This window comes from Leucoraja erinacea, chromosome 13, assembly GCF_028641065.1.
Source record: "Leucoraja erinacea ecotype New England chromosome 13, Leri_hhj_1, whole genome shotgun sequence".
Lineage (NCBI taxonomy): Eukaryota > Metazoa > Chordata > Chondrichthyes > Rajiformes > Rajidae > Leucoraja > Leucoraja erinaceus.
Window position 1 is genome coordinate 53866969 of NC_073389.1, and position 125000 is coordinate 53991968.

Sequence of the window (125000 nt, forward strand, 5' to 3'; positions counted from 1 at the left end):
TTATATTATCCCGGGAATTTAGAAGGATGAGAGGGATGTTATAAAAATCATAGAAATTTATACATTTTTAAGGGATTGGACAGGCTACTTGCAGGAAAATTGTTCCCCATGTTGGTGGAGTCCAGACCAGGGGTCACAGTTTAAAAATAAAGGGTCTGCCATTTAAGACTGAGATGAGGAAAATGTATTTTCAGCCAGAGAGTTGTGAATCTGTGGAATTCTCTGCCACAGAAGGCAGTGGAGGCCAATTCACTGGATGTATTCAAGAGAGAGTTCGATATAGCTCTTCGGGCTAATTGAATCAAGGGGTATGGTTATAAAGCAGGAACAGGGTACTGATTTTGGATGATCAGCCATGATTCATCTTGAATGGCGATGCTGGCGTGAAGGGCCGAATGGCCTAATCCTGCACCCATTTTCTATGTTTCTAATTCTCAATGTTGGGCATCGCTGAAATACGTGAAATACGAAATAGGGTTAGGAGGGAGAGATAGATCAGCCATGGTTGAATGGTGGAGTAGACTTGATGGGCCGAATGGCCTAATTCTGCTCCTATCACTTATGACCTTATGTAGCAGGAACGGAACAAGTATAATCTTAGTCACAGCAGATTTGGAGTGTAGACTTTAGAGATACAGCATGGAAACAGGCCCTTCGGCCCACCAGGTCCATGCCAACCAGCGATCTCCCCATACACTAACACTATCCTATACACTAGGGACGATCTTACAATTTTACTGTAACCAATTAACCTACACACTTGCACGTCTTTGGAGTGCGGGAGGAAACTGGAGCATTCGGAGCCAACCCACGCGGTCACGGGGAGAACGTGCAAACTCCGTACAGGCAGCACCCGTAGTCAGGATTGAACCCGGGTCTCTGGCGCTGTGAGGCAGCAACTCTACCGCTGCGCCACCGAGCCGCACAACCTGTGGAGGCAAATGGTCAGATCGGATTTCGGAGTTAGGCACAAAATGCTTGGGGTAACTCAGCGAGTCGGGCAGCATCTCTGGAGAAAATGGATGGGTGACGTGTCGGGTCGGAAGGCCGAAGAAGGGCTCCGACCCAAAACATCACCCATCATTTTTCTCCAGAGATGCTGCCCGACCCACTGAGTTACTCCAGCACTTTGTGCTTCTCTCTTTAGTATAAACCAGCATCTGCAGTTCCTTTTTATTACATTTTGGTTCGGGTCCTTTCTTCAGAATGAATGTTAAATCTTGGATTTTGGTTTGGTTTAAGGTTGGGCTCATGCCCAAGGCAGAATGAAGAGTCGCTTACCCAACTGCAAACTCATTAGGTCAATAGGCTCTACTCCGCCATTCAATCAAGGCCGATCTATCTCTCCCTCCTAACCCCATTCTCCTGCCTTCTCCCCACAACCTCTGATACCTGTACTAATCGAGAATCTATCTATTTCTGCTTTAAAAATATCCACTGACTTGGCCTCCACAGCCTTCTGCGGCAATGAATTCCACAGATTCACCACCCTCTGACCGAAGAAATTCTTCCTCGTCTCCTTCCTAAAGGAACATCCTTTAATTCTGAGGCTATGACCTCTGATCCTAGACAATAGACAATAGGTGCGGGAGTAGGCCATTCAGCCCTTCGAGCCAGCACCGCCATTCAATGTGATCATGGCTGATCATCCCCAATCAGTACACTGTTCCACCCTACCCATATCCCCCTGACTCCGCTATCTTTAAGAGCCCTATCTAGCTCTCTCTTGAAAGTATCGAGAGAACCAGCCTCCACCGCCCTCTGAGGCAGAGAATTCCACAGACTCACCGCTCTCTGAGAAAAAGTGTTTCCTCATCTCCGTTCTAAATGGGTTCTGTGACCCCCCTTCTTCTTAAGGGGTTGGACAGGCTAGATGCAGGAAGATTGTTGCCGATGTTGGGGAAGTCCAGAACAAGGGGTCACAGTTTTAGGATAAAGGGGAAGTCTTTTAGGACCAAGATGAGAAAAAAAAAATTCACACAGAGAGTGGTGAATCTGTGGAACTCTCTGCCACAGAAGGTAGTTGAGGCCACAGTTCATTGGCTATATTTAAGAGGCAGTTAGATGTGGCCCTTGTGGCTAAGGTGATCAGGGGGTATGGAGAGAAGGCAGGTACGGGATACTGAGTTGGATGATCAGCCATGATCATATTGCATGGCGGTGCAGGCTCGAAGGACCGAATGGTCTAATCCTGCACCTATTTACTATGTTTCTAAAAGGCTTACCCTTTATTCTTAATCCTTACTATCCCACTAGTGGAAACATCCTCTCCACATCCACTCTATCCAGGCCTTTCACTATTCGGTAAGTTTCAATGAGATGCCCGCTCATCCTTCTAAACTCCAGCGATTACAGGCCCAGTGCTGTCCAGCCCACAATGCACCACAGTGACAGTATCCCGGGCAGGCCAATACATTCAGGGCTACGATGGGGTGAGTGATTTTGGAATTTGACGAGTTTTGATCAGAAAAGATATAAACTGATGAGGTTCATCTGCATCCGTGTCTCGAGTGTAAACACATTTTATAATGTTAACATAAATAGAGTCAAATGAAGGGGAAATACATGTTTGTTTTGGTTTAATACCTCTGTATGTGTCGTATAATAATAGCCTACTGTTCTATATAAAAGATAACACCTTTAACAATCTCGCTGAGAGGTTTGTGTCATAGAATGATACAGCGTGGAAACAGGCCCTTCAGTCCAACATGTCCGCTCCGACCACTGTGGTGCTGGGACCCCAGTTGTTTACAATATATATTGACGATTTAGACGAGGGAATTAAATGCGACATCTCCAAGTTTGCGGATGACACAAAGCTCTGTGGCAGTGTGAGCTGCGAGGAGGATGCTATGGGGATGCAGGGTGACTTGGACAGGTTGGGTGAGTGGGCGGATGCATGGCAGATGCAGTATAATGTGGATAAATGTGAGGTTATCCACTTTGGTGCAAAGAACAGGAAGGCAGATTATTTACTGAATGGTAGATTTTCAGATTAGGGAAAGGGGAGGTGCAACGAGATCTGGGTGTGCTTATACATCAGTCACTGAAAGTAAGCATGCAGGTACAGCAGGCAGTGAAAAAAAACTAATGGTAGTTAGCCTTCATTGCGAGAGGATTTGAGTTTCGGAGCAAGGAGGTCCTACTGCAGTTGTACAGGGCCCTGGTGAGACCACACCTGGAGTATTGTGTGCATATTTGGTCTCCTAATTTGAGGAAGGACATTTTTGTTATTGAGGGAATGCAGCATAGGTTCACCAGGTTAATTCCCAGGATGGCAGGACTGACCTATGATGAAAAAATGCGAGGTTTGAACAGCGAGGAGGATGCTATGAGTCTGCAGGGTGACTTGGATAGGTTTGGTGAGCGAGGGGGGTGGGTTAGAGTTTGAAGGCCATTGAGCTGAGTTTCCAGGAATCAGAGCTGAGAGAACAGAGAGAGGGGCTGTGGTGTCAGATCTGAACTCACTCTTGCTGTCAAAATCCCTTTTCACAGTAATCACATTTTCAAAAGCCTTTAGTGGCTAAAAATAGTGTCGCAGACCTCGAGATAGAAAACAGGCTCCCATTTAAAAGGGAAGCAAACAGCTTTGATTCTACAACAGTCCGCCTATACAAATGGACTCTGGGCGTTTTGGGTTTGGTTCGAGATTCAGGCTTTGCAATTGTGAAGATGTTGCCGGCCCCACATGCCAAGAAACATGTTGCAGCCAAATGATCTGTGAATCCTGGGTAGACAAAAAATGCTGGAGGAACTCAGCGGGTGAGGCAGCATCTATGGAGCGAAGGAATAGGTGATGTTTCGGGTCGAGACCCTTCTTCAGACTGATGTTGGGGGGGGGGTGGGGAAGAAGAAAGGGAGAGGCGGAGAAAGTGGGCTGTGGGAGAGCTGGGAAGGGGAGGGGAAGGATTTAGAAGGCAGGGACTACCTGAGATTGGAGAAGTCAATGTTCATACCGCTGGGGTGTAAACTGCCCAAGCGAAATATGAGGTGCTGCTCCTACAATTTGCGGTGGGACTCACTCTGGCCGTGGAGGAGGCCCAGGACAGAAAGGTCGGATTTGGAATGGGAGGGGGAGTTGACGTTCTGAGCCATCGGGAGATCAGGTTGGTTATTGTGAACCGAGCGGAGGTGTTGGGCGAAGTGATCGCCAAGCCTGCGCTTGGTCTCACCGAATCATCTGGAATTTTTTGAGGATGTAACAAGTAGAATGGATAAGGGAGAGCCAGTGGATGTGGTGAATCCTGGGGATATTTGTGGACTTTAAAAGTCACAAACGCTAGAATCTATCTTAGCCCCTTCTGGACCACGTACAAATACTGCCTTCAAAGGCGTGTACGCGTATAGAAGATGGACACAAAACCACAGGAGTAACTCAGCGGGACAGGCAGCATTTCTGGAGAGAAGGAATGGGCGAAGTTTCAGTTCGAGACCCTTCTTCAGAGAAGAGGGAGATACATAGATAAGGACGTGTAAGGTGTGAAAATGGGATAAAAGGGGATGGAGATCAAGGCAAATGTAGAACAGATCATTGTTAGTGTGAAGAAGGTAACAACAAAGCAAACAGAGATAAAATCTGAAGAAGAGTTTCGGCCCGAAACGTTGCCTATTTCCTTCGCTCCATAGATGCTGCTGCACCCGCTGAGTTTCTCCAGCACTTTTGTCTACCTTAGAGATAAAATGTAGTTGGAGACAGCAAGACTGGTCGGAGAACTGGGAAGGGGGATGGGATGGAGAGAGAGGGAAAGCAAGGGTTACTTGAAGTTAGGGATGTTCATACCGCTGGGGTGTATTAGACAGGATATGGTGTTAGGGAAACTGTTGGGATTGAAGGCAGATATATCCCCAGAGTTTGATGGTCTTCCCATTGTATTCGAGGAGGTGGCCCTAGAAATCGTGGATGCATTGGTGATCATTTTCCAGTTCTCTTGAATCTGGATCAGTTCCTGTGGACTGCAGGACAGCCAATGTAACTCCACTTTTTAAGAGAAGGAGGTAGAGAGAAAACGGGGAATTATAGACCAGTTAGTCTTCAAGGGGAATATGCTTGAATGGATTATAGAGGGAGTACAGAGAAGGTTCACCAGACTGATTCCTGGGATGTCAGGACTTTCATATGAAGAAAGACTGGATAGACTCGGCTTGTACTCGCTAGAATTTAGGAGATTGAGGGGGGATCTTATAGAAACTTACAAAATTCTTAAGAGGTTGGACAGGCTAGATGCAGGAAGATTGTTCCCGATGTTGGGGAAGTCCAGTACAAGGGGTCACAGCTTAAGGATAAGGGGGAAATCGTTTAAGACCGAGATGAGAAAAACATTTTTCACACAGAGAGTGGTGAATCTCTGGAACTCTCTGCCGCAGAGGATAGTTGAGGCCAGTTCATTGGCTATATTTAAGAGGGAGTTAGATGTGGCCCTTGTGGCTAAAGGAATCAGAGGGTATGGAGAGAAGGCAGGTACGGGATACTGAGTTGGATGATCAGCCATGATCATATTGAATGGCGGTGCAGGCTCGAGGGGCCGAATGGCCTACTCCTGCACCTATTTTTTATGTTCTATGTATCTATGTCATAGCAGTGCATTTGGAAAGCAGTGACCGGATCGGTCAAAGCAAGCATGGATTTATGAAGGTGAAATCGTGCTTGACTAATCTTCTGGAATGTTTTGAGGATATAACAAGTAGAATGGATAAGGGAGAGCCAGTGGATGTGGTGTATCTGGACTTTCAAAAGGCCTTTGACAGGGTCCCACACAAGAGATTAGTGTGCAAAGCTAGAGCACATGGTATTGGGGGTAGGGTATTGACATGGATAGAGAACTGGTTGGCAGACAGGAAGCAAAGAGTAGGAATTAACGGGTCCTTTTCAGAATGGCAGGCAGTGACTAGTGGGGTGCCGCAAGGCTCGGTGCTGAGACCCCAGTTGTTTACAATATATATTAACGATTTAGACGAGGGAATTAAATGTGGCATCTCAAGTTTGCGGATGACACAAAGCTGGGCGGCAGTGTGAGCTGCGAGGAGGATGCTAGGAGGCTGCAGGGTGACTTGGATCGGTTGGGTGAGTGGGCGGATGCATGGCAGATGCAGTATAATGTGGATAAATGTGATGTAATCCACTGGTGGCAAGAACAGGAAGGCAGATTATTATCTGAATGGTGTCAGATTGGGAGAAGGGGAGGTGCAACGAGACCTGGGTGTGCTTGTACATCAGTCACTGAAAGTAAGCATGCAGGTACAGCAGGCAGTGAGGAAAGCTAATGGCATGTTGGCCTTCATTGCGAGAGGATTTGAGTTTAGGAGCAAGGAGGTCCTACTGCACCTGGGTATTTATTGTGTTCCATTTTGGTCTCCTAATTTGAGGAAGGACTATTGCTGTTCATGCAGTGCAGCGTAGGTTCACCAGGTTAATTCCCGGAATGGTGGGACTGACATATGATGAAAGAATGGGGCGACTGGGCTTGAATTCACTGGAATTTACAAGGATGTTCCCGATGTTGGGGGAGTCCAGAACCAGGGGTCACAGTTTAAGAATAAGGGGTAGACCATTAGGGACCGAGATGAGGAAAAACTTTTTCACACAGAAGGCAGTGGAGGCCAATTACTGGATGTTTTCAAGAGAGAGTTAGATATAGCTTTTAGGACTAACGGAATCAGGGATATGGGGAGAAGGCAGGAACGGGGTACTGGTTTTAAATGATCAGCCATGATAATATTGAATGGTAGTGCTGGCTACTCCGGCACTTATTTTCGATGTTTCTATGTAAGCTGCCCAAGCAAAATATGAGGTTCTGTTCCTCCAATTTGCACTGGGCTTCACTCTGAGTTGGCCTTATTATTATCTAAGATCTGTTGTAAACCAACCAGTTTCTTCATTCTCCCTGTGACCGCGTGGGTTTTCTCCGGGTGCTCCGGTTTCCTCCCACACTCCAAAGACGTGCAGGTTTGAAGGTTAATTGGCTTCAGTAAAAACTATAAATTGTCACTAGTTTGAGTTCGGGTTAGGTTATTCTCACGTGTACCGAGCGAGGTACAGTGAAAAGCTTTTGTTGCCCGCTATCCAGTCCGCGGAAATACGATACACGGCGGAAAAAGGCCCTTCGGACCGCAGCGCCCACGCCAACCAGCGATCCCGCTACACACCAGCCCTCTCCTACACACTAGGATCCATTTTGCAATCTTTAAGGGCCTGTCCCACAAGCATGCGACTCCATGCGGCAAGCGCTACCTAACATGGTCGCTTGAGCCGTACGGCCTCGCGGGGCCGGTCCCACTTTGATCGCCGGAGCCGTATGGAGTTGTGTGCGAGGCTGGTCACAACATCTCGCGGGGCTCCGAAAAACGTGTTAAAAAATTCCTCGCGGCAATGGCCCGCAGCCGCCTCGACGCCGTACGTCACGCGCGAACTTCCCGCGGACTTCATATCACTCGCTCGACCTCCGCGCGGCCCCCCGCTTCTGTTTAGGTCGCGCTTGCCGCATGGAGTCGCGCTTGCCGCAAGGAGTCGCATGCTCGTGGGACCGGCCCTTTATCCAATCATCCTGCCAACCTGCACGTCTTTGGAGTGTGGGTGGGGGGGGGGGTAAACCGGAGCACCCGGAGGAAACCCACACAAGGGGAAAAACGTGCTGACTCCGTACAGACAGTAGTCGGAATCGAACATGTGGTTGTGAGGCAGCGACTCTACCGCTGCGTCACCGTGCTTCCCCAGAGCTGAGATTCGAATACCATTCTCCTTGCGTGGGTGTTGAACAGAGGAGAACTGAATTATTTTGGTTTTGCCTTGACTTTTTCAGTCATAATTCTCAGGGCAACTTTTCTCAGCGACCAGGCCTTCATTCCACCCCTCTCTCTCTCTCTCTCTCTCTGTCTCTGTCTCTGCAGGATTGTGTGATTAAGTGCCAACCTCCTGCTTGGCAGTGCCTCTGCTTAACATCACTCAAGACGACAGACCGACTGACGGTGAGTGCTTTTGATGCAGCCTCGCTGCAGATTAATTAGTTGCCGTCTCCCACCCTGCAACAGGCCGTGCCTGTCCCCTTGCCTTTGAGATAGCGGAGTCAGGGGATATCGGGAACAGGCAGGAACGGGGTACTGATTGTGGAGGATCAGCCATGATCACAGTGAATGGCGGTGCTGGCTCGAAGGCCCGTATGGCCTCACCCTGCGCCTATTGTCTATTGTCTTAGCTAGAACATACGATACGATAGAAATTTATTTATCCCAGGAGGGAAAGTGATCTGCCAACAGTCATAAAAACACAACGAGATACATGAAACATGAAACATAGAGGCAGGAAACATGTTCCCGATGTTGGGGGAGTCCACAACCTGGGGCCACACGCACAGTTTAAGAATAAGGGGTAAGCCATTTAGAACGGAGATGAGGAAACACTTTTTCTCACAGAGAGGGGTGAGTCTGTGGAATTCTCTGCCTCAGAGGGCGGTGGAGGCCGGTTCTCTGGATCCTTTCAAGAGAGAAGATAGTGAGAGAGAGTCAGGGGATATGGGGAGAAGGCAGGGAACGGGGGGTACTGATTGGGGATGATCAGCCATGATCACATTGAAATGGCGGTGCTGGCTCGAAGGGCCGAATGGCCTGCTCCTGCACCTATTGTCTATTGTTTCTCTATAGGATTAACACAAGGGGGGGGGGGGGGGGGGGGGGTCAAGGAAAGATCGTTCATGTCGCGGCCCTGCCTCCACCAATCTATCCACCACCACCCACAAGAAGCGACAAGGCAGACACCATCGTACGCAGATGCCGAGGAGTGCGTTCAGCTCTGGCTGAACAACTTGTGATCTTGTGTGTGGACTCGATAAGAAGAAGAGTGTAAACGGGTGCTTGATGGTCAGAAGCAGGGTTCCGAACTGAAACGTCACCTATCCTTTTCCTCCAGAGATGCTGCCTGACCCACTGAGTTACTCCAGCACTCTGTGAAACGTCACCTATCCATGTTTCTCCACAGATGCTGCCTGACCCGCTGAGTTACTCCAGCACTCTGTGAAACGTCACCTATCCATGTTCTCCACAGATGCTGCCTGACCCGCTGAGTTCCTCCAGCGCTCTGTGAAACGTCACCTATCCATGTTCTCCACAGATGCTGCCTGACCCGTTGAGTTACTCCAGCACTCTGTGTCGAAACATAGAAACATAGACAATAGGTGCAGGAGTAGAGGCCATTAGGTCCTTCGAGCCTGCACTACAATTCAATACGATCATGGCTGATCATCCAACTCAGTATCCTGTACCTGCCTTCTTTCCATACCCCCTGATCCCTTTAGCCACAAGGGCCACATCTAACTCCCTCTTAAATATAGCCAATGAACTGGCCTCAACTAACTTCTGTGGCAGGGAATTCCACAGATTCACCACTCTCTGTGTGAAAAATGTTTTTCTCATCTCAGTTTTAAAGGATTTCCCCTTATCCTTAAGCTGTGACCCCTTGTCCTGGACTTCCCCAACATCGGGAACAATCTTCCTGCATCTAGCCTGTCCAACCCCTTAAGAATTTTGTAAGTTTCTATAAGATCCCCTCTCAATCTCCTAAATTCTAGAGAGTATAAACCAAGTCTGTCTAGTCTTTCTTCATAAGACAGTCCTGACATCCCAGGAATCAGTCTGGTGAACCTTCTCTGCACTCCCTCTATGGCAATAATGTCCTTCCTCAGATTTGGAGACCAAAACTGTACGCAATACTCCAGGTGTGGTCTCACCAAGACCCTGTACAACTGCAGTAGAACCTCCTAAAAGACTTCCCTCTTATCCTTAAGCTGTGACCCCCTTGTTCTGGACTTCCCCAACATCGAGAACAATCTTCCTGCATCTAGCCTGTCCAACTCCTTAAGAATTTTGTACGTTTCTATATCCCCCCTCAATGTCTCTGCTTGATGGCCAGGACAGGACTTGGTGGGCCGAAGGGCCTGTTTCCGCGCTGCAGGACTCTATAACATGGCCACTCACCCCCAACATCGGGGACCTGGTCTGGGTCCTGTGCGTACAAGGGAGACAATGGTCCTTTCTGTTGGTGTCGGGTTGGAGAGACAACAGCACTCGAGTGTGGATTGGTGGCGGGATGGCAGAGCACTCAGACCACCGATACAATGGGACAATTCATCACGGGCACTGATGGGCTGACCTGCTGATTACGCTTTGTCCGACTTTCTGTCAGGCTAAGGGGGCTGCCGATCGAAATATGCACAAAAAGCAGGAGTCACTCAGCGGGCCAGGCAGCATCTCTGGAGAGAAGGAATGGGTGACATTTTTGGGTCGAGATCCTTCTTCAGATGCTGTCTGAACTGCTAAGTTAATCCAGCTTTTTGTGTCTATCTTGGGTTTAAACCAGCATCTGCAGTTCACTTGCCAAACTAAATAGTTTAGTTTATTGTCACGTGTACCGAGGTACAGTGAAAAGCTTTTGTTGCGTGCTAACCAGTCAGCGGGAAGCCTGTGCATGGTGTCTATCCAGCCATTCACAGTGTATAGGTACATGATAAAGGAATAGCTTGTCAGAGTCAGAGGTTATGGGGAGAAGGCAGGAGAATGGGGTTAGGAGGGAGAGATAGATCAGCCATGATTGAATGGCGGAGTAGACTTGATGGGCCGAATGGCCTAATTCTGCTCCTATCACTTACGATCTTATGACCTTTCAGTAAAAGTTAAAGCCAGTAAAGTCTGATCAAAGATAGTACGAGGGTCCCCAATGAGGTAGATAGTAGTTCAGCTCTGCTCTCTGGTTGTGGTGGGATGGTTCAGTTGCCTGAACAGCTGGGAAGAAACTGTCCCTGAATCTGCGTTTTCACACTTCCGCTCTGCCTGTGAAGGGGTTGAGCAGCTGATGGTCTGAGGTGAAGTACAACAGGGGCGGCACGGTGGCGCAGCAGTAGAGTTGCTGCCTCACAGCACCACATACCCGGGGGCACGGTAGAGGCTTTGCAGGTTCACTCAGATCCACCCCCCCCCTCTTGTCCCATTGTTCATAAGATCATAAGTTGACAGGACCAGCATCAGGCCATTCGGCCCATCAAGTCTACCCCGCCATTCAATCATGGCTGATCTATCTCTCCCTCCTAACCCCATTCTCCTGCCTTCTCCACAGATGCTGCCTGACCCGCTGAGACCCGTACTAATAACCCCTGACACCCGTACTAATCAAGAATCTATCTCCCTACGCCTTAAAAATATCCATTTTACATTGTCTGAAATTGAGATATTTACGTAACAGATTTTTAGGTGGCTCAGCGGTAGAGTTGCTGCCTCACAGCGCCAGAGACCCGGGTTCGATCCTGACAGCGGCTGCTCTCTGTACAGAGTTTATACATTCTCCCCATGACTTGCGTGGGTTTTCTCCGGGTGCTCCGGTTTCCTCCCACACGCTGGTCGGCGAGTTGTCTTCAGTAAGAATTGTAAATTGTCCCTAGTGTGTGTAGGATAGTGTTAGTGTGTGGAATGGGAAATGAGAGCTATAAACAGCCACGGAGACAGAGAGAAAGATAGAACAAATGAAGGGAAGATTGGCACGGAGGTAAGGATGATGGTAAGGAAGTAAGGCCGTGGTTCGCTGTGGGTTAGTTAGGTGGACACGAGTAACAGGCAACAATAATATACCAGGACAACTGTGGAACTGGTACAAGAGGGAGAGGTATGGAGAGAGAGAGAGGGGGTGCAAGGGTTACTTAAAGTTAGATAAATCAATATTCATACCGCTGGGTTGTAAGCTGCCCAAGCGAAATATGAGATCTCATTGAAACATATAACATATGGGATCTCATTGAGACATATAAGATTGTTAAGGGCTTGGACACGCTAGAGGCAGGAAACATGTTCCCGATGTTGCGGGAGTCCAGAACCAGGGGCCACACAGTTTAAGAATAAGGAGTAAGCCATTTAGAACGGAGACGAAGAAACACTTTTTCTCACAGAGAGTGGTGAGTCTGTGGAATTCTCTGGAGGCAGGTTCTCTGGATGCTTTTAAGAGAGAGCTAGATAGGGCTCTTAAAAATAGCAGAGTCAGGGAGGCAGGAACGGGGTACTGATTGGGGATGATCACATTGAATGGCGGTGCTGGCTCGAAGGGCCGAATGGCCTACTCCTGCACCTATTGTCTGTTGTCTGTTGTCTATTGAGAGACTCTTCCTCCAATTTTCATTTGGCCTCACTCTGACAGTGGAGGAGGACCAGCTCAGTGTGGGAATGGGAGGGGGAGTTTGCCAGCCGGGAGATGGCGTTGGACAAGGCGGGTTCCTCAGGTCTACCTGCGACACCACTCTCCACATTGCAGAATTGTTGGACTGAGCTCGCCACAAGGGACAACACCGCTACCTGTTGGCCAAGCCTTAGTACTGCACGACTGAGATTCTGCAGCGACTTCCAGTCAAGGCTATGGCATGGAGAAGCCAGGAGCTGCTGGGAAGGGGCCAGGCATTCTAACTCCCCTTCCCATTCCCACACCGACCTGCGCAGGAAGGAACTGCAGATGCTGGTTTACATCGAAGATAGAAACATAGAAATTAGGTGCAGGAGTAGAGGCCATTCGGCCCTTCATATATAACATATAACAATTACAGCACGGAAACAGGCCATCTCGGCCCTACAAGTCCATGCCGAACACATTTTTTTCCCTTAGTCCCACCTGCCTGCACTCGTACCATAACCCTCCATTCCCTTCTCATCCATATGCCTATCCAATTTATTTTTAAATGATACCAATGAACCTGCCTCCACCACTTCCACTGGGAGCTCATTCCACACAGCTACCACTCTCTGAGTAAAGAAGTTCCCCCTCATATTACCCCTAAACTTCTGTCCCTTCGAGCCTGCACCGCCATTCAATATGATCATGGCTGATCATCCAACTCAGTATCCTGTACTGCCTTCTCTCCATACCCCCTGATCCCTTAGCCACAAGGGCCACATCTAACTCCCTCTTAAATATAGCCAATGAACTGGCCTCAACTACCCTCTGTGGCAGAGAGTTCCAGAGATTCACCACTCTCTGTGTGAAAAAAGTTCTTCTCATCTCGGTTTTAAAGGATTTCCCCCTTATCCTTAAGCTGTGACCCCTTGTCCTGGACTTCCCCAACATCGGAACAATCTTCCTGCATCTAGCCTGTCCAACCCCTTAAGAATTTTGTAAGTTTCTATAAGATCCCCTCTCAATCTCCTAATTTCTAGCGAGTATAAACCAAGTCTATCCAGTCTTTCTTCATAAGACAGTCCTGACATCCCAGGAATCAGTCTGGTGAACCTTCTCTGCACTCCCTCTATGGCAATAATGTCCTTCCTCAGATTTGGAGACCAAAACTGTACGCAATACTCCAGGTGTGGTCTCACCAAGACCCTGTACAACTGCAGTAGAACCTCCCTACTCCTATACTCAAATCCTTTTGCAATGAAAGCTAACATACCATTCGCTTTCTTTACTGCCTGCTGCACCTGCATGCCTACCTTCAATGACTGGTGTACCATGACACCCAGGTCTCGCTGCATCTCTCCCTTTCCCAATCGGCCACCATTTAGATAATAATCTGCTTTCCTGTTTTTGCCACCAAAATGGATAACCTCACATTTATCCACATTATACTGCAGATAGACACAAAGTATGGGGAGAAGGCAAGAACGGGGATGATCAGCCATGATCAGATGGAATGGCGGTGCTGGCACGAAGGGCCGAATGGCCTATTCCTGCACCTATTGTCTATTGTCTATTGTTTATAAAGTGCTGGAGTAACTCAGCGTGTCAGACAGTATCTCTGGATCGAAGGAGTCGGTGACGTTTTGGGTCCAGACCTGAAGACTCGAAACATCTCCCATTTCTTCTCTCCAGAGATGCTGCCTGTCCCGCTGAGTTACTCCAGCATTTTGTGTCTCCCCACACCAAACCTTATATCCTCCACTGCCAGAGTAAGGCCACACGCTAACTGGCAGCATTTATCCCAAGAAGGCTTGTGTACAAAAACAGGGATGTAATGCTGAGGCTCTACAAGGCGCTGGTCAGGCCACACTTGGAATATTGGGAGCAATTTTGGGCCCCATATCTGAGGAAGGATGTGCTGGCTCTGGAGAGGGTCCAGAGGAGGTTTACAGGAATGAGTGGGTTAGCACATGATGAGCGTTTGTCGGCACTGGGCCTGGGCTCGCTGGAGTTTAGAAGAATGAGGGGGGGGGGACCTCATTGAAACGTACAGGCTAATGAAATGCTTGGGTAGAGTGGATGTGGAGAGGATGTTTCCACTGGTGGGAGAGTCTAGGACCAGAGGTCGTAGCCTCAGAATTGAAGGATGTTCTTTCAGGAAGGAGATGAGGAGGAATTTCTTTAGTCAGAGGGTGGTGAATCTGTGGAATTCTTTGCCACAGACGGCTGTGGAGGCCACAAGTCAGTGGATATATTGAAGGCAGAGATAGATAGATTCTAGATTAGTGCGGGTGTCAGAGGTTATGGGGAGAAGGCAGGAGAATGGGGTTAGGAGGGAGAGATAGATCAGCCATGATTGATTGGCACAGTAGACTTGAAGGGCCGAACGGCCTACTTCTACTATCACATGGGCGTATGAGGAATTGGAGGTGGAGTTGCTGCCTTACAGCACCAGAGACCCGGGTTCGATCCTGACTATGGTGCTGTTTGGACCAGGTTTGTACGTTCTCCCCGTGACATAGATATATAGATAGATAGACAATAGGTGCAGGAGTCGGCCATTCAGCCCTTCGAGCCAGCACCGCCATTCAATGTGATCATGGCTGATCATGACCGAGTGGGTTTTCTCCGGGTGCTCCGGTTTCCTCCCGCAGTCGAAGGACGTGCGCGTTTGTAGGTTAATTGGCTTCGGTAAAATTGTAGATTGTCCCTATTGTGTAGGATAGTCTTGGTGTACGGGGTGATCGCGGGTCGGCACAGACATGGTGGGCCGAAGGGCCTGTTTCCACAATGTATCTTTAAAGTGTAAATACTACAGCACTTCACATTCCGCTTGGGGAGCTTGCACCCCCTTTCTTTCCTCCCCCTCCCCCCTGTGCCCCACCTGGACTAGATCATTACTTCTCCCCCCCCCCCCCCCCCCACCTCCGCCTTCACCTTCATTCCTTCTTCCAGCTTCACAAAACGCAATACTTCAATCCTTTTGTCTTTTCTTCACTGGCCTTTATCCAACAATTTTGCCTATTAACCTGCCCCCCCTTCCCCTGCCCCCCCCTCACCCCGCCCCACCCCTCACCTGTATCAAACTATTACCTGTCTTTTACCTGCCCCTCCTCTCTTCCAGCTTTCTTCTCCCCCCCCCACCCCTCCTTCTCCCCCCTCCCTGACTTCACCACGATCAGTCTGGGGAAGGGTCGCCAGTCCATGTCCTCCAGCGATGTAGAAACGAGGAACTGCAGGCGCTGGTTCACAGTTTTAGGAAAAAGTCCAAAGTGCTGGAGTAACTCAGCGGGTCAGGCAGCATCTGTGGAGAACGTGGATAGGTGACGTTTCACAGAGTGCTGGAGTAACTCAGCGGGTCAGGCAGCATCTGTGGAGAACATGGATAGGTGACGTTTCACAGAGTGCTGGAGGAACTCAGCGGGTCAGGCAGCATCTGTGGAGAACATGGATAGACCGTCGCGGAGCTGGCCGAGTCCGGAGCGGGTGGAGCGGTGGAGGAGCACTGCTGCTGCTGCTGCTGCGGCCCGACCGGAGAGTCGGAGGCTTCAACTGCAGGTCTGCGGACGGCGGCACCAGGAGCCCGCGGGTCCCTGGAGGGAGACCGTTTTTCAGGGCTCTCGCAACGGCGACTTCTCCCGCCCGAGTTGCGGGGTCGAAGAGCTCCTGGAGCGGGGCCTACATCACCGCCCCACGCGGCTTGGAATGGCCGCGGGACTCTGCGAGCGCACGCCGGGGGCTCTAACACCAAGACCCGGTGTGCGACCTCGCACCACCCAGCGTGGCTTTAATGGCCGCGGGACAATCGCCATCGCCAGCCGGGGGCTTTGACTTTGACTCTGACGTCGGGGGGGGGGGGAGAGTGCAGTGGAGAGAAGTTTATTTGGCCTTCCATCACAGCAATGTGATGGATGTTTGTGTAAATTATGTTGTGTCTTGGGTCTATTTGTTTGTAATGTATGGCTGCAGAAACGGCATTTCGTTTGGACCTCAAGGGGTCCAAATGACAATTAAATGTATCATGTATCTTGATAGGTGACGTTTCACAGAGTGCTGGAGGAACTCAGCGGGTCAGGCAGCATCTGTGGAGAAAAAGAATGGGTGATGTCTCCCATCCCGAAACGTCGCATCTCCGTGTTCTCCAACGTCTCCTGACCCCGTCGACTTACTCCAGCACTTTGTTTTTTGTAAACCAGCATCTGCAGTTCCTCATTTCCATAAGGCTGGGTTGATTGACCGAGTTGGATTTGGGGAGGGGGGGGACTGAGGAGGGTGGTAGGGGGTCAGAGGGTGGATGTTCCTGGTGGGCACTTCACAGGCTGGGGGGGGGGGGGGGGGGGGTAACGACAAACCAACCTCTATTTTTACCCGAGTCCTAGGTTGGCAGCTCAGCTGGGAGAGAGTCATTGCTTTTGGCTCCCGTCCCAGGGACTGCGAGTATTTAGGTGGTAATGTAGCCGAGGCTAAAACTCCCTCCCCCCCCCCCCCCCCCCCTCGATATTATTAGTGCGGGAGGGAGGGAGGGAGAGGAAGGGAAGGAGGAGGAGAGAGAAACAAGCTAGACGACAGCCAAAGTCTGACCGCACCCTTCTCTCTCTCCGTCTCCCTCTCTCTCACTCTCTTTCTCTCTCTCCCACACAAGTTGTACAGAGAGGTAACTGCAGGCCGTTGGTCGTTCCGTGGTGGATAGCTTCAGGATTATTTTTGGCCGGCGTATCTGACTTTGTCTTTGATTCCCCGGTTGGCTGGGCGGCCCGTTGGCTCGGCTCGGCTCGGCTCGGCTCGGCTCGGCACAGCACGGCTCAGCTCGGCTCGGCACGGCACGGCTCGGCTCGAGGGGATCGTTCGGTGGTCCCGGAGCCTTCGAGGAGCTGGCGGGGGAGATGTGTGTTTTGGTGACGGTTTTCCTGACGAGTCGGAGGGGCACGGGCGGAGTCTCGGGGTGCTGCCCCCCACCCCCACCCCCCGTCACATGTCTTCAGGCAGGGTAAGCTCACGGATGTTGTTGGTGGTGGCCGTGCTGAAAGCCCCCCCCCCTTCTCTCTCGTATCCCTGATTTGGCGGGCTTTGGCCCAAAGCGGAGAGGGGGCTTTTCCTCGAGGTAGGGGCAGGGAGGTGGGCTGGGGGGAGTGGGGGGGCAGTGGGGAGGGGGAGGGGGAGGGGGTGAGAAGAGAACGGGTGCACACACACCACTGACACAGCTGTACACACGCACACACACGCAAGCACATGTACACATGCACACAAGTGCGCATACACACACTGACACGTGTATACACCCACACGTACACATATTGACACACGTATGTACACACACACACACACATACGTATATATGCACGCACACACATACTCACGCACACATATGTATTCACACTTGTACTCGCGCAGACACACACATACATAGACACACATGGACACACACATGTGCACACACACACTCACTCACCACACTTACGTAGACACACACACATGTATACACAACACTCACATACATACACACTCACACGGACCTACAGTGCACAGTCACGTGCGCACACACTCGCACACGCTCTCACTCATATACACACACACACACTCATATGCACACACACACTCACTCATACACACACACATACACACACACACACGCACACACACACACACACTCACCACACACACACACACACACACACACACACACATACACACCCACACACATACACACACCCACACATACACACACACACACACACATACACACGCCCACACACACACACACACTCCAATCCCAACAGCCTGCCCACCATTGCCAGTGTTGGTTGCTAGCTGAGCTTGGGTCTTCTGGCTTGAGGGAGGGGGGTGGGGGGGGGGGGGGGGGAGTTGTGCGGGTGGATCTGTTGCGTTCCCCTTGCATCCCGCGCTGTGCAAGGTCACATTTACAGTCGGCCCCTGGGGATACAGAGAGGCTGCAGTGAGGCCCCAGCAACCCGCCCGTGCTGGCACGTGTCCAAAGTCAACACACAGAGCAGTGATGCACTCTAAACCCATGAAGCCTCCGCTTGTGTTGTGCTCCATACTATTCACTAACAGCATGCCCTTGTGCTGGGAGCAAGACTTCACCGGACAGACCTTTCAATGCCGAGAATCGGAAACCTTTCCCTTTTTAAAAGATGGACATTTTGCGTGGCGATCCTATTCCGCAATCCTGTCCCACGTGGTCTGCAGTGTGGCACAGCGGTAGAGTCGCTGCCTCACAGCGCCGGAGGCCCACGGTTCGATCCCGGCCACGGGTGCTGTCTGTACGAACTTTATACGTTCTCCCCGTGACCCACGTGGGTTTTCACCGAGATCTTTAGTTTCCCCCCACACTCTAAAGACGTACAGGTTTGTAGGTGGATTGGCTTGGTGTGAATGTAAAAAAAAAAAATTGTCCCTAGTGTGTGTGTGTGTAGGGTAGTGTTGATGTGCGGGGATCGCTGGCCAGTGCGGAGTCGGTGGGCCGAAGGGCCTGTTTCTGCGCTGTATCTCTAAACTAAACTAAACTAATGGCAGAAAGAGTGGTGAAGATGGCATTTGGTACATGATCCAGTTTGAAGCAGGTTCCCGACCTGAAACGTCACCTATCCATGTTCTCCTCAGATGCTGCCTGACCCGCTGAGTTACTCCAGCACTCTGTGAAACGCCACCTATCCATGTTCTCCACAGATGCTGCCTAACCCCTGAGTTACTCCAGCACTCTGTGAAACGTCACCTATCCATGTTCTCCACAGATGCTGCCTGACCCACTGAGTTATGGTGCAGCAGCATCTATGGAGCTAAGGGAATAGGCAATGTTTCGGGCCAAAACCCTTCTGGAAATAGGCAACGTTTCGGGCCAAAACCCTTCCGGGTTTTGGCCCGAAACGTTGCCTATTTCCTTAGCTCCATAGATGCTGCTGCACCCGCTGAGTTACTCCAGCACTCTGTGAAACGTCACCTATCCATGTTCTCCATAGATGCTGCTGCACCCGCTGAGTTACTCCAGCACTCTGTGAAACGTCACCTATCCATGTTCTCCACAGATGCTGCCTGATCCCTGAGTTACTCCAGCACTCTGTGTCTTTTCTTGGCACACCAGCACATGCAGTTAAAATATAGAAACAAAGAACTGCAGATGCAGTTTTTTTCAATGGATTGCAGTTGAGACTTTAGAGGCATCTTTTGAATATTTTGTACAGTTCTGGTTGCCTCAGTATATAAAGGTTGTGGGGTTGTTTAAGAAGGAACTGCAGATGCTGGAAAAATCGAAGGTGGACAAAAATGCTGGAGAAACTCAGCGGGTGAGGCAGCATCTACGGAGCGAAGGAATAGGCGACGTTTTGGGTCGAGACTCTTCTTCAGGCTGATGTCGGGGGAGGGGGGGCGGGAAGAAGAAAGGAAGAGGCGGAGACAGTGGGCTGTGGGAGAGCTGGGAAGGGGAGGGGAAGGAGGGAGACAGCAGGGACTACCTGAAATTGGAGAAGTCAATGTTCATACAGCTGGGGTGTAAACTAAAGGCTTTGGAGAAGGTGCAGGAGAGGTTTGGATTAGAGGTCTGGATTAGAGGATCTTGGTTGGTCAAGTGTGGAGAAACAAGGAACTGCAGATGCTGGAGTACACAAAAAGACACAAAGTGCTGGAGTAACTCAGCGGGTCAGGCAGCATCTGCGGAGAACATGGATAGGTGACGTTTTAGGTCGGGACCCTTCTTCAGAATCAGCTTGACTCTGAGTTACTCCAGCACTTTGTGTTCAGACTTGGAATGTTTTCTCTGGAATGATGGAGGCTGTGGAGTGACCCAAGAGAAGTATGTAAAGTTTAGTTTAGTTTAGAGATACAGCGCGGAAACAGGCCCTTCGGCCCACCGTGTCCGCGCCGACCAGCGATCCCCGCGCACTAACACTATCCAACACACACTAGGGACAATTTTTGCATTTACCAAGCCAATTAACCTACAAACCTGCACGTCTTTGGAGTGTGGGAGGAAACCGGAGCACCCGGAGAGAACCCACGCGGGTCACGGGGAGAACGTGCAAACTCCGTACAGACAGCACCCGTAGTCGGGATCGAACCCGTGTCTCCGGCGCTGCATTCACTGTAAGACAGCGACTCTACCGCTGCGCCACCGTGACCACCCAAAATATGAGAGGAAAAGATAGAGTGGACTGTCAGAAATATCGAGGTGGAATTGCTAAATGCTTAAAGGTGAAAGGAGGGAGTTTAAAGGAGAATTAGTTCAGTTTAGTTTATTGTCACGTGTACCGAGGTACAGTGAAAAGCTTTTTGTTGCGTGCTAACCAGTCAGCGGAAAGACTGGATATGATTACAATCGAGCCTCCCACAGTGTACAAGCTTACCCCTTATTCTTAACTGTGTGGCCCCTGGTTCTGGACTCCCCCCCAACATCGGGAACATGTTTCCTGCCTCTGGCGTGTCCAAGCCCTTAATAATCTTATATGTTTTAATGAGATATCCTCTCATCCTTCTAAACTCCAGAGTGTACAAGCCCATGATGTGGACAAGCTTTTCCCTTTGAGAGTAGGGAAGATTCAAACAAGAGGACATGACTTCAGAATTAAGGGACAGAAGTTTAGGGGTAACATGAGGGGGAACTTCTTTACTCAGAGAGTGGTAGCGGTGTGGAATGAGCTTCCAGTGGAAGTGGTGGAGGCAGGTTCGTTGGTATAATTTAAAAATAAATTGGATAGGCATATGGATGAGAAGGGAATGGAGGGTTATGGTATGAGTGCAGGCAGGTGGGACTAAGGGAGAAAAGTTGATCGGCACGGACTTGTAGGGCCGAGATGGCCTGTTTCCGTGCTGTAATTGGTATATGGTTAGTGTACATGTACAAGATAAAAGGAATAACGTTTAGTGCAAGATAATGTCCGATTATTGATAGTCCGAGGGTCTCCAGTGAGGTTGATAGTAGACAGACACAAAAAGCTGGAGTAACTCAGCGGGTCAGACAGCAACTCTGGAGAAATGGAATAGGTGACGTTTCGGGTCGAGACCCTTCTTCAGACTCCTTCAGATAGTAATACAGGACCTCTCTCTGGTTGGTGAGAGGACGGTTCAGTTGCCTGATAACGTAAGTTTACAAGGTTAATTCCCGGGATGGCGGGACTGTCATATGCTGAGAGAATGGAGCAGCTGGGCTTGTACACTCTGGAGTTTAGAAGGATGAGAGGGTATCTCATTAAAACATATAAGATTATTAAGGGCTTGGGCACACCAGAGGCAGGAAACATGTTCCCGATGTTGGGGGAGTCCAGAACCAGGGGCCACACAGTTTAAGAATAAGGGGCAAGCCATTTAGAACGGAGACGAGGAAACACTTTTTCTCTCAGAGAGTGGTTAGTCTGTGGAATTCTCTGCCTCAGAGGGCGGTGGAGGCAGGTTCTCTGGATGCTTTCAAGAGAGAGCTAGATAGGGCTCTTAAAAATAGCGGACTCGGGGGATATGCGGAGAAGGCAGGAACGGGGTACTGATTGGGGATGATCAGCCATGATCACATTGAATGGCGGTGCTGGCTCAAAGGGCCAAATGGCCTACTCCTGCACCTATTGTCTATTGTCTATAACAGCTAGCAAGAAACTGTCCCTGAATCTGGAGGTGTGCGTTTGTTTTCACGCTTCTGTGCCTTTTGCCCGATGGGAGAGGGGAGAAGAGGGAGTGGCCGGGGTGGGACTGGTCCTTGATGATGCTGCTGGCCTTGCCAAGGCAGCGTGAGGTGTAGATGGGGTCAATGGAAGGGAGGTTGGTCTGTGTGATGGTCTGGGCTGCGTCCACAATTCTCTGCAATTTACTGCGGGCCTTGGATGGAGCTGTTCCCAAACCAAGCCGGGATGCCTCCCGGTAAAATGCTTTCCACGGCTCATCTGTAGAAGTTGGTGAGAGTTGTCGGGGACATGCCGAACTTTCACAATTCTCTGAAATTTCTCACGGTCTAGGATGGTGGGGGGGGGGGGGGGGGTACGTGCCCAGAATGCGCTGCCATGGAAGGTTCTGGAAGCAGATGTCGTAGCAACGTTTAGTTTAGTCTATTGTCGCTTGTACGAAGGTTTATAGAGTCATAGAATGATACAGCGTGGAAACAGGCCCTTCGGCCCAACTTGCTCACACTGGCCAACATGTCCCATCTACACTAGTCCCACCTTGGTCCATATCCCTCCAAACCTGTTCTATCCATGTACCTGTCCAACTGTTTCTTAAAAGTTGGGGTAGTCCCAGCCTCAACTACCTCCTCTGGCAGCTTGTTCCATAAACCCACCACCCCTTTGTGTGGAAAAGTTACCCTTCAGATTCCTATGAAATCTTTCTCCCTTCACCTTGAACCTCTGGTCCTCTGATTCCCTTAAGGGCTTGTTCCACTTGGCGATATTTTGGGCGACTGCCAGCATCATTGACCGGCATATGGTCACCGTAAAATTCATGGCGTGGCGCTGCGTGATGACGTATTGGCGCGCGGTGTTTTTTCAAGTGTCGAAACTTATTTTTGTCACCCCCGGATTTTGAAATGTCCAAAACATTTTGGCGACACTGATATCGGTTAGTGGGACAGGCTGGGCAAGAGACTCTGTGCATCTGCCCGATCTGTTGCTCTCGTAGGAATAGTGCAAGGTAAGGCCAGTAAGGATCGAGCAAGGATAGCCTGGGGGTCGCTAATGAGGCGCGCTGGGTCTCGCCATGACAGGATTCGACGTGGCTGGTCTTCAGGTGGCGGATAGTCAAAGTAAGGACAGAGTCTGAGAGGAGTTGAAGAAGATCATAGTTAGTAAGAAATATTTTGGCTGCAGGAATACAGCACGGTGGCGCAGCGGTAGAGTTTGCAGCACTGGAGACACGGGTTCGATCCCGACTACAGCTGCTGTCTATATGGAGTTTGCACGTTCTCCCCGTGACCCGCGTGGGTTTCCTCCGTGATCTTCGGTTTCCTCCCACAGTCCAAAGACGTACAGGTTTGTAGGTTAATTCATTGGCTTCGGTATATGTGTGTTAAAATAGTTCTGTGTGTGTGTCTGTATATGTGTGTGTGTGTGTGTGTGTGTCTCTCTGTGTATCTGTGTGTGTGTGTGTGTGTCTCTGTGTATCTGTGTGTGTATATGTCTATGTATGTGCGTGTGTGTGTATGTGCGTGTGTGTGTATGTGCGTGTGTGTATATGTGCGTGTGTGTGTATATGTGCGCGTGTGTGTATATGTGCGTGTGTGTGTGTGTGTGCGTGTGTATGTGTGTGTCAGTGTTAATGTGCGAGGATCGCGGGTCGGTGCGGACTCGGCGGGCGGAAGGGCCTGTTTCCGTGCTATGCCTCTAAACTAAGATGTAAGAGTGTGGAGCGATTGTAATATGTATTTGAAGTTCTGCTTCTGCGACTCGCACACAAATAGTCGCCTGGGTTGGGCACCATCTTGCCGACTTCTAAGAGATGTTTAGGCAGACATTTTAACAGGCAGAGAACGGAGAATATGTACAATGTGCAGCAAATTGTCAGCATGGTCAGTACAGACATTGTGGGCTGAATGGCCTGTGCCCGTGCTGTAATCTTCTATGCCAAATGCATCTTGATAAATGTTGTGCACCTGTGTTAATGTCTTGTCAAATGGCACGGTGGCGCAGCGGTAGAGTCGCTGCCTCACAGCGCCGGAGACCCGGGTTCGATCCCGACCACGGGCGCTGTCTGTACGGAGTTTGTACGTTCTCCCCGTGACCCGCGTGGGTTTTTCTCCGGGTGCTCCGGTTTCCTCCCACAAGCCAAAGACGTTCGGGGTTTGCAGGTGAATTGAGTTCTGTAAATTGGCACCTGCGTGTGTGTAGGAGATCGCTGGTTGGCACGGACTCAGTGGGCCGAAGGGCCTGTTTCCCCGCGTTACGTATCTCTGTGTAAGCAGCACCCGCGATATGGCTGCGTTGACCACAGTATTGGGCAGAGGTGCAGCCGGCAATACTTGAGCCCAGATCCCTTGAACGTTGGATCATTCCCCCCCCCCTCGCTACACCAGGGAGTTAGAACAAATTATTTCCCCTTGTTCACTACAGCGAGACTCAGTGCTAGAGCAGGGTTTTTTTTCCGAAGTGCATCTGATTTGCCAATGGTAAATTCCAGGTAATAATCTGTAGATTAGGGAGGGCGGGATTGTTAACAGCACGCTGGTTGGAAAAGCTTCCATCAAGATGTTATTCTGCTTTTTTGGCCCGTGAGCCGGATTCTTGACAAGAGGCCCTTGTGATTCCAGGAGCTCGGCCAAGAACCGTATCCTTAAATGACCCGCGGCTGCGAGGTGAGGCTTAGAGTGTCTTTAGAAACAGGATTCTGTGGCAAGCAGCCTTTCCTGTCAGGATAGCGTTGATTTTAACTCTGCCTTCCCCTCCCGCCAGCTACTCCAGTTTAGTTTAGTTCAGAGACACAGGGCGGAAACAGGCCCTTCGGCCCCGCGAGTCTGTGCCGACCTGTGATCCACGCGCGCGTACACGCGCACACACAGACACACACAGACACACAGACACACACACACACAGACAGACACACACACACACACACACACACACAGACACACACACACAGACACACACACACAGACACACACACACACACAGACACACACACAGACACACACACACACACACACACACACAGACAGACACACACACACACAGACGCACACACACACAGATACACACACACACACACACACAGACACACACACACACACACACACACACACACACACACACACAGACACACACACACACACACACACACACACACACACACACACACACACACACACACACACACACACACACACACACACAGACACACACACACATACACACACACACACACACACACATAGAGACACACACACACACACAGACACAGACACACACACACACACACACACACACACACACACACACACTAAATTTGGGCGGAAACCAAACCCAGGCAGATTCACGGGGAGAACGTGCAAACTCCATACAGACAGCACCCATAGTCGGGATCGAACCCGGGTCTCTGACGCTGTGAGGGGGCAACTGTACCGCTGCGCCACTGAGTCCAATCGGCCCATCATAGCTGTTCTATGTCTCCATATCATCGCTGTAAAAGCTTCCAGAAGACTGCGTCATTGGGTATTTTTGGGTGAAATTGGTAGATTCTTTCAAGAGAGCGCTAGATAGGGCTCTTAAAGATAGCGGAGTCAGGGGATATGGGGAGAAGGCAGGAACGGGGTACTGATTGGGGATGATCAGCCATGATCACATTGAATGGCGGTGCTGGCTCGAAGGGCTGAATGGCCTCTACTCCTGCACCTATTGTCTATTGTCATATCTTGGAGAAAACCCAGGAAGGATCACGGCGAGAATGTACAAACTCGGTACAGACGGGATCGAACCCGGGTCTGTGCAAGTGCTGTCAGGCTGCAACTCTACCGCTGTGCCACCGTGACTGCTGGCTCGAAGGGCCAAATGGCCTACTCCTGCACCTATTGTCTATTGTCTAAAATACTCAATGACGTGGCCTTCGCTGATGAGTTCCACTGATTCACCACCCCCACCCCAGCTCAAGAAATGTCTCCTCACCCCCCACTCTCCTTCTCAACCACTAGGATGAAACCCTTCTCTTCCCCTCAATCTTTTTATTACTCGTCCAGTTCTCTTCTCGGAGAGTTCCTCCTGAATCTGTTTCTGCCAACTCCACAAAGAAAGCATTTCCAGGCCACAACTTTTACATACAAAAAAGTTCACTTTGTCTGGCTTTGAATCCCTCTGCCAAATATCGGAAAGCCGCGTTCTCTGATTACGGACTGGGCTGCCAGTGGAAACACTTTCCTCGACAAAAACCCTCACGAATCTTTACAAAGTGCAGGCGGCTGGCTGGCTGACCCGGAGTAGAGGGATATAACTCGGCAATGAAGGCTTGCGGTATCGATGGAATAGTTTTGGTCCCCTAATTTGAGGAAGGGACATTCTCGCTATTGAGGGTGTGCAGCGTAGGTTCACAGGGTTAATTCCCGGGATGGCGGGACTGTCGCATGCTGAGAGAATGGAGCGGCTGTGGGCTTGTACACTCTGGAGTTTAGAAGGATGAGAGGGCATCTCATTGAAACATATAAGATTGTTAAGGGTTTGGACACGCTAGAGGCAGGAAACATGTTCCCGATGTTGGGGGGAGTCCAGAACCAGGGGCCACACACAGTTTAAGAATAAGGAGTAAGCCATTTAGAACGGGGATGAGGAAACACTTTTTCTCACAGAGAGTGGTGAGTCTGTGGAATTCTCTGCCTCAGAGGGCGGTGGAGGCCGGCTCGTTTTGTACACCTGCTGTCCTTTGTGTGAACAAAGTTGCCCCACTGGTTCCTATTAAATCTCATCAAAAGGCCTATTTCCTTCGCTCCATAGATGCTGCTGCACCCGCTGAGGTTCTCCAGCATTTTTGTCTACCTTGCATTTATTGATGTATTTCTGAATGACAAACGATGGCCTCACAAGGGGACAAGGGGCACGGACTCGAAGGGCCGAGATGGCCTGTTTTCCGTGCTGTAATTGTTATATGGTTATATGACAATAAGGTTTTGATTGGTTGATTGATGAATCCAGATATGCTGCCCGACCCGCTGAATTACTCCAGCTTTTTGTGCCTATCCAAAGTTTTTAAAGCAATTGATTTTCTTGCAGGAAATGAATGTCTTTCTGGGTGAAGGAAAGGAACAAGATTTATCTACTGACTGCCCTTGGCTTCCAGACAGAAGGTACATTTTCCACAGTTTATTGCCAACTTATCATTGACCCAAATGTCTGGAGTAACTCAGCGGGACAAGCAGCATCTCTGGAGAGAGGGAATGGGTGACGTTTCGGGTCGAGAGACCCTTCTTCAGACTGGTTTGGTGATAAGGGAAACAAGAGATATCGACGGTGATGTAGAGAGATTTAAGTACAAAGAAAATGAAAGATATGCAAAAATGTAATGACCATAAAGGAAACGGGGTAGTGTTACACCCCAACGGTATGAGCATTGACCTCCAATTTCAGGTAGTCCCTGCTTTCTCCCTCCTTCCCCTTCCCAGCTCTCCCACAGCCCACTGTCTCTGCCTCTTCCTTTCTTCTTCCCCTCCCCACATCAGTCTGAAGAAGGGTCTCGACCCGAACCTTCGCTGCATAGATGCTGCCGCACTCGCTGAGTTCCTCCAGCATTTTTGTCTACCTTCGATTTTTCCAGCATCTGCAGTTCTTTCTTAAACATTGTTAGGTGTTTGTTGGGTGAAAACTACTTGGGTGGGGGGAGGGATAGAGAGAGGGAGGGAGAATGCCGGGGCTACCTGAAGTTGGAGAAATCAATATTCATACCACTGGGCTGTAAGCTGCCCAAGCGAAATATGAGATGCTGTTCCTCCAATGTGCGTTTAGCCTCACTCCGACAATGGAGGAGACAGAGGACAGAAGATCTGTGCAGGAATGGGAAGAAGAATTAAAATGTTTAGCAACCGGACAACTTATGCCCGTTTGCAAGGAATAATTCATGAAACAAAATACAGTGCTGATTTGAAAACCTTTTTCTGGGCTCAAGCAATCTGTCATAAGACTTGCGGTGGTGAATCTGTGGAATTCATTGCCACAGACGGCTGTGGAGGCCAAGTCCGTGGATATTCTTAACGTAGAGATGGATAGATTCTTGATCGGTACGGGTGTCGGGGTTACGGGGAGAAGGCAGGAGAATGGGGTTAGGAGGGAGAGATTGATCAGCATATGATTGAATGGCGGAGTAGACTTTTTTTTAAAATATTTTAATTTATTAGAAGTAAGTACAGTCATATGGCACCAAAGTGCCTAATATATATTTTCATAATACATTTTATGTACAATTTTTTTTTTTTTGTTACATTGAAAAAAGATTAGAATAAGAAAATGAAGTTGGCGGAGTAGACTTGATGGGCCGAATGGCCTAACTCTGCACCTATCACGTGATCACACCTTCCTACCAGATTGTGTGTGTAATTGTCGAATTGTCTTAATCGACCCTTTGAAAGGAGAGGCACGGTGGCGCAGCGGTAGAGTTGCTGCCTTACAGCACCAGAGAACCGGGTTTGATCCTGACCATGGGTGCTGTCTGTACGGTGTTTGTCCAGTCCGAAGAAGGGGCTCGACCCGAAACGTCCCCCATTCCTTCTCCTCGGAGATGCTGCATCTCCTGCGGAGTTACTCCAGATTTTTGTGTCTATCTTCGGAGATTGGATATTCTCCCTGTGACCACGTGGGTTTTCACTGGGTGCTCTGGTTTCCTCCCACATTCCAAAGACGTACAGGTTTTTAAATAAATAGTTTTCACAAATTGTACCTAAGGTATAGGATGCGAAACTGAGATAACATAGAACTAGTTTAAGAAGGGTCTCAACCCGAAACATCACCTATTCCTTCGCTCCATAGATGCTGCCTCACCCGCTGAGTTTCTCCAGCATTTTTGTCTACCTTCGATTTTCCAGCATCTGCAGTTCCTTCTTAAGTAGGCCATTCGACCCTTCGAGCCAGCACCGCCATTCAATGTGATCATGGCTGATCATCCCCAATCAGTATCCCGTTCCTGCCTCCTCCCCATATCCCCTGATTCCGCTATTTTTAAGAGCCCTATCTAGCTCTCTCTTGAAAGCATCCAGAGAACCTGCCTCCACCGCCCTCTGAGGCAGAGAATTCCACAGACTCACAACTCTCTGTGTGAAAAAGTGTTTCCTCATCTCCGTTCTAAATGGCTTGCCCCTTATTCTTAAACTGTGGCCCCTGGTTCTGGACTCCCCTAACATCGGGAACATGTTTCCTGCCCCTAGGGTGTCCAAACCCTTAATAATCTTATATGTTTCAATGAGATGCCCTGTCATCCTTCTAAACTCCAGAGTGTACAAGCCCAGCCGCTCCATTCTCTCAGCATATGACAGTCCCGCTATCCTGGGAATTAACCTACGCTGCACTCCCTCAATAGCAAGAATGTCCTTCCTCAAATTAGGGGACCAAAACTGCACACAATACTCCAGGTGTGGTCTCACTAGGGCTCTGTACAACTGCAGAAGGACCTCTTTGCTCCTTTATTCAACTCCTCTTGTTATAAAGGCCAACATGCCATTCGCTTTCTTCACTGCCTGCTGTACCTGCATGCTTACTTTCATAGACTGATGTACAAGGACCCCCAGATCCCGTTGTACTTCCCCTTTTCCCAACTTGACGCCATTTAGATAGTAATCTGCCTTCCTGTTTTTGCTACCAAAGTGGATAACCTCACATTTATCCGCATTAAACATCATCTGCCACGCATCTGCCCACTCCCCCAACCTGTCCAAGTCACCCTGCATTCTCATAGCATCCGCCTCACAGTTCACACTGCCAGCCAGCTTTGTGTCATCCGCAAATTTGCCAATGTTACTTTGAATCCCTTCATCCAAATCATTGATGTACGAAACGTTTAACACAGGGGGAAGCAATGAATGGTGAGTCAGAGGGCGCTGTGGGAGAGAGGATGAGGCAAGGGAGGAAGTTGCGGTGGGCTGATGTCAGGCTTGGCTGCCGTTCACTGTCTGGATGCAAGGAGAGGCTGCGCGGTGGGGGTGGGGAAGGAACCTCGTGCTGTCCTGCCCGGAATGACTCAGTGGGAACGAGTCTGGGGTTGTAAGCGCAGTGGAGTGTGAGCGAGGGAGATGCATCTTTACCTGGGGTGTACCTGTGCCTACCTGGATCAGGTAAGTCCAGGTAACCTGGACTTTGGACTCTCTCTTTTCTTGCTCCCAGCTTGGTTTAGTTTGGAGATACAGCATGGAAACGGGCCCTTCGGCCCACCGAGCCCGTGCCGACCAGCGATCCCCGCACATTACCACTGCCCTACACAATTTATTTCTAGGGTTACACAAAAAAGCTGGAGAAACTCAGCGGGTGCAGCAGCATCTATGGAGCGAAGGAAATAGGCAACGTTTCGGGCCGGCCCGAAACGTTGCCTATTTCCTTCGCTCCATAGATGCTGCTGCACCCGCTGAGTTTCTCCAGCTTTTTTGTGTAACCTTCGATTCACCAGCATCTGCAGTTCCCTCTTAAACACAATTTATTTCTACATTGATGCCAAGCCAATTAACCTGCAAGCTTGTGTAAGAACGAACTGCAGATGTTGGGTTAAAATCAAAGGTAGACACAAAATGCTGGAGTAACTCAGCGGGACAGGCAGCATCTCTGGAGAGAAGGAACGGGTTGGTTGAGAACGTACAAACTCCGTACAGACAAGCACCCCGTAATCAGGATCGAACCCAGCTCTCTGGCGCTGTAGGGCAGTAGCTCTACTACTGCGCCACCGAGCCGACCCACAGTTCTGAAGGTCCAGTTTAGGGATACAGTGTAAAAACAGGCACCTCATCTCACCGAGTCTACACTAAAGGGCCTGTCCCACGGTGTGAGTTCATTCCAAGAGCTCTCCCGAGTTTAAAAAAAAATTTAAAAAAATCTCCGTGGTAAGCACGGAGAATGTCCGTAGCGGGTACGTCGGAGCTCGGGACGTCTCTCTTAGCGGCTCGTAACGCTAACGGCAGGTACTCGGGAAACGCGGTAAGCTCGGGAAGACTTTCCAACAGGTTGAAAAATGTCCACGAGAGCCCCGAGTACCCACGAGCGGCCATTACCGTAATTCCCCGAGTTCGAATCGGGGGAAACTCGGGAGAACTCTTGAATTAGCTCGTACAGTGGGACAGCCCCCTTAACACAAACGGTACAAAAGTGTGAAAACGCACACCTCCAGATTCTGGGACAGTTTCTTCCCAGCTGTTATCAGGCAATTGGAATCATGACAGATGCAAGATCCAGGACAAGGGGTCACAGCTTAAGGATAAGGGGGAAATCCTTTAAAACCGAGATGAGAAGAACTTTTTTCACACAGAGAGTGGTGAATCTCTGGAACTCTCTGCCACAGAGGGTAGTTGAGGCCAGTTCATTGGCTATATTTAAGAGGGAGTTAGATGTGGCCCTTGTGGCTAAGGGGATCAGGGGGTATGGAGAGAAGGCAGGTACGGGATACTGAGTTGGATGATCAGCCATGATCATATTGAATGGCGGTGCAGGCTCGAAGGGCCGAATGGCCTCCTCCTGCACCTAATTTCTATGTTTCTATGTTTCTAACTGAACCATCCCACCACAACCAGAGAACAGCCCTCATTAGAGACCCTCGGACTATCATTTGATCCGGACTTTACTGGACTTTATCTTGCACGAAACGTTATTCACATTATCCCTTTATCATGTATCTGTACACTGTGGACGGCTCGATTGTAATCATGTGTTGTCTTTCCACTGACTGGTTAGCACGCAACAAACCTCGGTACACGTGACAATAAACTAAACTGACCCACGTTCCCTTTTATAAATGACACCAAAATATGGTGACAGATGCAAGAGTGTCTATGCAGGGCATACATGACAATGAAGAGCTATTGAGAGAGGCTTAGACAATAGACAATAAGTGCACATTGAATGGTGGTGCTGGCTCGAAGGGCCGAATGGCCCTTCGAGCCAGCACCACCATTCAATGTGATCATGGCTGATCATCCCCAATCAGTACCCCGTTCCTGCCTTCCCCCCCATATCCCCTGACTCCGCTATCCTTAAGAGCCCTATCTAGCTCTCTCTTGAAAATATCCAGAGAACCGGCCTCTAAGGCAGAGAATTCCACACTCACAACTCTCAGTGTGAAAAAGTGTTTCCTCGTCTCCATTCTAAATGGCTTACCCCTTATTCTTAAACTGTGTGTAGCCCCTGGTTCTGGACTCCCCCAACATCGGGAACATGTTTCCTGCCTCTAGCGTGTCCAAACCCTTAATAATCTTATATGTTTCAATGAGATGCCCTCTCATCCTTCTAAACTCCAGAGTGTGCAAGCCCAGCCGCTCCATTCTCTCCGCATATGACAGTCCCGCCATCCCGGGAATTAACCTTGTAAACCTACGCTGCACTCCCGCAATAGCAAGAATGTCCTTCCTCAAATTAGGGGACCAAAACTGCACACAATACTCCAGGTGTGGTCTCTCTAGGGCTCTGTACAACTGCAGAAGGACCTCTTTGCTCCTATACTCAGAGTTTCAGGAGATGAGATAGATCAACAGTTTAATCATAGTTAAGGATAAGGGGGAAATCATTTAGGACCAAGATGAGAAAAACATTTTTCACACAGAGAGTGGTGAATCTCTGGAACTCTCTGCCACAGAAGGTAGTTGAGGCCACAGTTCATTGGCTATATTTAAGAGGGAGTTAGATGTGGCCCTTGTGGCTAAAGGGATCAGGGGGTATGGAGAGAAGGCAGGTACAGGATACTGAGTTGGATGATCAGCCATGATCATATTGAATGGTGGTGCTGGCTCGAAGGGCCGAATGGCCTCTACTCCTGCACCTATTTTCTATGTTTAATAGGGTGGCACAGCGGGTAGGGGGCGCTGCCTCACACGGGCGCTGTCTGTACGGAGTTTGCACGTTCTCCCCGTGACCCGCGCGGGTTTTCTCCGAGATCTTCGGTTTCCTCCCACACTCCTAAGACGTGCGGGTTTGTAGGTTAATTGGCTTGGTATAAATATAGAATAGTCTCTAGTGTGCGTGTGCGTGTGCGTGTGTAGGAGTGTGCCAGTGTGTGGGGTGAATGCTGGTCGGCGCAGTCTCGGTAGGCCGAGAGGCCTGTCTCCGCTCTGCGTCTCCGAGCTAAAATGCGGGGCTGATGGGCGTGAAGCTGAAACGCGAGAGGTTGAGAGACATCTAGCCGACAATACCGTGACTGCCAAGGTGCCTCTAAATTCTCCTCAATAGACAATAGGTGCAGGTGTAGGCCATTCGTCCCTTCCAGCCAGCACCGCCATTCAATGTGATCAAGGCTGATCAATCATCCCCAATCAGTACCCCGTTCCTGCCTTCCCCCCCCCATATCCCCTGACTCCGCTATCTTTAAGAGCCTTATCTAGCTCTCTCTTGAAAGTATCCAGGCAGGGAATTCCTCGACTGGGTGTTGGAAAGCGGAGCAGCCTGCCCACACATCAATCCGCAAGCCCGCAAAAAAAAAAAAGAATCACACAACGGCTCAACTTACCTTTGATGCAAGTTTAATCAAGGGAGTAATGAATGGGTGTCGTCCTAATAACCAGATAATGCGCCAATTAGAACTGCTTTTCTGCTCTGCTGAAAAAGTAACATAATATTTTGCTCGAGCCCGAGCCCGTGTCCTGATCCGTCACCCACCAACCTGGGACATTAATAAACGATCTCCGGTTAAACTGGGCCTGTAGTGGAGGATTCTGATTAAAATTCAGGCAGCCCAGGGTCACACGCCATGACGAAATGCAAGGCGTGAATTGGGGCCTTTGTTCTGGCACTGAATAGATATGGGATGTGGTCGACTGGCCTGCTGACAGCAGAAGGTGAAAGGGGAAAAAAAGCTTTAAGGGGCTGTCCCACTTGGCCGTCATTCGCGAGCCATTTGCGCGACCTGCTAGCGCGTGGAATGGGCGCGTGGGAGTGGCGTGGAGGAGTGTGGACCTCGTCCTGAACGAAATCTTCGTGCGCCAACCGCCTGTCGCGTAACTGACGGCCAAAGTGGGACAGGCCCAAGACCCTAGCGCGATGCAACGTCTCACCTCCAACAGCAGCAGAAGCGCGCAAACGATCGCCGGGCTCGGCCTGAGACTCACGGCCGTTGCAGTCCGGATCTGCCCCCACTCCTACTCCCAGAGCGGGGACAAGACAATTGTAGACGGACACAAAAATGCTGGAGTAACTCAGCGGGACCGGCAGCGTCTCTGGAGAGAAGCAATGGGTGAGGTTTTGGGCCGAGACCCTTCTTTTCAGACAGAAGAAGAGACTCGACCCGAAAGACTCTGTGCGTCTACCCGACTTATTCCATTCATGATTTTTTACACCTCTATAAGGTCACCCCTTGAGCGGCCTGGAGCGGAAAGGACTACAAAAAGTAGTAAACACTGCCCAGTCCATCATCGGCTCTGACCTCCCGTCCATCGAGGGGATCTATCGCAGTCACTGCCTCAAAAAGGCTGGCAGCATCATCAAAGACCCACACCATCCTGGCCACACACTCATCTCCCCGCTACCTTCAGGTAGAAGGTACAGGGGCTACATTGCTATATTTAAGAGGGAGTTAGATGTGGCCACTTGTGGCTAAAGATATCAGGGGGTATGGAGAGAAGTTAGGTACAGGATACGGAGTTGGATGATCAGCCATGATCATATTGAATGGCGGTGCAGGCTCGAAGGGCCGAATGGCCTACTCCTGCATCTATTTTCTATGATTCTAGGAGCCTGAAGACTGCAACGTCCAGGTTCAGGAATAGTTACTTCCCCACAGCCATCAGGCTATTAAACTCGGCTCGGACAAAACTCTGAACATTAATAGCCCATTATCTGTTTATTTGCACTTTAACAGTTTATTTATTCATGTGTGTATATATTTATATAATGGTATATGGACACACTGATCTGTTCTGTATTCATGCCTACTATGTTGTTGTGCTGAAGCAAAGCAAGAATTTCATTGTCCTATCAGAGACACATGACAATAAACTCTCTTGAACCTTGAATCCTCCTGCGCTCCAAGGAATAGACTCCCAGCCGGTTCAACCTCTCCCTGTCGCTCAGGCCCTTCTCTGTAAATCTTCTCTGCACTCTAATTCACTTGGACCATCTCCGACATCTCCCTTACCGTTTCTAGATCTCACCTTCTCCGCCACAGGAGACAGACTGCTGACCAACATCTACTACAAACCCACTGACTCCCATAGCTAGGGTTACACAAAAAAGCTGGAGAAACTCAGCGGGTGCAGCAGCATCTATGGAGCGAAGGAAATAGGCAACGTTTCGGGCCGAAACCCTTCTTCAGACTCCCATAGCTATCTGGACTACACTTCTCCCCACCCTGCTTCCTGTAAAGATTCTATCCCCTACTCCCAATTCCTCTGTCTACACCGCATCTGTGCCCAGGTTGTTGTGTTCCACACCAGGGCATCGGAGATGTCCTCATTCTTGAGGAAACAGGGGTTCCCCTCTTCCAAAACGACATTCTATCTTTGCCCCCCTCCCTCCCCTAACATCAGTCTGAAGCAGGGTCCCGACCTGAAACGTCACCCTTCCTTTTTCTCCAGAGATGCTGCCTGACCCGCTGACATACTCCAGCCCCCTGCGTCTATCATGGCTACAATATCGGGTTGTTTCCTACATGTCGATTAGAATTGTATATTTTTAAATTGTAATTGAAAAAGGATAAAGTTATCAAGTTGTAATTTGTGTCGGATAGAGCTAGCGTTCAGGGCTATCGCTGGTCGGCACGGACTCGGTGGGCCGAAGGGCCGTTTTATACGCTGTATCTGTAACATAAGAGCTAAAGTATAGTCTGTGTAAGAAAGAACTGCAGATACATAGAAACATAGACAATAGGTGCAGGAGCAGAGGCCATTTGGCCCTTCGAGCCATTCAATATGATCATGGCTGATCATCCAACTCAGTATCCCATCCCTGCCTTCTCTCCATACCCCCTGATCCCTTTAGCCACAAGGGCCACATCTAACTCCCTCTTAAATATAGCCAATGAACTGTGTGGCCTCAACTACCTTCTGTGGCAGAGAGTTCCACAGATTCACCACTCCCTGTGTGATGCTGGTTTAAATCGAAGGTGGACACAAAATGCTGGAGTAACTCAGTGAGTAATTCTCCCGCTGAGTTACTCCACCATTTTGTGTCTGCCTAAAGTGTAGTCTGCTGCACACACTCAGTTGTACTTGTGCAAGCGCACACTCACACTCGGACACATCCATTGGGGTGTACACACAAATTACAAATGCTCAGCTGTACACCTTGGTACACACGCACGGTGGCGCAGCGGTAGAGTTGCTGCCTCACGGCGCCAGAGACCCGGGTTCGATCCCGACTACGGGCGCTGTCTGTACGGAGTTTGCAGGTTCTCCCCGTGACCTGCGTGGGTTTTCTCCGGGTGCCCCAGTTTCGTCCCACACTCCAAAGACGGACAGGTTTATAGGTTCATTGGCTTGGTATAAGTGTAAGATTGTCCCTCGTGTGTGTAGGGTAATGTTAGTGTGCGGGGATCGCTGGTCAGTGCGGACTCGATGGGCCGAAGGGCCTGTTTGCGAAGGGTGGTTCATTCTGTTCGAGGGATCGAGATGTTCTGTGTCCACGTTCTCTGGATGCTTTCAAGAGAGAGCTAGACAGGGCTCTTAAAAATAGCGGAGTCAGGGAATATGGGGAGAAGGCAGGAACGGGGTACTGATTGTGGATGATCAGCCATAATCACATTGAATGGCGGTGCTGGCTCGAAGGGCCGAATGGCCTAGTCCTGCACCTATTGTCTATTGTTCTTGACAAATCCTTCCTTCATAATCATAGCGTGATACAGCGTGGAAACAGGCCCTATGGCCAATTTGCCCACACCGGCCAACATGTCCCAGCTACACTAGTTCCAACTGTGTAGAGAGGAACTGCAGATGCTGGCGTAAACCGAAGGTAGAAACAAAATGCTGGAGTAACTCAGCGGGACAGGCAGCATCTCTGGAGAGAAGGAATGGGTGACGTTTCAGGTCGAGACTCTTCTTCGGGTTTGAGGGAGGGTCTCACTTTTCAAAGTCGCCCATTCCTTCTCCCCAGAGATGCTGCCTGTCCTACCTGCCCACGTTTGGTCCATATCCCTCCAATCCTGTCCTATCCATGTACCGGTCTAACTGTTTCTTAAACGTTGGGATAGTCCCAGCCTCAACTACCTCCTCCGGCAGCTCGTTCCATACACCCACCACCCTTTTTGCGTGAAAAAGTCACCCCTCAGATTCCTCTTCAGACTCAGTCTGAAGAAGGGCCTCGACCCGAAACGTCACCTATTCCTTCGCTCCATAGATGCTGCCTCACCCGCTGAGTTTCTCCAGCACTTTTATCTACCTCGGATTCCTGAAACCTTAAACGCCCTCTGGTCCTCGATTCACCTCCGCTGGGCACGAGACTCTACCCGTGTTTAAGAAGGAACTGCAGATGCTGGAAAATCGAAGGTAGAGAAAAGTGCTGGAGAAACTCAGCGGGTGCAGCAGCATCTATGGAGCGAAGGAAATAGGGCAACGTTTCGGTCCGAAACCCGCCTTCTGACTGATGCAGGGTGGGGGGTGGGGGGGGGGGAGAAAGGAAAACCCAAGAGATTCTACCCGATCTGCTCCTGTCCTGGTTCTCGATATTTTCCCAAATCGCAAGGCTCTTGGCTCTGGGTCAGCGACTGCAGGACAATTGGGGTTTCGCCAGTTAAAACCAGTTGAGGCTTCCAGGCTTGGAGCGCAGAGACCGACCGGGCAGGGTGCCAGGCATGTGTTGCTATGGCTCCAATCTCCCAAAGGTGATGCATTTTGCCCAACTCTGTGTTGCCGTCTACGCTGCCAGACGGTTCCGGGAGGCAAGGGATTCCTTTGTGTTTCTCTTCGTCGTCAGATAACGAGCAACACGGCCCCGTCTGCAGCGGCGAGCTGGTTCTGTGCGCTGGCTGATGTCCTCTGCCCCTGCGGCAACTGATGCTGGTGTGGAAGCAGAGAGTCTGTGTCAGAGGAGGAGGGAGAGAGAGGGATGGGGGGGGGAGTGAGAGGGGGGGGGGAGGAGGGGGGGGGGGGAAGGTGGGAGAGAGAGGGATAGTGGAAGAGAGGGGGAGAGAGAGATATAAATATAGAGGGAGAGGGAGACAGAGAGGGTGGAGGAAAGGGAGGGGAGAGAGAGATAAAGGGTGGAAGAAAGGGGAGAGATGGAGGGGGGGAAGGACAGAGAGAGAGTGGGAGAGAGGAAGAGGGAGGGAAAGGGGGAGAGAATTAGAGGGTGGAAGAAAGAGAGGGAGGGGGAGACAGAGAGAGAGACCTAGATAGAGAGAGAGATAGATAGATAGAGAGAGATAGATAGAGAGAGGGGGATAGAGAAAGAGGGATAGATAGAGAGAAGGATGGAGAGAGCATGAGAGAGGGAGGGGGGGAGTGAGTGTGAGGCGGAGCAGAGACGGGCTGGGGTTGCAGCAGACGGCTGGAGCCAGAGTCGGGACCGGAGTGAGGAGGGGAAGATGAGGGAGTGGGGCCCGCAGCACGGAGTTAACGTCGGGGAGATGGCGAGGGTTCAGACAAAGAGGGGTGGTGGAGAATCTCAGGAAAAGAGACGGAGTGGGGGGGGGGGGGGGGGGGAGGGAGGGAGAGGGGGCGGGATCTGGGGAGGGAGAGAGGAGAGAGAGGGAGGGAGAGAGGGAGAAGGGAGAAGACACAGAGACGGGAGAGGGAGAGGAGGGATGGAGAGAGAGGTGGAGAGGGAGGGAGAGAGGGGAGGGAGAGAGAGAGAGAGGGGTCGGAGAAGGAGAGGGGAGGGAGCGGGAAGGAGAGACAGATAGAGGGGACAGAGAGGGAGAGGGAGGGAGAGAGGGAGAGGAGGAGGGAGAGTGAAATAGAGAGAGAGAGAGCGAGGAGAGAGAGAGAGAGAGAGAGAGAATGAGGGGAGAGGATGATGGAAGAAGTGAATGAGTTAGAGGGAAGGAGAGAGAGGGGGAGAGGGAGGGAGAGAGGAGAGAGAGGGAAGGAGAGGGAGAGGTGGAGAAAGGGAGAGTTAGAGGAAAGGAAAGAGAGGTGGAGAGGGAGGGAGAGAGGGAAGGAGAAAGAGGTGGGAGGGAGGGAGAGGTGGATGGAAGGAGAGACAGAGAGAGAGGTGGGGAGGGAGAGAGAGGGAGCTACAGAGGGGAAGTGAGGGAAGGAAGGAGGGAAGAATGAAAGAAAAGAAGGAGGGGAGGAAGGGAGAAATGGAGAGAGAGAGTATGAGGGAGGGCTGGGAGCTGCGGGATTGTGAAACGGAGGAGCGGGGAGAGGGAGGCGAGGCGAGGGGGGGGGGGGGTGAAGATGGCACGGGAATCGGGTGTTTCAAACACACAGCACGCAAAATGGCGGAGTGCGCGGTGATTGCGTGCGCCCGAGCCGGGCGTGGGGGAGGCTCTCCTTTGCCATTATGCTGCGCGCTGTGCTTTCTCTCCAGTTTCTTGGCAGGCGACCAACAAGCTGTAGTCTCCGTGCCTGAGAACCTCTGCCGTTCCTCCCCGCACACCCCCCCCCCCCCCCTCCCCCCCCCCCCCCCACCCTTTCCCCCCCCCCCCCCCCCCCCCACCAAAAAAACCCAACACCAACAAAAAACACCCAACCAAAAAAAAAAAAAAAAAAAAAAAAACAACAAAAATTCTGGTGCGTGGAGAGAGGGAGGAGATGGGAGGGAAAGTTCTTAACTATTCTCATTTAACGTTGGGCTTTCCAAAAGGAAAGGGAAAGTTTTTTTTTTAAATTTGGAAAATCTTAGCGACAGGATACAGCAAAGCCTCGACGGTCCGCAGCTACTGGGGACGTTCCATAGGCCAGGAGGTTCCTCTGGTGGGTGGCAGGGCCCTGATTTCTGCACCCACCCTCTCGCCTCTTTTAACCTTGCTCCTTGGTCCCCTTCCTACTCACCCCCCCCCCCCAACAACTGAGCTCTTGGAGAAATTTCCGAATCCTTCCCCCCCCCCCGACCACACCAAAGCGGACCATAAACCGACTGTGTGCATCTTCTTGTCCCCGCGGCTGGGCTGCACAGGTTTAACCATTCGACTAGGCCCCGTTCCTCCCTTGGATCTAGACTGGCGGCAAATGCTAAAGGCCCCCCCCCCCCCCCCCCAGCCTGTCCTCACTCACGCCCGCTGCTTTCTTTTCCCAGGTGGAGTTTTCTGGGTTTTCCTTTTTATTTTTTTTTGAGCTTTTTCCGTAAGTTTTAACTGGCGCTCGAGTGGGCCGGTGGGTAGAGGCGGATGAGACAGGGCCCCTGGGTGTGAAGGACTTCCTACTACAGCCCAGCCCGGCCTGCTGCGTTAGGATGTGACGTTACTGTAACACCATGGACCACTACCCCCCCCCCCCCTCCCTCCCTAACTCCCTCCCTCTCCCTTCTTCTATCCCCTCTTCCCCACTCCCCCCCTCCCCTCCCTAACTCCCTCCCTCTCCCGACTTCTATCCCTCTCCCCCACCCTCCCCCCCCCTCCCACCCTCCCTTCTTCTATCTAGCTCCTCCCCCTACCTCCCTCCCCCTTCTTCCCTCCCCTCCTCCCACTCCCCCCACTCCTCCTACTTCCCCCTCCCTCTCTAACCCGCTCCCTCTCCCTACCTCTATCTCCTCTCCCCTCCCTCCCCACTCCTCCCTTCTATCCCTCTTCTATATCCCTCCCCTCCCCCTCCCTCCCCTCTTCCTAACTCCCTCTCTCTCCCTTCTTCTATCCCTCTCCCCCCTCCCTCCCCACATCTCTCCCTCCCCTCCCTCCCTTCCCTCCTTCCTATCTTCTCCCCCATCATCCTCTTCCCTGTCCCCCTTCCTTCCTCCCCTCCTCCCCCCCCTCCCGTCCCAATCTCCTTCTTTGTCCTAATCCTCGTTCTCTCCCCCTTTCCCCCCACCCCCCCCCCCCCCCCCCTCGCTTTGTCCCGTTCTCTTCCCCTCCCTGGCCCACCCCTTCATCCCTCCCCCCATCTTCCTTCCCTCTCTCCCTATCCTCCCTGTCTTCCCTTCCCGCCCCCCATCCCCCTCTCTCTCTCGTCCCACTGCCATCTCCCACCATTCTATTCCTCCATTTGACATCCGTGACCACCCTTGAGGCAGACAGACCGCTTGCGATGATAGATCATCTTCCTGCCTGAGATAGTGCGCACTCGAAGCAGGTACTGAATTTCTCTTTCATTTTCTTTAAACCTATCCTCTCGGTGTCTTCCAGACCAGTAATGAGCAAATACGCAGATTTAATTTTGATTTTTTAATTTGTTGTTTGAGCCATTTGTGTTTGGGTTTTTGCGTGAGGGGGGAGGGTGGGGGGTGTGTGTTTGGCTGCTGTAAACGTGATGAATGTGCTGTGACCGAGTCGGTCCCCTACGCCGACAATGTCCCTTTGCGGCCAGGAAGACAGTAGACAATAGACAATGGGTGCAGGAGTAGGCCATTCGGCCCTTCGAGCCAGCTCCACCATTCAATATACTATAGACAATAGTGCAGGCCCGCCCTTCGAGCCAGCACCGCCATTCAATGTGATCGTGGTTGATCATCCCCAATCAGTACCCCGTTCCTGCCTTCTCCCCATACCCCCTGACTCCGCTATCTTTAAGAGCCCTATCTAGCTCTCTCTTGAAAGCATCCAGAGAACCGGCCTCCACCGCCCTCTGAGGCAGAGAATTCCACAGACTCACCACTCTCTGTGTGAAAAAGTGTTTCCTCGTCTCTGTTCTAAATGGCTTACCCCTTATTCTTAAACTGTGTGTGGCCCCTGGTTCTGGACCCCCCCAACATCGGGTACATGTTTCCTGCCTCTAGCGTGTCCAAGCCCTTAATAATCTTATATGTTTCAATAAGATGCCCTCTCATCCTTCTAAACTCCAGAGTGTACAAACCCAGCTGCTCCATTCTCTCAGCACATGACAGTCCCGCCATCCCGGGAGTTAACCTTGTAAACCTATGCTGCCACTCCCTCAATAGCGAGAAGCTTTGCTCTGTTCTTGTGTCATAGATCAGGTACAGTGTGGAAACAGGCCCAACTTGCCCACGCCGACCAACATGTCCCATTTACACTAGTCCCACCTGCCTGCGTTTGGCCCATATCCCTCTACACCTGTCCTATTCATGCACCTCTGCGTTGGGATTGTTCCTGCCGCCTCAACTATCTCCTCCTATCTCCCCCCCCCCCCCCCCGTGTGTGTGTGTGTAGGATAGTGTTAGCGTGCGGGGATCGCTGGTTGGCGCGGACTCGGTGGGCCGAAGGGCCTGTTTCCGCGCTGTGCCTCATAAGTCTAGGGTCTAGACTGGATAAATGGCCTTCAGCAGATGCAGATACAATGGGCCCTTCTGTGCTGTCAGGATGTTCTGATCAGTCAGCCGTGGCTTGGCTGCTGGAAGGATTTTGGGGGTGAGAATGGGATGAAGTTCAAGGCTGGTTGCCTCCGCAATCTGAAAGCCTCTGCCCGCTCTCGCTTGCCCAGACCTGCGTGTGATTCATCATCACTTGGACAGAGTACAAAGGGGCAGCTGGTGGCTGTGAGTCACAATCGAGCTGGAGACAGCGCCTTGGGAAAGCTAGTCTATCCCGGCTCTCATTCCTCCCTCCCGCCTCTCACCAGTGCCCGCTTCGACCCAACGCCGCACCCTGGCGCAGCGGCAAGACTGCTACCTCACAGCGCCGGAGATCCGTGTTCCATCCTGACCACTAGCGCTTATTACCATGACGAAGAGAAAGAGAGGGAGACAAGAGAAAGATAGGCAGGTAACCATAACCATATAACAATTACAGCACGGAAACAGGCCAACTAGTTCGTGCCAAACACGTATTCTCCCCCAGTCCCATCTACCTGCACTCAGACCATAATCCTCCATTCCTTTCCCGTCCATATGCCTATCCAATTTATTTTTAAATGATAAAATCGAACCTGCCTCCACCACTTCCACTGGAAGCTCATTCCACACAGCCACCACTCTCTGAGTAAAGAAGTTCCCCCCTAAACTTCTGTCCCTTAATTCTCAAGTCATGTCCTCTTGTTTGAATCTTCCCTACTCTCAATGGGAAAAGCTTGTCCACATCAACTCTGTCTATCCCTCTCATCATTTTAAAGTCCCCCTTAACCTTCTGCGCTCCAAAGAATAAAGACCTAACTTGTTCAACCTTTCTCTGTAACTTAGTTGCTGAAACCCAGGCAACATTCTAGTAAATCTCCTCTGTACTCTCTCTATTTTGTTGACATCCTATAATTAGGCGACCAAAATTGTACACCATACTCCAGAATTGGCCTCACTAATGCCCTGTACAATTTTAACATTACATCCCAACTTCTATACTCAATGCTCTGATTATAAATGTTTCCACCTTCTCCCCGTTTCCTGCGTGGGTTTTCTCCGGGCGCTCCGGTTTCCTCCCGCACTCCAAGGACATGCATGTTTGTAGGTTAATTGTCTTCGGTAAAATTGTAAATTGTAGTATTGGTGTGCAGGGGATCGCTGGTCGGCACGGACCCGGTGGGCCGAAGGGCCTGTTTCCGCGCTGTATCTCTAAATGAATTGAAACTAATGAGATTAATACCAGGGCTATTTACAAGGAGGGACAGCCAGGGCTGGACTTGCTGTTTCTACAACATAGGAGGCTGGGCAGATAGACACAAAATGCTGGAATACCCGATCTATTCCTCTCCTGATTTCTCTGGAGAAAAGGAATAGATGCCGTTTCGGGTTGGGACCCCTCTTCAGACTGGGTGTAGGTATGTACAGAGTTGGTAGGCTAGGTAGATCGTTTTACAAGACATTACAGTTTATTATAGTTTAGTTTAGGTCAGTTACATATACAGCGCGGAAACAGGCCCTTCGGCCCACCGGGTCTGTGCCGACCAGCGATCCCCGCACATTAACACAATGTAATAAACTAGGAAACGTTCAGTGTAGTGGAGATTGATAGATCCTTGATTAATAAGGGTTCAAAGGTTACAGGGTGAAGGCAGGAGGGTGAGGTTGAGAGGCAAAATAGATCAGCCATGATTGAGTGGTGGATTAAACTCGATAGGCCGAATGGCCTAATTCTGTTGGCTATAGAAACATAGAAAATAGGTGCAGGAGTAGGCCATTCGGCCCTTCGAGCCTGCACCGCCATTCAATATGATCATGGCTGATCATCCAACTCCGTATCCTGTACCTGCCTTCTCTCCATACCCCCTGATCGCTTTAGCCACAAGGGCCACATCTAACTCCCTCTTAAATATCACCAATGAACTGTGTGGCCTCAACTACCTTCTGTGGCAGAGAATTCCACAGATTCACCACTCTCTGTGTGAAAAATGTTTTCCTCATCTCGGTCCTAAAAGATTTCCCCCTTATCCTCAAAATGTGACCCCTTGTCCTGGACTTCCCCAACATCGGGAATAATCTTCCTGCATCTAGCCTGTCCAACCCCTTAAGAATTTTGTACGTTTCTATAAGATCCCCTCTCAATCTCCTAAATTCTAGCGAGTACAAGCCGAGTCTATCCAGTCTTTCTTCATATGAAAGTCCTGACATCCCAGGAATCAGCCTGGGTGGAGTTTGCATGTTCATCTGTGATGAACATGCAAACCCCTTCCACCCCTGCAACGGACTGTTCCAGCTGCTACGGTCAGGCAAACGCCTCCGTTGCCATGCAGTGAGAACGGAGAGGTTGAGAAGGAGTTTCTTCCCAGAGGCAATTCGGACTGTAAACGCCTTTCTCACCAGGGACTAACTGTACAGAACGTTTTTCCTTCTATTATTTATTATGTAAAATAATATGTGTGTTATGATTGTGTTTATAATTTGTTTGGTTGTTTTGTTGTTCCGCGAGCATTGCCACTTTCATTTCACTGCACATCTCGTATGTGTATGTGACAAATAAACTTGACTTGACTTGACTTGACTTATGGGCATATGATCTTGTGTTATAATATTACACCCCAGCGGTATGAACATTGACTTCTCCAACTTCAAGTTACCCTTGCTTTCCCTCTCTCTCCATCCCTCCCCCTTTCCCAGTTCTCCCACCATTCTTACAGTCTCCGACCACATTTTATCTCTGTTTGTTTTGCAGTCACCTTCTCCCAGCTAACCATGATCTCCTCTAAATGTTCCTTGATCCCCATCCCCTTTGTCTTGTTTTCACATCTCGCACTTCCTTATCTATGTATCTCCCTCTCCCCTAACATCAGTCTGATGAAGGGTCTAGACCTGAAATGTCACCAATTCCTTCTCTCCAGAGATGTCTGCTTGTCCCGTTGAGTTACTCCAGCATCATGTGTAAGTAGGATGTTTTCAACTGGAACAGCACTCGTTGGTTTACATGTAACCTCGTGTACTTTCACTTCATTTCACTGTTGGTGACTGAGCGTTCTGTATGGATCGGAAATCTCTTATTAAGTAAAAAAGATTAGTTTTAGTTTAGTTTATTGTCCCGTGTACCGAGGTACAGTGAAAAGCTTTTGTTGCGCGCTAACCAGTCAGCGGAAAGACACCACATGATTACAATCGAGCCGTCCACAGTGTACAGATGCATGATAAGGGAATAACGTTTAGTGCAAGGTAAAGACAGCAAAGTCCGATCAAGGATAGTCCGAGGGTCACCAATGAGGTAGATAGTAGTTCAGGACCGCTCTCTGGTTGTGGTGGGATGGTTCAGTTGCCTGATAACAGCCGGGAAGAAACTGTCCCTGAATCTGGAGGTGTGCGTTTTCACACTTCTGTACCTCTTGCACGGTGGGAGAGGGGAGAAGAGGGAGTGGCCGGGGGGGTTAGACTGGTCCTTGATGATGCTGCTGGCCTTGCCGAGGCAGCGTGAGGTGTAGATGGGGTCAATGGAAGGGAGGTCGGTCTGTGTGATGGTCTGGGCTGCGTCCACAATTCACTGCAATTTCTTGTGGCCTTGGATGGAGCTGTTCCCAAACCAAACTGTGACGCATCCTGATAAAAAAGCTTTATCTGGTGCATCTGTAGACGTCGGTGAGAGTTGTAGGGGACATGCCGAACTTCCTTATAGCCCTGTCCCACGGTACGAGTTCATTCCAAGAGTTCTCCCGAGTTTGCCCTAATTCGGAGATTTACGGTAATGGCCACTCGTCGGTACTCGGGGCTCTCGTGGACATTTTTCAACGTGGTGAAAAATCTTCACCAGTCTTCCCGTGCTTACCTGCCGCTAGTGAGTCTTCCCGAGTACCTGCCGTTAGCGTTACGAGCCGCTAAGAGACGTCCCCGAGCTCCGACGTACCCGCTACGTTCATTCTCCGTGCTTACCACGAGTTTGATTTTTTTTTTTTTTACTCGGGAGAGCTCTTGGAATGAACTCGTACCGTGGGGCAGGGGCTATAAGACTTCGAAAGAATCCGAGGCGTGTGTGTGCCTTCTTGGTCGTTGCTTCAATATGGGCGGTCCAGGAGAATATTGTTGGTGATATTGACTCCAAGGCATTTGAAGTTTTCAACCATGTCTACTTTGGTGCTGCCAAAGTAGACATGGGGTATGTGTTCCGATCGCTTCACTTCCGGAAAGAACTGGAGTAACTCAGTGAGTCAAGGCAGCATCTCTGGAGTTAAAGGATGGGTGACATTTCGGGTCGGGACCCTTTTCCAGACCTGAAAGACCACCTATGCTTTTTCTCCAGAGAAGATGCCTGACCCACTGATTTACTCCAGCACTTTGTGTCTATCTTCGGTATACACCAGCATCTGCAGTCCCTCTCTCCCCAATGTCTTCCTGAGTCACCCTGTCTCATCACATTCCCCTCCCACCTCCCACGGTCAAAGCATTGCCCAAGCTTGTCGTCGCAAGGAACTGCAGTCACAGTTTGACACAAAGAGACCTAATGAGACCACACCTGGAGTATTGTGTACTGTTTTGGTCTCCAAATTTGAGGAAGGACATTCTTGCTATTGAGGGAGTGCAGCGTAGGTTCACCAGGTTAATTCCCGGGATGGCGGGACTGTCATATGTTGATAGAATGGAGCGGCTGGGCTTGTACACTCTGGATTTTAGAAGGATGAGAGGGGATCTTATCAGATTATTAAGGGATTGGATACGCTAGAGGCAGGAAACATGTTCCCGATGTTGGGGGAGTCCAGAACCAGGGGCCACAGTTTAAGAATATGGGGTAAGCCATTTAGAATGGAGACAAGGTAACACTTTCCACACAGAGGGTTGTGAGTCTGTGGAATTCTATGCCTCAGAAGGCAGTGGAGGCCGATTCTCTGGATACTTTCAAGTGAGAGCTAGATAGGGCTCTTAAAGATAGCGGATTCAGGGGATATGGGGAGAAGGCTGGAACGGGGTACTGATTGTGGGTGATCGGCCATGATCACATTGAATGGCAGTGCTAGCCCGAAGGGGTGAATGGCCTACTCCTGCACCTAATTGTCTATTGGCACGAAATGTTGGAGTAATTCAACGGGTCAGGCAGCATTTCTGGGGAAAATGGGAAGGTGTCGTTTCTGGATGGGACACTTGTTCAGACATTGCAGTGTGGTACGAGGGGAGGGGGGGGGGGGGGTGGGAGAAGGCGGGAGGGGGGGTTGGGGGGGGCAACAAAGTCTGCAGAGAGGAGGGAGAGAGAGTCTTGCCGAACTCATCGTGCTGCTTCCACTTCCAGCTTTCTTCCCCCCTTCTCCCCCATCTACCACCATCTGAAGAAGGGTCCCGACCCGAAACGTCACCCATCCACGTTCTCCGGAGATGATGCCTGTCCCCGCTGAGTTGCTCCAGCACTTTGTGTGTGTCAGGTGTTATGGCATCAATAGACAATAGGTGGAGGAGGAGGCCATTCGGCCCTTCGAGCCAGCACCACCATTCATTGCGATCATGACTGATCGTCCCCAATCAATAACCCGTGCCTGCCTTCTCCCCATATCCCTTGACTCCACTAGCCCCTAGAGCTCTATCTAACTCTCTCAGAGGTTATGTGGGGAGAAAGCAGGAGAATGGGCTTAGGAGGGAGAGATAGATCTGTCATGATTGGACGGCTGCGTTGACTTGATGGGCCGAATGGCCTAATTCTGCTCCTATCACTTATGATCTTATGACCACCACCCCCCTGTCTGTCCCAGTCTCGGATGTCAAGCTGTGTCCGTTTGTGATCTACTGTACATTCTGAGAGCTGGGGGTCAGTGCTGGCTCGACGGGCCGAATGGCCTCCTCCTGCACCTATTGTCTATTGACGCCATAACACCTGACACATATGATGCCGGACACAAAATGCTGGAGTGACTCAGCGGGACAGGCAGCATCTCTGGGGAGAAGGAATGGATGATGTTTTGGGTCGACACCCTACTTCCGACCCAAAACGTCACCCATTCCTTCGCTCCAGTGATGCTGCCTGTCCCGCTGAGTTACTCCAGCATATATATAGCTCAATGAATACAGGATGTGAACCCAAATATAAAATACTGCGGAGGCTGGAAATCTGAAATAAACTCTGCCCAGTCAATGTAGATAATGTCATAAGTGAAATAGGAGCAGAATTAGGCCATTCGGCCCATCAAGTCTACTCTGCCATCCAATCATGGCTGATCTATCTCTCCCGCCTAACCCCATTCTCCTGCCTTCTCCCCATAACCCCTAACAGTGTAGATAAAATAAACTGCAGATACTGGAAGAACTCAACGGGTCAGGCAGCATCTGTGGAGGGAATGGACAGGCAACGTTTCAGGTTGGAATCCCTCTTCAGTATATGTCTGACCCGCTGAGTATTTCTGCGGCATTTTCTGTTTTCTCCGGGATTGAGTTACAGTCTGAGAGGCAACGGAGGAATATTTTATGGCCGGAAAAATATCTGGGTTTTTTGTAATGTGCAGGAAGGAACTGCAGATGCTGGTTTAATCCGTAGACAGGCACAAAATGCTGGAGTAACTCAGCGGGACAGGCAGCATCTCTGGAGAGAAGGAATGGGTGACGTTTCACAAGAAAAGTCACGCAGTCCTTCACTCCAGAGATGCTGCCTGTCCCGCTGAGTTACTCCAGCATTTTGTGTCCTTCTTGCGTTTAGGTTTAGCTCAGAAATACAGAGTGGAAACAGGCCCTTCGACCCACCGAGTCTGTGCCTACCAACAATCACATGTACACCAGTTCTATCCTACACACCAGATTCAGATTCAGTTTTAATTGTCATTGTCAGTGTACAGTACAGAGACAACGAAATGCATTCACTAGGAACAATTTTCATCATCACCGAAGCCAATTAACCTACACACCTGTACGTCTTCGGAGTGTGGGAGGGAACGGGAGCATCCGGAAAAAGCCTACTTGGTCACCAGGAGAACGTGCAAACTCCTCATAGACAGCACCCGTAGTCAGGAGTCAAATCTGGGTCTCTGGCGCTGTGAGGCAGCAACTCTACCGCTGCACCAGTGTGCTGTCGAACTTTAAATTAAGGGCTGTGGGGAGAAAGTAGGAACGGGGTACTGATTCTGGATGATCAGTCATGATCACATTGAATGGCAGTGCTGGATCGAAGGGCCGAATGGTCTACTCCTGCATCTAGTTTCTATGTGTCTGTGAATGGGAGAGAGAGAGAGACAGAGGGTGAATGACGATGAAGAGATACACAGGAAAAATGGAAGGAGAAAGTTGGGGCAATTTGATCAGCCATGATCATATTGAATGGCGGTGCAGGCTCGAAGGGCCGAATGGCCTACTCCTGCACCTAATTTATTTGTTTCTATTTCTAAAGGCAAAGAGATGGATGATGCTTCAAGAACAGCGAGCTGAAGATAATGTCAGAGAGCGAGATGCAGGGGAGTGGGACAAATAGGAAGATGCCTATTGTCTATGTTTCTAAATTAAGGGGAATCGGGCGCTAGATTCTTATTAATCTGGATCACGGTGGCGCAGCGGTAGAGTTACTGCCTTACGCCGAATGCAGCGCCAGAGACCCGGGTTAGATCTGGACAGAGTTTGTACGTTCTTCCCGTGACCTGCGTGGGTTTTCTCCGAGATCATGTGTTTTTCCTCCCACACTCGAAAGACGTGCAGGTTTGTAGGTTAAACGGCTTGGTTATAAATGTAGAAACTATCCCCAGTGGGTGTAGAATAGTGTTAGTGTGCAGGGATCGCTGGTCAGAGCGGACCCGGTGGGCCGAAGGGCCTGTTTCCATCCTGTACCTCTAAACTAAACTAAACTAATGACCCGCCCTCTCCGGCCCTCTCTGACCAATGCCCAGTGTTTGAAGGTACACAAAAAAGCTGGAGAAACTCAGCGGGTGCAGCAGCATCTATGGAGCGAAGGAAATAGGCAACGTTTCGGGCCGAAACCCGGAAGGGTTTCGGCCTGAAACGTTACCTATTTCCTTCCTGAAGGGTTTCGGCCTGAAACGTTGCCTATTTCCTTCCTGAAGGGTTTCGGCCTGAAACGTTGCCTATTTCCTTCGCTCCATAGATGCTGCTGCACCCGCTGAGTTTCTCCAGCTTTTTTGTGTACCTTCGATTCTCCAGCATCTGCAGTTCCTTCTTAAACCCAGTGTTTGAAGTTGTCCTTTGACCCCAACTCCTCACCACATCGAAGCATAACCATTTTCCTTTCTGATCTGTTCCAGGTAGCGATGTCCGGGGACATTCGCAGCTGTAACCGCTGAAGAACGGAGCAAAGGTATCGGGGAGTGATTGGATGATCACAAGTGCTGATAAAATATGTTGTTGACTCCAGCAATGGCTGAAGGTGAAGGGACCTTGTCATTATCTCATCAACACTCCTGGTGCCAAAATACATTGGTAGGGCAGCACAATGGCACACGTTCCTTTGTCTTTCATATAAACATAGACAATAGGTGCAGGAGTAGGCCATTCGGCCCTTCGAGCCAGAACCGCCATTCAATGTGATCATGGCTGATCATCCCCAATCAGTACCCCGTTCCTGCCTTCTCCCCATATCCCCTGACTCCGCTATCTTTAAGAGCCCTATCTAGCTCTCTCTTTGAAAGCATCCAGAGAACCGGCCTCCACTGCCCTCTCAGGCAGAGAATTCCACAGACTCACCACTCTCTGTGTGAAAAAGTGTTTCCTCGTCTCCGTTCTAAATGGCTTACCCCTTATTCTTAAACTGTGGCCCCTGGTTCTGGACTCCCCCAACATCGGGAACATGTTTCCTGCCTCTAGCGTGTCCAAACCCTTAATAATGTTACATGTCTCAATAAGATCTCAACCTTCTAAATTCTCGAGTATACAAGCCCAGTCGCTCCATTCTCTCAGCATGTGACAGTCCCGCCATCCCGGGAATTAACCTGGTGAACCTACGCTGCACTCCCTCAATAGCAAAAATGTCCTTCCTCAAATTTGGAGACCAAAACTGTACACAATACTCCAGGTATGGTCTCACTAGGGCCCTGTACAACTGCAAAAGGACCTCTTTGCCCCTATATTCAACTACTCTTGTTATGAAGGCCAACATGCCATTCGCTTTCTTCACTGCCTGCTGTACCTAGTTGAGTTTATTGTCACGTGTCCTGAGGTACAGTGAAAAGATTTTGTTGCGTGCTAACCAGTCAGCAGAAAGACAGTACATGATTACAATCGAGCCCTTTACAGCATTTGGGGAACGGGTGAGTGGTGGAATATTGCATTGGGAAATGGGTTGTGTTGGGGAACCAGATCTCCCGTGTGACAGGGAACCCACTTAGTCTGGTACGTGATTACAAGCGAGCCATTTACAGCGTATAGATACACGATGAGGGAACAAAGTTTAGTTCATGGTAAAGCCAGCAAAGTCCATTCAAAGATAGTCTGAGGGTCACCAATGAGGTAGGTAGTAGTGCAACACTGCTCTCTGGTTGTGGTGGGATGGTTCAGTTGCCTGATAACAGCCGGGAAGAAACTGTCCCTGAATCTGGAGGTGTGCGTTTTCACACTTCTGTATCTTTGGTCGACATGTTATAGGAATGAAGTCACAAGTTGTATGAAAGAGTGCAGAGAAGATTTACCAGGATGTTGCCAAGACTCAAGGACGACCTGTGTATACAAAGGTCAAGACATGGGCTGTGGGCTACTTCAGACATGGGCTGTGGGCTACTTCAGACATGGGCAAGTAGGTGGCAAATACAAGAGGCTGAAGAAAGGTCCCAACCCGAAACGTTGCCCATCCCTTTTCTCCAGAGATGCTGCCTGACCCGCTGAGTTGCTCCAGCACTTTGTGTCTATCTTCGGTACAGAGCAGCATCTGCAGTTCCTCTCTGTACAAGGAAGTAGAGACATTGGCTGATGCTTCAATATGAGTGGTTGGTCCAGGACAAATCGCTAGTCCTGATCTTGGGGGGAATAGATAAAGGGCCTGTCCCACTTGGCGATTTTTTTCAGCGACTGCCGGCGTCATATCAGTGTCGCCAAAAGATTTTGAACGTTTCAAAATCAAAAAAACACGTCAATACGTTATCACGCCACGGGTTTTTCAGCGACCTGATACGTCAGTCCATGATGCCGGCTGTCGCTGAAAAAAATCGGCAAGTGGGACAGGCCATTAAGGGATACGAATCAAAATGGATGGAGATAATAGAGTCACAAGTAATGACAGGAAGAGAAAGACTGATGGAACCTTCTCCAGTGGCAGGGGTTATGGGGAGAAGGCGGAGGGAGAGATAGATCAGCCACGATTGAATGGCGGAGTAGACTTGATGGGCCGAATGGCCTGATTCTGCTCCCATCACTTGTGAACTCATGAAATGTGTCTGGTGTGAACTATGGATAAACTATGGATGTGGCCAAGGGGATCAGAGGATATGGAGAAAAGGCAGGTACGGGATACTGAGTTGGATGATCAGCCATGATCATATTAAATGGCGGTGCAGGCTCGAAGGGCCGAATGGCCTACTCCTGCACCTAATTTCTATGTTTCTATGTTATATTTAAAAATAAGAATGAAGAAAAGTGTTGGGTACTTGTGAATGTATCTACATACATGAGAGAGAAACTTAATTGAAATCATCTACACCTTGAGGTGATCGAGCAGTGGTAGATATTTCAGCTGGTAACAAAATAATATCAGACACCGAGTGCTGGAGTAACTCAGCATCTGGCACCATCTCTGGAGAACATGGATAGGCAACGTTTTGGGTCTGAACCTTTCCTCATTCTACAGAAAGGTCCCTTCCAGAAACGTCACCTATCCACGTTCTCCAGAGATGTTGCCTGACCTGCTGAGATGCTCCAGCACTCTGTGCATGCTAAAAGCCAGGCATCATCTCTGGAGAACATGGATAGGCGATGTTTTGTGGTGGGACCCTTATTCATTCTAAAGTGTCGTCCCAACCAGAGACTTCTCCTATCCACGTTCTCCAGAGTTGGTGCCTGGCCTGCTGAGTTACTCCAGCACTTTGTGGATTTTTGTTTTGTAAAGCAGCACCTGCAGTTACCTTGTGCCCGCAGCTAAATAATGTCCTGTGTTACCTGCCTATCTTTCTCTTGTCTCTCTCTCTCTCTTGGTCATGCCACTCGCTTCTTCACCAGGGAGGAATCCTCCAGACTTTGCCCATCACCATGAACCCGTAGATCCGATCTTGTGGTGAAGTCTAGTTCACAAGCTCGTCTCTATGGGTCTGTGTGAATGTGGTGCGCTGACCTCGAGTAAGGGCCGGGCGCTCTCCGCAACTCTGCAGCCCTCCTGGTGAAGACCCCGCGTCCTCCACTTCCTCTCTTCCATTTGCTGTTGGGTTTTATGGCCATCGGAGCGGAATTAGGCCATTCGGCCCATCGAGTCTACTCTGCCATTCAATCACGGCTGATCTATCTCTCTCCCTCCTAACCCCATTCTCCTGCCTTCTCCCCGTAACCCCCAACACCCGTACTAATCAAAAATCTGCTTTAAATATCCATTGACAACCTCCATAGCCTCTCTGCCACAGAAGGTAGTTGAGGCCACAGTTCATTGGCTATATTTAAGAGGGAGTTAGATGTGGCCCTTGTGGCTAAAGGGATCAGGGGGTATGGAGAGAAGGCAGGTACAGGATACTGAGTTGGATGATCAGCCGTGATCATATTGAATGGCGGTGCAGGCTCGAAGGGCCGAATGGCCTCCTCCTGCACCTATTTTCTATGGTTCTATGTTTCTATAGCCCTCAGTGGCCATTCGGCCCATCAAGTCTACTCCGCCATTCAATCATGGCTGATCTATCTCTCCTAACCCCATTCTCCTGCCTTCTCCCCATAACCCCTGACACCCGTACTGATCAAGAATCTATCTCTGCCTTAAAAATAGCCATTGACGGCCTCCACAGCCTTCTGCAACAACGAATCCCACAGATTCACCGCCCTCTGACTAATGAAATTCCTCCTCATCTTTTTCTTAAAGGAACGTCCTTTAATTCTGAGGCTGTGACCTCTAGTCCTAGACTCTCCCACTGTGGAAACATCCACTCCATCCGGGCCTTTCGCTATTCGGTGTACCCCTCATCCTTCTAAAGTTCAGGCCCAGTGCCGACAAACGCTCATCATATGTTAACCCACTCTTTCCTGGGATCATTCTTGTAAACCTCCTGTGGACCCTCTCCGCAGCCAGCACACCTTCCTCAGACACGGGGCCCAAAACGCCCGACCACTCATCCACCAGCCCGTCTGACCGCTCCTAGCCATTCCCATTTCCATTTCCTCATCACTCCCTTCTCCCACCTGTCTCGTTCCCAATACATTCCATTCCGATCCTTCTTCCAGCAACCCCCCTCTGCAAGCAAACAGGTTGTTTGGTCCGAAGGTAGACACAACATGCTGGAGTAACTCAGCGGGACAGGCAGCATCCATGGAGAGAAGGAATGGGTGACAAGATATAGACAATAGGTGCAGGAGGAGGCCATTCGGCCCTTCGAGCCAGCACCGCCATTCAACGTGATCATGGCTGATCGTCCCAATCAGTACCCCGTTCCTGCCTTCTCCATTATATCCCCTGACTCTGCTATCTTTAAGAGCCCTATCTAGCTCTCTCTTGAAAGCATCCAGGGAACCGGCCTCCACCGCCCTCTGAGGCAGAGAATTCCGCAGACTCACAACTCTCTGTATGTAATAGTGTCTCCTCGTCTCCGTTCGAAAAGGCTTACCCCTTATTCTTAATCCTTACTCTCCCACTAGTGGAAACATCCTCTCCACATCCACTCCTTTCACTATTCGGTCAGTTTCAAAGTAAGAAAAAGTGTTTCCTCACTTCCGTTCTAAATGGCTTATCCCTTATTCTTCAGACTAAAAGAGTCTCGACCCAAAACGTCACCCATCCCTTCACTCCAGAGATGCTGCCTATCCCCGCTGAGTTACTCCAGCATGTTGTGTCTATCTTCGGTGTAAACCAGAATCTGCAGTTACTTCCTACCTACACACAGGTTTGACCATTTGATACCAACTTGTGTACAAGCCTCTTTCAACACTCTTAATCCTATTAGATTTAACTTCCCTTGTAAATGATTCTCTACTGCTTATGTGCTGGCACCCAGGGCACTGATAAAGCTTTGTGTCACAATCCTGATGTATTTTTGCCCTCTCACCCTTCTGCATGCTCTACCCCCGAATATACGCACAGGGTGGGTTAACATAGAAACATAGAAATTAGGTGCAGGAGTAGAGGCCATTCGGCCCTTCGAGCCTGCACTGCCATTCAATATGATCATGGCTGATCATCCAACTCAGTATCCCGTACCTGCCTTCTCTCCATACCCTCTGATCCCCTTAGCCACAAGGGCCACATCTAACTCCCTCGTAAATATAGCCAATGAACTGTGGCCTTGACTACCCTCTGTGGCAGAGAATTCCAGAGATTCACCACTCTCTGTGTGAAAAAAGTTCTTCTCATCTCGGTTTTAAAGGATTTCCCCCTTTTCCTTAAGCTGTGACCCCTTGTCCTGGACTTCCCCAAAATCGGGAGCAATCTTCCTGCATCTAGCCTGTCCAACCCCTTAAGAATTTTGTAAGTTTCTATAAGATCCCCTCTCAATCTCCTAAATTCTAGAGAGTATAAACCAAGTCTATCCAGTCTTTCTTCATAAGACAGTCCTGACATCCCAGGAATCAGTCTGGTGAACCTTCTCTGCACTCCCTCTATGGCAATAATGTCCTTCCTCAGATTTGGAGACCAAAACTGTACGCAATACTCCAGGTGTGGTCTCACCAAGACCCTGTACAACTGCAGTAGAACCTCCCTGCTCCTATACTCAAATCCTTTTGCTATGAAAGCCAACATACCATTCGCTTTCTTCACTGCCTGCTGCACCTGCATGCCTACTTTCAATGACTGGTGTACCATGACACCCAGGTCTCGCTGCATCTCCCCTTTTCCTAGTCGGCCACCATTTAGATAATAGGGTTTATGGGCAGTGGGCTTCATATCACGGAAACAAGGACAAGGCGGGTGACGTTTTGTGTCGAGATCCTTCAAATCGATGCCAGATCTCTGTGGGCGGGACAGAGATAGAATGTAGTCGGAGACAGTCAGACTGGTGGGAGAACTGGGAAGGGGGAGGGGATGGAGAGAGAGGGAAAGCGAGGGCCATCTGAAGTTAGAGAAGTCAATGTTCATACTGCTGGGGTGTAAGCTGCCCAAGCGAAATATGAGGTGCTGCTCCTCCAATTTGCGCTGGGCCTCACTCTGACAATGGAGGAGGCTCAGGACAGAAAGGTCGGGTTGGGAATGGGAGGGGGAGTTGAAGTGTTGAGCCACTGGGAGATCAGGCAGGTTTCGGCGGACTGAGCGGAGGCGGTCAGTGATACGATCGCCAAGCCTGCCCTTGGTCTCACCGATGTAGAGAAGTTAGCAGCTGGAACAGAGGGTACAGCAGATGAGGTTGGAGGAGGTGCAGGTGAACCTCTGCCTCACCTGGAAAGACTGTCGGGGTCCTCGGACGGAGTTGAGGGAGGAGGTGGATGGGACGGTTCGGTTGCAGGGGAAAGTACCTGGGGAGGGGGCGGCCTCCAGCATTTTGTGTCTATCTTCGATCTAAACCAGCATCTGCCGTTCCTTCCGACACAAGGCGTGTGACGTTGGGCCAGAGACCTTTGCTTGCCTCCGGGATGAGGTAGTAGGTTGTATAGTTTAGAATGACACCACGGGAGTTAACTGTACAATCTCCTAGCTTTCCCCGGAGCAGGCCCGATTCATCGAAGAACACAAGGCCCCAGCCAACTGAGGAAGGTGCCTTGAATCCCAGGAAGAGTTTGGTCACTTCTTCGTCATGAGGAGATCGTGGCACAACTTCTCTTAGCACAACTAAGCTACTGTGTATATAGACACAAAATGCTGGAGTAACTCAGCGGGACAGGCAGCATCTCTGGAGAGAAGGAACGGGTGACGCTTCGGGTCGAGACCCTTTTTCGGACTGATGTCAGGGGAGAGGGAGGTGCGTAGATAAGGAAGTGTAAGGTGTGAAAACAGGACAAGGGGGACGGAGATCAAGGAACATGTACAATAGATCGTTGTTAGCTGGGAGAAGGTGACAACGAAGCAAACCAAGATAAAATATGGTCGGAGACTGGTGGGAGAACTGGGAAGGGGGAGGGATGGAGGGAGGGAAAGCAATAGTTACTTGGAAGTTAGAGGAGTCAATGTTCATACCGCTGGGGTGTAAGCTGCCCAAGTGAAATATGAGGTGCTGTTCCTTCAATTTGTGCTGGGCCACACTCTGGCAATGGAGGAGGCCCAGGACTGTATACAAACTAGTGTGTACTTGTGTATAAAATCATGAGAGGAATAGATTGGGTAGATACAATAGGTGCAGGAGTAGGCCATCCGGCCCTTCGATCCAGCACCGCCATTCAATGTGATCATGGCTGATCATCCCCAATCAGTACCCCGTTCCTGCCTTCTCCCCATATCCCCTAACTCCGCTATCTTTAAGAGCCCTATCTAGCTCTCTCTTGAAAGTATCCAGAGAAGCTGCCTCCACCGCCCTCTTAGGCAGAGAATTTCACATATTCACCACTCTCTGGGACTCTCAGTGTCTCTTGCGTGTCCCGCAGAGTAGGTGAATCGAGGACCAGAGGCCATAGTTTTGGGGCGATGGGGGAAAAGATTTATTAGGAATCTGAGGGTTAACTTTTTCACACACAGGGTGGTGGGTGTATGGAACGAGCTGCCAGAGCAGGCAGTTGAGGCTGGGACTATCGCAGTGTGCAAGAAATAGTTAAATAGGTACATGGATAGGACAGGTTTGGAGGGATATGGACCAAATGCGGGCGGGTGGGACTAGTGTAGCTGGGACATGTTGGCCAGTGCGGGCATGTTGGGCCGAAGGGCCTGTTTCCACGCTGTATCACTCTACGACAGTGACTCTAGAAACAGAGGTAAACACAAAAAGCTGGAGTAACTAAAAACAGGTGACATTTCGGGTTGAGACCCTTCTTCAGAATTAGAGTCAGGGAAAGGGAAACGAGAGATATATGACAGTGATGTAGACATTGAGGCAGCGTCTATGGAGCGGAGGAGGTGACATTTTGGGTCTAGACTCTTCTTCAGACGTGTGTGGGGGGGTGGGGGGGGGAGCAGGAAGAAGAAAGTAAGAGGTGGAGACAGTGGGCTGTGGGAGAGCTGGGGAGGGGAAGGAGGGAGAAATCAGGGACTACCTGAAATTGGAGAAGTCAATGTTCATACCGCTGGGGTGTAAACTGCCCAAGCGAAATATGAGGTGCTGCTCCTCCAATTTGCGGTGGGACTCACTCTGGCCATGGAGGAGGCCCAGGACAGAAAGGTTGGATTGGGAATGGGAGGGGGAGTTGAAGTGCTGGGCCACCGGGAGATCAGGTTGGTTGTTGCGGACCGAGCGGAGGTGTTGGGCGAAACGATCGCCGAACCCAATAGATCCTCTTGTGAAGCAGCACCCAGAGATACGCCACCTTCTGGCATCACCTTGCAACATGCAAGTCTTTGGTCGGATAATTAATGAAGGTGGCTCAGCGGTAGAGTTGCCGCCTCACAGCGCCAGAGAGCCGGGTTCGATCCCGACTACGGGCGCTGTCTGTACGGAGTTTGTGCGTTCTCTCCGTGACCTGCGTGAGTTCTTCCCACACTACAAAGACGTGCACGTTTGTAGGTTAATTGGTTGCAGTGTGCTGGTAGAACTAGGGCGGTACGGTGGCGCAGCGGTAGAGTTGATGCCTTACAGCGCCGAATGCAGCGCCGGAGACCCGGGTTCGATCCCGACTACGGGCGCTGTCTGTACGGAGTTTGTGCGTTCTCCCCGTGACCTGCGTGGGTTTTCTCCGAGATCTTCGGTTTCCTCCCACACTCCGAAGACGTGCAGGTTTGTAGGTTAATTGGCTCGGTAAATGTAAAAATTGTCCCTAATGGGTGTAGGATAGTGTTAACGTGCGGGGATCGCTGGTCGGCGCGGACCCGGTGGTCCGAAGGGCCTGTTTCCACGCTATATCTGTAAACTAAACCTAATCTAATCTCTGTCACTCTAAGTTCTCACCAGCTGAAATTGTATCGGCAAAAATATATTCTCCAGATCCCCCTTTAATGCCTCCATCACTCGATACTCATTGACCCTGGTTGGTAATCGATCAATCGGACTCCTGTTGGAGTTTGGAGGTGAAGATTCCCTCTTGTTGGCTTGTTAGCGGACTTTGGATTTAATTTTTAGTTGAATTAGTTTAGAGATGCAGCGCTGAAACAGGCCCTTCGGCCCACCGGTTCCGCCCCAACCAGCGATCACCCCGTACACTAGCACCATCCTGCACACACTAGGGGGCAAATTACAATTTTTACCGAAGCCAATTCACCCACGTCTTTGGAGTGTGGGAGGAAACCGGAGCACCCGGAGAAAACCCACGCGGTCAATAGACAATAGACAATAGGTGCAGGAGTAGAGGCCATTTGGCCCTTCGAGCCAGCACCGCCATTCAATGTGATCGTGGCTGATCATCCCCAATCAGTACCCCGTTCCTGCCTTCTCCCCATATCCCCTGACTCCGCTATTTTTAAGAGCCCTATCCAGCTCTCTCTTGAAAGCATCCAGAGAACCAGCCTCCACCGCCCTCTGAGGCAGAGAATTCCACAGACTCACCACTCTCTGTGAGAAAAAATGTTTCCTCGTCTCCGTTCTAAATGGCAATCAGGGATGGTCAATAAATGCATGTGTGTGTGCGTGTTTGGTTCCATGTATCCTTTCTTGTCATATGTAGAGACATAGAAACGTAGTAAATAGGTGCTGGAGTAGGCCATTCGGCCCTTCGACACAGCACCGCCATTCAATATGATCATGGCTGATCGTCCAGAATCAGTACCCTTATTCCTGCTTTCTCCCCATATCCCTTGATTCCGTTAGCCCTAAGAGCTAAATCTAACTCTCTCTTGAATACACCTAGTGAATTGGCCTCCACTGCCTTCTGTGGCAGTGAATTCCACAGATTCATAACTCTCTCACAGAAAAGGTTTTTCCTCACAGTCCTAAGTTTAGTTTAGAGATGCAGCACGGAAACAGGCCCTTCGGCCCACTATCCCCGTTAATATCCCCGCATATTAACACTATCCTGCACCCTCGAGGGACAATGTTTACATTTACACCAAGCCTATTAACACACAAACCTGTACGTCTTTGGAGTGTGGGAGGAAACTGGGAGAAAAACCCACGCAGATCACGGGGAGAACGTGCAAACTCCGTACAGACAGCACCCGTTGGGATCGAACCCGGGTCTCCAGCGCTGTAAGGCAGCAACTCTACCGCTGTGCCACTGTGCAAATGGCCTACCTCTTAATATTAGGCAAGGCAAGGCTAGGCAACTTTATTTATATAGCACATTTCATACACGAGGCAGACTCAAAAGTGCTTCACATAAAAACATGTCATACAATAAAATGAAATAATAAAATGAAATAAAATAGAACTAAAAGAAAAGAAAAGCAAAATCAAAAATGCATTATAAAAAGTGCAAAAGTTAAAAGTGCAATGTAGTTAAGATTTAGCTGAAAGTTAAAGTAAACATAAAAGTTTTCAGTCTTGTTTTTAAAAGTGGTCAAAGTTGAGGCAAGTCTTAAATCTTCAGGAAGTTTATTCCAGCTATTTGTTGCATAGTAACTAAATCCTGCTTCCCCATGTTTTGTATTTACTCTGGGAATGACTAACAGATTGGTTTAAAACTGTGCCCCTCGGTTCTGGACTCCCCCAACATCGGGGATATTTTCCCTGCATCTAGCCTGTCCAATCCCTTAAAAATGTGATTTGTTTGTAGAAGATCTCCTCTCATCCTTCTAAATTCCAGAGAATATAAGCCCAGTCGATCCACTCTTTCATCATATGTCAGTCCCGCCATCCCAGGAATGAACACTGCACATGTATAGAGATACAATGGAAATACCTAATGCTGGAGTAACTCAGCAGGTCAGGCAGCATCTGTGGAGAACGTGGATAGGTGACGTTTCACAGAGTGCTGGAGTAACTCAGCGGGTCAGGCAGCATCTGCGGAGAACATGGATAGGTGACGATTCAGGTCGGGACCCTTCAGAGATGCTGCCTGCCCCTCTGAGGTACTCCAGCACTTTGTGTCTTTTTTTTTGGTAAACCAGCACCTGCAGTTATTTGTTGATACCCAATTGTTCCCCCGGCACTCATTCTGAACAATGAGCTTTGAACTCCATCCCCTTTGCCTCATTTTCACACCTTACACTTCCTTATCTCTGTATCTCCCTCTCCCCTGACTCCCAGTCTGAAGAAGGGGCTCGACCCGAAACGTCGCCCATTCCTTCTCTCCAGAGATGCTGCTGGTCCCGCTGAGAAGCTCTGGAACTCTCTGCCACAGAGGGTAGTTGAGGCCAGTTCATTGGCTATATTTAAGAGGGAGTTAGATGTGGCCCTTGTGGATAAGGGGATCAGGGGGTATGGAGAGAAGGCAGGTACAGGATACTGAGTTGGATGATCAGCCATGATCATATTGAATGGCGGTGCAGGCTCGAAGGGCCGAATGGCCTCTACTCCTGCACCTAATTTCTATGTTTCTATGCCCCTGTCCCACTTAGGGGCTCGACGGAAACCTCTGGAGACTTTGCGCCCCACCCAAGGTTTCCGTGCGGTTCCCGGAGCTTGCCCCTGGTTCCCGGAGGTTGAAGGTGGTTGCCGGAGGTTGCAGGTGGTTGCCCAAGGTTTGCAGGTGGGTTCCCGGAGGTTGCAGGTGGTTGCCGGAGGTTGCAGGTAGTGGAAGCAGGTAGGGAGACTGATAAAAACCTCCGGGAACCGCACGGAAACCTTGGGTGGGGCGCAAAGTCTCCAGAGGTTTCCGTTCAGGATTCCTAAGTGGGACAGGGGCATTACTCTAGCATTTTGTGCCTATCTCTGGAGAGAAGCTCTTTGCCCACTTGCAAAGACACAGGGGGTGGCACAGTGACGCATTTGGTCAAGAAATTACAAGGAAGACCTCTCCTACCAGTTCAGAACCGTTGACCTTGGACAGCTCCCAAGCCCCCAGGAATGAAAGGTCAGACAGACCACATCAAGATTCATTCTCCTTCGTTCCTTCTGCAGACGTGTGACATTCGAGCAACGAGTTGTGAGTCTGTGGAATTCTCTGCCTCGGAGGTTCTCTGGATGCTTTCAAGAGAGAGCTAGATAGGGCTCTTAAAGATAGCGGAGTCAGGGGATATGGGGGAGAAGGCAGGAACGGGGTACTGATTGGGGATGATCGGCCATGATCACATTGAATGGCCGTGCTGGCTTGAAGGGCCGAATGGCCTACTCCTGCACCTATTGTCTATTGTCTATTGACAAAAAGGCACAACCTCAACTGGCAAGTTTTATATTTGTTTATAGACACAAAAGGGTGAATGGGGAAAGGCGGGACAGGCAGCATCTCTGGAGAGAAGGAATTGGCTGACGTTTCGGGTCGAGACCATTCTTCAGACTCATTTTATATTTGTTTAATGCCTCTCGTTTCCCTCTCCCCCGACTCTCGGTGTGAAGAAGGGTCCCGACCCGAAACGTCACCCATTCCTGCTCCCTGCAGAGATGCTGCCCGTCCCGCTGAGTTACTCCGGCGTTTTAACGTCTGCGGCCTAAAGCAGCATCTGCAGTTCCTTCCTACTCATTGATTTCTGGTGTGTTTGGTCTGTTGCGACAGCTGAGAGACATTGTGAGCGCTGTGATCAATGGCCCTTTGTACTGACGGAGCAGCAGGAGCTCTGTGGAGACTCTGAACTGCCACTGGTACCAATTCGTTCGATCGGACCTCTGAAGGGCTGGGTCATCCTTGCGATGATACTAACCACTGTGTGTTAGCAATGGCTCGACGACTCTGTCGGGAGGGACTGCGGATGCTGCTTTACCCCGAAGATAGACACTAAATGACAATAGACAACAGGTGCAGGAGTAGGCCATTCGGCCCTTCGAGCCAGCACCGCCATTCAATGTGATCATGGCTGATCATCCCCAATCAGTACCCCGTTCCTGCCTTCTCCCCATATCCCCTGACTCCACTATTTTTAAGAGCCCAATCTAGCTCTCTCTTGAAAGCATCCGGAGAACCCGCCTCCACCGCCCTCTGAGGCAGAGAATTCCACAGACTCACCACTCTCTGTGAGAAAAAGCGTTTGCTCGTCTCCGTTCTAAATGGCTTGCTCCTTATTTTTAAACTGTGTGTGTGGCCCCTGGTTCTGAGTTAAAATGCTGGAGTAACTCAGCGGGTCAGGCAGCATCTCCGGAGAGAAGGAATGGGTGACGTCACAGAATGAGGCCCCATCTTCAGACTAAAGGGCCTGTCCCACTTTCACAACCTAATTCACAACCTTTTTTACTCGTAGACGTTTTTCATCAGGCTAGAAAAAACGCCCCGACCTACTTGATGCCACGAGTACCTACGACCAGCCTCATGACCCGCTACGAGGCAATAACACACTCACTCACACATGCACACACACACACACACACATACATACACACACACACACACCTAACACCTCGTGATGACCATGCTGCGAGTATGAGTCAAAGGGCAAACTCAGCAGAGGTCGTCAAAGTGGGACAGTCCGTTAAAAGTCGGGGCGAGAGGGAGAAACAGAGATAAGGAAGGTAGACAAAAATGCTGGAGAAACTCAGCGGGTCAGGCAGCATCTATTGAGCGAAGGAATAGGTGACGTTTCGGGTCGAGACCCTCCCTCAGTCTGAAGAAGGGTCTCAACCTGAAACGTCACCAATTCCTTCGCTCCACAGATGCTGACTCACCCGCTGAGTTTCTCCAGCATTTTTGTCTACCTTCGATCTGCAGTTCCTTCTTAAACAGAGATAAGGAATTGTGAGTTCTGAAAACGAGACATCAGTGGGGATGAAGATCGAGGGGAGTCGGGGTTAAACGTGGGCGTACAGTCGTAGGGCAGGAGGGATCACAGAGAAACATTTGGACAGTGAGAGAGGGTGTGGCTGAACCCTCGTCCGAAAGTGGGGAACTTGTTCAAAGTAGACGTACGTTGAGAAGATTTCGCAGCGGAGCAGACGAGATGTGTTGGAAGGAACTGCAATAGACAATAAGAACAGGAGTAGGCCATTTGGCCCTTCGAGCCAGCACCGCCATTCAATGTGATCATGGCTGATCATCCCCAATCAGTACCCCGTTCCTGCCTTCTCCCCATATCCCCTGACTCCGCTATCTTCAAGAGCCCTATCTAGCTCTCTCTTGAAAGCATCCAGAGAACCGGCCTCCACTGCCCTCGGAGCCAGAGAATCCCACAGACTCACAACTCTCTGTGAGAAAAAATGTTTCCTCGTCTCCGTTCTAAATGGCTTACCCCTTATTCTTGAACTGTGTGGCCCCCAGATGCTGGTTTACACAGAAGATAGACACTGTGGCTGTCCATGCGGCACTAGTATTATGCTTCCAGTTAGGGTGATACAGCGTGGAAACAGGCCCTTCGGCCCAACTTTCACACACCGGCCAACATGTCCAACCTGCCTGCGTTTGGCCCATATCCCTCCAAACCTGTCCCATCCATGTTTCTTAAACGTTGGGATAGTCCCAGCCTCAACCACCTCCTCTGGCAGCTCGTTCCACACACCCACCACCCTTGGTGTGGAAAAAAGTTACCCCTCAGACTAATATTAAATGTTTTCCCCTTTACTTTAAACCCATGTCCTCTTGTTTATTGTCACGTGTATCGAGGTACAGTGAAAAGCTTTTGTTGCGTGCTAACCAGTCAGCGGAAAGACAACACATGATTACAATTGAGCCGTCCACAGTGTACAGATACATGATAAGGGAATAACGTTTAGTGCAAGGTAAAGCCAGCAAAGTCCGATCAAGGATAGTCCGAGGGTCACCAATGAGGTAGATAGTAGTTCAGGACCGCTCTCTAGTTGGTGATAGGACGGTTCAGTTGCCTGATAACAGCCGGGAAGAAACTGCCCCTGAATCTGGAGGTGTGTGTGCGTTCGTTTTCACACTTCTGTACCTCTTGCCCGAAGGGGAGAGGGGAGAAGAGGGAGTGACCGGGGGTGAGGAGGTCTTGATTGATTGAAAGATACAGCGTGGAAACAGGCCCTTCGGCCCACCGAGTCCATGCCGTCCATCGACCATCCGTTCACACCAGTCCTATGCTATGCCACTGATCAGCCATGATTGAATGGTGGAGTAGACTTGATGGGCCGAACGGCCTAATTCTTCTCCTATCACTTGTGAGATGCCCCTCACAGTCAAATATCTCCTCCAATGTCCAACTTAGTTGGCGTCTTACAGCACGGAAACAGGCCCTTCGTCCCAATTAGCCCACGTCGACCAGCGATCTCCCCGTAGACCAGCGCCATTCTACACACACAATGAGGACTGTTTCCAATTTTAACCCAAGCCAATTAACCTACAAACCTGCACATCTTTGGAGTTGGGGGGGGGGGGGGGTGGAGAGAGGGGGGGGGGGACAGAGGGGGGTGGCGGGGTGAGGGGAGGGGCAGGGGGAGTCTTATGACTGTCTTATGAAGAAAGACTGGATAGACTTGTTTTATACTCTCTAGAATTTAGGAGATTGAGAGGGGATCTTATAGAAACTTACAAAATTCTTAAGGGGTTGGACAGGCTAGATGCAGGAAGATTGCTCCCGATGTTGGGGAAGTCCAGGACAAGGGGTCACAGCTTAAGGATAAGGGGGAAATCCTTTAAAACCGAGATGAGAAGAACTTTTTTCACACAGAGAGTGGTGAGTCTCTGGAACTCTCTGCCGCAGAGGGTTGTCGAGGCCACAGTTCATTGGCTATATTTTAGAGGGAGTTAGATGTGGCCCTTGTGGCTAAGGGGATCAGAGGGTATGGAGAAAAGGCAGGTACTGGATACTGAGTTGGATGATCAGCCATGATCATATTGAATGGCGGTGCAGGCTCGAAGGGCCGAATGGCCTCTACTCCTGCACCTAATTTCTATGTTTCTATGGAACCAAAGCACCCAGAATAAACAGGATCACAGGGGAGAGCGTACAAACTCCGCACAGACAGCACCCGTAATCAGGATGGATCCCGGGTCTCTGGCGCTGTGAGGCAGCAGCTCTGCCGCTGTGCCACCGTGACGCCCTCTGGTCTTATTCAATCTTGCCCCCCCCCTCACACCTTCTTAAAGAAACATAGAAATAGGTGCAGGAGTAGGCCATCTCGGCGCTCGAGCCTGCACCGCCATTCAATATGATCATGGCTGATCATCCAACTCGTGATCCCGTACCTGCCTTCTCTCCATACCCTCTGATCCCCTTAGCCACAAGGGCCACATCTAACTCCCTCTTAAATATAGCCAATGAACTGGCCTCAACTACCCTCTGTGGCAGAGAGTTCCAGAGATTCACCACTCTCTGTGTGAAAAGAATGGGGTATTGGGTAGACTGTTTGGGGGAATCGAGGACCAAGGTTGAAGATGATGGGGGAAAGGTTTAATAGGGACCCGAGGGGTACATGTTCCACCCAAAAGGGTGGTGGGCGCACGGAACGAGGTGGTTGATGCCGGGACTGTCACATGGTTTTAGAAACAGTCGGACTGTCGCAGAAACACTTGGACAGGACAGGTTTGGAGGGGTACACGGGCCAAACGCGGGCAGGTGTGACTGGTGAGACGAGGAAATACTTTTTCTCACACACAGAGAGTGGTGAGTCTGTGGAATTCTCTGCCTCAGAGGGCGGTGGAGGCCGTTTCTCTGGATACTTTCAAGTGAGAGCTAGATAGGGCTCTTGAAGACAGCGGAGTCAGGGGATATGGGGAGAAGGCAGGAACGGGGTACTGATTGGGGAGGATCAGCCATGATCACATTGAATGCGGTGCTGGCTCGACGGGCCGAATGGCCTACTCCTGCACTATTGTCTATAGTATATTGAATGGTGGAGCTGGCTCGACGGGCCGAATGGCCTACTCCTGCACCTATTGTCTATAGTATATTGAATGGTGGAGCTGGCTCGAAGGGCCGAATGGCCTACTCCTGCACCTATTGTCTATAGTATATTGAATGGTGGAGCTGGCTCGAAGGGCCGAATGGCCTACTCCTGCACTATTGTCTATTGTGTAGATGGGACGTGTTGGCAAGTTGGGCCGAAGGGCCTGTTTCCACACTGTAAGACTCTATGACGAGGATATGGGCCAAACGCAGGCAGGTGGGACTATTGCAGATGGGATTCTGTGATAAAGAGGGGCGAATGGGAGGGGAATTGTGATTACTGCATGCATTATCGGTTTCTGCAAGAGAAGCTGCCATCAATTCACAGAATCTCGCGGCTCTGCAGAGAGAGGGAGGGAGGGGGAGAGAGACGATCGATATGTCTACCACACGGGCCCAGCCCCCCCCCCCCGCCACAGTCTCACAGCCTGGCTTCACGTTCACCGCAGACTTGCCCACCCTCTCCACCCTGAAGCCGATCTATACCATTGATTTTTGGTTTTGCAATGAGGGGGGGAAGGGTGGGAACAGGGGATGGGTGGAGGGGGGGGATGAGAAAATGGATCGGAAAAAGAATCCTGCATCCTCAGCCATTCCAAGAACCAATTGTATCAACGTCTGTGGGAACTGGTTCAGCCTGTGGTTCCGTGGAGGTGAATATCTGTACTTATTCTGGGTGTGTGTGTTACTGTGTGTGTGTGTGTTGTGCGGGTGTGTGTGTGTGTTACTGTGTGTGTTACTGTGTTGTGTGTGTGTGTGTGTTACTGTGTGTGTGTGTGCGGGTGTGTTACTGTGTGTGTGTGTTACTGTGTGTGTGTTACTGTGTGTGTGTGTGTTACTGTGTGTGTGTGTTTACTGTGTGTGCGGGTGTGTGTGTGTGTTACTGTGTGTGTGTGTCTGTCTGTCTGCGCCTCTGTATATGCTTCTGTGTATGTGGCTCTGTGTGTCTGCGTCCCTGTATGTGTGTGTGTGTGTGTGTGTCTGTGTCTGTATGTGCTGTGTGTCTGCCTATGTATATTTGTAGATATATATACTTTTATTTAATGTATGTGTCTGCAACTGTGTGTGTGTTTGTGTACCTGTGTGTGTGTGCGCATCTGTGTGTGTGTGTGTCTGCCTATGTATTTGTAGATATATGTACTTTTATTTTGTGTGTGTGCATATCTGCATGAAATATTGATTTTTGCACATACAACAATTTTGCATTTACAATCGTCTGCGTATGTAGGTGTGTGGGTCTGTGTGTGTGTGTGTGTGTGCGTGTGTGTCTGTGTGTGTGGATCTGTGGATGTGGGTCTGAGTGCGTGTGTGAGTCTGTGTGTGTGTGTGTGTGCGGGTCTGTGTGTGTGTGAGTGTGTGTGTGTGTGTGTGTGTGCCTGTGTGTGTGTGTGTGTGTGTGTGTGTGTGTGTGTGTGTGTGTGTGTGTGTGTGTCTGTGTGTGTGTGTGTGTGTGTGTGTGTGTGTGTGTGTGTGTGTGTGTCTGTGTGTGTGTCTGTGTGTGTGTGTGTGTGTGTGTGTGTGTGTGTGTGTGTGTGTGTGTGTGTGTGTGTGTGTGTGTGTGTGTGTGTGTGTGTGTGTGTGTGTGTGTGTGTGTGTGTGTGTGTGTGTGTGTGTGTGTGTGTGTGTGTGTGTGTGTGTGTGTGGGGGGGTGTGTGTGTGTGTGTGTGTGTGTGCGTTTGTCTGCAGGAGGGCTGAGCACTGCAAGCTCGTCGCAAGGGGGATTACAACGACTGGCTTCTGGCAAGTGTTAAGTCAGTGGGTCTTTGTTTGAATCGGAAGATGGGGCTGAGAGGGGCGAGAGTTATTCCTTGGCTTCCTTGACAGCAGTAATAGAGCAGATTGATGACAGAGTCTGTGGCTCCGTCTTGTATCGATTCTCTCTGTGTCTGCAATCCCAACGGGACGCCCAGACTGCTCCAAAAACCAGAGGTGGCAGACTTGAACATGGACACCATTGCAGGTTGACTCTGACTCTGTCTCTCTGTCTTTCTCGTTCTGTTTGTTCTCTCTCTCATATTCTCTCTTTTTCTTTATTTTTCTTTCTCTCTCTCTGTCTCTTTGTCTCTCTATCCGTCTCTCTCTCTGTCTCCTCCCTGTCCCTCCCTCTCTCTCTCTCTCTCTCTCTCTATCTCTCTCTCTATCTGTCTCTGCCTCTCTCTCTCTCTCTCTCTCTCTCTCTTCTCTCTGTCTCTCTCTCTCTCTCTCTCCTCTGTCTCTGCCTCTCTCTCTCTCTGTCTCTCTCTCTCTCTCTCTCTCTCTCTCTCTCTCTCTCCGTCTCTCTCTCTCTGTGTCTCTCCAGTGTTTGAAACCGGATAATTTCATTGTCAGTTCAGGATTTTTTTGTTGCGTGTGTGTGAGAGTTTGCATGAGAGTGTGAGTGTGTGTGTGCGCGTGGGTGCATGTATCTGTGTGTGCGAGTGTGTGTGCGAGAGAGAGTGTGTGCAAGTGCGACTGGGTGTGTGCGAGTGTGTGACTGCTAGATTGTGACTGTAAGTGAGTGTGACTGATTTTGTGAGTGTGTGTGACTGTGCAAGTGTGTTTGTGAGAGTGTGTTAGTGTGTGTCTGAGTGTGTGTGAGTGAGTGCGTGTGTGTGTGTGACTGCAAGTGTATGTGTGAGAGTGTGTGCGTGTGAGTGCGTGTGTGTGTGTGAGTGACTGTGTGTGCATGTCTGTGAGTGTGTGTGTGTGTGTGTGTGTGCGTGTGTGTGTGTGTGTGTGTGAGTGCGTGTGTGTGTGTGTTAAGTGTGAAGTGCATCTACAGTCCGGTGCTCCAGTGCTGCATTACTGCTGCTTGCCGTCGTTTTGTCCGCAGCCGCTGGTTTGCGCGTGTGCCTGCGCCCTGCGTTGCTGCGTTTCTCACACCGACGGCGGTGGGGCACGGCCAGTGGGGGGCGCGGGGCTTTTTTCCCCTCTCCCCCCCCTGGAGCTTCCCCTGCTTCTCTTCCCCCCCTCTCACCCCCCCCCCCCCCCCCCCCCCCCCCCCCCCCTGGGTCTGCTCGCTGCCTTTAGCTGTTTATCTAATTACTTCCTTGTCCTGATGGCCAGACTGGGGGCACAACCCCAACATGTCTGCAGCATTGTGGGTGGGGGAGAGAGAGAGAGAGAGAGCAGCAGAGAGAGAGAGGCAGAGAGAGAGAGATGGCAAGAGGGGGGATGAAGGGAAGGAAACAGAGGGAGAAAGAGAGAGGGGAGGGGAGATAAAGAGAAAAAGAGACAGATAGAGAGAACGAGACAGAGGGAGAGATGGATGGAGAGAAAGTGAGAGGGGGGGAGGTAAAGGGAGGGAAACAGAGAGGTGGATATAGAGAGGAAGAGAGGGGGAGAGAGAGAAAGGGAGAGACAGACAGATAGAGAGGGAGAACGAGACAGGGAGAGATGGATGGAGAGAGGGAGAGAAACGGGGGATAAAGGGAAGGAAACAGAGAGAGGAAGATAGAGGAGGGGAGAGACGGGGTGACAGAATGAGAGAGGGATGGATAGAGGGAGAGAAAATGAGAGAGAGAGGAGGATAAAGGGTGGGAAACGGAGAGATGAACGGAGAGGGAGAAAGAGAGAAAGACAGATAGAGAGAGAGAGGGAGAAAGAGAGAGGGGGGGAACTCCCTCCTCTCTGTCTATTACATAACCTGAAACTGGCAGACAGTAGACAGCAGCATCTTGCAGTGTGTGGTGTTGGCGATCACACCAGCAGGGTAAGGGACTAGTTTGTCTCCACTCTGCACGCCGTGTTGTGTCCTGCTCTCGTTCTGTATTCTGTTTCCAGTTGTGGCCCCAGCCCCCTTCTCTCTTCATCATAAGGTGAGAATTTGGCCACTCGGCCCATCATGTCTACTCCGCCATTCAAGCAAGGCTGATCTCTCTCTCCCTCCTAACCCTGCCTCCGCTCTCCCTCCCTCTCCTCTATCCTCCCCTCCAATCTCTGGCCCCTCTTTCCCCCTCATCCACTGCCACGACCAACTATCATCTTCACCCTCTCCTTCTCATCCCATGGCTCGGTATTCTCCCCTTGTTGAGCAGCCTTTAGGGAACGGGGGTTCCCCTCTTCCATCATAGACGAGGCCCTCTTAGAATGACACACAGAGAGAGGGAGAGGGGGGGAGAGAGGGAGAGGGGGGAGAGAGAGAGAGAGGGCCTCCTCGATATCCCGCAGCTCCGCCCTTGCTCCCCCTTCTCCCAGCGAACAATGATCTATTCTACATGTTCCCCGATCGCCATCCCCACTGTCTCCTTTTCACACCTCACCCTTCCTTATCTCTGTGTCACCCTCTCCCTGATCGCCACCCCCACTGTCTCCTTTTCACACCTCACCCACCCTTATCTCTGTGTCACCCTCTCCCTGATCGCCACTCCCCACTCTCCTTTTCACACCTCACCCATCCTTATCTCTGTCACCCCCTCCCTGATCGCCATCCCCACTGTCTCCTTTTCACACCTCACCCACCCTTATCTCTGTGTCACCCTCACCCCTGAGTCTCAGTCGCCCGTTCCTTCTCTCCAGAGGTGCAGCGTTTTTTTTGTGTTGGCCGGCAGCTGCAGTTCCCCTCCGACACAAGCCGTTCCCTGCTCCTCTTCCTCCCCGTCTCGCTGTCCCACCTTCCTTTGTCCACCCTGTCTCTTCCTCTTCCATTCCCCCGTCTCTCTCTTCCCTACTCCTTCCGTCATTCCCGACCTGCCCTCCCCTGCTGTCGAAGATAGACACAAAATGCTGGAGCAACTCAGTGGGTCAGACAGCATCTCTGGGGCAGCCAGTATCGGTCGTGTGTTCTCTCTCCTCCTCTCCCAGAATATTGCCGTTTGTTTCTCAACGTCGGTTTTGCGTTTGTTTCCCACCTCTCCGCCATTTATTTTTGTGCCATCGATCTCTCTCGCTCCCTCTCCCCTCTTTGGGTTCCCCCTCGTATTTGTTTCATGTTCATGTCCTTCCTTCCCTCTCTCTCTGTCTCTCTCTCCCTCTAAGTCTCTTCTCTCTCACTCCCTCTCTCTCTTTGCCCTCCCTTGCCCTCCGTCTCTCCCCCTCTCTCTCTCCGTCTCACTCCCTCTCTCTCTCTCTCTCTCTCTCTCTCTCTCTCTCTCTCTCTCTCTCTCTCTTTCTCTCTCTCTCTCTCTCTCTCTCTCTCTCTCTCTCACCCTCTCACTCCCTCCCTCTCTCCCTCTCTCCCCCTCTCTCTTCTCTCTCTCTCTCTCTTTGTCAATCCTCTCTCCCTCGCTCACACTCTCTTTCTCTCTCTCTCTCTGCCCCCTTCCCCTCTTTTTCCCTCCCTCTATCTCCCTCCCCCCTTGCTCTCTTCCTCTCTCTCACTCTCTCTCCCTCTATTCCCCCTCTCTCTCCTTCTCTCCCTCTCTCTCTTTTCCTTCCTCTCTCTCTCTCTCTCTCCCTCCCCCTCTCTCTCTCTCTCTCTCTCTCTCTCTCTCTCTCTCTCCTCTCTCTCTCTCCCCCCCCCCCTCTCTCTCTCCCTCCTCTCTCTCTCTCCCCCTCTCTCTCTCCCTCCCTCTCTCTCTCTCCCTCCCCCCCTCTCTCTCCCTCCCTCTCTCCCTCCCTCTCTCCCCTCTCTCCCTCTCCCTTCACCTTCCCTTCCTGACGCTGTTATGAATCAGATGAATGTTAGGGGTCGTCTCAGCGAACGTCAACTTGAGTTCCTGTCAGTGAGACCAGTGTGGGTCAGGTCGGGTCGGGTCGGGTCGGGTCGGGTCGGGTCGGGTGGGTGAGGGGGATGTGAGGGGCTGGGGAAAGGACGTCTGATGTCTTCTCCAGCAAGGTCAGCCTCTGTTGCGTTGCGAATCCCACCTTGCGACGGCCAGCCTCCTTGGGGGGTCCCGGCGTTGCAGCAGGGGGGATAACTGAAGTGCAACAGCACGCGTGTCGGAAGGATCTGCAGGCACTGGTTTATATCCAAGATGGACACAACGTGCTGGAGTAACTCAGCGGGACAGGCAGCATCTCTGGACCCGAAACGTCACCCATTCCTTCGAAGAAGGGTCTCAACCCGAAACGTCACCCATTCCTTCGCTCCACAGATGCTGCCCGTCCCGCTGAGTTTCTCCAGCATTTTTGTCTACATTCGATTTTTTTCCAGCATCTGCAGTTTCTTCGTAAACATTTAGTCTCGCATTAGTTCAATTTATCGTTCATTGTCACGTGTGCTGAGGTTTTGTTGCGTGCTAACCAGTCAGCGGAAAGACTGACTGTCTTTCCGTGGCTGTCACAAGGGAAGAACGAGTGAGAGGTTGGGAAGAGGGGATGGGTCAGCAAGTACCCACAATGAATGAATGAAGGAATTAATGAATAAGTTTATTGGCCAAGTATTCACATACAAGGAATTTGCCTTGGTGCTCCACCCGCAAGTGACAACACACGCGGAAACTCGTCTACTGCTCGTGGAAAAAATACCCGAAACGGTATTTGTCCACTCCCTTCCGCAGATGCTGCCGTACCCGCTGGGATCTTCCAGCACTTTGGGAAAAGGGGAAGTACAACGGGATTTGGGGGTCCTTGTACAACAGTCTATGAAAGTAAGCATGCAGGTACAGCAGGCAATGAAGAAAGGGAATGGCATGTTGGCCTTTATAACAAGAGGAATCAAATCTATAGGAGCAAAGAGGTCCCTCTGCAGTTGTACAGAGCCCTAGTGAGACCACACCTGGAGTATTGTGTGCAGTTTTGGTCCTCTAATCTGAGGAAGGACATTCTTGCTATTGAGGGAGTGCAGCGTAGGTTTACAAGGTTAATTCCCGGGATGGCGGGACTGTCATCTGCTGAGAGAATGGAGCAGCTGGGCTTGTACACTCTGGAGTTTAGAAGGATGAGAGGGAATCTCATTGAAACATATAAGATTGTTAAGGGTTTGGACACGCTAGAGGCAGGAAACATGTTCCCGATGTTGGGGGGGTCCAGAACCAGGGGCCACAGTTTAATAATAATGAGTAAGCCATTTAGAACAGAGATGAGGAAACACTTTTTCTCACAGAGAGTGGTGAGTCTGTGGAATTCTCTGCCGCAAAAGGCGGTGGAGGCCAATATTTCTTAATGCTTTCAAGAGAGAGCTAGATAGGGCTCTGAAAACTATCGGCGTTAGGGGATATGGGGAGAAGGCTGGAACGGGGTACTGATTGTGGATGATCAGCCATGATCACATTGAATGGCGGTGCTGGCTCGAAGGGCCAAATGGCCTACTCCTGCACCTATTGCCTATTTGTGTTTTGTCGAAGATTCCACCTATTGCCAGTTTGGTTTTACAGGGAGAAGCTTTCTTGTTGTGCGAACTATTCCAGAAGGACAACCTGCAGCCTTGTAGTGTGCTGTCTCATGATAAGGGAATAAGTTATGCAAGATTTTGTTTCACGGTTTGGTTTATTGTCACCGCGAATGCTACAGGGACCCGGGAGATCCCGACTACTTCTTGTCTGTGCGAACTATCCAGTGACCGGTGGAAGGCCAACACGAGATTACAAATCGAGCCATTTGTAGTGTCCATAGTTACAGGTTTGTAGGTTAATTGGCTTGGTACAAATCAAACGTTTAGTGCAAGGTAAGTGTGTCCGGCACGGTGGTGCACGGCTCGTAGAAGGGCCGCCTCACCGTGTATCTCTAAACTGCAGCGCCGGGATAGACCCGTGTTCGATCCCGCTACAAAACAAGGGTGCTGAATCTGTGTTGTCGAGTGAAATAGAACGTTCTCCCCGTGAACCTGCGTGGGTTTTCTCTGAGATCTTCACGGGTTTCCTCCCACACTGGGACCAAAGACGTGCGTGTTGTCGGTTAATTGGCTGTTTGGTAAATGTACAATGATAAAAATTGTCCATAGTGGGTGTAGGATAGTGTTTTGTGTGCAGGGGGGCAACGCTGGTCGCAGAGCTCCACATTCTCACGGTGGTCCAGCAGAGGCAGGGCCTGTGAGGCGCGAGGGAAAGGCTGTATAGGCACTCTGGAGTAACTAAAGGCAGACAAGGCGCCTTTCGGGTAGACCCTTATTCGGGTCAGATCAAGAGAGGTCGATAGTGGTCAAAGAAGCCACAAGAGGACAAAAAGGGGGAAAAAATGAAGGTGGAGTAAAAGGGTGGGGGAGGGGGGTCGATGAAATAGAACTGAGGGAGGAGATGTAGAACGGTAAATGGAGGAGAGGAAGATGAGGAGAGAGCACGGGCAGGTGGGACTAGTGTAGCTGGGACTTGTTGGCTGGTGTGGGCAAGTTGGGCCGAAGGGCCTGTTTCCACACTGTATCACCCTATGACTCTATGGAAGAACTCCGAGATGAGTTTGATCGGTTGTATTGGGGAGTGGGGGAGGGGATTGTGGTGTAGGGGTGAGGCTGGGGTGTGCGGGGAGGGGGGGGTGGGGAAGGTGGATCGTGTGGGAATGTGGGGTCAGAGGATGTGAGATGAGGGGGGTTGAGAGGGGAGGGGATGGGACGTGGGGGGGGCGGGGTGATGGGGAAGGGGACAGACAGGTGTCGGGCTACGGGGAGAAGGCAGGAGATTGGGGTTAGGAGGGGGAGATAGATCAGCCATGATTGAATGGCGGAGTAGACTTGATGGGCCGAATGGCCTCATTCTATTCCTTATGACCTTATGACATGGGTTGAGAGTTGAGTGTGCACGAGTGTGTGAGTGTGAGTGCGCGTGAGACACAGAGAGAGAGAGTGCGTGTGTGTAAGTGTGGGTGTGAATGCAAGGATGTGCTTCTCTGAGAGTGAGTGTGTGTGTGTGTGTGTGTGTGTGAGTGTGTGTGTTTCTGTGAGTGTGTTTCTGTGAGTGTGTGTGTGTGTGTGAGTTGGTGACACGTGTGTGAGAGTGCACGTTATTGCATTTCTGTGTGAGTGAGGATGTATGTTTTTGTTTGAGTGGGTGTGTGTGAGTGTGAGTGTGAGCTGCCAGACCTGGTCTATCTCGGAGTTTTAGACGCCTGGTGTCCTAGTGGCTCTAGGTGTTGGGGCTGCTGGTCTGTGTGCTAATGATAGGACAGTCAAGCACCTCTGTATTATACACTTGCACCCCCACCCCCATGCTCAACATACATGCACACACCCACACACACACACACACACACAGACATATGTACACACAGACACACTCGCACCCACACGCCCAGGCACATGGGCACACAGACATATAGACGCACAATGGCACACCAGACACACACAGGCACGTGTACAAAGATATTGACACACCCATGCACACAGATAATGACATACACACACAGACGCACTGAATCGCATGCATGCAGCCACACACACACACAAACGTGTGCGCACACACATGTGCACATACATATGCAGACACACACGCACACTCACACGTACCGACAGGCACAAACACGCAGACACACACACACACACACACACACACACACACACACAGATACACACACACACACACAGATAGACACACACACACACACACACAGATAGACAGACACACACACACACAGATATACACACACACACACACACACACACAGACACACACACACAAACACACACACACACACAGATAGACACACACACACACACACACAGATACACACACACATAGACACACACACACACACACACACACTCACACTCACACACACACACACACACACACACACACACACACACACACACACACACACACCCCTCCACAATTGCCTGCTTCATGCCAGCAGTTTGTCAGTCAGCAGGAGACTTGTTTGGAACAGATATGAGCCTGATGTTAATGGCTGGGGCTTGGTACGTATTCCCACAGGGAGGGAGGGAGGGAGGGTGAGAGGGGGAGGAGGTGAGGAGCGAAGGAGAGGAACTGTTTGATTAAGCCCACACCGACCGGCATTGCAACAGAAACAGGGACATATCCTTTGAGACATGCGCTGCCGCCTCCGCTGCTGCTTTTCCCTCGGCCTCTGGGCCACGGAGTCCGGTCGAGGGGGCGAGCAGCCCCAATTAAACGCCTTGCTCAGCATCTTTCCCAATGATTCTCGCGACGTTTTTCTTCTTCTTTCCCGCCCCTCTCTGGGAAGCGGAGACGCCATTGCCAGTCCAGACGCCGCTGTGCGCGCTGTCTAATGCACAGGGCGACGTGCAGGCGGCAAGGCTGGGGCCGCTTTGCTATGCGGTATTTCGGCAGGAGCGTGAGTGTGTGTGTGTGTGTGTGTGCGAGTGTGTGTGTGCTCTGCACGGCTGCAGACTGAGCAAGTTGCCAACGTGTTCGGCAGGCTTTCTTTTTCACAGAATCATTTCTTCAACCCAGACGCAGGGAGGATGGTGAGGAATGGGATCGGGACAAAGAGAAATCATTTGTCATCTCATTTTCCTTCCTCTGTGCGTGTGTGTGTCTGTGTGTGTGTGTCCTATATTAATGTGTCTAGGTCTCTGTGTGTATTTATGTATCTCTCTTTTACCGTCTACCTGTCTGTGCCTCTGTGTGTGTGTGTGGGTGTGTATATATCTATCTAGTGTATGTGTGTGCGCTCGTATTTATATTCATGTACGTGTCCATCTATCTGTGTGTCTGCCAGTTTTTGTGCCTCGGTGTTGTATATATGCACATCTACCTGTCTGTGTGTGTGTGTGTGTGGATCTATATTTGTATTCATGTACCTGTGCCTGCCACTTTGTACATCTTTGTGTGTCTGTGTGAGATTCTATCTATGTGTGTGTATGATTCTATCTCTGTGTATGTGTATATGTAGTTGTATTTATGTATGTTCATCCAACTGCATGTGTGTTGCTTTGTATCTGTGCGTGTTTCTACCTTTGTGTCTGATGTGTGTGCGCGTCTGTATGTGTATATATCAATGTGCCTGCCTGCGTCTTTGTGTGTCTGTATGTTTCTGTGCTTGTGTGTGTATCCCTGTGTGTGTGTGTGTGTGTGTGTGTATCCCTGTGTGTGTGTGTGATAGACACAAAATGCTGGAGTAACTCAGCGGGTGAGGCAGCATCTCTGGAGAGAAGGAATGGGTGCTGTTTCGGGTCGAGACCCTTCAGTGTGTATATGTGTCTGTATGTGTGTGCACTTGTTACTGTGTGTTTGTCTGTCTAAATGTCTGTGTGTCTGTGTGTTGCTACTTTTCGGTACATGCATACGTGTGTCTACTGGCCTGTGTGCGTGTGTGTGTGTGTGTGCGTGTGCGTGTATGTCTATGTGTGTGTCTGTGGCTTTTCTTCAAGTGCGTGTTTCATCTCAATGTCGAAGAGAAAAGATGCAGCCAGTATTGATCTGTAATGCATTGGCAGACAGACTAATGATTTGACAAAGGCAGGCGCGATTCCCAAGGGTTGACTTCTAGCAGCCATACTGCAGTGAAGCAGGCAGGCAGGCAGTCTGTCTGCCTCTCACTTGCTCTCTCTCATCTCTTCCCGAATCATGGCACAAACTCACAGCTGACTCTGCAGCATTGTGCCACCACAGTTCCTGTGTGCTGCTGGCTGGCCTTTGGAGAGAAGCTGTTTCTGTCAGCAAATGATCTCAAAAGGGGATGGCTATGTTTCAGGTGAGGAGGTGCAGGCGTGTGTGTGCATGGGTGTGTACGTGGTTACAGGTTGCATTTGTGTCAGCTCCTTAGCTTTTACAAGTGCACGTGCAAGTGTATGTGTGCGGGAGTGTGCGTGTCTCAGTGTGCGCGTGTGCATGCGAGTGAGCGGTTTTTTGTGCCTGTGCATGCGTGGGTGCGTCCTTGTAATTATGAGCGAGCGTGTGTATAGATGTGTGCATGCATGAATGAATGCATATTTGCGATTGCATGCACGTGTGGATGCAACTGTGTGTGTGAACACTCATACCTTTATGTTCATGTCTGCATATGTGCATTTGCACGTATGTGAGGGTGCACATGTGTGTATGTATGCCTGCATGTGTGCACGTGTGTGATTGCGCATGTGTGCGTGCATGCGTGTGTGTGTATACGCAGGTGTGTTTACGTCTGCATGCACGCGTGTAACTGTAGTTGGTTGTCTTGCGGTTGTCCATTGGCCTGTACGCGGTGATGCTGACGGTACTAGTGTGTGTACGGGCGGGCAGGCGTGGGCAATGCCACCCCAGTCTCTCCCAACCCTCGTCGCCAAGGGAACGGACACTGCCCATCCCCCAGAGGGGGTGAGGAATCACAAGGAGAGCGAGCAGTGGTCTGGAGATACCACTGATCGGGAAACATGTCCCCGATGTTGGGGGAGTCCAGAACCAGGGGCCACACACACAGTTTAAGAATAAGGGGTAAGCCATTTAGAACGGAGACGAGGAAACACTTTTTCTCACACAGAGAGTTGTGAGTCTGTGGAATTCTCTGCCTCAGAGGGCGGTGGAGGCCGGTTCTCTGGATACTTTCAAGAGAGAGCTAGATAGGGCTCTTACAGACAGTGGAGTCAAGGGATATGGGGAGACAGCAGAAAGGGCCGAATGGCCTCCTCCTGCACCTATCGTCTATTGTCTAAACCTTTCTAATCCATTATCTCCGGCCTTCCTTCTTCCCAGCCCTTCCCCCTGTACCTGCTGCACCTTCCCACTCTGCCACCACCCCACCACCCCTAACCCGCCCTTTCCCTGCAACCCTCTGTCCCCTAACTAACGTCTTCCTGCTCCATCCCCTTCCAACCATCCCATTACATCATCGTTGCCCCTCCCTCCCCCCCCCTTCCTTCCCAACCCCGCCAGCCCTGGATGGCGAGGACGTCTAGATTTTAACATGTAATCAATAACACAGGAGTTAAAAGGCGTGCAGCCAGTGTGGATCTCCTGCAGGTATAGACCCCTGTCCCACTGTACGAGTTCATTCCAAGAGCTCTCCCTGATTCCAACTCGGAGATTTACGGTAATGGCCGCTCGTCGGTACTCGGGGCTCTCGTGGACATTGTTCAACGTGTTGAAAAATCTTCACGCGTCTTCCCGTGCTTACCTGCCGTTAGCGAGTCTCCCCAAGTACCTACCGTTAGCGTTACGAGCCGCTAAGAGACGTCCCCGAGCTCCGACGTACCCGCTACATTCATTCTCCGTGCTTACCACGAGTTTGATTTTTTTAAAACTCGGGAGAGCTCTTGGAATGAACTCGCACCGTGGGACAGGGCTGTTACATGGCTCCTGTAAACTCCGCGGCCTCCAGCCAGGGACTCTTTGATTTCCCTCATTGTGTTCCCCATTGATTAGATGTTCAATGACAGGGTCTCCGGTACAATAGACAATAGACAATAGGTGCAGGAGTAGGCCATTCGACCCTTCGAGCCAGCACCGCCATTCAATGTGATCATGGCTGATCATCCCCAATCAGTACCCCGTTCCTGCCTTCTCCCCATATCGCCTGACTCCGCTATCTTTAAGGCCCCTATCCAGCTCTCTCTTGAAAGTATCCAGAGAACCGGCCTCCATCGCCCTCCGAGGCAGAGAATTCCACAGACTCACCACTCTCTGTGAGAAAAAATGTTTCCTCGTCTCCGTTCTAAATGGCTTACCCCTTATTCTTAAACTGTGTGTGGCCCCTGATAAGCATGCAATTGGGCCCAGCTTAGACAGGGCATCTTGGTCGGCTTGGACTATTTGGATGGAGGGGCCTGTTTCTGTGCTTAGTTTAGTTGAGAGGTACAGGGTGGAGACAGGCCCTTCGGCCCGTCGAGTCCGCGCCGACCAGCGATCGCCCGCGACCATCAGTTCTAGCCAACACCATAGGGACAATTTACAGAAGCCAATTAACCTACAAACCCGCAGGGCTTTGGTGTGTGGGAGGAAACCGGAGCACCTGGAGAAAACCCACGAGGTCACGGGGAGAACGGCGCCACCGTGCCGCCGCTGTGTGTCGATGGTTCTTTAAGGGGTTTTGGACGGTGCAAGAAAGGTGAGGAGAAAACAGGTTACAGTGACAGAATGAGGGAATATTGTGAGCAGTTTTGGGCCCCATATCTGAGGAAGGATGTGCTGGCTCTGGAGAGGGTTCAGAGGAGGTTTACAAGAACGATCCCAGGAATGTGTGGGTTAGCGTATGTTGAGCGTTTGTCGGCACTGGGCCTGTACTCGCTGGAGTTTAGAAGAATGAGGGGGGAACCTCATTGAAACGTACAGAATAGTGAAAGGCCTGGATAGAGTGGATGTGGAGAGGGCGGTGGAGGCAGGTTCTCTGGATGCTTTCAAGAGAGAGCTAGATAGGGCTCTTAAAAATAGCGGAATCAGGGGATATGGGGAGAAGGCAGGAACGGAGTACTGATTGGGGATGATTGAATGGCGGTGCTGGCTCGAAGGGCCGAATGGCCTACTCCTGCACCTATTGTCTATTGATGTTTCCACTGGTGGGAGAGTCTAGGACTAGAGGTCGTAGCCTCAGAATTAAAGGACGCTCTTTTAGGGAGGAGATGAGGAAGAATTTCTTTAGTGAAAGGGTGGTGAATCTGTGGAATTATTTGCCACTGAAGGCCGTGGAGGCTATTTTTAGGGCAGAGAATAGATAGATTCTAGATTGGTACAGGTGTCAGGGGTTATGGGGAGAAGGCAGGGACATGGGTTTGGGAGGGAGAGATAGATCAGCCATGATTAAGAAGATTTCCTCTGTGGCAGAGGTACCGTGTGTTCCATGGACCCCGACACGATTGTGGATCCTCTCCCAGTCCCTGAGACCCTAACTTGTGAGTCCGTCCACATTCAAATATCACAAGTTTGGTTCTTGGGATCTGGGCGAAGGTCCCTAGACCACCTCAACCGGCCAACGAGCCCACCCCGACCCCGACCCGATGATGAGCAACCCGACACGCCGACCTGGAGATAGGGGGTCTCGACCCGAAGTGTCACCCGTCCCTTCTCTCCAGAGATCCTTGCTATTGAGGGAGTGCAGCGTAGGTTCACCAGGTTAATTCCCGGGATGGCGGGACTGTCATATGCTGAGAGAATGGAGCGGCTGGGCTTGTACACTCTGGAGTTTAGAAGGATGAGAGGGCTATCTTATTGAAGCAAAGAGATCCTTCTGCAGTTGTACAGAGCCCTAGTGAGACCACACCTGGAGTATTGTGTGCTGTTTTGGTCCCCTAATTTGAGAAAGGACATTCTTGCTATTGAGGGAGTGCAGCGTAGGTTCACCAGGTTAATTCCCGGGATGGCGGGACTGTCATATGCTGAGAGAATGGAGCGGCTGGGCTTGTACACTCTGGAGTTTAGAAGGATGAGAGGGAATCTTATTGAAACATATAAGATTATTAAGGGTTTGGATACGCTAGAGGCAGGAAACATGTTCCCGACGTTGGGGGAGTCCAGAACCAGGGGCCACACACAGTTTAAGAATAAGGGGTAAGCCATTTAGAACGGAGACGAGGAAACATTTTTTCACACAGAGAGTTGTGAGTCTGTGGAATTCTCTGCCTGAGAGGGCGGTGGAGGCCGGTTCTCTGGATACTTTCAATAGAGAGCTAGATAGGGCTCTTCAAGATTGGCGGGACATTCATCCGCCCACTCAGTCGACGGGATTCATTGCCACAGACGGCGGCGGAGGCCAGATCTCGGAACAAAGCTGCGGATGCTGGTTTGACACCAGAGATAAGGCACAAAGTGCTGGAGTAACTCAGTGGGGTCAGGCAGCATCTCCAGAGAAAAAGCAAGTGGCGACGCTACTCGGATATCATTCTGTGTCCATTTCGTCATAACCCTCAGAATTAAAAGGACGTAACTTTTAGGATGGAGATGAGGAGGAATTTCTTTAGTCAGAGGGTGGTGAATCTGTGGAATTCTTTGCCACAGACGGCGGTGGAGGCCAAGTCAGTGGATATTTTTTTAAGGCAGAGATAGATAGATTCTTGATTGGTACGGGTGTCAGGGGTTATGGGGAGAAGGCAGGAGAATGGGGTTAGGAGGGAGAGATAGATCAGCCATGATTGGATGGCGGAGTAGACTCGATCGGCCGAATGGCCTCATTCTGCTCCCATGACTTATGAACCTAGGAGCCATTAGGTGTGCGGAAGGTGAGGTCAGGTCACAAATGTTTGGCCTCGACCTTTAACCTCTCAAACAAGTCCCTGTGAGGCCATCACGGAAGGTGTTTAGCTTAGTATTGTCACGTGTACAGAGGTACGGTGGGAAGCTTATTGTTGCGTGAAGGCCTTTATCGCCTGTGTGGGAGAATATAAAATGATGAGAGGCGTAGATAAGATCATAAGAGATAGGAGCAGAATTAGGCCATTCGGCCCATCACGTCTACTCCGCCATTCAATCACGGCTGATCTATCTCTCCCTCCTAACCCCATTCTCCTGCCTTCTCCCCGTAACCTCTGACACCCGCACTAATCAAGAATCTTATCTATCCATGCCGTAAAAATATCCACTGACGTGGCCTCCACAGCCGTCTATGGCAATGAATTCCATTTCTTAGACGGATGAGGGGGGGGATCTTTTAGAAACATATAAAATTATAAAAGGATTGGACAAGCTAGATGCAGCAAAAATGTTCCCAATGTTGGGCGAGTCCAGAACCAGGGGCCACACACAGTCTTAGAATAAAGGGGAGGTCATTTAAGACTGAGGTGAGAAAAAACTTTTTCACCCAGAGAGTTGTGGATTTGTGGAATTCCCTGCCACAGAGGGCAGTGGAGGCCAAGTCACTGGATGGATTTAACCATATAACCATATAACAATTACAGCACGGAAACAGGCCATCTCGGCCCTACAAGTCCGTGCCGAACAACTTTTTTTTACCCTTAGTCCCACCTGCCTGCACTCATACCATAACCCTCCATTCCCTTCTCATCCATATGCCTATCCAATTTATTTTTAAATGATACCAATGAACCTGCCTCCACCACTTCCACTGGAAGCTCATTCCACACTGCTACCACTCTCTGAATAAAGAAGTTCCCCCTCATATTACCCCTAAACTTCTGTCCCTTAATTTAAGAGAGAGTTGGATAGAGCTCTAGGGGCTAGTGGAGCCAAGGGATATGGGGAGAAGGCAGGCACGGGTTATTGATTGGAGACGATCAGCCGTGATCACAATGAATGGCGGTGCTGGCTCGAAGGGCCGAATGGCCTCCTCCTGCACCTATTTTTTATGTTTCTATGTTCACCAGCCTCCGACTAAAGCGGTTATGAGGGCTGTGGAGGCGAGGCATTGTTATCCGCTGACTTTGTCTAAGGTAGACAATCAGGATGGAAAAATCAAACATGAGAGAGGGCAAAGCTTAAAGATATGCGGGGCAAGTTTTTTGACACAGAGGATGGCGGGTGCCTGGAATGCACTTGCCAGGGGTGGTGGTGGAGGCAGATACGATAGTGGAGTTTAAGAGACTTTTGGATAGGCACATGGATTATGTTCAGTCCAGATCAGTATGAGGTACAGTGAAAAGATTTTGTTGCATGCTATCCAGTCAACGGAATGGCAATATATGATTATTGATTACAATCGATCCATTCACCGTGTACAGATACATGATAAGGGAATAAGGTTTGAGGTCATAAGTGACAGGAGTAGAAGCAGGCCATTCGGCCCATCAGGTCTACTCCGCCATTCAAACATGGCTTCTCTTTATCTTTCCCTCCTAACCCCATTCTCCTGCCTGCTGCCCATAACCTCTGACACCTGTCGGCCAAAGAAACTTCTCGCTATTGAGGGAGTGCAGCGTAGGTTCACAAGGTTAATTCCCGGGACTGTCATATGCTGAGAGAATGGAGCGGCTGGGCTTGTACACTCTGGAGTTTAGAAGGTTGAGAGGGGATCTCATTGAAACGTTGCCTATCTCCTTCGCTCCATCGATGCTGCTGCACCCGCTGAGTTTCTCCAGCATTTTTGTGTACCTTCGATTTTCCAGCATCTGCAGTTCCTTCTTAAACAAGATTATTAAGGGTTTGGACACGCTAGAGGCAGGAAACATGTTCCCGATGTTGGGGGAGTCCAGAACCAGGGGCCACACACACAGTTTAAGAATAAAGGGGTCGGCCATTTAGAACGGAGACGAGGAAACACTTTTTCTCACAGAGAGTGGTGGGTCTGTGGAATTCTCTGCCTCAGAGGGCGGTGAAGGCCGGTTCTCTGGATGCTTTCAAGATAGAGCTAGATAGGGCTCTTAAAAATAGCAGAGTCAGGGGATATGGGGAGAAGGCAGGAACGGGGTACTGATTGGGGATGATCAGCCATGATCACATTAAATGGCGGTGCTGACTCGAAGGGCCAAATGGCCTACTCCTGCACCTATTGTCTATTGTCTAAGTTCTTCTGCTGGACTGTTCTAAGTCGATGCCTGCGATGGTTGAAGACTCTCTTAAATGTAATGATTGAAATCCCTTCATCTGCAAAGTGATCTGGGACCTGGGCTGACGAGAATCGGGCGGCACGCTGGCGCAGCGGTAGAGTTGCTGCCTGACGGCGCCAGAGACCCGAGTTCGATCCTGACTAACGCTGCGGTCTGACCGGAGACCGCGTGGGTTTTCTCTGGGTGCTCTGGCTTCATCCCACACTCCAAAGACGCACAGATTTGCAGGTTAATTGCTTTCTGTAAATAGTCCCTTAATTAGGATAGTTCTAGTGTACTGGGTCGGCACGGGCTCGGTGGGCTGAAGGGCCTGGTTCAGCGTTGTATCTCAAAAATAAAAAGTGCAGTCTAAAGAAATTTAAACCCCTCATTTCAAACGGTGGCGCAGCGGTAGAGTCGCTGCCTTAAAGCGCTTGCATCGCCAGAAACCCGCGCTCGATCCCGACTACGGGTGCTGTCTGTACGGAGTTTGCATGTTCTCCCTGTGACCTGCGTGGGTCTGCGTGAGATCTTCAGTTTCCTCCCACACTCCAAAGACGTGCAGGTTTCGAGGTTAGTTGGATTATGTTTGTATACTTGGTATAAGTGTAAATAGATCCTAGTGTGGTGTGTATAGGATAGTGTTAATGTGCAGGGATCGCTGGTCAGTGCGGACTCGGTGGGCCGAAGGGCCTGTTTCCGTGCTGTATCTCTAAACTAAAATTTAAAAAAAAAAATCCATTTTGGTGATGATTTTAAATGGTGGTTCAAAATGGTGATGTAACATGGGTTAAATGGTGTCTGTGCAGTAATATTTATAACATTTAGTTTAGAGATTCAACATGGCAACCGAGTCCATGCCGACCAGCTACCACCCCATGGACTAACTCTCCCCAGGGACAGTTTACAATATTTACCAAAGCCAAATTAACCTACAAACCTGCACGTCTTTCGAATGTGGAAGGAAACCGGAGCACCCGGAGAAAACCCACGCGATCACAGGTAGAACGTACAAACTCTGTACAGACAGCGCCCGTAGTCAGGATCGAACCTGGCTTCAGTTCAGTTCATTGTCACGTGTATCGAGGTACAGCGAAAAGCTTTTGTTGCGTGCTAACCCGTCAGCAGAAAGACAGTACATGATTACAATCGAGCTGTCCGTCCACAGTGGACAGATACATTTTGTAACCAAGCCACCCCATGCATTTCTGGAGCCACTGAAGCGTTGAAAGCTGGCTGCCATTTTCCGCACAGCTGCAGGGCCCCACATCCAGCATTGTTGATGCGATCTATCTGATCTTTGTGACATACACCAAGAGAGATATAAGGTGCGCTCCCTTGCTTCCTCCTAACCCCATTCTCCTGCCTTCTCCCCGTAACCCCTGACTAGAACTGGGCACCTGTAGATAAAATTGCATTACTGCTACTGTATATACATATATATATATATATATTACTGTTCCATTATTCTGTGTTTGCACTTCTGGATGAGATGCTAACTGCATTTCGTTGTCTCTGTACTTGTACACTTCACAATGGCAATCAAATGTTGAATCTTGAATGTGCAGGTTAATTGGCTTGGCGTGTGTGTAAATTGTCCTTGGTGCCAGTTAGGATAGTGTTAGTGTGCGGGGATCGCTGGCCGGCACGGACTCGTTGGGCCGAAGGGCCTGTTTCCACGCTGTATCTCTAACACTAAAACACGACAGTGTCCCATCACATACCTTGGCTAACATCAAGCAACGTGCAAACCAAAACTGCCCAGAGAGAAGGGGAGGAGAACGATATCGAGGTTGGACAAGCAGCCAGGATTGAAGAGCAAAGCTAGGTCTGTCAGTAAGGTCACGACACGGGGAGATGAAATGGGGGAGAGAAGGTGAAGTTTATCACAAGGCGGATTACAGAGAGGGAAAGGTGAAGCCTATAAGAAGATTAGAGAAGAGAAAGAAGGGTTGTAAGGATGAGGAGGGATTGCATGGAATGAGAAGGGATTCAAAGCTAAGGATGAGGTTGTACTTCCTGCGGCAGCTGAGGAAGCACAATCTACCACAGGCAATGATGGTCCAATTCTATACGACCATCGTAGAGTCTGTCCTCACCTTCTCCATCATGGTCTGGTTTGGCTCAGCCACCAAGCACGACACCCGGAGGCTGCAGCGAATCGTCCGATCAGCAGAGAAGGTTATTGGCTGCAACCTTCCCTCCATTGATGAACTGTACGCTAAGGGCCAGGAAGCGAGCGGGCAAGATCATCTCTGACCCCTCTCACCCTGCCCACAAACTCTTTGAATCACTTCCCTCCGGAAGGCGACTCCGGACTGTCAAAGCTGCCACAGCCAGACATAAAAACAGTTTTTTTTCCCCACGAGTAGCAGCTCTAGGGGCTAGTGGAATCAAGGGATATGGGGAAGATGGCAGGCACGGGTTAATGATTGGGGACGATCAGCCATGATCACAATGAATGGCGGTGCAGGCTCGAAGGGCCGAATGGCCTCCTCCTGCACCTATTTTCTCTGTTACTCAATAACCAAAAATCTGTAGCCTCCTTTTGCTCTGGTATTTTATTTAATTCACTTGTTTAATCAATAATGTTTGATTATTAATGTTCAATTTTTTATGTGTCATTCCTAACTGTCACTGTATGTCATGTTGTCACTTGTGGGCGGAGCACCAAGGCAAATTTCTTGTATGTGAATACTTGGCCAATAAACTTATTCATTCACGAGGTTCTTGAAAGCCATGGTGTGGCCAGTGGTCTCGGAGACGATGGGTAATTGTATTTTTCCGGTTCATCGTTTTCCCCCTAAAATTCATTCCTTTGTGTCTACTATCTTGGGTGGTGGTCTTCACCAACAGACCATCTTGCTGCCGTCTTGAGATCCATTACCCTGGGGAAATCAGCGGACAAGCGGGAGATAAAAGGATTAAGGGAAAGGGTAATGGCAAGGAATGAAGTGTGGGAAACATAGACAATAGGTGCAGGAGTAGGCCATTCGGCCCTTCGAGCCTGCACAGCCATTCAATATGATCATGGCTGATCACCCAACTCAGTATCCCATACTTGCCTTCTCTCCATACCCCCTGATCCCTTGAGCCACAAGGGCCACATCTAACTCCCTCTTAAATATAGCCAATGAACTGTGGCCTCAACTACCTTCTGTGGCAGAGAATTCCACAGATTCACCACTCTCTGTGTGAAAAATGTTTTTCTCATCTCGGTCCTAAAATACTTCCCCCTTATCAAGCTGTGACCCCTTGTTCTGGGCTTCCCCAACATCGGGAACAATCTTCCTGCATCTAGCCTGACCAACCCCTTAAGAATTCTGTAAGTTTCTATAAGATCCCCCCTCAATCTTCTAAATTCTAGCGAGTACAAGCCGAGTCTATCCAGTCTTTCCTCATATGAAAGTCCTGAAATCCCAAGAATCAGTCTGGTGAACCTTCTCTGCACTCCCTCTATGGCAAGAATTTATTTCCTCAGATTAGGAGACCAAAACTGTACGCAATACTCCAGGTGTGGTCTCACCAAGTCCCTGTACAACTGCAGTAGAACCTCCCTGCTCCTATACTCAAATCCTTTTGCTATGAAGGAATTTCTTTAGTCAGAGGGTGGTGAATGTGTGGAATTGATACAACCCTCCGCCTCAGAACCGTCCCTGTTCAAAGCAGTACGCAATATTCCAGTATGGAGATCCTGGTTCTGTTCAGTTGCTGGTTTGACTGAAGATAGACACAAAAGGCCGGGATAGAGTGGATGTGGAGAGGATATTCCCACTAGTGGGAGAGCCTAGGACCAGTAACCACCGCCTCAGAATTAAAGGACGTTCCTTTAGGAAGGAGATGAGGAGGAATTTCTTTAGTCAGAGGGTGGTGAATCTGTGGAATTATTTGCCACAGCAGACTGTGGAGGCCAAGTCAGTGGATATTTTTACGACAGAGATGGATAGATAGATTCTTGATTAGTACGGGTTGTCGGGTTACGGGGAGAAGGCACGAGAATGGGGTGGGGCGGGAGAGATAGATCAGCCATGATTGAACGGCGGAGTAGACTTGATGGGCCGAATGGCCTGATTCTCCTCCTAGCACTTATGACCTAAAAAGCTGGAGTAACTCAGCGGGTCAGGCAGTGTCGCTGGAAAAAGGAAGGAAAACGGTTAATAGATCTTGCGTACTGAACACGGCCGCTCGCTGTGTCTCTCCCACTCCCTCTCTCTTGGCCCTTGTTGGGAAGCAGAGTTGCTCCTTTAGTAACCACCTTAACACTCGATAAAGGATCAGACAGGCACGCCGCACTCAGCGAAAAAAAACCTTAGCAAGAACAAAAGACCAAGGAAGATTAATGTGTTGGCGACTCAGTCGTTTGTTCCGTATTTTAAAAAAATATGTATGTCACGCGGTTTTTTTTTAAAACACAATTTATTTCTGTGCCTCGAGAGGAATTGTGTGTGTGAGGAAAGGCAAAATGCCCTCTCCTTGATCACCCTCCCTCTCCTCTACCTCCCTCCCTCTCCTCTACCTCCCTCCCTCTCCTCTACCTCCCTCCCTCTCCTCGATCTCCCTCCCTCTCCTCGATCTCCCTCCCTCTCCTCTACTCTCCCTCCCTCTCCTCTACCTCCCTCCCTCTCCTCTACCTCCCTCCCTCTCCTCTCCTCTCTCCTACCCTCCCCTCTCCTCTCCCTCCCTCCCTCTCCTCTCCTCTCCCTCCCTCTCTCTCTCTCTCTCTCTCTCACACACTCTCTCCCTCTCCTCTCCCTCCCTCCCTCTCCTCTCCCTCCCTCCCTCCCTCCCTCCCTCCTCTACCTACCTCCCTCTCCCTATCCTCCCCTCCCTCCCTCTCCTCTACCTCCCTCCCTCCCCTCTACCTCCCTCCCTCCCTCTCCTCTACCTCCCTCCCTCTCCTCTACCTCCCTCCCTCCCTCTCCTCTACCTCCCTCCCTCTCCTCTACTCCCTCCCTCCCTCTCCTCTACCTCCCTCCCTCTCCTCTACCTCCCTCCCTCCCTCTCCTCTACCTCCCTCCCTCTCCTCTACCTCCCTCCCTCCCCTCTATCTCCCTCCCTCTCCTCTACCTCCCTCCCCCTCTTCTCTACCTCCCTCCCTCTCCTCTACCTACCTCCCTCCCCTCTATCTCCCTCCCTCTCCTCGATCTGCCTCCCTACCTCCTCTCCCCTCCCTCCCTCTCCCTCCCTCCCCTCCCTCCCTCCCTCCCTCTCCTCTACCTCCCTCCCTCTCCTCGATCTCCCTCCCTCTCCTCTACCTCCCTCCCTCTCCTCGATCTCCCTCCCTCTCCTCAGTTCCTCCCAGATCAGAAAGACAAATTGGCCAAATCAAATTGCTTCCAAGCTCAGCAGCGATTTTTCTTTTGTCTGAATTTGGAGGATATCCGTTACGGGAAGACGGATTAAGGATCCCAAGTCGTCACCACGAGAGAGAGAGAGAGAGGGAATTTGGGGGGGGAGATATGGGGAATGGGGGGGGGGGGAGAGGGGGAGGGGGAGAGAGAGGGGTGGAGGAGAGAGGAGATGAGGGGGGGTGGGGGGGGAGAGACGGGGGGGAGATGGAGAGGGGAGAAGAGTTGAGGGAGTGGGGAAGAGGAGGGGCGGAGAGGAGGAGAGGGGGAGGAGGGGAAGTGAGGTAGAGGAGAGGTGGGGGGAGATGGAGAGGGGGAAAGGGGGGAAGTGAGGGGGGGGGGGAGAGAGTTGAGGGAGTGGGGGAGAGGAGAAGGGAGAGGGGAAGTGGGGGAGATGCGAGGGGAGGAAATGGTGAGAGGAGAGGGAGATGGAGAGAGTTGAGGAGGGAGGGGGAGGAGAAGAGAGAGTGGGGAGAGGTGGTGTTGGAGAGGGGAGGGGGAGAGATGGAGATATGAGGGGTGGGGGGGAGGAGAGAGGAAGAAGAGAGAGGAGAGGAGAGGAGAGCGTGCGGATTGGATTCATAGCCGGGGAGATATTAGCAATTCTATCGTCATTGCTTGCAGGCACACCAGACAAATTCATTAACTGCTGTCTGAGCTATCATCAGAGGCTGTGCCGCAGAGGAAGGGAATAGACAAGGGCGGTTACACACACACACACACACCTCTGTCTTAACATCCAGCGCGCTGATGTTCTTTCCCAGCTATGCCCTTTATCCTGACGCCGGCCTCAGCTACATCTGCCCACAGTTACTGAAGACAGACACAATGGCTGGAGTAACTCAGCGGGCCAGGCAGCATCTCTGGAGAGAAGGAACGGGAGACCCTTCCTCAGAAATACTCCCATTGTTCAGCCGTGTCAAGATATATATATATTTTTTAAACCTTTGATCTACAGCCATCAGTTAGTCCCGAAGGTCCAGGAGTAGAATCAGGCCATTCGGCCCATCAGGTCTACTCCGCCATTCAATCATGGCTGATCTATCTCTCCCTCCTAACCCCATTATTCTCCTGCCTTCTCCCCGTAACCCCTGACACCCGTACCGATCAAGAACCTATCTATCTCCGCCTTAAACATACCCATTGATTTGGCCTCCACAGCCGTCTGCGGCAAAGAATTCCACAGATTCACCACCCTCCGACTAAAGAAATTTCCTCCTCATCTCCTTCCTGAAGGTTACGTCCTTTTCTCCTGAGGCCGTGGCCCCTGCTCCTGGATTCTCCCACCAGTGGAAACATCCTCTCCACATCCACTAATAAGACTAAATAGGTTAGGGAGGTGTGGAGGCCACAAGTCAATGGATATTTTTAAGGCGGAGATAGACAGATTCTTGAATAGTTCGAGTGTCAGGGGTTCCGGGGAGGAGGCAGGAGAATGGGGTTAGGAGGGAGAGAGAGATCAGCCATGATTGAATGGCGGAGTAGACCTGATGGGCCGAATGGCCTAATTCTCCTAGAACGTATCAACATAAACTACTCGGGGGGGGGGGGGGGGGGGGGGGGGGGGAGGGACAGTGGATTTGAGCAGTGGGGGGGGGGGTGGGGCTGCTGCTGATAGACTTCAGGAATTTGGATTTTCCTGGTAACCTCTGTCTGTCTAAAACCAGTGGGAATGTTTTTGTGTGTGTTGAGTAGATAAGGCCAGACTCCATTGGAATGCTAAACACTCCACTAACTTGCACTACCGAGGCATTGTGCTAATTGGGTGAAACCTTGCCTTGTGCCCTCGCTGGCCTTCAGAGTTGTGCGTTGGTTTGCGTGGTGACATATTATCAGCCTGTTTTACAGGGAGTCGGCAAGAGGCCCCGAAAGGTCGCCCATTCCTTCTCTCCAGAGATGCTGCCTGTCCCGCTGAGTTACTCCGGCATTTTTGGTGTCTGCGGTTTAAACCAGCATCTGCAGTTCCTTCCTACAAGAGGTGCCTTTTGCGTTGACTCACGGTGTTCCAACGGGAGAAACATAGAAAATAGGTGCAGGAGTAGAGGCCATTCGGCCCTTCAAGCCTGCACCGCCATTCAATATGATCATGGCTGATCATCCAACTCAGTATCCTATCCCTGTCTTCTCTCAATACCCTCTGATCCCTTTGGCCACAAGGGCCACATCTAACTCCCTCTTAAATATAGCCAATGAACTGTGTGGCCTCAACTACCTTCTGTGGCAGAGAATTCCACAGATTCACCACTCTCTGTGTAAAAAATGTTTTTCGCATCTCGGTCCTAAAAGATTTCCCCATTATCCTTAAACTGTGTGACCCCTTGTTCTGGACTTCCCCAACATTGGGAACAATCTTCCTGCATCTAGCCTGTCCAACCCCTTAAGAATTTTGTAAGTTTCTATAAGGTCCCCCCTCAATCTTCTAAATTCTAGCGAGTAGGCTCACCCTCGGAGTCAGGGACTTCAGCTGTTGTCTAAGCCTCTCTCAACGGTTCAATGGGTCCTTATGGTCATGTAGGCACTGCAATGTGACACTCTTGCACCTGTCATTTATACAAGGGAACATGGGTCAGTTTAGTTTATTGTCACGTGTACTGAGGTACAGTGAAAAGCTTTTTCGTTGCGTGCTAACCAGTCAGCGGAAAGACAATACATGATTACAATCGAGCCGTCCACAGTGTACAGATACATGATAAAGGAATAACGTTTACTCATAAGGTCATAAGTGATAGGAGTAGAAATAGGCCATTCAGCCCATCAAGTCTATTCTGCCATTCAATGATGTTTGATCTATCTCTCCCTCCTAACCCCACTCCCCTGCCTTCTGCCCAAAACCTCTGACACCCGCACTAATCAAGAATCTATCTATCTATCTATATCAGGGGATATGGGGAGAAGGCAGGAACGAGGTACTGATTGGGGATGATCAGCCAGGATCACATTGAATGGCAGTGCTGGCTCGAAGGGCCAAATGGCCTGCTCCTGCACCTATTGTCTATTGTCTAATATCTCTGCCTTAAATATATCCACTGACTTGGTTTCCACAACCTTCCACAACTTTTGCCATAGAGGGAGTGCAGAGAAGGTTCACCAGACTGATTCCTGGGATGTCAGGACTGTCTTATGAAGAAAGACTGGATAGACTTGGTTTATACTCTCTAGAATTTAGGAGATTGAGAGGGGATCTTATAGAAACTTACAAAATTCTTAAGGGGTTGGACAGGCTAGATGCAGGAAGATTGTTCCCGATGTTGGGGAAGTCTAGGACAAGGGGTCACAGTTTAAGGATAAGGGGGAAATCTTTTAGGACCAAGATGAGAAAAACATTTTTCACACAGAGAGTGGTGAATCTCTGGAACTCTCTGCCACAGAGGGTAGTTGAGGCCAGTTCATTGGCTATATTTAAGAGGGAGTTAGATGTGGCCCTTTTGGCTAAGGGGATCAGGGGTATGGAGAGAAGGCAGGTACGGGATACTGAGTTGGATGATCAGCCATGATCATATTGTCTAATATCCCATTTCGTTGTCTCTGTACTGTACACTGACAATGACAATTAAAATTGAATCTGAATCTGAATATTGAATGGCGGTGCAGGCTCGAAGGGCCGAATGGCCTACTCCTGCACCTAATTTCTATGTTTCTAAAGAATTCCACAAATTTAACACCCTCTGACCAAAGACATTTCTCCTCATCTCCTTCCTAATGTAACATCCTCTAATTCTGAGGCTGTGCCCTCTGGTCCTAGACTCTCCCACGAGTGGAAACATCCTCCCCACATCCTAGCCTCCCGAGAACCTTCTTCACGACCCAAAACATCGCCCATTCCTTCCCTCCCACTGAGCTACCCCTGCGTTTTGTGTTCTTGTCTATTGTGTCGGAGGTCGTTCAGTCGAGGCAGACTGGAGCCAAGACGCACTCAGTCACCTGAGAATGATTAGCACCACCTACCCCATAAATCACAGCGCTGACATCTGCTGCATCTGCAGGAGCCGGGCTGAATGAAAATCAATTTCATTTACCAATCGGGTAAATTGCTGAATTTAGTTCTGTCTCACGTTTTGCAGTGGGCCTGGTCTTCTCCCCTCCCCCCTCTCCTTCCCCCCCCACCCCCCCCCCCCCCTCTCCTTCCCCTTCCCCCTCCCCCCCCCCCCCCCCCTCCCCCCCCTTCCCCCCCCCCCCCCCCCCATCATTCCTCATCGTTTTGCTTGTGCACTGTAATGTTTTTTGCAGTTTTTTTGGTCAGCTGCGTTTTTAGCTCGAGTCATGAGTGATACTGCATGGAAACAGACCCTTCAGCCCAACTTGCCCACACCGGCCAACATGTCCCAGCTACACTAGTCCCACCTGCCTGCGTTTGGCCCATATCCCTCCAAACCTGTTTAACATTTTCTTAATTGTTGGGATAGTCCCAGCTTCAACGACCTCCTCTGGCAGCTCGTTCCATACACCCACCACCCTCTGTGTGAAAAAGTTACCCCTCAGATTCCTATTAAATCTTTTCCCCCTTCACCTTGAACCTATGTCCTCTGGTCCTCGATTCCCCTACTCTGGGCAAGAGACTCTACCCGATCTACTCCTCTCATGATTTTATACACCTCTGTAAGATCCTGAGGAATAGAGTCCCAGCCTACTCAACCTCTCCCTGTAACTCACACCCTCTAGTCCTGGCAACACCCTCGTAAATCTTCCCTGTACCCTTTCCAGCTTCAAGTCAAGTCAAGTCAAGTCAAGTCAAGTCAAGTTTATTTGTCACATACACATACGAGATGTGCAGTGAAATGAAAGTGGCAATGCTCGCGGACTTTTGTGCAAAAGACAAACAACAAAACAACCAAACAAATTACTTGACAACATCTTTCCTATAACACGGTGCCCAGAACTGAACACAATAATCTAAATGCGGCCTCACCAACGTCTTGTACAACTGCAACATGACCTCCCAACTTCTCCACTCAATACTCTGACTGATGAAGGCCAATGTACCAAAAGCCACTACCTTTGACCACCTTGTCTACCTGCGACTCGACCTTCAAGGAACCATCCACCTGGACTCGTAGATCCCTCTCCCATTAACAATAACCTCCCCAGAAACACAGCAATGTTAACAACTACCTCAGACAGACCACTGGGCCTGCGTGCACAAAGGTGTGTTGAGTGTTTCACAGCCTGCACTCGCTGGAGTTTAGAAGGATGAGGGGGGACCCCATTGAAACTTACCGAATAGTGAAAGGCCTGGATAGAGTGGATGTGGGAGAGTCTAGGACCTGAGGCCATAGTCTCAGAAATAAAGGATGCTCCCTTAGGAAGATGAGGAGGAATTTTGTCAGTCAGAGGGTGGTGAATCTGTGGAACTCTTTGCCATGGAAAGCTGTGGAGGCCAAGTCAATGGATATTTTTAAGGCAGTGATAGATAGGTAGATTAACCCGTCTGAAGAAGGGTTTCGGCCCGAAACGTTGCCTTTTTCCTTCGCTCCATAGATGCTGCTGCACCCGCTGAGTTTCTCCAGCTTTTTTGTGTACCCTCGATTTTCCAGCATCTGCAGTTCCTTCTTAAACACATAGATAGGTAGATTGTTGATTAGTATGGGTGTCAGGGATTATGGGGAGAAGGCAGGAGAATAGGGTTAGGAGGGAGAGATAGATCAGCCATTATTGAATGGTGGAGTAGACTTGATGGGCCGAATGGCCTCATTCCGCTCCTATCACTTCTGGCCTTATGAAACGGTTCATAATATTAATGGTATGTTTCTGTGTGTTTCTTTATCAGTTCAGCTCTTGTCTCATCGAACGACATGCGTATCCATACAAAGAATGCGCTGCTCTTCTCCAGAAGACAGAGACCGCTGTCTTCACGATGGTGGCATCAACAGGAGATTACCACTGGTTTGTTATCCTCAGTCTCACCCCCTCTTAATATCTGCCTCCCTCAATCCCAACCCTCCCATCATTTCACACCAAGGGTGGTGGGCGTGTGGAACGAGCTACCGGAGGAGGTAGTTGAGGCAGGGACCATTGCTTTCGCTTGAGAAAAATTGAGACAGGTACATGGATAGGATCTTTTTTAGAGGGACATGGAGCAAACGTAGGCAGGTGGAGCAGGTAAGTGGGGAAATATTTAATAGATAACCATGGGGTAACTTTTTCGCACAGAGGGTGGTGGGTGTATGGGACGAGCTAGGGCTCTGTACAACTGTCGAATAAGATTCCCTCTCATCCTTCTAAATTGCTCTTCAATAAGATATCCTCTCATCCTTCTAAATTCCAGAGTATACAAGCCCAGCCGCTCCAATCTATCAACATATGACAGTTCCGCCATCCCGGGAATTAACCTTGTAAACCAACGCTGCACTCCCTCAATAGCAAGAATGTCCTTCCTCCGGTTTGGAGACCAAAACTGCACACAATACTCCAGATGTGGTCTCACTAGGGCTCTGTACAACTACAGAAAGACCTATTTGCTCCTATATTCATTCCTCTTGTTATAAAGGCCAACATGCCATTCGCTTTCTTCACTGCCTGCTGTACCTGCATACTTACTTTCATAGACTGATGTACAAGGACCCCCAGATCCCGATGTACTTCCCCTTTTCCCAACTTGACGCCATTTGGATGGTAATCATTTAGATATTATCATTACATAGCACACAGCAGGTGGTGGGGAGAAATTCAAGAGCGGTGTTAAAGAGGCTTTTGGATTGCACATGGACATGCAGAGAATGGAGGGGTGGATCACATGCAGGCAGAGGAGATTAGTTTAACTGAGCATCATGTTCAGCATGAACATTGTGGGCCGAAGGTCCTGCCCCTGTGCTGTACCGTTCTATGTTCCACAGTTAAAGCTCAGCAAGCTCTCTTCATCACCGTAGGATTCACCATCTCTACTAGGAACTGACTTCATAGCTGTGTCATTCCTAACTGTCACTATATGTCGTTGTCACTTGCGGGCGGAGCACCAAGGCAAATTCCTTGTATGTGAATACTTGGCCAATAAACTTATCCATTCATTCATACATTCATTCATTTCATTCATTCAATCATTGATCATTCATTCATTCATTCAATCATACATTCATTAATTCTCAATTATCCCTCTTTTAACCCTTCAGATATTGGTTTAATCTTTTTTCAATTGTCATTTGATGGTTCCATTATGTTTTGTAACTTTTGCCTGTTTATGGTTACTGAATAAAGTGTATTTGATATCAATATCTCTCAATGTCTCTGTGTCTCTGTTAACAACTAACTGGTTGTTATATATTGCTTCAGGTGTTGCAGACCAGAATGAACCACTGGGGTTTGATGGGAATAGGTTGAGCATTGTTAGAGCAAGTTGCATGGGAGGCCCTGTGATGACTTTAGACACACAGCACAGAAACAGGCCCTTCGGCCCATGGAGTCCATTCCGACCAGCGATCACCCCGCACACTAACACTATCCTACACGCGCTGGGGGCAATTTACAAATTTCACCAAAGCCAATTAACCTACAAACCTGCACGTCTTTGGGATGTGGGAGGAAACACACGCGGTCACAGGGAGAACGTGCGAACTCCCCACACAGACAATAATTCAACGATACAATAGGTGCAGGAGTAGGCCATTCGGCCCTTCGAGCCAGCACCGCCATTCAATGTGATCGTGGCTGATCATCCCCAATCAGTACCCCGTTCCTGCCTTCTCCCCATATCCCCTGACTCCACTATCTTTAAGAGCCCCATCCAGCTCTCTCTTGAAAGTATACAGAGAACCTGCCTCCACCGCCCTCTGAGGCAGAGAATTCCACAGACTCACAACTCTCTGAGAAAAAGTGTTTCCTCGTCTCCGTTCTAAATGGCTTAACCCTTATTCTTAAACTGAGGCCCCTGGTTCTGGACTCCCCCAACATCGGGAACATGTTTCCTGCCTCTAGCATGTTCAAACCTTTAACAATCTTATATGTTTCATTAAGATCCCCTCTCATCCTTCTTAAAAATAGCGGAGTCGGGGGATATGGGGAGAAGGCAGGAACGGGGTACTGATTGGGGATCAGCCATGATCACATTGAATGGCGGTGCTGGCTCGAAGGGCTGAATGGCCTACTCCTGCACCTATTGTCTATTGTCTTAACTCCAGAGTGCACAAGCCCAGCCGCTCCATTCTCTCAGCATATGACAGTCCCGCCATCCCGGGAATTAACCTTGTGAACCTACGCTGCACTCCCTCAATAGCAAGAATGTCCGCCCTCAAATACTTTGATGTCACATGTACCTGGGTGCTGTGAAATTATTTGCTTTTGCATGCAATCCGGTAGAATCTTACAGCTGACCCGACCGAGTTGCCACGTTTATTGGCACCGACAAAGGTTACCAAAGATTCCTTGAACATCACACTGGAGGTCAGGATCGAACCCGGGTCTCAGGCACCACAAGCCAGCGGCTCCACCCGCTGAGCTCTCTCATTCTTGGGTTCAATCCAAGGTCTGTGATCCATTTACAGAATGAGGCTAAATGCAAATTGGAAGGAGCAGCACCTCATATTGTGCTTGAGTGGCTGACTATCCAGCGGTATGAATCAGTAGGGTTTTGGACCCGAAACGTCACCTATTCCTTTTCTCCAGAAATACTGCCTGTCCCGCTGGATACTTTCAAGAGAGAGCTAGATAGGGCTCTTAAAAGTAGCGGAGTCAGGGGATATGGGGAGAAGGCAGGAACGGGGTACTGATTGGGGATGATCAGCCATGATCACATTGAATGGCGGTGCTAGCTCGTAGGGCCGAATGGCCTACTCCTGCACCTGTTGTCTATTGTCTAATGTACATGCCAAAGGTGATCCCAAGAAAAACTAATGTCGTTTGACAGCACATGTTCTATTCCCTACTATTCCATGCTTACCCAGGGACAGATAGATTCTTGATTAGTACGGGTGTCAGGGGTTACGGGGAGAATGGCAGGAGAATGGGGTTGAGAGGGGGAGGTCGATCAGCCATGATTGAATGGAGTAGACTCGATGGGCCGAATGGCCACATTCTGTTCCTATCACCTAGTTACTCCAGCTTTTTATGTTTAAGAAAGAACTGCAGATCTATGGAGGGGTAGGAAGAAACATAGAAACATAGAAATTAGGTGCAGTAGGCCATTCGGCCCTTCGAGCCTGCACCGCCAGTCAATATGATCATGGCTGATCATCCAACTCAGTATCCCGTACCTGCCTTCTCTCCATACCCCCTGATCCCCTTAGCCACAAGGGCCACATCTAACTCCCTCTTAAATATAGCCAATGAACTGTGGCCTCAACTACCCTCTGTGGCAGAGAGTTCCAGAGATTCACCACTCTCTGTGTGAAAAATGTTCTTCTCATCTCGGTTTTAAAGGATTTCCCCCCTTATCCTTAAGCTGTGACCCCTTGTCCTGGACTTCCCCAACATCGGGAACAATCTTCCTGCATCTAGCCTGTTAAGAATTTTGTAAGTTTCTATAAGATCCCCTCTCAATCTCCTAAATTCTGGAGAGTATAAACCAAGTCTATCCAGTCTTTCTTCATAAGACAGTCCTGACATCCCAGGAATCTGGTCTGGTGAACCTTCTCTGCACTCCCTCTATGGCAATAATGTCCTTCCTCAGATTTGGCGAAGAAAGAAGAAAGGAAGAGGCGGAAACTGTAGGCTGTGGGAATCACAAACTTCCAGATGCGTAATATCTGAGTAACATTCATACCCAAAAGTTCTTCACTTACACCTATAGAAGTCTTGTTTATGAAAGAACTGCGGATGCTGGTAAAATCAAAGGTAGACAAAAATGCTGGAGAGACTCAGCGGGTGAGGCAGCATCTATGGAGAAAAGGAATAGGTGACGTTTCGAGTGCAATAGATGAGGTTGGAGGAGGTGCAGGTGAACCTCTGCCTCACCTGGAAAGACTGATTGGGTCCTTGGATGGAGTCGAGGTGGGAGGTAAAGCGACAAGTGTAGCATTTCCTGCGGATGTAAATTTGGGGTCCCAGATCTGAGGAAGGATGTGCCGGCTCTAGAGCGGGTCCAGAGGAGGTTTACAAGGAATGATCCCAGGAATGAGTGGGCTAACATATTTGTCGGCACTGGGCCTGTACTCGCTGGAGTTCAGAAGGATGAGGGGACCTCTTTAAAACTACTAAATAATGAAAGGCTTGGATAGAGTGGATGTGGAGAGGGTGTTTCCACTAGTGGGAGAGTCTTGGACCGGAGGCCACAGTCTCAGAACTAAAGGACTTTCCTCTAGTAAGTTGAGGAGGAATTTCTTCAGTCGGAGGGTGGTGAATCTGTGGAATTCTTTGCCACAGACGGCTGTGGAGGCCAAGTCAGTGGATATATTTAAGGCAGAGTTAGATAGATTCTTGATCAGTGCGGGTGTCAGGGGTTTTGGGGAGAAGGCAGGAGAATGGGGTTAGGAGGGGGAGATAGCACAGCCATGATAGGATGGTGGAGTAGACTTAATGGGCCGAATGGCCTGATTCTGTTCCTATCACTCATGACCTTCGGACTTTCAATTTCTGCTCAAGGTCATCCAGACTGGAGTGAAGATATGCGATTGTACATTAATGTGAGCAAAGCGACTGAGAAAAGTGTTGCTTCAAATAGCTATGGGTTTGAATAGATTCATGCATATTTATCACTCACTCAAGATTATCACAGGTAGCAGCTGTATCGGAAGCTTTCTCGTGATCTCTGGGTGATTTTTAGTAAAGCAGCAATGGAAATTTCCCCATAGTCTGATTTGACTTGTCTATTCTGCATGTGACACATAGAAACATAGACAATAGGTGCATGAGTAGAGGCCATTCGGCCCTTCGAGCCTGCACCACCATTCAATGTGATCATGGCTGATCATCCAACTCAGTATCTCGTACCTGCCTTCTCTCCATACCCCCTGATCCCTTTAGCCACAAGGGCCACATCTAACTCCCTCTTAAATATAGCCAATGAACTGTGGCCTCAAAGGTACACAAAAAAGCTGGAGAAACTCAGCGGGTGCAGCAGCATCCATGGAGCGAAGGAAATAGGCAACGTTTCGGGCCGAAACCCTTCTTCAGACCTTCTTCAGATCCTTCTTAAGAACTGTGGCCTCAACTACCTTCTGTGGCAGAGAATTCCACAGATTCACCACTCTCTGTGTAAAAAATGTTTTTCTCATCTCGGCCCTAAAAGATTTCCCCTTTATCCTTAAACTGTGTGACCCCTTGTTCTGGACTTCCCCAACATCGGGAACAATCTTCCTGCATCTAGCCTGTCCAACCTCTTAAGTTTCTATAAGATAGCTCAAGTTTGTAAGTTTCTATAGGATAGAATCATAGAGTGATACAGTGTGGAAACAGGCCCTTCGGCCCAACTTGCCCACACCAGCCAACATGTCCCAGCTACACTAGTCCCACCTGCCCCCGTTTGGTCCATATCCCTCCAAACCTGTATCAGTGTGATGTAGATGGAGTCAATGGAAGGGAGGTCCAAGCGCAGGCTCGGCGATTGTTTTGCTGAACAAACTCCGCTCAGTCCGTCTTAACCTGCCTGATCTCACCGTGAAACATAGAAAATAGGTGCAGGAGGAGGCCATTCGGCCCATCGAGCCAGCATCGCTACTCAATCTGATGGTGCATTATTGTTAGCTAGTATGAACCCAATGGTACGAATGGCCTCATTGTGTGTCTGAGTAAATAAGCAGAGACGTTTTGCGGTGGGAACCAAGTATAAATGTACAGCTGAATACAAAAGCAGATAAATGAATCTTTTATATTGATGCCATGATCAGCTGAGTTGTCACATCTTTGGCTTCAGATCCATTTGTCAATGTTTTCCTTGAAGTCGTGAAAAGGCATTTTGACTCTGAAGAGGGACAAACATTGATGGGGGCGTTTGTGAAGTTCAGGGGCAGTCAGTGGGGTTTCTCGCCCACTGCTGCACAGTCAGAAAGACAGGGCTGATTGTTCCACCATAAAGGAGTCTTTGTGCGGAGGTATGTCCTCTGTTCCTGCACGACCCATGATGGCGGCTTGCTGCTAAAACTTTGTCAGGACAGTACTAGTGTACGGGGGTGAATACAGGTCAGCGTGGACTCAATAGACAATAGACAATAGGTGCAGGAGTAGGCCATTCGGCCCCTCGAGCCAGCACCGCCATTCAATGTGATCATGGGACGAGGGGAGAAAAAGTGTTCGGCTCGGACTAGAAGGGCCGAGATGGCCTGTTTCCGTGCTGTAATTGTTATATGGTTATATGGTTGTCATCTCCAATCAGTACCCCGTTCCAGCCTTCTCCCCATATCCCCTGACTCCGCTATCTTTAAGAGCCCTATCCAGCTCTCTCTTGAAAGTATCCAGAGAACCGGCCTCCACCGCCCTATGAGGCAGAGAATTCCGCAGACTCGCCACTCTCTGTGAGAAAAAGTGTTTCCTCGTCTCCGTTCTAAATAGCTTACCCCTTATTCTTGAACTGTGCCTCAGTGGGTCACAGGGCCTGATTCCGCACCGTATCTCTAAACTAAACTAAACTAAACTAAACCAAACTAAATGGCCTACTCCTGCACCTATTGTCTATTTTCTATTGTCTATTAAATGTTCGTAGTCTGAAATTATCAGTCTGAAGAAGGTAGATAAAAATGCTGGAGAAACTCTGCGGGTGAGGCAGCATCTATGGAGCGAAGGAATGGGTGACGTTTCGGGCCGAGACCCTTCTTCAGACTGATGTGGAGGTTGGGGCGGGAAGAAGAAAGGAAGAGGCGGAGACAGTAGGCTGTGGGAGAACTCGGGAGGGGCGGGGAAGGATTTTTTATCTACCTTCGATTTTTCCAACATCTGCGATTCCTTCTTAAACAAGGAATAGACACAAAAAGCTGGAGTAGCTCAGCGGGACAGGCAACATCTCTGGAGAAGGTCTGACAACCCGAAATATCACCCATTCCTTCTCTCCAGAGACGCTGCCTGTCCCGCTAAGTTACTCCAGCTTTTTGTATCTATCTTTGCAGAGCATAGTTGACCTGTATAATCTACTAATAAATATCCTTCAAATGAGAGCTGAATATATTCCTGGCTTTGTGACGCTCAAATCTCCAATTTATTTTCCTTCAATGAATATTTGTATCTATTATTTGCTTCTCCCGGGAGATGATGTACCTTTCACGTGCAACAGGGTGTGTATGTGTTGGGTGGAATATTGTGAGATGGTGTCTGGTTCATTATTGCAACAGCAGTTGGCCGTAGTCATCCAGTGGGGACACAGGCCCATTGTGTTCCCCCACGCAGGTCACGAGGGGGAACACAATCGACAATAGGTGCAGGAGTAGGCCATTCGGCCCTTCGAGCCAGCACCGCCATTCAATGTGATCATGGCTGATCATCCCCAATCAGTACCCCGTTCCTGCCTTCTCCCCATATCACCTGACTCCGCTATCTTTAAGAGCCCTATCTAGCTCTCTCTTTAAAGCATCCAGAGAACCTGCCTCCACCGCCCTCTGAGGCAGAGAATTCCACAGACTCACCACTCGCTGTGAGAAAATGTGTTTCCTCGTCTCCGTTCTAAATGGCTTACTCCTTATTCTTAAACTGTGTGGCCCCTGGTTCTGGATTCCCCCAACATCAGGAACATGTTTTCTGCCTCTAGTGTGTCCAAGCCCTTAACAATCTTATATGTTTCAATGAGATCACCTCTCATCCTTCTAAACTCCAGAGTGTACAAGCCCAGCTGCTCCTTTCCCTCAGCATATGACAGTCCCGCCATCCCGGGAATTAACCTGGTGAACCTACGCTGGGCTCCCTCAATAGCAAGAATGTCCTTCCTCAAATTAGGGGACCAAAACTGCACACAATACTCCAGGTGTGGTCTCACTAGGGCCCTGTACAACTGCAGAAGGACCTCTTTGCTCCTGTATTTGATTCGGAACTTACAAACTCCGTACAGACAGCACCCGTAGTCAGGATCGAACCCGGGTCTACGGCGCTGTGAGGCAGCAACTCTACCGCGACTGTTCATTATGTCTCCTTTGAGCGAAGCATGCTGATACCTCTTGCTGAGCTAAGTGCTACTTTATTCTTAAGTAAGAGTTTGCTTGTGGATAGTCCCGAGTTATACTTCCTCACAGAAATACTCATTGTTTATTAAAGTTATGTAGAGAATGTAGTGAGGAGGTTGCAGGAAGAAAGACATCTTTCTGGAGAGGCCGCTGGCTGCTCGGTAAGTTTTACATTGAACTCCTCGTTGTCACCTTCCCCAAGATAACAATTATCTAGTCTACATTCTCCTTGACCTTTGCCTCCTTTGATCTCTCCTTTTCACACCGCAGAGTCATCGAGTCATAGAGTGATACAGCATGGAAACAGGCCCTTCGGCCCAACTTGCCCACACTGGCCAACATGTCCCAGCTACACTAGTCCCACCTGCCCATGTTTTGTCCATACCCCTCCAAACCTGTCCTATCCATGAATGACAATAAAAGGCATTCTATTCTATTCTATTCCATTCTATTCTACCCGTCTAACTGTTTCTTAATGGTTGGGATAGTCCCAGCCTCAACTACCTCCTCTGGCAGCTTGTTCCATACACCCACCACTCTTTGTGTGAAAAAGTTACCCCTCAGATTCCTATTAAATCTTTTGCCCTTCACCTTAAACCTAGGTCCTCTGGTGCGCAACTCAATGGGCTACTCTGGGCAAGAGGCTCTGTGCATCTACCCGATCTATACCTCTCATGATTTTGTACACCTCTATAAGATCTCCTCTCATCCTCCTGCGCTCCAAGGATTAGAGACCCAGCCTGCTCAACCTCTCCCTATAGCTCACACCCTCTAGTCCTGGCAACATCCTCGTGAATCTTCTCTGATCCCTTTCAAGCTTGACAATATCTTTCCTATAACATGGTGCCCAGAACTGAACACAATATTACATAGAAACATAGGTGCAGGAGTAGGCCATTCGGCCCTTCGAGCCTGCACCGCCATTCAATATGATCATGGCTGATCATCCAACTCAGTATCCTGTTCCTGCCTTCTCTCCATACCCCCTGAACCCTTTAGCCACAAGGGCCACATCTAACTCCCTCTTAAATATAGCCAATGAACTGTGGCCTCAACTACCTTCTGTGGCAGAGAATTCCACAGATTCACCACTCTCTGTGTGAAAAAGGTTTTCCTCATCTCGGTCCTAAAAGATTTCCCCCTTATCCTTAAACTGTGACCCCTTGTTCTGGACTGCCCCAACATCGGGAACAATCTTCCTGCATCAAGCCTGTCCAACCCCTTAAGAATTTTGTAAGTTTCTATAAGATCCCCCCTCAATCTTCTAAATTTTAGCGAGTACAAGCCGAGTCTATCCAGTCTTTCTTCATATGAAAGTCCTGACATCCCAGGAATCATTCTGGTATTCTATATGCGGTCTCACCAACGTCTTGTACAACTGCAACATGACCTCCCGACCTCTATACCTCACCTTTCTATATCTCTCATTTCCCTTTCCTGACTCATTCTCGACTCTAAACATCACCCATTCCTTCTCTCCAGAGATGCTGCCTGTCCCGCTGAGTTACTCCGGCGTTTTGTGCCTATCTGTCTATCGGTAACCATTGTGTTATCCAAATTGTACGAATTGAAGATACGCTGAACTGAAAGCCCATGACATTCCGTGCAATATTAAAAGACAAAGGGAACTGCAGTTGCTGGGATGATGAGCAAAGCACAAAGTGCTGGAGGAACTCAGAAGGTCAGGAAGCATCTGTGGAGAGGCAAGAGCTGGAGTTGGGTTTAGTTTAGTTTGGAGATACAGCATGCAAAACAGACCTTTCGGCCCATCGAGTCCGCGCCGACCAGCGATCACCCCAGAGACAAGTTCTATCCTACATACCTGGGACAATTTACAGAAGGCAATGGACCTTCCAGAGGAGGTAGTTGAGGCAGGTACAAGAGCTACTTGGACAGGTCCATGGACAATAGACAATAGATAATAGGTGCAGGGGTAGGCCATTCGGCCCTTCAATGGCTGATCATCCACATCAGTTAGATAGAAGATAGATAGACAGAATGCCATTTATTGTCATTTAAACATACAACGCTCAAACGAGATTACGTTCCTGCAGTCATAACAGCAAAAAAAAACCAAGACACACACTTAACACAATTTACACAAACATCCACCACAGTGAATCTCCAAACATCTCCTCACTGTGATGGAAGGCAAAGGTCTTAACTCTTCCCTGTTCTCTGTTCTTTATTCTTCTCCTGCAGTCAAACTGCTGCATCGAGCTGATCGAGGCTTTTGATGTTGGAGCCCCAGGCGGGCGACGGTAAGTCCTGCAGTCGTTTAAGCCGCGCCGGGCGACGTAAGGCCCCGCTCAAGGTCGATTTAAACCCCCCCGATTCGGGGGGGGGGGGGAGAAGTTGCCCGTTACGGGAGCTCCGAAAAGCGGTCTCCGACAAGGGACCCTTGAGCTCCCGATGTTACCGTCCACAGGGCCTGCAGCCGGAGCCTACGAAGCTCCGGAGTCGAGTCGCAGTCGAGCTTGTACCTGGGGCTCCAGTCGCAGAGCCTGCGGGCCCACCATCACACCATCAGTACCCCGTCCCTGCCTCTCCCCATATATCCCCATATAGAGGAAAGGTTCAGAGTAATGCAAGCAAATGGGTAATGCTAGCGTGGATGGCATGGACTGGTTGGGCCGAAGGGCTTTTTTCCCACGCTGTACAACTCTGTGGCAATGTCCTAATTTGAGGAAGGAGATTCTTGCTATTGCGGGAGTGCAGCGTAGGTTTACAAGGTTAATTCCCGGGATGGCGGGACCGTCATATGCCGAGAGAACGGAGCAGCTGGGCTTGTACGCTCTGGAGTTTAGAAGGATGAGAGGGTATCTCATTGAAACATATAAGATTGTTAAGGGTTTGGACTCGCTAGAGGCAGGAAACATGTTCCCGATGTTGGGGGAGTTCAGAACACACAGTTTAAGAATCAGGAGTAAGCCATTTAGAACGGAGACGAGGAAAAACATTTTTTCTCACATAGAGTGGTGAGTCTGTGGAATTCTCTGCCTCAGAGGGCGGTGGAGGCCGGTTCTCTGGATGCTTTCAAGAGAGAGCTAGATAGGGCTCTTAAAGATAGCGGAGTCAGGGGATATGAGGAGAAGGCAGGAACGGGGTACTGATTGGGGATGATCAGCCATGATCACATTGAATGGCGGTGCTGGCTCGAAGGACCGAATGGCCTACTCCTGCACCTATTGTTTATTGTCTAGGCATTACTGATAAATCTACACTGCACTCTCTCCAAGGTCACCATCTCCTTCCACAGGCTCGGTGCCCAGAACTGAATTCCAGATACATCCGATTTATTATGGTCGAAATAAATTATGTATATGTTACTTAAAATTCTACGGTTTACTTATTTGTTTAATCTATAAATAACGTTGGTATTTTAACTGTTTTTTCTGCATGGCCCTCATTCCTGTCTCTCCTTGCGTCATTACAAGATTTATTACAACCTTCAAAGAGCCCTTTAGACAGGCAGATGGGTAGTCATAGGTGATAGGAGCAGAATTCGGCCATTCGGCCCATCGAGTCTACTCCATTCAATCATGGCTGATCGACCTCTCCCTCCTAACCCCATTCTCCTGCCATTCTCCCCGTAACCCCTGACACCCGTACTAATCAAGAATCTGTTAATCTCCACCTTAAAAATATCCACTGACTTGTGGCCTCCACAGCCGTCTGTGGCAAAGAATTCCACACATTCACCACCCGCCGACTAAAGAAATTCCTCCTCACCTCCTTCCTGAAGGTTACGTCTTTTTCTCCTGAGGCCGTGGCCCCTGCTCCTGGATTCTCCCACCAGTGGAAACATCCTCTCCACATCCACTAAATCCAGGTCAACACATGTGTGGGAATGATCCCCAGATGCTGATTTACACTGAAGATAGACGCAAGAAGCTGGAGTAACTCAGCGGGACAGGCAGCTTCCCTGGAGGAATGGGTGACGTTTCGGGGGCCGAGACCCTTCTTCAGGTTCTCTGGATACTTTCAAGAGAGAGTTAGATAGGGCTCTTAAAGATAGCGGAGTCAGGGGATATGGGGAGAAGGCAGGAGCGGGGTACTGATTGGGGATGATCAGCCATGATCACATTGAATGGCGGTGCTGGCTCGAAGGGCCGAATGGCCTACTCCTGCACCTATTGTCTATTGTCTATTGACGTTTCGGGTCGAGACCCTTCTTCAGACGTCAGTTTCTTCCTACACATCCCCTTATCATGTATATATCCGTAAACTGTAAATGGATCAATTGTAATCATGTATTGTCTTTCCGCTGACTGGGATAGCACGGACAAAAAGCTTTTCACTGTACCTCGGTACACATGACAATGAACTAAACTGGATCCTTATGCCAGTGGACGTGTCCACTCGTGGGAGGGTCTACGACCACTCCTTCTCGCACTGCTGCTTTCCCTCTCCCCAGACTCGTCAGTCTGAAGAAGGGGTCTCGAACCGAAACGTCACCCATTCCTTCTCTCCAGAGAATCTGAAGAAGGGTCTCGACCCGAAACGTCACCAATTCCTCCTCTCCAGAGATGCTGGCTGAGTTACTCCAGCTTTTTGTGTCTTATCTTCCTAATCAGGGAATAACGTTTAGTGCAAGGTAAAGCCAGCAAAGTCCGGGATCAGGGATAGTCCGAGAGACATCAACGAGGTAGGCGAAATGTTTCAGAAGGAACTGCAGGTGCTGGGAAAATCGAAGGTAGACAAAAATGCTGGGGTAACTCAGCGGGCGAGGCAGCATCTTGCCCAGAGTTGGGGAATCGAGGGCCAGAGGACACAGGTTCAAGGTGAAGGGGAAAAGATTTAATAGGATTCTGAGGGGTAACTTTTTCACACAAAGGGTGGTGGGTGTATGGGAGGAGCTGCCAGAGGAGATTGGATAGGCATATGGATGAGAAGGGAATGGAGGGTTATGGTATGAGTGCAGGCAGGTGGGACTAAGGGGAAAAAAAAATTTGTTCGGCATGGATTTGTAGGGCCGAGATGGCCTGTTTCCGTGCTGTAATTGTTATATGGTTATATGGTTATAGGAGGTAGTTGAGGCTGGGGCTATCCCCAACGTTCAAGAAACAGTTAAACAAGTACATGGGTGGAACATATATTTAAGAGGGAGTTAGATGTGGCCCTTCTGGCTAAGGGGATCAGAGGGTATGGAGAGAAGGCAGGTACAGGATACTGAATTGGATGATCAGCCATGATCATAATGAATGGCAGTGCAGGCTCGAAGGGCTGAATGGCCTCTACTCCTGCACCTAATTTCTATGTTTCTATGTAACAGGTTTGGAGGGATATCGATAGATAGCTCCATAGATGCTGCCTCACCCCGCTGAGTTTCTCCAGCGTTTTTTGTCTACCTCCAATGAGGTAGATATTAGTTTTGCACTGCTCGCTGGTTCCTGTGGGATGTAGGGGGGGGGGGGGGGGGGGGGGGGGGGGATGAGAGAGAGCCAGTGGAGATTAATTTGCGAGACTCGACGGAGCTCAGACGACGGCCTCTTTCAGCTCCTTCGCTGTCGGGGCGGTTACCGTGGCAACGGCAAAGCTGCGGAAAATCCCACGGAGCATGAAAAGGCAGGAACACTGGTGGCGATATTACAATAATCACCAGCAGAGATCTACTAGACTGCAGGTTTCAAGAGTTGAACAGGCAATATTGATGCTTGCAAGAGCGACTGGAGGCGTGATGGGAATGTCAGGAGTGGGGGTGGGGGGGGGGGATATTTCGTCAGCTGCGAACATTACACATGGAACCAAATCGGTGCGGGAGTAGAGCCTGTACCGCCCTTCCAGCCTGATCCACCATTCAATGGTCATCCAACTCATATCCCATCCCTGCCTTCTCTCCCATACCCCCTGATCCCTTTAGCCACAAGGGCCACATCTAACTCCCTCGTAAATATAGCCAATGAACTGTGTGGCCTCAACTACCTTCTGTGGCAGAGAATTCCACAGATTCACCACTCTCTGTGTAAAAAAGGTTTTCCTCATCTCGGTCCTAAAAGATTTCCCCCTTATCCTTAAACTGTGTGACCCCTTGTTCTGGACTTCCCCAACATTGGGAACAATCTATGTTTAAGAGGGAACTGCAGATGCTGGAGAATCGAAGGTTACACAAAAAATGCACCCGCTGAGTTTCTCCAGCTTTTTTGTGTAACCATTGGGAACAATCTTCCTGCATCTAGCCTGTCCAACCCCATAAGAATTTTGTAAGTTTCTATAAGATCCCCCCTCAATCTTCTAAATTCTAGCGAGTACAAGCCGAGTCTATCCAGTCTTTCGTCATATGAATTCCACAGATTCCAGAGAATTCCACAGATTCACCACTCTCTGTGTGAAAAATGTTTTTCTCATCTCGGTCCTAAAAGATTTCCCCCTTATCCTTAAACTGTGCCCCTTGTTCTGGATGCCAGGACACATGCTAGGAAACGATGGTGTAGGAAAGAACTGCAGGTGCTGGTTCAAAGCGAGGATAGACACAAAACGCTGGAGTGACTCAGCGGGTCAGGCAGCATCTCTGGAGAGCAGGAATGGGTGACGTTTCGGGGTCGAGGAGATTTTGCGATGGATTGCAATAACCAACCCGATCTCCCGGTGGCTCAGCACTTCAACTCCCCCTCCCATTCCGAAATCCGACCTTTCAGTCCTGGGCCTCCTCCATGGCCAGAGTGAGTCCCACCGCAAATTGGAGGAGCAGCAACTCATATTTCGCATGGGCAGTTTGCACCCCAGCGGTATGAACATTGACTTCTCCAATTTCAGATAGTCATAGAAACATAGAAACATAGAAATTAGGTGCAGGAGTAGGCCATTCGGCCCTTCGAGCCTGCACCGCCATTCAATGTGATCATGGCTGATCATTCCAACTCAGTATCCTTCCGTCCCTCCTTTCTTACCAGCTCTCCCTCAGATTCCGTCCAGCCCTAAGATCTAAATCTTAAGGGCCCCCCCCACGAGCATCAGTCTCCATGCGGCAAGCGCGACCCGAAACGTTGCCTATTTCCTTCGCTCCATAGATGCATGCCTGCAGCAAGCGCCCTAACGTGTTTCGTTTGCATTTTTTCCCACCTTGATCGCCAGTTGCCGTATGGAGTTGTGCGGAGCTCTTCCGATCATCGCGCCCCCTCCTCGACTCGAAAAAGTCCGGACTTAAAAAATTCGGCGCGGCACAACAGCCCGCCGGTCCCGCAGGAGCGCTGTATGTAAGTAACCGTACTGATCTGGTCGACAAGAGTGTTTTTAAATGATGCCGTTAGCCCGTAAAACTTACGCTCAAACTTCACGTACCTATTTCCATTCCTCCACTCTCACCACTCCCGTGCGTACGGCGTCGAGGCGGCTGCGGGCTTTGGGTCGCGCTTGCCGCATGGAGTCGCATGCTCGTGGGACAGGCCCTTAACTCTCTCTTGAAAACATCCAGTGAATCGGCCTCCATTGCCTTCAGTGGCAGAGAATTCCACAGATTCACAACTCTCTGGAAGAAATTTCAACCATTCATCATCTCATTTTCTAAATGGTCTAGCACCTTATTCTAAAACTGTGAGCCCACCTTTTCCTGCATCTAGCCCTCTCCCATAGAAATTAGATATAGACAGTAGGTGCAGGAAGATACCATTCGGGCCCTTCGAAATTCCAGTGAATACATAGCCTAGTCGACCCATTTCTTTCATCAGTATGTCAGTCCTGCCATCCTACCATATAACCTTGTGAACGTTACTCCCTAAGATCAATAGTAACTAACTGTTAGCTTTCCTTCACACAGCGTTACACGTGGCCCCAGTCCACAGGTTGGGCTGTGGGTACAAGATAGCCACGTTATGTAATGTCACGTTGCTCCATCCCTTGTTTTCAGAGTACGAGAACAGCTTGGTTTGAACGAAATTGCATTTTCTACAGTTGTTACATTACAAAAAAAAACCAAGACCCACACTTAACACAATTTACACAAACACCCATCACAGTGAATCTCCAACATCTCCTCACTGTGATGGAAGGCAAGATTTATCTCGTCCCTTTGTTCTTCTCCCGCGGTCCAGCAGTCCAACTGCAGCGTCGAGGCGACTGGGGCTCATGATATTAAAGCCCCCGGCGGGCGATGATAAGTCCCGTGGCCGTTTAAGCCATGCCGGGAGATGTTAGGCCCCGCTCCGAGTCCTTCAAACCCCAGCGGCAGAAGTCGCCGTTGCGGGAGCTCCGAAAAGCGGTCTCCCACCAGGGACCCGCGAGCTCCCAATGTTACCGTCCACCGGGCCTGCGGCCGGAGCCTCCGAAGCTCCGAAGTCGGCTCGCAGCCGCGCGCCACCACAGCTCCTCCTGTGTGCCTCACAGCGCCAGAGACGCAGGTTCGATCCTGACTACGGTCGCTGCCTGTAGCGAGTTTGTACACTCTCCCCGTGATCGGAGTGGGTTTTTTCTCCGAGATCTTCGGTTTCCTCCCACACTCCAAAGACGTACAGGTTTGTAGGTCAATTGGCCTGATATCAATGTAAAATTGTCCCTCGTGTCTGTAGGAGAGTGTTAATGTGCGGGCATCGCTGGTCCGTGCGGACTCGGTGGCTAATGCTCCTTTTTCCGCGCTGTATCTCTAAACTAAACTAAACTCAACTCAACTGACCTAAAACTAAAAGTAATACAACTAAACATAGGGAGTATCACTGGAGAAAAAGAATAGTTTCAATCCCTGAAGAAGACTCTTCTTCAGACTGAGAGTCAGGGGAAAGGGAAACAAGAGATAAATATGGTACTTAGGACAAATTACACTGATTTTTGCATATCTTCTATTCATTCGTCCCAACTACAGTCTATATCTCCCGTTCCCCCTTACCCTGCCTCTCAGTCTGATAAGGGTCTCGACCCGAAACGTCACCTATTCCTTCTCTCCATAGACTCTGAGTTACTCCGGCATTTTGTGTCTACCTAAGGACTTCATTGTTCCTTTTTGGGACGATACCACCTTGAGCGGATGTGGAGAGACACAGGTTCGATCCCGACTACGGGTGCTGTCTCTTGCATTTCGTTGTCTCTGTACTGTACACTGCACAATGACAATTAAAGTTGAATCTGAATTAAAGTTGAATCTGTCTGTACGGAGTTTGCACGCTCTCCCCGTGACCGCGTGGGTTTTCTCCGGGTGCTCCGGTTTCCCCCCACACTCCAAAGACGTGCAGGTTAGTTGCTTAATTGGCTTGGTATAAATGTACATTGTCCCTAGTGTGTGTAGGATCGTGTTAATGTGCGGGGATTGCTGATAGGCACGGACTGGGTGGGCCGAAGGGCCTGTTTCTGCATTGTATCTCTGTTCTAAAGTAAAATAAACTAGATGGTGCCAGAGACCTGGGTTCAATCCTGACCACGAATGCTGTCTGTGCGGAGTTTGCACGTTCATCCAGAATTGGTGCACCAGGCGTCGTTGTGTGGATGGGCCGAATGGCCTTCTGTGGTGCAAGAGGGGCCACGAGTTCTTCGTTGCACCACTGCCATCCCTGTGAATGCTGAACGCAGCAGGTGAGGGGGATGGAGGCAAGGAGCGGGGATCCAGGGCACTGCACGGAACCCGGGTCTCGCTGCAAAGATCCGAGCTGTTCCCAGTCGCTCAGACCGGCTGCAAACCGGCAGGCAATGTGGAGAAGGGACTTGTGTTGTGCAGCATTCCTGCACTGAGATAATCCTCTCCTTCCTCCCCACATATTAACTTAATACGGTGGGATGCAGTCTGCGACCTTGTGGTGAACCCACCTGAGCCAGTGTGTCTAGTGGAGAGAGTGGTGTGTGTGTGTGTGTGTGTGTGTGTGTGTGTGTGTGTGTGTGTGTGTGTGTGTGTGTGTGTGTGTGTGTGTGTGTGTGGTGTGTGTGTGTGTGTCTGTGTGTGTAAGTGCGCATGTGTATCTGTGTATCTCTGCGTGTGTGTGTCTGTGTCTGTGTGTGTATCTGTGTGTGTGTGTATATCTGTGTGTGTGTGTGTGTGTGTTTGTGTGTGTGAGTATCTGTATGTGTGTGTGTCTGTGTGTGTATCTGTGAGTGTGTGTGTGTATCTGTGTGTGTGTGTGTGTGTGTGTGTGTGTGTGTGTGTGCGTATGTGTGTGTGTGTGTGTGTGTGCGTATATCTGTGAGTGTGTATCTATGAGTGTGTGTGTGTCAGGTGTAAAAGGACTAGTGTAGCTGGGACATGTTGGCCAGTGTGGGCAAGTTGGGCTGAAGGGCCTGTTTCCACGCTGTATCACTCTGTACTGACTAGAAACATAGAAATTAGGTGCAGGAGTAGGCCATTCGTCGGCCCTTCGAGCCTGCACCGCCATTCAATATGATCATGGCTGGGTATCCCGTACCTGCCTTCTCTCTATACCCTCTGATCCCCTTGGCCACAAGGGCCACATCTAACTCCCTCTTAAATATAGCCAATGAACTGGCCTCGACTACTCTCTGTGGCAGAGAGTTCCAGAGATTCACCACTCTCTGTGTGAAAAAAGTTCTTCTCATCTCGGTTTTAAAGGATTTCCCCTTTATCCTTAAGCTGTGACCCCTTGTCCTGGACGTGTAGGCAGAAATAAATGAAAGGATTCAGGCAGAAAAAAATAGTTGTGGGGTGGGGAGGGGGTGGGGGGGGGGGGTCACATAGGGAGCCCAGAGACCAGTTTCTAGGTTTGGCAATATCAACAATTCCTTGAGTTCGACTGTAATATCTTCTTAAAGCAACAGTCAATTCATGTGGTGCATGTTCGCCCTCTGGTGGTGGGTGACTGCAGGAGCTTTTTGTGCCTCGGAAGGAACTGTGCAGATGCAGGTTTACACCGAAGGTAGACACAAAATGCTGGAGTAACTCAGCGGGTGAGGCAGCATCTATGGAGAGAAGGAAATAGGTGACGTTTCGGGTCGAGACCCTTCTTCAGACGGAGAATCAGGGGAGAGGAAGACACAGAGATAAGGAAGGGCGAGGTGTGAAAACGAGACATCAAAGGGGTTGGCAAACAAAATTGCTGGAGAAACTCAGCGGGTGAGGCAGCATCTATGGAGCGAAGGAAATAGGTGACGTTTCAGATCCAGAACCTTCTTCAGACTGATGTTCATGGAAAATATAGAACAGATCTTTGTTAGCTGGGAGAAGGTGGATATATTTAATAACATTCTATGTTGGTTCCCCTGATTATATTTTATCTCTGTGTGATTCGCTATCACCTTCTCCTAGCTAACTATGATCTAATTCTATATTTTCCTTGATCCACATCCCCTTTGCTGACTCATTTTCACACCTTGCGCTTCCTTGTCTCTGTGTCTCCCTCTCCCCTGGCTGCCTGAGATACAGGTCCACGGCAGGTTTTCTGGAAACTGGTAGCCCGGCACCTCCTTAAATCTGGACAAAATTATGAGAACGCCCTTGAAATCCCACCTCTGGAAGTCCGTGACCTCTGTTGGTCCGGCAAAAATGGAAAATATACGGCAAGGCTCTGGAACCAAAGGTGCCGGAAAATCGGTGGTGAGTTTTATATGGCACGTGTGTGTACCTATCGGAGAAATTGGCTCTGTTATAATGCTCTATTCTATCTGCTTCAGACAGCACCCGTAGTCAGGATCGAACCTGAGACTCTGGCGCTGTGGGACAGCAACTCTGTGCCGCCTGCATGTATCTAGTCCTCATTTTCCCTATATCATTCAGCGGTCCTTCAGGATCAAGGGTTCTCAGGTTAGTTTAGAGATACAGCGCGGAAACAGGCCCTTCAGCCCATCGTGTCTGCACCGACCAGCGTTCCCCGCACACTAACACTATCCTACACACACCAGGGACAATTTACACTTATACCAGGCCAATGAGCCTCCAAAACCTGCACGTCTTTGGATTGTGGAAGGGCAACAAACATTTTTCTCGGAGAAAACCCACGCAGGTCATGGGGAGAACGTACAAACTCCGTACAGACAGCACCCGTAGTAGGGATCGAACCCGTGTCTCTGGCCCCGTAAGGTACCAACTCTACCACTGCACTACCGTTCCTTGAGAGTTAATAAGATTCCAGCTCACCTACATATCTCCATACTATATTCAGAAACTAAGGGAACAAGAAGAAACCTAAATAAACCACGCTAGAGGCAGGAAACATGTTCCCGACGTTGGGGGAGTCCAGAACCAGGGGCTGCAGTTTAAGAATAATGGGGTAAGCCATTTAGAACGGAGACGAGGAAAAGCTTTTTCACACAGAGGGTTGTGAGTCTGTGGAATTCTCTGCCTCAGAGGGCGGTGGAGGCCGGTTCTCTGGATGCTTTCAAGAGAGAGCTGGATAAGGCTCTTAAAGATAGCGGAGTCAGAGGATATGGGGAGAAGGCAGGAATGGGGTACTGATTGTGGATGATCAGCCATGATCACATTGAATGGCGGTGCTGGCTCGAAGGGCTGAATGGCCTCCTCCTGCACCTATTGTCTATTGTCTTCTGCCTGCCTGCATGCGATCCGTATCCATCCCTTCCCTGCATCTCCATGCTTTGGGTTTAGAGATACAGAGTGGAAAGAGGCCCTTCGGCCCACCGAGTCCGTGCCGACCACGATCTCTATGCTCTAGCACTGTCAAACACACACTAGGGACAATTTATCATTTTACCGGAGCCAATTAGCCGTCAAACCTGTATGATTTTACGATTTTTCCGTAAAAACCCATGCACGTCTATGGGAGAACGTCTGTACAAACTCTGTACAGACAGGCAGCACCCCGCAGTCAGGATCGAACCTGGGTCTCTGGTGCTGTGAGGCAGCAACTCTACCGCTGCTCCGCCGACGTGGCTACGTACAAACGCTCTTAAAAGCTCCTGTAATTGATAATTGAAAATTTTAATAATGTATGACCAATGTATATGAAAAGTATTTTTACTATAATATGTAACTATACTTTATAATATGTCTACTTCTAATAAAAATATTACCTGTATATAAAAAAAAGAAAAAGAAAAAGAAAAAAAAGAAGAAAAAAAAAAGCTCCTGTAATAAATGCTCCCTCCTCCACCACCACCCGCAGTGCGTTCCAGGCACCCACCACTCAATCTACTATAAAATCTTGCCCCGCGCATCTCCTTTAAACTATTGGCTGTATCTCAGTTCATGTGACAATAATGAACTAAACTAAACACCTCACTGCACGGGAGTTGCTGCCTCACGGCGCCGGAGACCCGGGTTCGATCCTGACCACGGGTGCTGTCTGTACGGAGTTTGCACGTTCTCCCCGTGACCTGTATCGGTTTCCTCCAAGATCTTCGGTTTCCTCCCAAACTCCAAAGACGTGCAGGTTTGTAGGTTAATTGGCTTAATGTATAAATGTAAATTGTCCCCGGTGTGTGTAGGACAGTGTTAATGTGCGGAGATCGCTGGTCGGCACGGACTAGCTGGGCTGAAGGGCCTGTTTCCGCTTTGTATACAAGATACAAGATACAAGATACATTTATTTGTCATTCGGACCCCTTGAGGTCCAAACGAAATGCCGTTTCTGCAGCCATACATTACAAACAAATAGACCCAAGGCACAACATAATTTTACATAAACATCCATCACATCGCTGTGATGGAAGGCCAAATAAACTTATCTCTCACTGCACTCTTCACTCCCCCCCCCCCCCCCCCCCCCCCCGATGTCAGAGTCAAAGTCAAAGCCCCCGGCTGGCGATGGCGATTGTCCCGTGGCCAAAAAAGCCACGCCGGGTGATGCAAGGTCGCACACCGGGTCTTGATGTTGGAGCCCCCGGCGTGCGCTCGCAGAGTCCCGCGGCCATTCCAAGCCGCGCGGGGCGGTGATGTCAGGACCCGCTCCAGGAGCTCTTCAACCCCGCAACTCGGGCGGGGGAAGTCGCCGTTGCGAGAGCCCTGAAAAGCGGTCTCCCTCCAGGGACCCGCGGGCTCCCGGTGCCGCCGTCCGCAGACCCGCAGTTGCAGCCTCCGAATCTCCGGTCGGGCCGCAGCAGCAGCAGCAGCAGCAGCAGCAGCGCTCCTCCACCGCTCCACCCGCTCCGGACTCGGCCAGCTCTGCGACGGTGACGGTGAGTCGTCAGCACCAGAGTCCCCGGTCTCTTCCTGTTGGAGGCCGCTCCTCATTGCAGCCCCAACGACAACGGAGACCCGACGAGAAAAAGTCGGGTCCCCCGTGCAGGGAGAGATTTAAAAAGTTTCCCCCCCCACCCCCCCACACACACACCCCAACAAAAAATAACAAAAACTACATAAAAACATAGACAGAAAATAATAAAACGCGGACAGACTGCAGAGGCCGCTGCTGATGAGAGTCGCGCCGCCCACCGTCGCCCACACAAGTAGTCTAAACTAGACTACTTGTGTATATAACGATAAATTTGACGTCTCAATTCTAAGAACAATTCCAGAACAAGGGGTCACAGTTTAAGGATAAGGGGGAATTAAGTCTTTTAGGACCAAGATGAGAAAAACATTTTTCACACCGAGAGTGGTGAATCGGTGGAATTCTCTGCCACAGAAGGAAGTTGAGGCCACAGTTTATTGGCTATATTTAAGAGGGAGTTAGATGTGGCCCTTGTGGTTAAAGGGATCAGGGGGTATGGAGAGAAGGCAGGTACAGGATACTGAGTTGGATGATCAGCCATGATCATATTGAATTGCGGTGCAGGCTCGAAGGGCCGAATGGCCTCTACTCCTGCACCTATTGTCTATGTTTCTATGTAAAATCAATGGATATAGCAGCAGCTCCAGAGGAACCTGCAATTCTGTGTAATTGCCAGCAGATGGCAGAGGTGTGTAATTAACTTGGATGGGTGTGTGGGAAGGAACTGCAGATGCTGGTTTATACCGAAAAATACACAGAGTGCTGGAGTAACTCAGCGGGTCAGGCAGCAGCTGTGGAGAAAAAGGATGTTTTTTTTTTTCTCTCCGCCAACCCCCCAATTTCAATCTGAAGAAGTGTCCCGACCCGAAACGTCACCCATTCCTTCTCTCCAGAGATGCTGCCTGTCCTGCTGAGTTACTCCAGCATTTTGTGTCTGTCTTTGATCATTTATGTTGCTCCTATCAGAACCTTCCATAGAACCTTACAGCTAATTAATGAGCCATTGAAGACTGCTTGTTGTAACACAGCACAGAAACAGGCCCTTCAGCCCAATTTGCCTGTACTGACCAAGATGCCCCATCCACACTAGTCTCAACTGCCCACATTTGGCCCATATCCCTCTAAACCTTTCTGATTGACGTGCCTGGCCAAATGTTTAGTTTAGTTTAGAGATAAATGTAGAAACAGGCCCTTCGGCCCACCGAGTCCGTGCCGACCAGCGATCACCCCGTACACTAACACTATCCTACACACGCCAGGGACAATATACTACCTTTACTGAAGCCAATTAACCTACAAACCTGCACGTCTTTGGAGTGTGGGAGGAAACCGGAGCACCCGGAGAAAACCCACGCAGGTCACGGGGAGAACGTGCAAACTCCGTACAAACAGCACCCCTGGTCAGGATTGAACCTGGGTCCCTGGCGCTGTGAGGCAGCAACACTAACACTGTGCCACCGTGCCACCCCTTGTCCTTTGAATGTCTGTTATACTGTTCTATGTTCCATGTTCCGTGTTCCACAGACGCATGTTAGAGGAGCTGAAGCAGGCAGTAGTAAATGACTAAATATCCTGCAAGACTGTGGCTGGCACAGTGGCACAGCTTGTAGAGCCGCTGCCTTCACAGCGCCGGAGACCCCCGGTTCGACCCTGACCTCGGGTGCTGTCTGTGTTGGGTGGTGTTTGCACGTTCTCCCCGTGACAGCGCGGGTTTCCTCCAGGTGCTCTGGTTTCATCCCAAAGACGTTACAGTTTTGTAGGATAATCTGCAAATTACCCCTAGAGTGTAGAGAGCGGATGAGAAAGTGGGATAGCATAGAACCTGTGTGAAAGGGCCAACATGGACTCGGTGGGCCGAAGGGCCTGCTTCCATGCTGTATCTCTAAACTATATCTGTATAAAGTGGATTGGCAAACTGCGGATTGTATCTGTACTCTGTGGACGGCTCGACTAATCATGTATAGCCTTTCTGCTGACATGGATAGGTGACGTTTCACAGAGTGCTGGAGTAACTCAGCGGGTCAGGCAGCATCTGTGGAGAACATGGATAGGTGACGTTTCACAGAGTGCTGGAGTAACTCAGCGGGTCAGGCAGCATCTGTGGAGAACATGGATAGGTGACGTTTCACAGAGTGCTGGAGTAACTCAGCGGGTCAGGCAGCATCTGTGGAGAACATGCATAGGTGACGTTTCGGGTCAGGACCCTTCTTCAGACCTCTGTCTGTTCTCCCCTGAGTCTTAACCTGACGAGGCACGTGTATCGCGACTGGAGAAACAGCTCCTCATATTCCGCTTGGGTAGTTCACAGCCCAATGGTACAATGTTTGAACTGTAAACTAACAAACAGGGCGGCACAGTGGCACAGCGGTAGAGTTGCTGCCTCGCAGCTCCAGAGACCCGGGTTCGATCCCAACTACGGGTGCTGTCTGTACGGAGTTTGTACGTTCTCCCCGTGACCGGCATGCGTTTTCTCCAGGATCTCCAGTTTCCTCCCACACTCCAAAGACGTGCAGGTTTGTAGGCTAATTGGGTTCAGTAAATATTGTAAATTGTCCCTAGTGTGTGTAGGCTATGCGCGGATCGCTGGTCGGCACAGACTCGATGGGCCGAAGGACCTGTTTCCACGCTGTATCTCCAAACCAAACTATCCAAGTTCTCCAGAGGTGCTGCCCGACCTGCTGAGCTACTCCAAGACTTAGAAGGTAGACAAAAATGCTGGAGAAACTCAGCGGGTGAGGCAGCATCTATGGAGCGAAGTTTCGGGTCGAGACCCTTCTTCAGACTGATGTGGGGGGGGGGGGGAGTGGGAAGAAGAAAGGAAGAGGCGGAGACAGTGGGCTGGGGGAGCTGGGAAGGGGAGGGGAAGGAGGGAGAAAGCAGGGACTACCTGAAATTGGAGAAGTCAATGTTCATACCGCTGGGGTGTAAACTGCCCAAGTGAAATATGAGGTGCTGCTCCTCCAATTTGCGGTGGGACTCACTCTGGCCATGGAGGAGGCCCAGGACAGAAAGGTCGGGTATGGAATGGGAGGGGGAGTTGTGGTGCTGAGCCACCGGGGAGATCAGGTTGGTTAATGCGGACTTAGGGTCCTTTTGGAGCTGAGAGATGCTGTTAAGGTGATCTCTGACTAGAGTGCTTGGCTGATTCAGGTCAGACTCCTGTCCCACAGTGAACTTAGACTCACATCATGGTTTCATTAGAACAGCATTATTTTCCCGATAACATCTCCCCAATATTGCTTCTGGTTAATTGTAACAAATGGACTTTGAACGTTGTTCAGATAGGAGAGATTTATCCTATTTAAAAAAAAACATTCTTCATAACAGCCTGGGTACAAATTATATTGGGGGCTAATAAATAAACAGCTGATAATAACATATAACAATAAAACCAGTTGAATTAATAAAGTAGTAAATAAGTTCAAAAGTTTCAAAGTACTTTAGTTCATTATGGTGTCGGAAGGAACTGCAGATGCCGGTTTATTTACTGTGGTTGGATATTGTCACATGTACCAGGGTACTGTGAACTGCTTTTTGTTCCGTGCTGTCCACTCAATGAAATGTCTGTCCGTGATTTACAATCAGGCCGTCCACAGCGTACAGATACATGATAATCCCATGTCCCTCTTTCCTGAGTTACTCACAAACTCACTCTCCCGAGTTTCCCCCTTGATTCAAAATCGGGGAATGTCGGGGAACATAGAAACATAGAAACATAGAAATTAGGTGCAGGAGTAGAGGCCATTCGGCCCTTCGAGCCTGCACCGCCATTCAATATGATCATGGCTGATCATCCAACTCAGTATCCCGTACCTGCCTTCTCTCCATACCCTCTGATCCCCTTAGCCACAAGGGCCACATCTAACTCCCTCTTAAATATAGCCAATGAACTGGCCTCGACTAGAGATTCAAGATTCAAGATTCAATTTAATTGTCATTTGGACCCCTTGAGGTCCAAACGAAATGCCGTTTCTGCAGCCATACATTACAAACAAATAGACCCAAGACACAACATAATTTACATAAACATCCATCACATCGCTGTGATGGAAGGCCAAAAAAACTTATCTCCCCACTGCACTCTCCCCCCCCCCCCCCCGATGTCAGAGTCAAAGTCAAAGCCCCCGGCTGGCGATGGCGATTGTCCCGCGGCCATTAAAGCCACGCCGGGTGGTGCGAGGTCGCACACCGGGTCTTGGTGTTAGAGCCCCCGGCGTGCGCTCGCAGAGTCCCGCGGCCATTCCAAGCCGCGCGGGGCGGTGATGTCAGGCCCCGCTCCAGGAGCTCTTCGACCCCGCAACTCGGGCGGGAGAAGTCACCGTTGCGGGAGCCCTGAAAAGCGGTCTCCCTCCAGGGACCCGCGGGCTCCCGGTGCCGCCGTCCCCTGCCCCAGTTGCAGCCTCCGAATCTCCGGAGGTCGGGCCGCAGCAGCAGCAGCGCTCCACCACTGCTCCACCCGCTCTGGACTCGGCCAGCTCCGCGACGGTGACGGTGAGTACCATCTGCGGCAGAGAGTTCCAGAGATTCACCACTCTCTGTGTGAAAAAAGTTCTTCTCATCTCGGTTTTAAAGGATTTTCCCCTTATCCTTAAGCTGTGACCCCTTGTCCTGGACTTCCCCAACATCGGGAGCAATCTTCCTGCATCTAGCCTGTCCAACCCCTTAAGAATTTTGTAAGTTTCTATAAGATCCCCTCTCAATCTCCTAAATTCTAGAGAGTATAAACCAAGTCTATCCAGTCTTTCTTCATAAGACAGTCCTGACATCCCAGGAATCAGTCTGGTGAACCTTCTCTGCACTCCCTCTATGGCAATAATGTGCTTCTTCAGATTTGGAACGTCGGTAGCGAGCTGGTAGGAGTCCGTAGATGTTCCGTAGCAGCTCATTCAATATTCACCGAGTACTTACACACACAGAAGAAACAAAAAATTGTTTCTCAACAGTTTTTGTCAGTGCAATTAATAAAAAAACAGAATAAATATATACAATTTTAAAATTATCATATCTAAACTAGACCTAAAATTGAACTAAAAACAGACATTCAAACTGAACAGTGACTCTACCTTGACAGGTGACTAGCTGTCAAAGTTTGGGCGAGGTTAGATGTAGGGGTGTGTGTGTAAGGGGAGGGGACACAGTTCATTAGACATTTTTATTGCTTGTGTGAATAATGCCAGCCGTAGGAACTCGGGGCATCAGGTAAGTCGGGACATGTTGAAAAATGTCCACAAATTAAATAAATAGCCCCGTGTACCTACGAACGGCTATTACCGTAATTCCCTGAGTTCGAATCAAGGGGGAAACTCGGGAGAGTTAGTGAGTTACTCGGGAATGTGGGACAGGGCCTTTAAGGGAATAACGTTTAGTGCAAGGTGAAGTTCAGTGTAGTCGGATTGAAGATAGTCAGAGGCTCTTCAATGAGGTGGATGGGAGGTCAGGACCGTTCTCCAGTTGGTGGTAGGATGGTTCAGTTACCTAATAATAACTGGGAAGAAACTGTCCCTGAATCTGGAGGTAGATAGAAATGCAGGAGGAACTCAGCGGGTGAGGCAGCATCTGTGGAGCGAAGGAAAAGGTAACGTTTCGGGTTGAGACCCTTCTTCAGACTGAGGTGTGCGTTTTCACATGTCTGTACCTCTTGCCCGATGGGAGAGGGTGGGTGGGGGGGGGGGGGGGTGAGGGGTGGGTGGGAGGACGGGGGGATGAGACAAGTTTAGTTCCCCATGTGTTTATGGTTCATGGGGAATATCTGCCTCTGGACCATACCTAGAAACATAGAAACATAGAAATTAGGTGCAGGAGTAGAGGCCATTCGGCCCTTCGAGCCTGCATCGCCATTCAATATGACCATGGCTGATCATCCAACTCAGTATCCTGTACCTGCCTTCTCTCCATACCCCCTGATCCCCTTAGCCACAAGGGCCACATTTAACTCCCTCTTAAATATAGCCAATGAACTGGCCTCAACTACCCTCTGTGGCAGAGAGTTCCAGAGATTCACCAGTCTCTGTGTGAAAAAAGTTCTTCTCATCTCGGTTTTAAAGGATTTCCCCCTTATCCTTAAGCTGTGACCCCTTGTTCTGGACTTCCCCCAACATCGGGAGCAATCTTCCTGCATCTAGCCTGTCCAACCCCTTAAGAATTTTGTAATTTTCTATAAGATCCCCCCTCAATCTTCTAAATTCTAGCGAGTACAAGCCGAGTCTATCCAGTCTTTCTCCATATGAAAGTCCTGACATCCCAGGAATCAGTCTGGTGAACCTTCTCTGCAATCCCTCTATGGCAAGAATGTCTTTCCTCAGATTAGGAGACCAAAACAGTACGCAATACTCCAGCTGTGGTCTCACCAAGACCCTGTACAACTGCAGTAGAACCTCCCTGCTCCTATACTCAAATCCTTTTGCTATGAAGGAATTTCTTTAGTCAGAGGGCGGTGAATATGTGGAATTGATACAACCC

At 50.0% G+C, this 125000-nt stretch overlaps 1 long non-coding RNA gene across 5 annotated transcripts; it reads left to right on the forward strand.

The window, feature by feature from the left end:
* Positions 1-7709: 7709 nt before the first annotated feature.
* On the forward strand, positions 7710-97512 carry LOC129703063 (uncharacterized). Of its 5 annotated transcripts, none has more exons than XR_008724506.1 (4): positions 7710-7962; positions 26812-26885; positions 50256-50377; positions 96264-97512. It is a non-coding gene; the product is annotated as an uncharacterized LOC129703063 (long non-coding RNA). The 5 variants fall into 5 exon arrangements; XR_008724504.1 differs by having other exon boundaries at positions 7713-7962; positions 50256-50430; XR_008724505.1 differs by having other exon boundaries at positions 7858-7962; positions 50256-50308.
* The last annotated feature ends 27488 nt before the right edge of the window (positions 97513-125000 follow it).